Genomic DNA, 109,281 nt, shown 5'->3' on the forward strand with positions numbered 1-109,281 from the left:
GTATCTCTCTTGACTAGGTATTTTCTATGTAATTCTGTATATTTTCTTCTATTTTCTTCTTTCTGTATATTTTCTTCTTCACTGACTTTGTCAGTGTTTTTGTGTCTACTTCCAGATTTTGACTGTTTGGATTCATGTTTGAAATATTTCCAGGAGTCTGGCTTGTCCAGGTCAGACACAAATACACGTGCACATATTGTAGGACTTCTCCATGCCCAAAGAGGAGGAGAAGTAGGGGGCACATCTGGCCACCCAGATTGAATTTCTGCTGTGACTGAGCCCTAGTCAAGCAGCGAGAGTCTCAGGAGACTGAGGCTGCTCCTAAGCCCAGGCCCCACCAGGCACAGCTGCCCTGTCTCCCCCATTTCTACAGTCACCAACCATCATCTCTTCATGTGCACAGGCATGAATCCTTGCAAGGTGAGCTGGCCATGAAGTGACTTGGATCATCCCATCTCCCTTCTCCACATCTGCACATCTTACCTCAGACCGGAAAAAAAAGCAGCCTGCAGTGCCTGCTGGGTTACACTCTGGCCCTCAAGGATCTCCACTGGAGTGGGTCATGAGCTCATGTGGCCATGCCAGCTCGCAGTAGTGTCTCCTAGGGAGGAGCAGAGCTGTGAGCATTGCCTTTGCTGGATGCAATGGTCACTGTGTTACAGGAACCTCAGCCTATTCTCTCTCCCTTCCAGAGCTTGCTTTGAGCTTTGGTTTCTTTTGCAGCTCTGCTCAGGCTGAAGTAGAAGACACCTGTGTAGAAAGCATGGCCCTGGGAGGGAGGATGCACTGGTCTGCACCACAGAGGGCATGGCCCCGAGCTCTCCAGGGCTCAGGGGATTCCTGCAGCACCAAACTGGCTGCTGCAGAGTGGCAAAGTGACAGCCAGCAGTGAGGAACAGAGGCTGGGCTGGCATCTCCTGCTTGTGCTCCAAGACTTCTCCAAAACAGCACCATGAGGCTCTTCCAGCCAACAGAGCCCATGGGGAGCCAGGAGAGGCTCTGGTGGCCGGGCCAGTCTGGGCTTGGCAGTGAGCAGTGGGCTGCAGCCCACCCCCATGTGCCACACACACCAAAACTGCTGGCTGCCAGCACTCTGCTGTGGCTTGCTGTGCCTGGAGATAAGGGGGCTGACAATTTACCAGTATGATGGAGCCTGGCCAGCTGTGAGGGAACTACGTGGGAGCACTTGCACTAAAGCAAAGGTTAAGCTCATGAGTGCTGGGGCAGCTGCTGGGCAAGCCTGGCTGTGTCCTGCCTGTAAAAGCCATTTCAGGGTACTCCATCCACTCTGCAGTGTCCTAAAAGCAAGGAATAAGTTGCTTGAGCCGTCAAGTGACTCAGATCACTCTGCGTCCTTGGATTCTCACATCAGGTCAAGCATGAATAAATTATACTTGCTGCTTTCCTAGATATATTGCTTTTGTTGGAACAGCAAACTGCCAGGTTTACTAGCAAGCTGAAGAAAATCTCTGAGATTGGGTTTATATTTTTATCCTGAGCATTAATAACTTGTTATTTATTCCACTATTATTAAAAAAATTATTAAAGTATGCGAAGATTTTATGGCAGCTCCTGCTGAGTCATTTCAAAGTGGAAAAAACTCCTTCACTAAAAATTAGCCCATGACATTTGTTAGCTAGGTTATCTGGGGTTGCATTCCTTTCCTTTTCCTACCTGGTAACTATTGACATGACAAGTACAAGCAAGGTACAAGATAAAGGGTAAATGTAAATTTAAAATAAAGCCTTCTGTGTTGAAAGGTGAGAACTGTGTTCCAATCAATCTGCTGCTACTGTTTTCCTTCTGTTGAAGTGGATATAAGTCAGGGAAAAGGAAGATGCCACAGAATGTGGTGATGTGCTTGCTGCAGCCCAGGATGCTGAATGAGGTACCTCAGGGCCTTAAAGACCATGAGAGTTGGAAATTATTTGCTGGCTCACATTTTGCACCATATGCCCCAGCAGTTGAAGCACCTACAAAGTGTGCTTGAGCAATTATATGCTTCCAGGATGAAGGCTGGTGTTCCTCAGCCTTTCAGCAACTCTGCTGAGGGAAATGATGACAGAACCTGCAGAATCTGTTGGTTTTTTCCTTGTGTTGGGAATGCTGGTTGAACTTGCCAGCCAGCCCAGCAAAAAAGGGAAAAGGCATCAGAGGCAAATAAAGGCAAGTCAGTGTAGAACTTGCAGAGTTCAAAAATACTTGAACCAATCCTGTCAGTGAGACAATATTCCATAAATTGCAGTAAAAAAAAAGTGCAGTCAAATAGAGCTGAGGGGGGGAACCCAATATAAACATGTATTAGGAAGAAAATACTGTTACTTCTGAAGGATGCAGTAATCTGTTTGAGACAGGTCTTGTTAAATCAGTGCTTCAGTGCCTTATTTGCAATGATGAGACAGATGATGTGAAATGATAAGAAGTCTTGCATAACTAATTCACTGCAATATTTCAGAGCTGTTAGTGGGATGATAGCAAGAGAAAATAGAGAAGAAATTTTGTGCCAAGATTTTTAAAAGCACTTCATAAAGAGAAAAGTTAAAGATTAATTGACTTCTGGCTGTGGTATGATAATGCAGTAAAGCATTGAGTTAGATAGACAACTGGCTTAAAAGCAGCTTATGATGGGAGGCTAGGACGTGAGCACCAGCAAGCATTTGATTTTAAGACTTTAATTATCTGTAATGTCTTGTATTTTTAAATGGCTAGGTTGGGATACTGAAATATTAGTTACAAAATTTGCAGGTTAAGACAACAGTCGGATTTAATAAGCAGGAAGGGAGCTGGTATGTGTGCAACACAGCTCTACTCTGAAAGGTGACTGTGAAAATTACAGACTGGGATTTTTTTAACATGGTTCTATTTCATGGAAAAGCAAATGATAGTTTCATGACCACCTGCTCTGCTGACTGAACGGGAGATCCTTGAACGTCAGTGGGAATATTTGCAGAGTTGGGTGCTTCTCAAAGTGAATCAGGGCATCAGTCTCTGACCTGAAGCCACTAAAGGAGAGATGGGTTTTAAAGTTGATGACTAATGTGAAACAATACATCAGGGAGAGGTGCCAAGTTGCAAACAGCACTGTCATGCAATACACTGCCAAGTATTTCTGAGTCCTATTCAGAAAAGTTTTGAGCTCATCAGCGTTGTATGTCACTGCAATAAAACTGGGAGAAATAATGCTGTTGCTGGGGGTACAGAATGCAGAATCTCTGCCATATGGCCTGTGGTAGGTGCATTCTGCTGAGACTATAGCACAAACCAAATGCAGTAGTTCCACAAATGCTGGTTTAGGACTTGTATTAAATTGCATGAGCCATGGTAGGTTTCAATTCTGCTTTTCCATTTAAGGAATCTTTAGGATGAAGTAAACATATGCTTCATATAGGGGAGGCTGCTCAGGAATTCAGCTGTTCTGGGTAGTGTGGTTTTGTCTGGGTGGTGTTTGAGGCTGAGTGACAAGTGTTGAGAGACAGAGAAGAAACTCACAGGCCATCCAGATACAGACACAAAAAGTTGCATTAATGGCATAGCCTCAGCAGTCAGGAAGAGAGTACCTGCCTTGTGTGTCCCTGTGTCTATCCAGCCTGAATCCAGAGAGCTGCTCATTTGGATCAGGGCACTGACTGACATCCCTTCAGGGATGTCAGCAGCAACACTGACCTGGACTATTTTGAGTCCTGTGTTTGGGAAGACCTGGCTAGCTCCCTGGCATGAGGGCTCTGACTCTCTTGAGCATCACAGTTACATTTTACAAGCCTTAAAGAGCAACTTCTGATGTTCCCACACTCTTGTTTTCCTCCCTTCTCCAAACTGGGCATGCAATTCAGGTCACAGTCAACCCTTCTATTATTGTTTCAATCCCCCAAGCCAGTAAAAATAGCTTGTAAAGGCTTTCATGTTATCTCTACCACCCATTTTTTAGTAATTCGGCAGGAACATTGCGCCCTGCTCCCTTGTTGAGCCTGAGCCTTCCAAGTAAGTGTCTTTTGCATCTTTTCTCTTTTTTTTTTTTTTAATCCTGCTGCAAACAGCTCAGCTATCTGGAAAATGGCCACTTACTCTTCACCTTTGCCCACTTCTCTGTTAAGAACCTCATTAAAGTGTTCCTCTGCCTTCCTGCAGTTGAATTCTTTAGAACTAAAAGCTTCCATTTTTCTTCTTTATCAGACTCACTCCCACTTCCTATCTTCCCTTCACTGCCACTTTTGTAAAATGCTCACATGCTGTTAGGACTCCTACTCTGCCCCATCATATCCAGAAAGCCACAAAAGAAATATCTTTTGCTTCATCCTGTCAGCTTTTTGTACCCACTTTCAGCAATATCATAAGGCTCTGCAAGAGCTTGAGCTGGATCTTGAATGCAAACAATCAGTCACACAGCACATTAATCCTCAGATGCTTTTGTGTCATCCTCCCCATGTTGGGTGGATCTTGTTCATACCAGGATCTTTCACAACTCTCATACAGCACTCTATCAAACCCTCAGATTCTTAGCATTTCTGTGATGTCCCTTTCTAGATTTGTGTTTCTCAAAGCCTCTGGGGTGTTTCTATGGCTGCTCTGCATCTACTTCTTCATCATGCAGGTATTTATGCTATCAGCAGTCACAGTCAGAGCTCCTCAGGAGCCTGGTGTTCCAGGTTTCTGATTTCCTTAGCAACTGTCTCCTGGTTCTGTGTCTGGTGCTCTCTCTGCACCAGTACCTATGGAACCTGATTGCTAACAAATTTGGCAAAACCAAACAAATGGCAAATCTGCTGTCATCCTGCAAGTTCTGTATAAATGGATGATTTAACAGAGGAGGGTGAGAAGCTGCACTTTTACCCTCCCAGAGAGAAAGGCAAGACTGGCTCCAGTCCTTACCTAGTGGGTCTGGCAACCAGCACAGCCAGGACCCTTGTGGCACTCTGTTGAGAACCCACAGGAGGCAGGTGGGAAACAGAAAGGGAGCTGGAAACACCGACATGATTCAGAAGGAAGTGGTAAACACATTGGCATACTACAGGGCTGGAGGCTGTGGGAAACAGGGGTGGGAAAGGCAGGTACAGGTCTGAGTGCTGGACACAGAGCAGTTCTGGGGGTGCTGCTATGGAAACAACACAGAGAATGAGGAGAAGAATGATGGTTAGTGCACAGGGCACTGATCCACTGGGAAAAGGTTCCTTAGTTCTGCAGCCCATGAACACTCTCCATCCTGGGTCACTACAGGCAAGATAAACAGTGACTTGATCTCTAGAGTTCTACATCATATCTCTAGGTGTGGCAGTCTTAGCAGATCTCATCCCTCGTAACTACGCACAGCCCCAGGACTCCTTCAACATGTGATTGGTTTCTTCCTCTATTTTAACACTTAGTTCTCTTGGTCATTTCTTATGACAACTTGAGAAAACCAGCATGTATCTGGGCAGTTCTTCATGGACTGTCCCTGTTTTTTCATCATTCTCTTCTGCAGTGACTACTGACAAAGCAGATACCATGCTCCCTTTTTAATCCTGAAACAGCAAATTTATTCACTGAGGGCTTCGAAACTGGTGACTGCTAATAGCCCAGGCTCATCATAATACATGCTCACACTGCATATCCAGCTGGCTTGCTTCTGCTACAAAACAGTGGCTTTGCTCATTTTTAAATGAGAGTGTTCCAGCTCTCTCAACTTTTGCATGGCTGTGATACTCCTCTGGTTGCAATGTTGTATTTTGGGGGGTGGCCTAACTGCATAGGATCAAAACATTCCAAGATCCACTTGAAGGTATTGTTGTTAGGTGATTTCCCAATGTGTATTTGAGTTTCATACAAATCAGGGTTTTTATAGGAGAAATGTTCAGCATATGCCCAGCCTGCAGTCTAAAGAACCAGGCTCCTTCACCTGACCACTCTCATTGGTGATGAGGAAAGGAGCCTGCAAACAAAAGCTACTGAAGGATTAGCTGTGTGCCCATGGGAATACTAAAGTCCTTCTGCAGGGTCATACACTAGCTAGAAAGGGCCATTAAAACACCATTAGAGCTCATACTTTGTGCTGAATGATGCCCACAGCCCTGCCTTGGGGTAGTGAAAATGAAGCAAACCTTCACTGGAGCCTCAGGACTTTTCTCAAGGGGAAAGGCAGCATGCAGAAGGAGGTGCAGGCAGAACAGGACAAGCTGTAAACTTGCAGTGCATCTGGGTCTAACCTGAGATGCAGCCTGGTGGCTGCATGCCAACTGCATTAAAATCATAGAAGGATTTAGCCTGGAAAAGATCCTTCAGTTCATCAAGTGCAGATGTAAACCCAAGTCCCAGATTTGGACTTAGGCTAAACTTGATGGACCAAGTCCACCAGCAATGCCATGGCCTGTCCACACAGACAGGACAGCTACTCACAGCTTGGAGGGACATGGCCACTCTGACCAGGCTGTGTCCCACCAGCCAGGGACCTCAGATACACGAGCCTGCCCAAATGCCATCAGGGACCAAATCCTGGAATAGCTGTGCAGCCAGGGCTCAGAGTGGCTCGGACCTTGGGTTGCTGCCCCAAATTCCTGTGTGTGCCTCCAGCCAATGCTATCCTCATGCTTTGGTAGGGGTCCAGCAGGACCCCACAACAGGAGCTGCACACCATCCTGCTCAGTGGGGGCTGCTCCAGGAGGAGGCTTCTGCAGCAGTAACACACCAGACGGTTTTGGGGCAAGATGCATGGGTAGACAAGACTAGTGAGGACCTGGAAAGGTAAATCCATCAGCGAGCTCAGAGCACTCTTTGTCACATTCAGAGGAGAGACCTGTCAGCCCTGCTGAGCAGTGTCTCTGCAGGTTCCCTAACTGTGAGGCCTGGCTGATATCACCCCCTTTCTGCACAAAGCCCATCTGCCCCAGAGTAAAAGGCAATTACATAAATCAGCAGTGCTTCCCCAGCAGGCTGAAGGTATCCTGGGCTGTGTTGGGAGGAATGTTGCCAGCAGGGAGTAGGAGGTGATCCCCTCTGCTCAGCCCTGGTGAGGCCCAGCTGAGCATTGTGTCTAGCTCTGGGCTCCCCAGTACAAGGCAGACATGGACACAGTGGGGAGAGTCCAGGGAGGGGAGGGAACACCAGGATGATTAAGAGACTGGACCATCTCTCTGATGGGGAAAGGCTGAGAGCTGTTTAACCTGGAAAAGAGAATGCTCAAGGGGATCTTACCTATGTGTAATAAAATAAATACCTGAAGTGAGAGTGTAAAGAGAATGGAGCCAGACTGTTTTCAGTTGTGTCCACTGACAGGACAAGAGGCAGAGGGCAGTGGGAAACCTGGGACTTTCCATCTGAATATCCAGAAACAGTTTTTCTCCCTGAGGATGACTGAGAACTGGCACAGGTTGCGCAGGGGATTAAGGAGTCTGCATCCCTGGAAATACTCTCTCACCCCTACAGATACTGCCCTGGGGCTCTAGGTAGCCCTGCCTGAGCAGGAAGAGTGGGATGTGATGACCTGCAGAGGTCCCTTCCAACCCCAACCACTCTGTGATTCTGTAACAGAAACAGTGAAGAGCATGTGTAACACCTGGACTTTTAAAAAAAGGTGACTTCAACTTTCTACTATGACAATGAGTGATTACATTTGGAAACTGTCCCTGAGATTCTGCTTGAGCTGAAGCCTGCTGTGAGTACTTTGCATTTACTGGGTAGAAACTACACCCAGGTGGATGGTTCAGAGAACAAATGTATTTAAATTAGGCATGTGGATTTGCATCTTAATCATGTTATCATGATTAGGTAGTACCTCAGCGTTACCTGAGGCAACCATAGACTACACACCTAAACGAAACCTGAAACAGTCAAAGCCCTTCTGCTTTACATATGTCAGTGCAGATTTTCACATCTGCAGGGCAAATCATGGATTGGCAAGCAGCATTTTAATGATTGAAAGAGACAGCCTTGTCCAGGACAAGCCCCAATTAACTTCAGTAATGATGAATGCTTTGAAATAATGTATCCTGTTCCTGGACCATCACAAAATTAAATTTAGGACTTGCCCTACTCCTAACATAATCAATAACAAAACCTCAGGATCAGATGGATGTCAGTAGATTTCCATGAAGTTATGACCGATTCTATCAGCCCTGGGGAGTTTAGTTATTGACAGAGTGAGTCTGTGCAATTTGCTATGGACTCCAATGAAGTCATGGCAATTTACTGTAGCTGAGGATCTACCACCCCCCAACTCCTGCTTAATAGCAAGAACAAAAGCAGTATCCATTTAGAATGGAATGGAATGGAATGGAATGGAATGGAATGGAATGGAATGGAATAGAATAGAATAGAATAGAATAGAATAGAATAGAATAGAATAGAATAGAATAGAATAGAATAGAATAGAATAGAATAGAATAGTTTCAGTGTGTTAGGAAGGGACCTATAGTAATCATGCAGTCCAAGCCCTTTCCAGCATTTGACCACCCTCTCAGAAAAGAAATGCTTCCTAATGTCCAGTCTAAACCTCCTTGATGTAGTTTTGAACTATGTGTTATGTCATTGGATCTCAAAGAGAAGAGACCAGCACCTCCCTCTCCTCTTCCCCTTCTCAGGAAGCTGTGGAAAGCCATGAGATCACCCCATAGCCTCCTTTTCTGCAAACTAGACAGGTCCAAAGTTCTTAGCCACTCCTCAAGCACATTCCTTCCAGCCCTTTCACCAGCTTTGTTGCCCTCCTCTGGATGCATTCAAGGTCCTCACACCCTTCTTAAATTGCGGGGACCAGAATGGCACACAATATTCAAGATGATCCTCTCAGAAGGAGAGATGACAACTTCATGCACTTCTGCATTGCCCAGCCTGAGCCCCTCAGCCTGTGACAGTGGCCACTTCCATTTTAGAAAAGTCCCCATTTCTCCATCAGAGCTAAGACTCAGAGCAAGAGATAACCACAGTAGCTGTCTCCTCATACACCATACATCTGCTCTCATATCTCATGTCAGAGAAGCAGCTTTTGAACCCCAGGCTCCTTGGGGAATCCTTCCTTGCTGTTTCTCCCATGGTGTTTGCTGGTCAGAAGACCTCCTCACATAGGACTATAGACTCCTAGCACCATGTGGTAATCACTGCCGGGTCTTTTACCTCAGAAAACAGGGCTTTGATAAGACATTTGTGATGCCATAAAATGGATTTTTGACACTGTCACACACTCTAGCAGACACAGCCTCTACCCCCATGTTAGTGGGAATTGCACCCACACCTGCAACATGGTGTTTGGTCTTGTCTGGGAAGCTGAAATCCCAACTGAAGCAGCTCATCACAGATTGAGTTTTCAGAACTTCAGGTTGCTCTAAGATGTGGGGAACATTTCAACACTATATGAAGAAAGCTAAAAAGAGAACAAGATTAAAGATCTGGGGCTGCAGATAACTTCATATTGCCAGGAATGGTTGAGGGCTGGCAATTACAGAGCTGGCTGGAGACCTGTGTGGGACCAGCAGATGTCCTCTCCTTCTTCACTGAAGCTGGAGAGCCAGCCTTGCTGCTACTCCTTCTGAAGTCAGGTGAATGCCCTACTAGGGGCATTGCCAGTCAGCCCCCATCCCCAAATTAGCTGATGCATGCCCAGCTCTTCAGGATCCTCCCTGGCTTTTTGTTTGCCCTTCTCCTTGACTCCTCCACAGATTTCTGAAAAGTCTAGGTGTGTGCCACTGGAGGATGAGTAACTCATCACTCTTCTCAAAAAGAATGGGATGGCAGAGAGCCAGCCCTCAGCAGAGAAGTGGGAAGTGGGTAAATCAAATATTTCTGGTGGGTGGTGGGCTGTCAGTGTCTGGGAGCAGGGGAGCCAGGCAGGGGTAGCACTCACCTTTGCCTGCAGTGCTGTGAAGTCCAGGTCTCTCCTGAAGTGCTGTCAGTGTTGTTACAAATCTTTGTAATTGCTAACATGTGAGATGAGACAGGGGCCTTTGGCACAGCTCCGTGCTGTGGAGGGGTAACTCTGCAGATCCACACTGAGTGCCTCTGGATGTGCAATGGTGCAGTCATGATCAGCCTGAAGCTTGGCTGAAATCTTTATTCAGAGCAAATGAAGAGGAGCAAAATGTCTTCTTTGCACATTGTCAGAAAAATCACTTTGGTTTTGGAAGAGGTTTTATCAAACAGAAAAGTGAGAATTATCAGGAGCAGTCTTTCAGGATATTTGATGTTGATGCTGGTACAGTTATTTTTTCACTGTCCCAGGATACTGTGAATTGAAGCCATTTTGGTCCCACCTATGCCCTTCTGAACAGTGCTCAGAAATTTATAATAGAGAACCATCAGCTGGGAATGACTTGCCAGGTCATCATTACTGAAGAAGTAAAAGCATTTTTCTGCACAGTGTCTCCTGCTGCTTTTAGGGCAGTGTACAACTGCATTTCTCCTGCATGCTATTTAGGTTCTGCCTGTATCTTAGAAAGAGATTGGAATATTTTCTGATTTCAGCTTCTCATTACCACAAAATTATTATCTATGGATTGTCCATTGTGGAGAGGGAACCAGGGAAGAGAGTACAATAGAACTTGCTCTTTATTTTGATTACACATTTTCTGAAAAATCAAAGAGCACTTTGTCAGAGAAGAATGAAGTATGCATTAAAGTAACATTACTTAAAATGCAAAAATATTTCATTCAAAGCAGATTAGTTCTATTCCTTTTAGAGAGATTTAGTTGTGCTTATCTCCATGGGAACACTACTATTAAAGTCACTGACAGATTTTTAAAGGTTCAAGAGAGAAGACGGGAGAAGTTTTCTTTTTCATCTCCTATCATTTCTCTCAAGACATAAAAAAATTAATAAAATGCAGTATTAATTTAAAATGTGGTATGAATAACACTGCTACTCTCAGCAGCCCAGGAGAACTAATCCTACAGATTAGCTAAGAAAAAGGAACATATTTCCTATATATTTATTGCACACATCCCCTCAAACTCCCCTTATTCTCTACAACGAACAGTGTAACTGTCAGCTTGGTTGAACCATGGTGCCAGAGCATGTAGGAAAAAAACAAAAAAAGCCCACAAAACAAAATCAGATAATCTTAGTCTAGCGTCAACCCAGGCGCAAAAAATTGCCTCCAGCAATGATGCTTTTCACACTTTGTACAAAGATTGATCTGACCAAGTCTGGCAGATGTGAAGTTGCAGTAACAAACACTATTAAATGACAAAATGGCAGATGTACAGAGAGCAAGACATGGTGCTGTGACTTGCAAGACATCATAATTGTTGAGAAGTATTAGAAGGTTTTAACATCACCTCTGTGCCACTGCTTCCACCTTCTTGGGAGATCCATGAAGAACTGTGAGCCTAAGGAGGGTTTTTTGTTTTATTTTGTCACTCTTTCAACACTGCCATGTGCCCAAACAGATTGGATCATTGAGCCAGTGTTTTCCTTAGGATGCTGTGGACTTGAAATCAGAACTGAAATAAAAATGAGCTGTTGTGTTGCCTAAACGTGGTGATGACATTCTGTTCCAGATGTCCACGACAATGACCTCATCTAAACCCACAGTTCTCTACACTTCAGTCTTTTTCAGACAAATACTGGGAGGGGGAAAAAAAACAAGAAAGAAAAGAACAAGTGATCTCATAATGATTTTGATGAAAGCAGCTGCCCACTTCAGCTAATGCTGCACTCAAAGCGTGAATGGAATGGGAAGGTTTTTAATTTGATGGGATCCATTTCAGGCTCCTCAAGTTAAACTGCCCGTAAGGAGGAAATGTAGATCAGTCCGATGGCTTCCTGAAACTCCAGCCGACAGGCAAGATCCCTTCTTTTAGGGGAACTTATATGGGCATAAATTATTGAGTAAGACAACTGTATGAGCATGAAAAAATAGATAAAATGATGTGTTTGGGAACCTGCTGCAGCTAGACTGGGGGAAGTGAGGGGTTACCATGGTTCCTTTGCTTATTAAGGCACTCTGCTCCCTAAGTCCTGTAAATCAAACCAGTCAGAAGTGACAGTATCCCTAAAAGTCTCTACTAATACACCTAATAAATTTTCCCTTCTTTGTTTCTTGTTCTCTTTAAGGAAGCATGCAGCAAGTACAAAATCTTTTCACATTCTAGTTTGCTTCACCTTCAGTCAAAATGTTGGGTTATACCATCACTAAAATCTAGATGCTTACAAGAGCAAAACAGAAGCACTGCCAAGAAATGCACCCAATGGCAGAACACACTTAACAGGAGGTAACTTGCCAAGCAGTTTTGATGCTCTCCTTTTTTTTTTTAGTTTTCTCTCTAATTTATCTTATGGGAAAGCCTTTTAGTGAGAATTGGAAATGACCAGACTCTCAGCCTTTCCCAGCACTTTCCAGAGAACAACTGCCCGTTCCTTCCTCCCACTTCACTCATCATCATGTGCAAAGGGAAGAGCATTAGTGAAACTCAGATATTGCATTACCAGAGAGCTGAAGGCAGACAGAGCTCCCTGCAAGCTGAAGCACAGTTCTAGCATTCACCAACAAAGGAGCAGAGGCTTTGTCTTCTTTGAGAAATTTCCTATGTACTTGCCATCATGGCAAACAAACCAGTGGTGACTTTGCTGTTGTTTTTAATATTGACTGCATTAGCTCAATGCTCAGGCTTACACGGTGCAATGTCATCAAAGACAGCTCCCACTGATGGATTATTTTTGGCTCCCAGTATAGATGACAGCTGTATATTTACACTGTGTTTGGCAAGAAGGGATTTTTGAGAATATTGCCAAATACAAACAGAGCTGGAAATGTGACAGTTTCCTAAAAAATAATTCCAGGAAGGAAAGTCCATGATAACAACAAGATACAAAGCAGTCGTGTGACTTTTAGACAAGCTTAACTCTTTTTATATTCTACCTTTGGAACTCATTACTGTGAGCATTCTTTGATTTCAGTTGAATTATATTTTGCATTCTGGATCCTTAGAAAACTTCTCCCTTGCTGCACATTAGTCATCTTCTCTCTGAGTTAAGAATTTTATCTAATTTCCTTAATGAATAGAATATATTTAGGTCTTCTAGCTATGTTTTCTAGCTATTTAGACTCCCCTTTGTTTATTACTATAAAAACAATTTAGGCAAAAACCAAATAAAACACTGCAACTTGATGCTTTTTTCTCTTTTTCTATAATTATCTGTCTGAATATAACAAAGGAGATAGTTGCAACTTCTTCACTTTTTATTTTTAGCATGGTGTTTCCCTTGTTAATGAGCTATGCTTGCAATTTCTGTCCATACTCTCTATTTCTTCATTTTCCTTAATTCCAAAATGGTCTGTGGGTGGATTTTCCTGAAGTCATAAAGCAGTGACACAGCTATTTCCTGTTGCCATCAAAATTCTGTAACAGAATTTCTCTCTCTACAAGTTACTTGGAGTACGGCCACAAAAAAAAAAAAAAAAAAAAAAAAGAAGAGAGAGAGAGAGAGAGAGAAAAATACCTAAGTTGATAACTTTTCAGTAGCCACATAGACTTTGTGCCTTCAGTTCTGCAGATCTACAATGATTCCAGATAAGTGAGTAAACTGAGAACCTGTTCACTTGCCAAAACAAACAAACAAAAAACCCTAAACAAACAAACAAACCCCTGAGAAATTTAAAATCAGATCTGTTCCAGAAAAAGGGGCTGTATTTTTCCACTTAAATATGCCATAGGAAAAAGGAACTGGTAAGATGGATCATTTAGTCCATTTTAGCCAGATCACATTTATTTTTAGCCTATGGAACTGGCACAGATGAGTAACAGAAGCAGAATACCTTCAGCTACGTTTCCAAATTTACATACAATTCCTAGTAGGAATACCAAATGTCACCTTTTAGCTCAGCAGATTTTTTTGTAGCTGAAACCCTTGCTGTGAAAACCCAGAATTATTTACAATGCACACGGCTTTTAACTCTTTGCAAGGGTTTTTCAAAAACAAAATTTCACCTAGTTCTGGAATACCTACAGTATCGCTCATAAATAATCCTGCACGTGCTGCTCTGATGTGCTAAAGCCTCCATAGCTGTTAAAGCCGGATTCAGCATCATCTGTCACCCATCTGTCCTGCTCCCAGCGCCGGACCCGGCTCTTCCCTGCTTCTGGGGCAAGTCAGGAGCAGCTCCCGAAACCCCTGGATTCTGCCAATGCAAACCAGACTGAGGGGACTGGAAACAACAGAGCAGAGCCATTGGGAGGTGGAGATGGCTCTTTCTTCACACAGCTGCAATCTCCTTTATCTCTCTTCCTTGCTGAAGGAGGTGATGGTCATCACCACCTGCAGGAACAGATAAGAAGGGCAAGGACAGATATTGTAACAGGATCTTTAAAACTCTGTTCTCGCTGGCCATTACTCTGATCAACTGCGTGAAAATTACTCTCCAAAGTGGTAATAAGCTGAAAATGTTAGGCTCTCCTTTTAAATAAAGCAACAGCACCACAAGAACAATTGTGATTGTTAAAATACCAAGGCTCCTCTAAATGAATGTATCTGTGATATGACACAGTATGAGGTCACATGAAGCAACTGTAACCAAGGAGGAACACCTCGAGAGAACAATGAAAACTTCTAGATCTGCTGCAAAATACTTCTTTTTTTTTTTTTTTAAGTGGATGTTTGCAGAAGGAAGTACAAAGAGATAGAAGTTATTCAGGAAAAACAAAACTATTTTAGTCCACTGTGGGTTTTCTTTGTTTTAAAATTATAGGTTCTCTGTGTGATTCATAGGATCTTCTATCAACTTGCATTTTTTAGAATTAACAGGTCCCAACACGCCTGTATCTTCTTGACCCAGGTACTAGGTCCAAATGCACAGGATGGTATTATTATGAACTGAGTGGCTTTCAAATGTTACAGATATCTGCTGTCAAAGAAATATCAAACATTCCTGAGGGCCAAGGGATCCTAGAAACAGGTATTTCTGTAATCAGCTGCTGGCCCTCTCTGTCACATGATCTGTTCCACAATAAATACCCCATCGCTGTGCCTGGCTGTGCTCCCGACCCTTGGGAAAGGGCAGCTCCCGTGTGAGCTCTGCTTGGGTTTGGCCTCGCCTTTGGCCCTGGAGGTGACAGATGGCACCGCTCAGGTCTTTGGGCAGTGACTGCCATGTCACGTCTGACCCTGAACATAGCCCAGACTGGCTCCTGCTGCCCGGGGCAGGCTGTTCCCAGCCCAGACACAGGCAGCGCTCCCCGGCTCCTCCTTTCCGGTGCGATGGTTGTGAACACACAGCGCTCCAGCTACCTGCCGGGGGAGACAGGCAAGGAAACAGCATCCCTGCCAGCTCGGCTTTGCATCAGGACCTGACCGGCTGCATTCCTGCAGAAGTAAACTCCCATTCCAAGCTACTCAGCATCTTGCCTTGAGGTGCTGCAGCTTCCAGAGAGAACAGTTCTCAGAATAAGCTGTGATGAGAAAAAAAGCAGTGCTGAGGAAAGGTTTGAGTGCCCTACACCCAGCTCCCTGCTCCTTCAAGGGACCAAGGGCAGCAGCTGTGAACATGCAGGGCTCCTTTTGCCCAGGCTAATTGCTGCTGAGAAATAAAGTTCTATCACCAGGGAGGTTCCAAAAGGCATAAAAAGCCACAGCTTCCAGACACCATGTCCTGCTGCAAAGCCATGCCTACCCTGCCAGCCCCATTGAGGCAGGGAATATGACCAAGGCTGGAAAAGAGAAGGCCTCACTCCAGGTGTGGTTGGAGAATTCTCCCAGTGGCCACAATATCTGGTGAAGACCTGGTGGGGATGGTGGCCCTGGGGTCACCACATCCTCCATGGGAACCCCTGGCCTGGCACAGCCAGGTGTGGGGCTGGGGGCTTGGGCAGGAGCTGGGGGCTCAGGCAGGGGCTGGGGGCTCAGGCAGGCTGCCCAGTCCCCAGGGCTGACCAGTGGGGATGGAAACTTTGCCTTGCAGCCCTGTCAGGATGGCACAGGCCAGGGCATACACACAGGACACACATGTTGTCCACGAAATGGGAGTCATCATCTGGTGTGTAACACACATGAATTGCACACTTGAGAGAGACATTGATTATTTATTTCAGGGTTGTGCAAGCCTGGATGCTCAGTGGTATTGCACAAATCAAGCACAAGCCACCGGAGTTTCTGCACCATTATTCATAAACAGAAATTCAGAGTTAGTAACTACCCAAGCTCAGCCTCTCTACTAGGACTGGTTAGTTATTTCCATACAAGTTACATAACCCCATCTAACTTTTACACTTGCTCAGAGAAAGGGTTTTCATCTGGGCAGGGGTCTTTCTGCCCTGTAGGTGTGATCTTTAGTATTACACTTTAGATGGTTCAGCAATAGGTTACTTGGACCTAGAGTATTTTACCCAATGGAGCCCCTGGAGCAGGTCCAGTGGAAAACAGGAAGGATACCTGGGGGACTGGAGCATCTTTCTTATGAGGAAAGGCTGAGGGAGCAGGTCCTGTTCAGCCTCCCCCAGGTGAGAGGGGACCTCATCAATGTCTACAAGTATCTGAAAGGAGGGTGGCAAGAGGATGGAGGAGGGTTCTTCTTAGTGGTGATGAGTGATAGAACAAGAGGCAATGGGCAGAAACTGATGCACAGGAAGTTCCACCTGAACATGAGGAAGAACTTCACTGTGCAGTGACCATGCACTGGAACAGGTTGCCTGGAGAGGCTGTGGAGTCTCCCTCACTGGAGACATCCAAAGCCATCTGGATGCCATCCCTTGCCATGTGCTCTGGGGTGACCCTGCTCGTTGTGGTCCCAGACCCATTCCGAGATCCTGTGATTCTGTGCACATAGACACCAACACCACCATGTGCTGCGTGCTTGAAGCTCCTTAGCACCAGCAGGTCCATGAGGGAGGGATGAGGGAAGGATGCTGCCTGTCCCACTGACTAGGGCTCCTTTGTCGTGCTTGAAGGCACACACAGATCTGACATCAAAGAACCTCCTGACTGGGGATAACACACACACAGACACAGGCACAGACACACAGACAGCCAAACACACACGAAAGTGCCGACGCGGACGCGCAGCCCACGCCGCCCCTCACTCTCTCCGCGGCGAATCTGCCGCTACGGGGCGCCGCCCGGCCCAACCTTCCTGAGCGCGGCCCTGCCCACGTCGGAGCGCGCGGGCGCCGCGCGGTGGGCGTGGCCGGAGGCGCTCCGAGGGACGCGCCGGGCCCGGGGAGGAGGAGCGGGATCGGCAGCGGGATCGGCCCTTCCCCGCCGCCGGGGCGAGGCCGCAGCGGAGCGGGGCGGGGGGTGGCCGGGTCCGGCCCATGGACCGTCCGTGCCCGACGCGGAGCCCGTGGAAGGAGCCGCTCGGCCGCGGGAGGCGGCGCGGGGCGGCTGAGAGCGGCTGAGCCCCGGGGCCTTCGCTTCGCCCCGTCCCGTGCGCGCCCCGCGCCCGCCGCCCGAGCGGCACCATGTCGGCCAAGGTGCGGCTGAAGCGGCTGGAGCAGCTGGTGCTGGACGGGCCGCAGCGGCACGACAGCGTGCTGAGCGTGGAGACCCTGCTCGACCTCCTGGTCGGCGTCTACGCCGAGTGCAGCCGCGACTCGCCGCTCCGCCGCGACCGATACGTGTCCGACTTCCTCGAGTGGGGTGAGCGCGGGCGGGGGCCGCGGGGCGGGGGCTGCGCGCGGTGCCCGTGAGGGGCGGCGGGAGGCCGGGGGCGGCCCGGCCCCGCCGTGCGCTCCCACCGCCGCTCCCGGCAGCGGCCGGAGACGCCGCCCCTGGATGCGGCGCCTCCCTGGGGAACACCCCCGCCGCCAGCCGGGCCTTGACCCTCCCGGTCTCCTCCCTCGGTCCCAGGCGAACCGCTTGGCAGCCGGCAGCAGCGGAGTGTCCTTGGCCTGGAACCGTGCTCGGCTTAGCCCCAAACGTCAGGCTAATCCAGTGCTCCTCGGAGGGTTTCCTACCTGGGGGAGGGGAGCAGGGCAGAGCACCGGGCTCAGGCTTTGAAATGTTGCTCGGTGCCGGCTCCTTGCTTTAGAGAGGGCGTGTGTATGTATGTGTGTGTGTGTGTGGCTCGAAGAAACAACAATTCCCGTTCATCGTGCTGTCTTTCTTAATTTGGGCATGCCCCCCAAGGACAGAGTATTTCTAGGCAGCCTTTCTAAGAGCTTTGTTTAATGGTTCCCTACTGTTAAGCAGCCTGATAACGAGAGACCTCCAATAGTCCGGAGCATGCTGACAAAAGAAGATGTGGATACTTTTGATGGCACTTAGGATAAAAGTTTTCCATCCAATGTTGGTTAGTTAAGGCTATTGACTAGAGGTATGTGGAGAGCAGGGATCCTGCTGCATGTCTAAATGAATTTATGTTAAAAAGGCCATGGTGGCTGACTGGTTTATTCAGCTGAGTAAGTTATGAATAATAATGTGTGACGAAGGTGACTTAACTTCTCCATGGAGTAAGAATTGGAGGGGAGGGAGGAGTGATCATTGCTCACGAGAACGTTTCCCCGTTTATCAGCTGTTCCATGCATGTACAGTTAATTAGGCTTTAAAAGAGCACTCTTAAAAAATCAAAAAACAACAAAAAAACCCCCCAACCAACAAAACAAAGGATTTCCTAAGGGAGAGGGAGGGGCAGATTTACTTCAGTAAATGCAAATGTGTGTCTTTAGCACTAGAGACCAGAGCACTAACATGAAGGGACAGCTGGTTCTCCTTAATTTCTGTGGGGACCACCACTCTTTGTCATACACTAACAAACTAAGAGGATTCACTTCCTGGACTCTTCTATTGACGTCAGTAATGCGATTGCCAACTGAATAATTAACCACTTTATCACATCTGCCCCGCAAGGCTGCAGCCTGGGGAACATTGATTATTTGTTTTGTCATGGGAGCTTTGTATGTCTTCTGCAAAGAGCATTCAGGGCTTTTTGTTTTCAAGCTGATGGCTTGAAGGAGTGAGCACCAGCAAATTGTTAAGTGTGATAGATCAGACTGCAGCATACTTTGAAAACTGAAGTTGGAAGGATTTGGGGCAGGCCAGAGAATGATATGCTTTTTCTATAGCGCTGCTGGTGGTTGTGTCTTACTCATTGATCCCAGCGTTGTCATTTTTTGTGTGATGGAGAGGCCGATTATCCAATTGTTTATAAAATCGCTTCTTTTAATTCTATTTATTGTGCTCACTGAATGTGAAAAGGTTACTGACTTGATGAAAAGTATAGCTCGCAATAAAAACAGTGTGTAGGTTTTACTGCAGTGTGGGATTACCCTGCTATAACAAAGTGCCTATTCAATAAATAATTGAAATGTATGTGAGCTACCATCTGGTGCTGCAGAGTAGGGATAAAAGTTTGTAATCCAGGCTCTTGATGGTAAAGGGGTGGAGACCCAAGTCTGGACTGGATATTTGTGTTCCATCAACAAGGGATACCCTTAAAACCAATTGCAGTTGATACTGTGTGTTCCTTCCTTTCCTTCAAGCTGTTAAAAACAAGTAAGTGCCAGCAATGAGACACCTTTTATCTGTGTCCTAATGCCCTCACAGTGTGTTTCCACTGACAAGGAACTTGTTTCTGCCTCCAGCTAATAAGGAAAATATCATGCCAAACATGCTAATCTTCCTTATGTCATGATGTGTCTTAATTACAGCCTGATTTGCTGTTAGAAGATATTCTGGATTAATGTGCACAAGTTTTCTGTGCTGTTATGTGTCTGTAGAAGCATCAGAGTAGTTAAATATTTGGGATATACTTTGAAGATCAGTGTTTCTTTATCAACTGGAGACAGAAGGAATTTCCTTTTGACAAAATGGAGACTTACCACTGACAATGGAAATAAGCTGCATAGGTATTAAATTTGAATTAAGATGAGCTATATAACAAACATTTTTTTTACAATTGCGATTTGAAAACTGGGTGTGAGGTATCACACCTGTGAAATTCCCTGGAAATGATTCAGCGTGGCTAATGGACTTGCTTGCCTTCCTAATTGGCCAGAGAAAATGGAGTTCAGGCGTGGTAGGGGAGTCAGGGTTTTTCTCTGGCTGTGGGGTGCAGAGGAGATTGTGAGCTGTGTGGTGTAGTTGCTGGACATGGATATCTCTGCTTTCTGACAGAGCATGGTGCTGCTCATACTCTGTAGCTGGTGGATGCTGGAGAAATGGGGAGTCCACGAAATTAAGTCCCATGTTCATCTTGTGAGACTTAGGCCACCTCCTCTCTATTCAACTTCTGTGGAAGCTTTGCACCTTACCTGTGGAGGCTGATAAACTCCAAATGGTGCATCCCATTGCTTCTGTCCTATTAATTCCTCTGCTGCTTCCTGGTAGTCCTGCCACAGGCTTAAATCTTCTTCCTATTTGCTAACCATAGAAGAGCTCAGGGTGTGGTCCTTTGCCTTGAGGCAGCTTGTGGCTTCCATTGCTTTACAAATCTTGTAAGAATCTGCCATTTTAACCTTGTCAATTATAGCTTTCCCATGGTGAATGGGGCTTTCAAACAGACTGTTCTTTCCCTACACTGGATGTATAATACACATATCTTTATGCCAAGTATCTTTGGAGAAGAGCTAGCTGAACTGCAAGTGAGGAGTCCAAAGTCCTTTTCTTGTAGTTGTTTTTATTTATAACTTCTGTTGAATAAGATCGCACCCAGTTGGTTATCACTGTTATATTGTTCATATAATAGATACTGAAATAATACTCAGTATTCTTAGTGGGAATTGAATCCAAGTCTGTTAGGTAACAGACCCATGTCTGCATGTTCAGAAGGGACTTCCCAAATCTGTGCTTAGTGTCTTTTAAACTGTAGGAGCTGCATCTGCTGCTCCTAGAGTGAGATATAGCAAAGAGTCCTGTTTATTCCAGTTGGCTTTGCTCATTCCTGTCTGAAAGTGGGACTGCCTGGAGCTGTCAGCAGGCACTGAGGAGGCTGCATGGACTTTGGATTTGCCTGATGGACTGTGGGTGCTGCAGTGTGTGTTGTCCATGCACTGCAGAGGGATGTCCCAAGAGACTTTTCCTGCAGAAAATGCTGTCCCTTGTTTACCCTGACAAGGAGAGAAGTGCAAGAGTGCTAAAGCAGCACAGTCACAGCTCAGGTGTCTGCACCACCTGTCCTTCAGCTTTCAGGTACAGCATGTTCCTCCCCACGGAGCCTCTCGTTCTCTCACACTGAGCCATCTGAGTCTTGCATAACCCTGTGCTGGAGTGGCTGCTTGCAGGGCACCTTGCTGGCTGGCATCACTTCTGTGCTGGCTTGACATCACCTTGTTTTTCTGGAGTTATCTTAGCAGGCTGTGGCTGGTGCTCGCTGCCCCTTCCTTCCAGTCACCAGGGACTGGCACAACCGGCTGCTCTGTTTTTGGACAGCTGCTTGTCACAACTGCAGCCAGCAGTCAAACACCTTCAGAGGAGTCTCAGGAATGGGCTTTATTTGTATTCAAAATGATCCTGGTGCTGCACAGCCTCTCTTGCTTCAGCCTTTGTTTCCTCTGACCCTGTTTGATACTGCTGCCCTGCTGCAGAGGGCAAGGTGGCACGTGTCCCCCAGCACTTCATTCAGTGTTGTCTCACTCCCAGACTCTGTGCTGGCTGGTTCTCTCTGTGGCAGCACCTCAAACCCCATGTCAGAGTAGTTTAGTAGTTTGTTGGTTTTGTTTGATGCAGACTCACAAAACACTTCTGTGGAATGTTTCTCCTCATTTGTTATGACCTGTCAGTTTGAATGCTGACTTACCTTCTGTGTTCCCAGCTAGAGTGGTGTTCTGCTTTTGGATGGTGGTGGTAGAGTTTTTTGTCTCTGTGTTTGTTTTTATTTTTTTCTGAGAGGAACTCTAAGGATGCTGAAGCTGTGGGGAACATGAAGATGCAGATGATTAGCACAAGTAGGCCAGCTTGGCACTTGCTGCTGAGTTCTTGAAGACAGTCTGGCATAATAGACATTGGATGCTGTTGTAGTAACATCAATATATTTCCAGTGTGGACTAGAGGAGAGAAAAAATGTACCCACAGAGTGCTCAAAGCAACCTCTAGCCTAGCCCTGAATTGCCACTTTTGGGTATACATTTGTTCCACTTGAGTCTGGACCATAGATGGAAAAAATCATGCACAGAGCATTGACTGGGAAGGGCTGCTGTGCTGGTGCAGTGATCACAACTCTAGGTCACTGTTGAGACTGGTGCTTCAAGTTTGGATCTTCCATCTGGAGGGGCTCTGTGAGCTCTGCAAGTTGACTCCAAGGCCTAGTCTATATTCCTTTCAGTTCTGCTTAAAGAGACACCTTAACCTTTCTGATAAAAAAATACCTAATTAGGGGAGGGATAACCTTGCAGAGTGGCCTTTCTGTCAGAGCAGTGCAGAGCCTTTTCTCTCAGCTGAGAGCGGTGGTGTTCAGCAGTGTACACGTGAGCCTGAGAAGGGTCTTTCCAGCCTGCACTAGAGCATCTTCTAAACCAGCTGCAGAATTGACCTGCTCCTGTGCCACAGGTACTGCTGTGCTAGAAAAAGCACTGGCTAAGGGCAGGGGCACAGTGTGTGGCAAGTGTGCTGCTAGCATGGAAGGCAGAACTGTCCTCAAGTGTTTTTGAGATGACCTCAGAGCTCATGGACTTTTAGGGGTGCTTATGAGGATCTGTTGGTCTTTTGGGGTTACACCAGGAAAAACTGTCACTTGATAACATGTCATATCTCTTGACTTGAGGGCTTAAATTCCTCTCTTCCTTCCCTTTGGCACTCCTCTCCTTCCCCTGCTTGCAGAAATACACATAAAAATTCAGGAAGGGGCCTCAGGCTCTGCCAGCTCATATAATGTCCTTCTCTGTGCAGGCAGAAGCTGTGCAGTGAGTGATAAGCCTGTTGGGCACGTGTGTGAAGTGACAATGGTTGGATAATGAAGACAGCTGATGAACAAGAAAACTGAATTTCAGGTTTTGGCTAAGTCCCCTCTACATCATCCTCTACCCACCAAAGCCTGCTATGATTCCTTATACCAGAGCCAGGGACAGGAGGGTGTGCACTGGGGGCCACTGGGGCAGGGTACAGCTGCAGGTACCTTGCAGATGTCCTGCAGAGGTGAGTGATGGTGGTGACCATGGGGCTTTTTGTGCAGTGTGGATGCAGCTGGAGCTCTTCCCTGCTCCAGAAGGCTTTCCTGTGATCATAGATGGGGCACCATAGCTTGGATCACCTTCTGTAACGAGGTCACAATGGTCATCTCGCAGAATAGTGTGAGCCTGGCTGCTGAATCCCAGTTTCCTGCATTCTCTGCTTTGATGAAACTGGTTCTGTTCTTTTCAAAGATGTATGTTTGGGCTAGTTCAACTTCAATTAATCCTTACTGCCATGTTAGCTTTGACAGCTTTGTAGTCAGAACTAGTGACATGAGGGCATGTGGTTAAAATCCTGCTGCTGTATGATGCTGGACTCTTTACAGGACAACTGTTTTAATCTGTTCTTTTTAGAATGAGACAGAGTCTGTTAATGACTTTTTCTGTGAAGCACTGGGACTGGATGTTGCAGTCATGTTTTAGTAGTGGCAAAGTAACAGGGTCTGGGGGATGAGAGGCCCACTGGCATGTGCTGGTAAAGTGACAGATGGCCTGGCCGAAGATTGTCTTTTGTCCCAACGAAGGAAGTCACTATTGCTTTTCTCTTGTGCATGAGGGTGCTAATAAATAGCACCAGTCTTTAGTTAGGGCTTGAGGAATTAAGTGGTGTATTGAAGGAAGGCAGGGATCTATATTTTGCATTTTAATTTTGTTTATCTATGAAAACTCAGAAGGGGGTAAATAAGCTACTGATAAGTTTCTCTTCATACAGGAAAATATGTGTGCAGCTAGTAGTTTCTAGATGGTACATGATAAAGTGTAAGATTGTAATGCAGAAGTAAGATTTCATAAGCATCCATAAATCTAACTTTTTTCTGTCTTGTTTCACTTGCAAATCTAAATTATTTTCATATTGAGTTTTTACAGATAATATTAAGATATAATATTTTGAAAAAAATGACAATTTGCATCCTTGAAACTTGCATGGTTGTCAGAGTTAAACACTGTCAATGGAAATGTCTTGAAATTCAATTTAATCAACAGATCTAGTACAATGAACTTTTTTATCAAATTAAGTTGAACTAATCTATTTTTGCAAACAATTAATGTGTGGCATGGAGTCAGTTTCTTCCACACCTATTAAAATAAATTACTTTAATTGTGTGAATCAGAACTGAAAATACTTGTTTCATTGGCTGTTTTTAGCAAGTTACTTCTACTTTATGGTTGAATATTAATATTTTAGGTTTTAGGAATGTTGATCTGTAATTGAGATTATCTGGGAATGTTAAACTACAGATTCTTTAAATTTATAAAACATTTCACTTTTTCCCTTGCATGTAATTAGGGGCAATTCATGCAAGCTGGTTTAAGATGGGTGTTACAAAAAGGAAGAATTATAAAACTTAACAATTGCAAATTTGTCTGTGCCATTAACAGAATTCAGTGCCTAGGATTATGAAAAATGTTATGGGTTCATCTTTTTCATTTCCAAAGTCTGAAAAAATCAGTAGGACAATGCATCACAAATAAACTGTTTAGAAAACTAGAAGGACTTGTTCAAGCTCTTTAATGTATTTTTGCTTTTAATAATACTTTAAATAGAATTGACATTTGTTTCCTAAGTCTCATAAGGTACACTTGGGAGTTCCAATGTATTCTTGATTTACCAAAGGCTTGAATCATGCTCACTGTTATATCCCACTGAAGTGCTAGGGGTTTTGCATTTTATTTTATATATTTTTAATTTTTTAAGGGATTTAATTTAAAGTATTCTCCAGGTCTTAGAATTTTTATGTACATTTGCTCTGTGGTTCATTGTGATCTGTTCATTTTTTAGCTGTCTCCTAACACTAAAAGCTTCTAGCCCATTTTTCTCATCAGCATATGCAGATTGCCAGAATGCAGGCCTTCATTTATAAAGATCTTGTTCACTATAATGAATGTAGCTTTCTTCAGTAGGAAACTACACACTGTTTTCTTAAGCCCTGATTTTGCATAGACCTCAGTAATCATGTCTGGAGATATACTTAGAGTGCATTCAGATTAAGTGTGTGCATCCATCATTTCCAGCTGAGGCCTTAGGCATCCTCAAGTGCCTGAGATCTTAATTTCTATCATTCATGTCATCAGGGTCTTAACACTGAAACGTGTTATTACTTAACCATGGCCTAAAGCTTCAAATGTGATTAGTTCCTCTGGATACCCAACCTAAGACATCTATAAAGGAGTTTGAGCTTTAGAAATATCTTTACCAAATATTAAATCATTGAAACTGTGTGGAATTTATTAATCAGATGTGCATTAGTGAAGTCTGAGGTATAGTTCTTAATTTAAGTGCAGTGCCATTGAGGGGTGAATATGTTTAGGTGCCTTTCCCCAAAAGGCTGAGAAGAGGTCAGAAGCAGCACCAATTTCGAATATATCCCAAATTCTTTTCATAATTTATAATTGTTCTCCAACAGGAAAAACAGATTATCTATGTTTATAAAAAATAAACATGGATAATTTGTGCAGTCCTGCTTGGAATGTTTATGCCAGTTTAGTGAGATGTTCATCTCAGAGTTTTGGAAGAGTCAATACAAAATTCTGTCTGGACTTTTAATTCAGCTTAAACATGAGTTATGTTGTTCTAATTGTCATAAAAAGATTTGGTGAAAGGTGAAGTAACAGTAAAATGACACCTGTTTTAAACTAGTTTGAGTAGCTATATGGAAGTCAGACTTAAAGAAGTGTTGCAGCAATTCTGGCAATATTGTACTTTATTTGGGACTGTGTCGTTCGTGGGGTGTGGATTCATTCTTTTTACAGGAGGTATGACTTTACCCAAAGCACAGCAACCACTACAGGGCTATGGGGGTTGTACATTGTGTTTTCCCTGCCAGTAATGGTCCCTTAGCCTAAGAACTAAACTGTGTGCCTTTGAAATCTCTGTCCTCATCTGAGGAGGACAAGGTTTCTTGTAATTGCATGGTAATTCTCATGGGACATCTGGAATATTTTTCCCGCTCCTGAGGAATTCCTCTGTCCCTGGTTCCCCCCACTACTTCTTACAGAGACTTGATGTGTACCTTGGCAGTGGATAGGGATTGTCTCCATGGCCTTGCACACCTTAGGATTGCTGATGTTATAACATGGTTTCTGTGATCTATTTTGCACATCCTTCCTCAAAAGTTGGCTTCTTCATGGAGCATTTCTGTGTGCTGCCAGCCTCACTGCTGCCCACGTGACTTGGATTATCAATACAGGAAGCTGGAGTGTTCAGAGTGCCTTTTATTTTACTGTAATTAAGGCAGAGTAGGAGCAGCAGGAGGGTGACTCCAGGCATGAAGATCCCATTATATCATTCTGAAATATGCTCCCAAAGGTTTGCTTTTTAAGATGCATGTTTAGTCTTTAGATTTAGCTCTTTTTCTGATAGGATTAGTTAGCTTGTCATGTGTCACCCCCATTTCTGTGTGTCATGACTGCATGGCTGTGGTCTGTCCCTTATGAGCCCTGAGAGATGGTCACCCAGTGTGCAAGCTCTGCAGGCTTCTAGTTTTTGGACTCTGGATCCAAAGGACAAAAAGCAAATTTTTCCTATTGTTAGGTGGTTTTCCTAAAGTCAGGTGTACTTGAGTCAGATGTTTGTATTGAAATTTTTAAATTAAGGATGTAGGTTTTTGTGTCTAGTCTGTGATTGCTTTCACTATGTGAGCATGAAATGGGAATGTAATATCTGACCACATTTTCTTTCTTTTTAGTTTGTATACTCTTTAAGCCAAGGAGGGAATCTCATTCTGTTCTCCCTATCACAGCTACTTTTAGGGTGGCATTGTTGCCCTGGAATGCTCTCAAGTTACACATTTTGAAGGAAAAGACATTCTTGTGATTCAGAACCATGGGACTTCCTCCAGGAGGCTGTGAGAAGGAAAGTTTTACATGTACAAGAGGCTAAAAGCGATCTAGACCTCACAGTGGAGTAACTGGTAGATGTTGGGTTGTAAGTGCAGAGTGAAGGCTGGAGCCTGTGGTATTTAATATTTCTGCCTTTAATGGGTAATAGGCATTTTTCCTAAACTCACAGCACTTCATCTGTCAGAGCAGACTGAGAAGCTGCAGGTCAGCTGTGTCACTGGGAGGAAGCACACTCATTTTCCTCCCAGAGCAGCTTTAACTCGTTGTAGTGAAATGCCTTAGGTCATGTGGCATCATATCACTGCATAGAGTTAAGTTTGACTGTGTTAACTTACTCTGGTATGTAATTGAAGATTTCCATTACCAGTTAGTTCAGCCTTTGGTTTCCTGGACAGTTGATATTTAAGTTGGGAATAATGTCAGTACACACACAGCTGTTTTTAAACTGTGGTTCTTCTGGCCTGGTACTCCAGATAACCTGGGATAACATAGTGTGGGGATGCCTCGCTGGAGGCTGTATCAGAGCCACAGATTGTCTTTATCTCCCCCTAGCAGTATTTACTGGTTATTAAGGCAACTGAACTCTGGTTATCAGTGTGTGTTTACTACTGTGGGCCAGCAGGATTTACTGGATTGGATGTAGGGCTGTACTGGGCAGGCTTGACCCTGGCAGGCATGACCTAGTCAGGTTTACATCTGTGGCTAGAAATAATCAATCCTTGTGCATCTTGAAGTTGACCCTGATGTGAATTGTGAAGATAAAAGCCCTGACATTTTGTGAAGGAGGGAAGTGGGAGATTTTTAATTAAGAAAATTAGAAGCTATTTGGGAAGAAGCTTTTACTGCCCTTAGGAAAGGGCTTTGCAGTAATTTTCATCTGTGTTGAAGGTATGCATGTGTTTGAGTGGCTCAGACCAGGAGAAGTTGCCCTGGTTTATCCTGACAGAACCAAAGCTGTATGTAGGTTATCTAGGTATAGACTTCCTGTTCTTGTGGGCAGTGTTTAAACATCATAAAGATTGTGTTTAATGTTTCAGGCATGTTTTGAGGGTGGGGATAGCAGATACTACATTCCTTCCTCTACCTTTTGTATATAGCATTATACTTCCCTCACACTGTGAAACATCACAAAAGTCTTGCTATGTGCAGCTGTAAAAGTTGGGGAATCACCATCTAGACAGCAGCCTTACAAAAAAGGATTTGTGGATCCTGGTAAACATTAGTTGAAAAAGTCAGTGGTGCATCATTGTAGAAGTGGAAGCTGCCTGCATCTGGAGTGTGTAGTGAGAGGCTGAGGGAAGTGGTTGTTATTCTCTTTACACCACTCTTCCAGGGCCACTTCTCTTGTACTGTGTCTAGTTCAGGGCTTCCCAGTACAGAAGAACCACTGGGAAGCTGAAGTGAGTCTGGGAGTAAAGCACTGATGTGGCTCAGGGCCTAAAGAACGTGAAATGCAGCAAAAGCCTGGGATGCCTGGAGAAGGGGAATCTCATTGTTACCTTCCACTGCCACACGTGTGGTTAGGGAGAACAGAGAGGCAGATTTTCCTGGGTGCACTGCCAAGAAGGACAAACAGTGGACACAGGCTATGGCAAGGAGGATTCTGATTCTTTGTGAGGGAAAAATAAAAGTACTCCTCCTGAGGATGGTCTTGCACTGGAAGAGTCACCCAGAAAGATGAAAGGCTCTTTATCCTGGCAACAAACCTCAGCTGGACAAGCCCTTTGTCACCTGATTGAACTTTGATGTTATCTCAGCTTTGAGTAATTTGGGTGGATTCTGATGTAAAGAGGTCCCTTCCAACTTAAGTTTACTCTGAGGTTCAGTATATTTTTTTGGAGTTAACAAATATATTTAACATCATAAATGTTGCTCTAATAGTAAATAGTTGTTCTTCATACTTCCCACAATGAAAAGCAATATGTGAAATAGCATCTTCTTCTTGCTGTAGATAAAGTAACTAACACAACTTGGTTTTTTGATAGTCTCAGCTGGTCACCTTGGTTGGCTGGCATTTTACCACAGTCTGAACATAAGTATTGACAAGTTTTTAACTAGGCTTGTTAAATGAAGGGAAACTAAATTTTGTTCATGTTTTTCTTCCACGTATTTAAAGATAGCACCATTTTCCTTGTTCCTGGCAGTGAATTTGCCAGAACAGGTTTTAAGAACTTTGAACCTATATTTTATGTTTAGTGCTATCTCAAGTGTGGTTTCCTTATGTCTAGTTAGCCTTGACAGCACTGGGATGTTTTAAAGCATTCCTGTGTGGAGCTGTCAGAAGAGCCTGCCCTCCCTGCATGACTGTGAGCCTGAATCATCCTTTATGAAAAGTACAGGTTTAGTTGTTGTACCAGATATGTTCTCATATCACAAAGGATCTCTATCTAGTAGGGCTCCTAATATGCTTATATCTGGCACTATAAGGAGTCTGGCTAAGCAGTTGCTAACAAAAGGGTGAAAGAAATGTTCCTCATAAGAGGAAGATGTAATGGGAGGTATGAGCTGGGGTTTTTTGTTTTCTCTGTAAACTGAGAACTCATATGACTTACATGAAGTTTGACTTGCAACATGGTTTTTAATGCTGATATTCTTGATTGATGATAGTAGACTCAGCTAACCAAAATGCACAACAAATTCAGTGTTTCAAAATCATTATTGATAGCACTTCCTATCAATAATGAGGATAACATTATTATATGTACAAATGGGACAAAACCTAAGAAATGAATCCTTTAGTGCTGTTTTGTACTTAGAAGGTATCAAAGTGGCACTTGACTTTCTGTACAGTAAATTTATATCTGTGTCTTTGAGTATTTTGCTTACAGCAAAACCCTTGTAAAATAATAACATTCTTCAAAATTCCTACATTCCTAAATGCCTGGAAGTCTGGTAGATACCCTTCTCAGAGAACATAGATTGTCAGCTATGTCATGAAGGCATTCATTGAGAGCTCTATATAATGTAATGGTCCACTGCCCTTCTGGGGCAAGGGCTGTGTCTGTCTGTGTCTGAGCAGTTTATAATGTGTGTTCATTTTTCAGAAGAAACTTTTCTCACCGTGTTGTGTAGTTGTTTCAGATGCTCTGGTGCTTGCACACTGTGGAGGTACCTTGGGGAAAAAGAAGACAGTGAAATAATGGCAGTAACTTTTTTTGTGGACTGAGTCTTGCTGCTTAAAACTACTGAGAAATACCACTGTCCTCCTCTTATGCCCGAATTTCCTCTTTCATTTAATTGTTCAGACTCATCACTTTTCATTTCTTACTCATTCTATACTCTCTTATTTAGAGAAGGCACTTTGCAGTGATGTCTCCATGCTTTGCACACATGGCAGCAGTGATCTTTTGTGTCAGTGGCTGTAATATGTCATTGTGCACATTGGTAATGATAGCTCTTTCTTCAAGGATATGCTTGATAACTGCAGAATAAATAATCCAGACCTCACTGGAAAATGTGCTCCAGTAATTCACCTTCAGAGCTCTGTGGGTGACAGCTGGTGAAAGATAATGGATTATCTTTCTGCAAGAGGAAAGCATGGGCAAGACCTACTTCTTACATCAATCTCCTTGCCCTCATCTCTTCCTCCCCCCTCACGTCCCATATAACCTTAAGAACCTGTCCCCTCCATTTTCTGAGGGACTTGGGTGGAGATTGCTTGTTATCCCTTTTGTGTTTAAAAATTTTGAAAAAAAAAATATTGGCAAGGAAATAAATTTAGCTGTGCATAACAATTCATGGAAGAGGAAATCAACACTGTCTGCTTGTAATCTTTTAACACATATCCAGAAATAGATATTTGGAGAGTCACAGTATTTGTTTTAAAATTTATAATATTGGAATAAAAAATAAGCAGATCTGTGAATTAGAAAGGAGTGGAAAAAAACATTATTTAAAGTCCAGAATATTGGTCAATATACTACAAACATTAGTCAAGCCAGATGTCTTTACCTGGTGCTTCTGGAAGTTCCTGTACTTTAAAGTAAACTTTAGGTTGAGATTTTTTTTTACTAAAATGTCTGTTAAGAAAAATTTTGAAGGAGAAATGGAACTGATGGTACTCAATGAAAAACTTCTCACATGAGATAACAAAGATTCTTATTAGACTTGGGGTGTTGAGTTGTTCAAGTATGTTCACATAAGAAAGGTGAGATTCCAAAGTGACTTCTTGGTTCCTTAAAAATGCATTCCTTAGAGAATGGCTCTTCAGAAGAGTAATTCCTTAAATTTTGATTTCATGTACAGTTGTAAGTGCCCTTGTTTTCTTCCTTTAAAATACAGCTGAATAGTCAGTCAGGAGTGAGTTTTTCCCAACAACTGCATAAGCTACTCTGCTATTGTAAAATTTCTTTAAACAATTAGGAACATTTCTGTTCCTGTGTAAGAGTAATGACTGGTGCAGTCTGAGCATAGTAACAGACATGGTGACAAAGTGACCCTTGCTGCTCATGCAGATAATGCAGTGGAGTAGTTTAACACATGACTGTTCCTTCTTTTTAATCATGACTGAAACTTGTTTTGAAAGATTTTATGGACCTAGGTTTTTGTTGTTTTGTTCTTTTGGGGTTTTTTTTAAAAATGATGCTTCTGTGGACTTGTTTTAAAATTCAAATTACACAGGAAACAAGAGTTAAACATTGAGAAATTATTATAAAAGTGAAATTTGGGGGTGCTAAAGTATAAACAGTAGGGCAGTTGCCAGAAGTATAGTCTTCAAGACTTTTTAACTCCTTTCCAGGCAATTTGATGAACAAAAAAATAAGTTTTATAGGCAGTCATCTTTCCCCTCAGTGCTGTGGGGTATTTGTGTCCTGCAGTCCATTGCCATAGACCTGCATGCACTGTGTGTGTACCTGCTCTTCAGAACCAGAGTGGAACTGTACGTTAAAGACCATGAAACTACCAAGAGATTTTTGATAAATGTCATGTCCTTGCTTGATCCACAAAGATGGAATAATGTATTACTGAGAACATTTTTCATGAGGCTAAAAAAAAAAAAAAGGAGCCCTAAGTGACATATATATTGAGTATCTTATGTAAAGAAAAAAAAAAATAGACAGCTCTCCCAGACTTTTACACTAGAAAATTCCAAAGAAGCTTGTGGAAGAAAAGGATTACATAGCCTCAGCTCCACAATACTCATATCAAAAATGAACCTAGCTTGTCTGAACTGCAGTATCAATGATGAAGAGTTTGACAGTCTTTATAAGATTGTGGTTTGGGACTGAATGTGCTTTTAAAGTGAGTTGATGCAACTGGAAAATATTACTGAAGAGCTAAAACAATAATGAAATGGATAAAGTACCCAAGGTTTACTTAGATGACACTGGAGACAAATTATTAAAGGAAAATATTAAGTTCTATAAGGAAAAAGAAAAAGGAATGGGGTATAACTAAAATGATATGTAAGAAAGTAGAAGGGCAACTATTTGGCTTTTATCTGTGGGAATACTGGCTCAATGTCTGTAGTAGTTTGCAGTTGCATTGAAGCAGATTAAACCATTTTGTAGATTGATTAAAATTCCTTGGTTTTCTGTTTGTGGTCACTTCTTCTGCTTGTGGTCTCCTCAGAGGCCAAGTACTACATTGGAAGATTTCTGGGAAGAAGTTAATGCATCTTTACTGGTTCCTGCTCTGGAAATGGGAACTTGTAAAAGCACATTACACCAGTAGGGTTTTCCAGCTGCATCTCTACTGGCATGCAGCTGCTCACCCTGGTGTTGCATAGGAGCTTCCAAATGTTTGGTTGTTATTTCTAAGTATGAGGAAAGAAAAAGTTTGGAAGCCAACAGAATGGAGCCTGAGGTATAGATGAAGATTTGAGATTGGCAGCCTACTACCAGCTTGTTCTGAATGTCTTAGTACTTGATTTTCTGTTTTGAAATCAACACACCTGCCTAGATGGACTATAAATGAGGAAGAAAAAAAAAGGAATTCTCTGCTCAAATGTGTGGAAATAAATCTTAAAGCCAAAGGATCATGGATGTAGTGTTTATTAAACATAAATGGCATGTGGATAATGTTACACCTTAAGGAGGCATGGACAAAACTGAAAACTTATGTTTAAAACAACAAGCTTAAAAGCAGAATGTTTTAAGATACTGCACCTGATATAAAAACTTTCTGGGATGTTCCTCACTTGATATGCCTATCTTGAAAAGCTGAGAAACAAGACATAGAGGTGAGATGTGGTATTTGCAATTGTGAGTGCAGTGATTGAACGGGTTTTTGTTCCCTACCAGCCTTAAGAATATATAAGAAACAGGAAAGCAGCAAGAACCCAGGGATTTTGGCCTGCTGCTGATCATGTGTGCAGTAACAGGAGGTATGATCTGGACTGGAATGGAGGATATAAGATTCCAGGAGCCTACAGGAGGTTTGGGAATGCCTAGAAGCATGTCCATTAAACAGCAAGTCATGTGGGCTGGCAGTCTGTTGAGAGCTTTCCTAGAACCATGATCCAGAAGGCTGGATTTAAGAGTTTCTGAAAGATACCATGGGGAAGATGTTAAGAAAAGATGGGCTATAAATACTAAACAAAACCAAAACTGTTCTTTGATACACAAAATACTGAGATAAGGGGAAAGAGCTTATTCAGTTTACTGTACATAAATTACCAAAAATTACCAAAAATTTGGATAGGAAAGCATGATAAAAATACAGAATGAGGGGGAGAGAAGAAGGAAGAACTTCATCCTGCCTGTACTAGAGAAAGCTGAATTTATAATGCTTGGAGACTTGGGAATGTCTCTAGGAAGAGGCTTGGGGTTCTATTTTTAGTTTCTTGTTCCTTATGCTTTGCATACACATGTGATGTTAAAGCGCTTTAGTCATGTTCTAATTCAGTTAAATTTTAAAAATTCACTCTTAACTGTTCCAAGATTTGCTTCCCCTAACAATGACTTTTTGATCTGAAGAAGAGTTTAAAAATTTGAACCTGTATAAACTGTCATATGTCTAAAATTCTAGATTATCATTTATCCAGAATGTTTTGTTTCATGGATATTCACTGTGTGTTAAAAAACCAAGCCCTGTTTTAAATGGATTTTTTAAAAAATTATTTAATAGCAGATGTAATGGTCCTGGGCAGTTTGAAACTTCAGAATAATTAGCTGATGCTAGCAAGCTAATAACTGATAGCTGGAAAATGGGCAGTATTCTAAAACAGAATTCTGCAGGCTTCTTGGTTTATTTCATTGGTAATTAAAGTTTTTGTTTTTTTTTTTTTAAGCCATAAGCTGTTAAAATCTGTACTGCTAATGATCTGTTATCATACAGTTTGACTCCATTTTTGAAAGCTCCTTCTAAGGCCAGGGGTAGGATTTTTTCAGCTTTCCAGATCCTCCCTACGCTTGGTAAAAATTTGGACTTTTCTTATCCATTTAAAATTTTAACTGTCTTATGTGGAAAGCCTGGGAATATATATAGACAAATTTTAAAATATGCTGAGGCAGTGTCAGACATTAAGGAAAAGTTGCACAGTGAAATTAGAAGCATGTTACCTTATCTGGGTGATGTTTTCATCACGCATTGGAAGGCTGAGAGATGTGTTTCTCTTCCCTTTCGACTTTCTTTCCATCCTGAGCAAGTAATTTGTCAAGAAGCATCCTGATGTGCCCTCTGGAGATGTGCTTACCTTCTGAGTACCCCAAACCCCAGTGATTTTTCACAGCTGGCCATGCTCTTGATGCCCTGCTTGCCCTGAGTTTTGTGGGTAGTGACCTTTGGCACTTGAAATCAGTGAAAATATAACAGTGCTGCTGTGAAAACAGTGCTGCTGTAAGTGGTCTTCTTGCTTCTTGCCAGCTAGTGGTATTGCAATAAGTAGTGCAAGACAGAATAGCTTTGGCTATACATTCCTGGTCTAGAGAGGGAAGTGAACAAGAGTTTTAAATCCTGAGAGTATTTATAATAATAAAGAAGCCACTCTGAGCTGTCCAGTATAATATGTAGCAAATCTTAGCCTGGGACTTGTTAGTGTTCTCTGCAGATTTAAAGACAGTTCTTCTCCTCGGTGCTTCTGAGCAGCTTGAGCTACTCCAAAGCTTCTTGTGCCTGGTTACAGTAATTGCTTGTCGCATGTCTTTGTGGCCTTTTCCTACGGCAAAGATCTGACTTTCAGTGACCTTTTAATTAGATCTCAAGCTCCAGGCGAGTTTTGAAACAGGGTGAGTAATGTCTGAGAAAATGTCCTCCTGCCCGTTGCCATTTAGAAGGAAGTGAAGAGAAAGATGTGCCACACCTGTTCTTAAAGTAGCTGTTGCTACCTGAACTCTTAAGATTGAAAAACAGCTCAGGGTAAAACAAAGTCAGGTGCAGTTCTGTAGCACTGTAAGCTCACCTAATTGTCCCATCTCCTTAGCCATGCATTTCCTAGTTGACGGTGTTGATCTGGTTGGGAACTGAAGTGTCAGGCAAGTGGTAATTGTCATTTGGCTGCTTCCTTATCCAGCTTTCCATGGGGCTCCCTGTGAGCAGCAGGGCAGTGCAGCTCTGCCACAGCTGGACATGGTGTGGGCAGCTCATCACAGCCCGGGGCCTGAGCACAGCAGCTTCAGCAGAAACGCTCCCCTTCTTTACCCTCCGTGCTTCTGCTGGCACAGCAGCCTCTCCCGACCCTTGATGATTCAATTTCCTCAACTACAGGGTGATAGATGTGTTATGTGTCTTGGGAGCTTGGGATCCTGCTGGTTTAGTGAGCAGAATCAGGTCAGTGAGGTGAGGCCAGCTGGGTTTGTTGGAGCTGATGGGAGAGAGCAGATCCATGGAACTGCTGCTCTGGTCACAGCGATCCACTGAGTTGAACTGCTTTATGCTTTACTCTAAATGTATAAGCAGAGAAAAGGGATGCATCATGAGGTGAATTTCACTCCTGTTACTGTAAGTGCGTTTGTGTAGGGTGCTTTGGCAAGAAGAATTTACTGGAAACCTCGAAGCTCTGTAAATAAAGGAGGTGGCATGTGGTAAATACAACACCAGTGTAAAGTGTAAATTGTTTTATTACATAATGCACATATTGTGTTTATAGTAACTTGAGAGAAAATTTTGTGTATATCTGGAGAAAAAAAACCCCATGCATTTACACTAAGTGATTGGTAAAACAGCTATACTGCTTTCCTGTTCAGTTTTACTTCTCAATAAAGCATGCAGTCAGAACTTTGCTCATACATTGATGATGTAAGTGGTGGCTTAATTAATGTAAGTGTATGTATGCTTATATCAGCACAATGTGGTCATCAGATTGGAATTGTTTTATTTCTTAGGATGTGCAAGAGGTGCTGGGTCTGATGCAATGTAGTTTCATCTTATGTTATTGAAATTTGGGTGAGCTCAAATTTGAGATTTTCTTAATCTCTTCTTCGAAACCATCTGAAAAATACCATTTTTTTTTTCTGAGCAGTTGTAATTCTCAGGCAAATCTACAAAAAATTACTAACTATGCTGTTGAGATTGTTCATCATGCAGTAAAATAAGTGGATTTTAGCAATATTTACAGTGTTGTTATGGAATAAAAGAAATGGAATCATTGAAATTTTATTATTTGGAACTAGTGATTCATGTAAACCCCCTGAAACAACTTTTCCATTACTGATGTGCTTCACTATCTGATTGCCATTTGCTGTGGCTTAAATGGTCTCTCCAACACCTGCAAAATCTGGCCCTGAACTACAGAAAAACTGAGGCACAAATAAAGCTAAATTAAAGAGCTACTGCATTCTGTGGTGTTTCTTACAGAGTTTACCATGTGTTTTGAGGAGCCTGTCCTAATGTGGTGCGGGCTGTGGTGGTATAGCCACTTCCATGGTTGCTGTGCTCCACACCACATTCCCCTCAGCTCTGAAAGCCATTTTGCCCTTCTGCAGCCTCACCCTGCTCCCTGCCTTGGGCTGGGGCTCCAGGTCACAGCTCTGTGGGAGTCCCATTGGGTGAATGGTGTGCTGGGAGGGGGTGGAATGGGATAGACAAGTTAGCTTTTGCCTGGAAAAGTTCCTTGTTTGACATAGCACATGAAGGCTGAAGATCCAAACAATGGGCTGCGGAATGGTGAGAAGGAGCAAGGAGGAGCTCCTTCAGGAGTAGAATGAATTTCCTGGATTGAAGTCGTTGTGTAGCTCCTTATTTAGTTGTCTCAAATGTCTGGTATGTCAGTCCCAAGGAAAATCTATATGTGGCTTGATGTACATATGTCTTCCATGCTGGGTGTTATCATCTTGAGGAAGATAAAAGGACTGAAGATGAAGCTTATGAAGGCATTGGATATCTGCAGTTATATAAGAGCAGAAAATTCCTTTATTGTGGAAGAGTAATCTTTTCTTTGCAGATTTTTAGCAAGACTTAAGAGCAAGGAAAGTACCATCTTCGAAAACCTTGCAAAATTTGAGTAGAAGCAAGATCCATTTGTTTTGGTCTCTGCAGAAAGTGCCAGCTTGCAGATATTTTTGGACTTCTGCTCAGTATTTTAGTCTGTGATGGTTCTAAGGCTGAAGTCGCTGATGGACCACCAGAGAACCCATGGCTGGTATGCAGTCTGATGAAAGAGCTGGGAATCTTAGTGAAAACCTTAGGAAAAGGTTAGAGAAGCATGGCTTTTCCTCTCCCAAACAAATGTGACAAGTTGGAAAGAGTATGAAAAACTGGACTACCAAGTGCAGTCAGGAGCACTGTTTCTCTAAGGGCTTTCTTCATTCTCCCATGAGAGTCAGGCTAGAATTTATTCTCAAGTAGCTGGGTGTTTGCTGAAATGCCTTTATGAGTACTTATGAAGGTGCAGGTCTTCTTGTCTAGTCTTTCTTCCTGCTTAAAAAAGTGTATGTCCTGACAGTGGTATCCTGAAATATTACATTTTGTGAAGCTTCACCAGGTTTGTGTGCACAGTAATTCACTTTTGGCTTTCCCGAAGTCAGTGCTACTTACAATCATATTCTTCTTCAGCATTAGTACCAACAGTTTTATCCAAGATCAACTTCATAAAAAAATAAGACAAGCCCTGCTTGAATTTGTTCTAGAAACCAAGGAGTAATTCCCTAAGTTTGGATCATTCTGTGACAGTACCATGAAAAAAATGAGAAATTGAGCAGTGAGCTTCACCCTCTGATATCGATGCAAGCATCCTCTCCTTGTACTTGCATCCCTTGTAGTACTAGCACACACCATGGTCTGATTGGCATGTGGTTTTTATTTTACCTATTATTTTTCCTTTGGCAAAGAAAGGTCTTGCATATATGTGAGTACAGCAGATAGTCATTTGGTATGTTTCTTTGGATGTGTGAGCCAACCCTTACTTCCTCTCACCTGCTGGAACTCTGTTTCTGTTTAGTTCTCAAAGACACACAGTGGCCTTGGCAGGAGTTAAACTGGCAATGTGTTTTGTCACTTGGACTACTGGAAACCATCTGTGTGTTCCTCAGTGCCTGTCTGTACAAACCTTGAGTATCATCTTGGATGTCCTTTCATTGTAAGCACAGAAAGCAGTGAATGGGCTGGGCAGGCAGATAGCCAGCTATTAAGTGTTTGTGGTAACATTCATCACTGAGCTGGCACATTGCTGCTGATTGAGTCCTTCTGTGTGGCACTTGCTTTTGGGACTTGCCACACAAAAAGAATAACAGTGAACACAGATGATGTTTTGAGGTAAATGCCATGCTCTTCTGCTGGCAAATTTAGCAACACTAATAGGATCAACATCAGAAGTACTACTTGATATTTTTCTTGAAAGCATTTCCCAATGCCATTAGCCTTTAGCTTGGTGATAAATTTTTCATGCAGTTATCACAGAGTAGTGTACAAATGCCAAATGCCAGAATCAGTTCTTCTGTAACTGATAAAGCTGGTTATAGAACAAGATGCAGAAGCTACAAACACTCGGTTTATGCCTAAAATTAATGTTTTTATCCTTTTAAACCTTTGAGGGGTTTTGCATGTAATTATTGAATCCAAATGTTACCAAATTCATAGTTCTGTTAGTGTCAGCAGTATCTGATTGAAGGTGCTCAGATGCTCTTTTATGTTTGTCAAAAAACTTTCATAAAATAAAGCAAAATCCATAACTGGCTGCAAATTGATACCTCTGTGCAACAGTTCTTCAGAAAGCTTGAAGGCTTTTTAAGCATTTATGTACCAAATAAAGATTAACAGTTTGACATTTAACTTAATAATTGGTTTCCATCTTCTGTCTTGAAAAATCAAGAATACTCAGACATTCTTGCTATTGTGCTCATGTATGTGTTTCTACTGGCATTTTAGTAAATTTTAGTAAATGCCAGTGATAGTGTTATAAGAGAACAGTACCAGCCACTGTAAGACTGGCTGGCCTTGTTCAGGGAATGAAGAGGATTTTGACAGTGTGTGGAGCAGTGTTGTAGCAGCAGGCTGTTCTGCAAGGGCTGCAGGCCCTGTAAGAGGTATCCAGGTTGTGCTTCTCTGGTTTTAAAGCCAGTGGAATTTGTGTCATTGTGATAACCAAGAGTCTTGCACTGCATTGGTCCAGTGGATGTTGATGGGCGATGAAGAATTGGAACATTGGGCAAGAGACAGAGTAACTGAAATGTGTGTCTGTACTTTGTAAAAACAGGAGGGAGAGCAGAAGCCAAAGGCCCAGCAGCAAATGTGTCAGAGAACACAGAATGTGTCACCTTGACTTGTAAACAGCAGAATTTGGTGAAATTTGTCTTCCTGTAAATTTGTATTTATCAACTTTACTGGGCCCTTCCCACAGTATGAGCTTCTCTTTTCTGCTGCACACTTCCTTTCTTCCCTCTTCTGTGCAGCATTGTCCCACTGTCCCTGCATGACTGTGGCCAGTGAGGAATGTCTGCTTTGCCACCTGGGTGTGTGCTGGCTGCCAGCTGAGCAGGTGCCTGCTTTATTCCTGCTGCTGCCTTTCCCTTGGCAGAGGTGATACCATGGGTGTCTCCTATTCACTGCCATTTTTAAAATAAAACTTGTAGCAACTTTGTGTCTTTGGACAACTTCAGAGAAATTTGGTAAAGGTATGAAGGGACTTTATTGGAATCAAAAGGTACTGGGAGGGAGGAATGGCTTCAGAATGCCCAACACTGTCATCACTCATACCTTATTTCCTTAGGAAACCAGACTGAAAAAAAGCATTCACAGAGGTAGACAGTAAGAGGAAACAGGTCAGCACAGGAAAAGGGAAGCAAGGATCTATATTTGGAAAAATTAAAACTGGAGTCAGCATAGGATGGAAGAATAAAAAAAATTGCATTTCTAAAATGCAGGGGAAATTTCACAATCTGATACAAGAGGATTGTACTTCTTTAAAACTCAAGTGTGGGTTGTAACAGGTATTTATCACCTTAGTAAGCAGGTTGGGGCTACCTGGGTGTGGGTATCTCCCAAGACATGTATACAAGCACTGACTTGTTAAACCTGCCAGCCTGCTGTTTTAGTAGCAATATCATAGGAGTGCTGTTTCTTTGAAAAGGGTGCACAAAGGGCACACAAGTTACTTGATTTCTAGAATGTAAGTTTGAGGGATGGCTGAGGGAAATGGTAAAATTTGCTGCTCTTTTATGTTCTTCCTCCAAAGAAAACATCTTAAAATACTGGATCTGCCTGGTAGGAGTATGGCTCCACTGACAGTTATCTGCGTCATTTTGTTTTTCCCTGACATTAATATTTTGCAATTCACATAGTTTCCTACCACAATGTTTTGTAGAGGGAATGAGGAGATAAAGGGAGCATGGTGGCAGATGAACTTGTGTCTGACCAGACAGTTTGGACATACCTTCAGGGTAGATCCACCTGAATGTTGTTATCATGTTATATAAGGACTTAAACCCCAAATCACTTACAGCATCAACTGTGAAACTATCTGGTGTAGGCAGTCTGTTATATAAATAGGTTGTCCACAGAGCCCATGGAGTCTCCATCCTTGGAAGTTTTTGAAACCTGACCAGGCAGAACCATGAGTAACCTGGTCTGAAATCAGTCTTGACTGTGATTTGAGCAGGAGATTGGATTAGAGACCAGCTAGTCCCTTTCAACATGAATTGCGAGTCTGTATTATTTTCTTGCCATTGTCTCATTTATTTAAAACTTGGAGCTGCCAGTGATACAAAACATCAGGTGTTCTTGAACATTTGGCAGCTTCAACTAAGTGATTTTTGTGAATTTCTGGAAATTTGTACTGGCCAACAAAATTTGGATGAGTCCTCAAATAATAATCCTGGGGTAACTCCACCACTGAAGCAGCAGGGATCATAATCCAGAGGGTTGTCTTTTTCCCATTGCAGTGTAAGGGTGTTAGTTTTTGTGATTCCAGATGGAAAATTATTGACATAAATCCAATGATCCAGAGTATGAACAGAAAGCAGAAATTCAAAACATACCTTGACACTTCTCATTTTTAACCACATTGCAGGTGGGAAGAGTTGACCTATTATTTTTTGAAGGTGGTGTTGACAACACTGTCATCCTTCCTTGACCTGCTTTCAGAAATGAGAGGAAATGTGACATATGAGGCCAGCATGCACCCATTCCTGGGTTAGCAGTGCAGAGAGCCCAGTCTGCTGTGTCAGATCATCTCTGCTGGCATTTCCTGCAGCTTTCAGTCATTCTGAAACTGCCTCCAAATATTTTCTATTAGATGGCATAATACACTCTGACTGCAGTGTAGATGCACCAGCTCTCAAACCTATATCACAAACCTATTTACCTGTGAGTAAAACATTTAAATTATATTTTCAACTTATTAAAATTTATATTTTCTTTTTGTGTAAACAAAACATCCATCTATCAGTTGAAGAGGAGAATATGATCAGAATAGAATTGGTATGTGGAGAATTATGTCTTTCACATGTACCCTGGTTTTCAATGAGGAAATAAATGCTGGCATTTCACTTCTCATTATGAATCAAAACATCAACTGTTACTGTTTTGTATTATTTTCTTCAGAGCATACATTACTTGGCTTCTGAAAATTGGTTGTTTGGGTTTGGTTTTTTTCCTTGCCTGGTGTTATAGAAAACACCCTTCTTCCAAACAACATCAAGTACAATAATGCAGAATCAGCTTGAGAGAAAAGGCAATGGTGCATACAAAGATACTGCTCATGGAATGTCTGTCCCAAATTCTTATTACATCCTCACAGTCATGAATAAACAAACTCTTGCAATTACTTGCAGCTAATGTTACCCTGACAACAGTGTGTATATATAACAAAATTCAGTAATCACTGCCAACAAAACCCCCAGTACAGCTAATGCTTCTGTTTGCCAGGATGAAATATTTTCATTAAGGATTAAATCAACTCCAGATCATAAGTTCTGCCTTCAGTATTAGGATCAAAAGTAATTATTCATTCCAGTTTATGGAGATAAGTTTGGTTTGGGTTCCCTGTTTATCAAATAGTGGTATGCAAAGGGAGAAGCTGTATCTCTCTTTACCAGTTAGGTAGTGATAAATCACTTGGCATTGTTCTGGCAAGCACAGTCTGCCTCTGATGCTTTTTGGTGCAAGTTTCTCCTCACTCAATTTTGCCAGTTCTGTGCATGCTACTGATCAACATATTTACAGCTGAGGAACAGCAGCCTCCTGGGACAACTGCAGGAATGCAAACTGGAAATATTTTTTTATTTAACTTACAAAGAGATAGAAATTGTGGAATCCAGTACTTAAATGCAGCAGTTGATATCCTGGTGTAAACAGGGTTCTACTTCAAATGCCAGTAAAGGATATATCAGTTTAAATAAATTACTGGTCTGTTGCCTCCTCTGAGCTCTGATCTGTTCTGTAGCTGCTGTTGTAGTCTCTCTGATCATTAGATTCTCTTGACACCCAGTTTTAGTTTCAAGGTAAATTTACTTCTAAGGAATCTTAGATTCTTGACAAAGACTCAGAATTTTTCCAGTTCAGGGGAAGTCCTGCCAAGTTTAAAATTTTTCTGTACATTCAAATGTTCGTGTTTGGTGCTTTCTAAGACAGAGACCACTGAAGCTGCAGTATTTCTGAACACCAACACCTACTAAATACTAAAAGCAAACATTAGTTAAGTGCACTAATGGTTTGTAAAAACAGTAGCTTCCTTCTAGGAGTGAATATTTATTTTAATTTACATATGTTAAACCAGTGATTTTATTAACCAGTGCTTCAGTTGACCAGTTGAGTTGGAAAAAGGAGGACCAACCTAGGACTCTTGTAGGACTCATTTTATCAAAAATGTTGGTCAAGAAAATATGGGCTGCTCATCCTTCCTTCTTCAAGAATACAATTTCTAGAAAGAGGACAATAATGCCCTTCCCTATTTCTTCTGTTTACTGAAACTTAAGTATATGCTCTGCTCAATACATATTTATTAATATTAAAATACAAAGCGAATCAAACTAACTTGCTCTTAAACAACTTTACATATTTCTAAACTGAATTCCAGTTTTAGTGGTGTGAAGTTTGATGCACTTCCAAGTGAGTGCACTTCCAAATTTCCAAGAAATTTGTACATGAAATAATAAAGTATTTTGTCACCAGTCAGCAGAAATGTAAGATATAAGGGTTGGGGGGTTTTTTTGAGTGTAAGGACAGCTTGAACTTGCTAGGTTTGTGTCTCCTGGCTTTGAAAGTTGCTTGTGATCAATTTACAGCAGCAAAGCTTTTAATGCTTAAAGCAATTATTTTATTGCCCAGAGAAGTTGTGGATGCTCCATCCCTGGAAGTGTTCAAGGCCAGGTTGGATGGGACTCTGAACAACCTGGTCTAGTGGAAGCTGCTTGCCCATGGCAGAGGGATTTGGAACTAGATGATCTTAAAGGTCCCTTTCAACCCATAACATTCTGTGATTCTCTAGTTTTGATATTCTGTTTACTTAGTAGAACTATTGGTAAAATTTGCTATTTATTTAAAGCAAAAGTTATTATTGGGCTAGTGTCCTCTAGAAATAAATACTAGATTTCATTTCCCCTTGAATTTTAGTAACAGAAGCTGTTGTTCTGCAAAGTTAGTTCAATGACCAGCATTCTGTAGTAGCAAACCCTTAATAGGGGAACTTGCATGTTTGTTTCTTGTCTGCAGTTGTGTTTCCTCCATCTGTGCTCATTTGATGGGCAGGAGGTGGGAGAACCTTGCAGAACAGTTGATAATAGCAGTGCTGCCAGCTGTGTGCTGTGCTTGTACAGGTGTCTGACTGGACTGGTACAGATCTCTGACTGGTTTGAGGTGGTGGTGCTGAGGAGCTTCACTGGAAATTATTTTGGGTTTCAAGTCATAGCCTCAGTGACCTTGTGGTGAGGAAAGTGTGATTGGCATTTCTGCCCAGCTGAAATAGGGAGCAGCAGAAAATCTAGCAGTGTCTCATTCTTTAAATTTCATACTTTGGATAGACAAGAAACTCTCAGAGAAAGGGGTATTACTTCTGGAGGAAGCCTTTTCAGTAACACCCTCCTGAATACAAAGCAGCAGCATGACTGTTCTTCAGCACAGCTGTTTCTTCATTATTTTAGCAGTTAATGGTTTTTTGCTGAGAGGTTTTCAGGCATTCTTGGTTAGACTTCATAATGAAATTTTCAGTTTCCAGTTCAGACTCCTGTACCTCTGTGTGGTTCTAAGGTTTGATTTCTTTGTGTTAGCATCTGAAATACACCATTAAGGTAGTGACCCCTCTTGCAGGAATTCTGTTTGGCTTATAACTTACTAGCTTAATCATAATGTAAGGTGAGGAAAAACAGGAGTCTGGGCTGAATTACAAGTAGTAGTTCTGTGATGTTTTATTCAGTTGCAGATAGGAAAAAATACACATATTGGAAAACTTTGGTCTTTTTAGTCTAACAGTGTTTGTGATGAGGTGGAGAGCTGCAAGCTTTGTGTGCTTAGTTTGAAGAGTAAACTGCTGCTGTGCTTGTGCAAACTCATCCTTGGGCAGTTTGCTTGCACTTACACCACTGGTTTTCATTATTGATCTGGTCTTCAGAGTAGTGACTTGTTACAAACATTCTACCTAAATAGTGATCCACGTGCATAGATCACAATATGCTAGAAATAAATAAAATATTCTGAATGGGATCTGGAGAGGAGAAAACTGATGGATCTACAGGTATAGTGGAATTTATCCACCAAATATTTTGAGAAATGTGGGACAACCAGAACAAAATAAGTGTAAGTTAGTTAGTTAATCACTGGACATCTTTTTAGACTGCAGACCTTCACTACTTGTCTAATTGAGATCTGGTGAATGTTGCTTAGCAGAAAAGACAGTTCAAAGTAAAAACCTTAAATTAGCCACAGATCTTGTGGGAAATGGTTTTGCTGCTGTTGAGTGGAGACAGCTATCTCTTGAGATTGGGTTGTTAAAGCCTTAGATGGTACTAGCTGAAATAAAAAGTAAAGCTGCACTCCACTTAGAAGAGAATTAATCTAGTGCCTGCAGGGTAGGACAGATTGTCCATAGGGTTTAGCAGTAATGAATGAGCTCTCCCTTCACGTGGTCCTTCACTGATTCACAAAACCCTAAAGAAAGGGAGGGAAATCCTTCTGAAAGACCACTTTGCTCTATATTCTTACTAGCAGCAAGGCAGAAGCATTCATGCAATTGAACTTCTAAAAAAATTTAAATTGTTAATTAAATAGTGTAATTAGCTTTTTTTTCCCCTCTGTAGTTTTAATAAAAACTGAAAATCTGCTATTGCTCTGGGTGTGCAATGAATACTTTTGACCTCCAGTTTAAGAGTTTGCTTGCGATGTTTCTCTTTGTAATTGACTTTTCTTTTTTCTTTTTTGTTAAACAGCAAAACCATTTACAAAGTTGGTAAAAGAAATGCAACTCCATCGAGATGACTTTGAAATTATAAAAGTGATTGGAAGAGGTGCATTTGGAGAGGTAAGAGATTTTAACTTTCAGTTGTAATAATAAAACTTTCATCATTTGTGCATCTGATTTCTTGTTACAGTGGACCTTAGGACAAAAGGTTCACACAGATGTGCTAAAATATTTCCAAATGTGGGATATGGCTGGGTACCTAATGCAAGGTCCCTTTGAAGCATTCAGTGTCCAGGTGTGCCATTTCTGTGACCGGCTTTCTGACTTCAGTGTAGCCAAGCAAGTGTCTCTTGGATGAGTGAATGAGCAGGATGGTCCCACCTAGCAGCTGCACAGCTGAATTTGGGATCCCTTCTCCACTTGCCATATGTACTGCTCACTGCTGCTCTAATTTAACACAGAGCTGGGCTGCTGCTATGGTAGGAGCGTGGAGGCTGCTCCACCCATCTGCCTGTCTCTGTAGCAATCTGGTAATGCAGAAAGACGCATTTGGCTGCCTCAAAGGCTGTTCCCTGTCATCTTTGAAGATCAAAGGCTGCTGGATCTGTTTTTTGGACAGCAAGTTGAATCATGCTGGGATGATAGGAACGCCTTGTGTTTTGAGGACTCGCCAGTCCCAGGACCCTGGACTGAAGCTTAATACATTTGATGAAAGTCTCATCAATCACACAAGCCTGGTAGGGCTTGCCACTGGCAAAAGCCTTCACAGACAGCAGGCATAGGATACCCAAGGCTTTGGGAGGACCTCAAAGACAACCTTTTCAGCATTTAAGAACAAGTAACTAAAGTCATACGTCTTAGCAAAAAAGGTGATTAACTAGAGAATTTCTAGAAGTAAAAATCCCTTCTATTTCTTTCAGGAAACCTTTTTGAAGTAGTGCCACACAAAAGTGAAATGCAGAGACTGCCATTAGTGGCTGACTTCAGCCCATGAGCACTCAGCTGCACCTTCTGCTGCCAGTGGCTAAGGAGAAGCTTCCTGATCCCCATGTCCTGTTGTCTCCACAGAGAGCAGGACTCTCTGCCCTGCCAGGCATTCCTTCCAAGCCTGGTGTGCTCTGGACACCTCAAACTCTTTCATATAGGGTTTGAATGTGGGACAGGGTAGCAGAGGGCAACCAGAAACTCAGCTAGAGAAACACCAGGATCCTGCTTCACCTGGGTTCAGAAAACAACAATGTTTCTGTGTGCATATGCACTTGGTAGTGGGTGAAGTAATGACTTATATCCACGTAATTTTAAGCTACTTCAGAAACTGCTTTTGAGAAAAGTGGGACACCTAAGACAGAAATTAACGTTTCAAGAATATCTCTTCATGTGTACCATCATTTAATGATGCAGTAACATGTGGTTTACATGTAATCATCATGAACACAGCTGCTGAAGAAGTGGAGCATTTTTATAAAATGTCCAGATTAGCAATAACGTCTTGCCCTGTAAGACAAAAGTTCACTTTCTAGTGGATGCTGAACTTGATGAGTGCAATATTTGTTACAAAAAAGGAAGTGTTATCGGAAAGTAATGGAAATACTGCATGAAAATCACTTAGTTCATTTGAGTGATTCACTTTAGTATTATTTGAACACAAATTTTAGAGGAAAAAACAAGGTTACTGTAAAAAGTTTGTCAGGAAAAAGCAATAATAGGAAAAATATTGATTAGTCTAAGGGAGGACTGAGAGCTACAAACTTAGTCCAGAAAAGAAGTCTAAGGAGGGAGGTTTATAAGTAGATAAAAGGCCTAAAGAATCAAGACAGTAGTGGGTACCTGTCTGTCTCTCAGTTAGGGTTTTGGTTCAAAGCAGTGGCACAGTTTTGAATGCCCCCACCTACTGCATGAGAATTTTACTCTCCATGAACTGGGTTTCTTCTGGAGGAAACTAACCAGAACCTCCATTCCAGGTGTGCACCAAATGGCCTTTTGGATCCAAGGAGTGCATAAGAATCAATCACTGGATTTGACTTTCCTAACAGCTTCAAAGCGTGTTTGGTCCAGGAAATCAGGGTAGATACAGTCAGAAACAAAATTCCTGAGCTGCATACAGTATAGATGGGAAGGCTCAGCACAGGATGCTTTGATGTTGTTCTGCTCTTGCTGTGCCAAATGACTTGCTATAGTGGCTGTGACCACTGATATCTAAAGAATTTTAGATTAGCATTTTGGCAGTTTGTCTTTTGGCAGGATTAGAAAAGGTTTCTGGATCTTTTCAGAAGTAGACTTGTGATTGCTTTGGCTATCAAGAATGGGAACCCTTTATAGTGACTTGCAGATGGAGTCAGTGTTGGGAATGCCTTCCCACAGTACAATATTCAAGGAAGGCTTGTTTTCCATAGTGCTTGTTCTGTTCTTTTTCAAAAGATGCTCTTCTCTACTTAAGGAATTGACCAGCTGGAAATCTCAGTACAGCAGTAGATGAAGTATTTATATGCATTTCAAGAGACTTCAGTTTATATTTGCTGGGATGACCTTTCTTAGCTTTGGATCAAAGTCTTAAGGTGCATGAAAGATACAAATGCTGAGTGGAAACTTGTGTTAATAATGTTTGGAGTGCCAGAATCAACAATGTGTTTCATACTCTTACATTTGGAAAAGTATGGAACTTTACAAAAGCAATTCACACATCCCATCCCCCCCCAATGGAAATGAAATTTCACAGAAGTGAAATGAGAAGGTATCTTAATTTCATCCTTCTGTTGGAGCTGAGTGCTCACAGAGTCAGTGGTGTCAGTTACCTGGCAATATCACATCTTGTTTCTCTCTTATCTTGAAAAGTTTTAATTTATAGTTGCAGCAGCTTGAAACTCTTGATCAGTTTAAATTATACAGGAATCATTGATTTTAAGTTCATTATACTTTAATCCCTCTTGCCACAGAATATTTTGTGCTTTTTGCTTATGAAAGAATCCTTTGACCCTTGTATATACCAAACTGCTATAACTGCCAGATTTTATAGGCATTATAAAATAGTAATTATGTAAAGGTTGACATTCCATAATAAGAAAATGAAATGTAGTTTCTTGAAAGGAACTGGTGGCGTCTGACTTGTATAAAACAACACTTGAGAAAGCTGAATGGAGGAGTTGTGAGTAATTTTTCCATAACACTTTCATACATACATGGGAACTATGTTGGAAATTACTTGATTGGCTTTATGTGCTAAAAATACATTTTAAGAATACCTATAAAATATTTGTTTAAATGTATAAAGAAATTATTCAGAATTAAACTAAACAGATTCCTGTTAGAATGAAGTAGTTTAATTTAAATACTGAACAGCTAAACAAGGTAGACATCAAAAAGGATGAAAATTGCATTCCATTCTTCTCAGTTTAGCTTCTTTGGATTTTTTTGGAGAGTGCCAGGGGCTTTATTCTTCCCAAAGAGCTTTTGCATAAATCAGTAGCTTTGAAGAAATACAGTTCCAACAAAATAAAAGCATGATATTAGTTATTAGTCAGGATCAGTGGTCAATTTTTGCCAGAAAAGATGCAAGCCAAGGAAGGAAACATGGTATTTGACCAAAGAGAGGATTTGAGAGCACATGGGAGCTTTTATCCCTGTGAACACAACTGCAAAATCAGTATCTAAGGCAGGTTGATATAATCACCAGAACACATCTGTACTAGCATGTCAGTACCTTTTTCTTTCTTTCTCCTTTGCAGAACTCAGCTTGGTTCTTTACACTTTCTCCAGCAGTATGAGAACAAAACTCAATGCAAAACCACCTTAATGAAAGTTCTTGTAGCATGGCATGTCTGAGAGAGCAAGAGAAAAATATTTCTTAAATTGTTATTATTGTGCTAGGGGAGAAACAGCCTAGCTTAAAGCCTAGAGATTTCCTCTGTAGCCACCTGGACTTCTCCGTTCACATAAAGGAAGCCAGCCACTTTGCAATCAGGAGAACTGAATGTCTGAATATTCCTTACAGCAGCATGTAGGGCTCTGACTCAGGAAGTCACTGGCTTGAGAATGTCACTTATTTTTTCAGAAGTTTCATAGTTAGGAAGAAATAGTTAATTAGTTAGTTAAACTTCTAACTAACATCTAACTAAGTTAGTTAGAAGTTTAATGTTAAAACATGTAACATGTTTTATGTGTTTTTTGAGTGTATGACAGAATAGTTTATAATTTGAAATGCTAGAAGGAGGATAAAGTGCTCATGGTTCTTCCTCATCTCTAGGCTGTATTTGCCTGGGTATATACCCATACCCAGCTGAGTGGAGCATTTTCATGAGTGCCCCAGTGTTACTTTAATTTTTCATTTTCTGGGTCATACAGGCAGGTACCTCTTGTACATAGGGAGGTACATACAACCTTCACAGGGAGCAAAACTGATAATAAGTGAAAAGCCCCCTGAAATAAATTCAGTAGTAAAATGGTTTTCTGTTATCTAAATTCCGGTTTCTATTAATAAAATGACTGCAGAAGGCTGTGTTTGTAGACAAGAAAGTATTTTGTGTAGCATGAAGTATTTTGCAAACTACACAGAAAATACACAAACTACACAAGAGTGAAAATCACTTTTGCAAACTACACAGAAGTGAAAATACAGTCTTTAGGAGATTTAAGGAATATCAGCATAGAATGCAAAACTCTTTCAGATTTTCAACCTTTAGAAAACCACACCAAAACAACAAAGAAACCAAAAAGCAGTTGAGCTGTGGTTTGAAGTTTGCCTGTGCCTGACTGTTCCTTTCATCTAGAAACACCATGAACCATTACTTGAAATGAAAGGATGTCCTGAGGACCTGGCCTTGGTGGGACTGTGCTTACTGGGAACCTCAGGCCAGCCTGAGAAGTGCTCTCTGTGTGCTTGGTGTTTGGCTGCACATGCCGAATGAACTGGGAGCAATTGTGCTTACAGCAAGCTGAGAGGGATAGGAGGAGGACACTGGATGGGGACTGTGGCTCTGAACACTTGCATGTGCTTCTTTGCAGGGTTCATCTGCCCTCAGTGAGGTGCTTGTATGTCTTTAATGTCACATGTCCTCATTTTGTGTAAATGACCATTTAGGCACACTGCTGTAGATAGATAACACACTCCAGTCAAAGAGCTGTTGAAGGAAGAATGAGTCAAAATGTACCTTGTTTGAGAACTTGGATTGTATAACGTGGCTGACACCTCCTGGAAATTTGGCAGTGTGGGACTGAAACAATTGTCTTCCTTCCCTTGTTTGTTAGCAAGGATTTCTTGAATGAGCAATACTTAGTGTGGTTCCAGCAGAAGGGTGGAACTGCTTGGTCTTGCTTAGCACAAAAATAACCAAAACTCTTAATGTGCCCCACCTAAGTATTACTGTTCTGGATGGATTAGAAATACCTTCTCATATAAGTGCTGTTGTGCACAGACTTGATCTGTGTAGTGTTTGGTAATAATACGTCACCTCCACTCGGGATGCTTAGTCACAGTCTCAGCTGGGATCAACAGACAGAAAAATGTGTTTCCAGAAGAAAATAATGGCTGAGAGAATAGGGCTGATCCCCCGTGTGCCACAGTTCTGATCACGGATGTGGTTTCTAATGAGAGAGATACTGGCTGAGGTTGCAGTGAGAGTCAGAAGGGAATATGTAAAACAGCCCTTCCCGTGGTCAGTCGTGCTCTGCAGTGAGAGGCAGAGCTCTTTGTGCCCTCTCCACCTTGTAATCACAGCTGTAGGGTGCCGAGTTCAGTGTTTTGATGTACTTCTAGAAATTAACCTGGGGCACGGGGAGCCTGTGGACTGCAATTAAGGCTGTGTCACCTATTCAGAGCTTTGGTGGTTGCTGTTACGTGCCCAGCAGGGACCGTACCTTCCTACACTGTAGATTAACAGAATTCCAAATTATTGCACACCACATATGACACTTTTCATTCAACTATTCAAAGAGTCAAAGCCTTCAGAATACGATGCAAAAGAAGTATTTAATTAGCTCTGCTTTTCTTTAATATGCTCTTCATGAAAAGAAGAAAATTAAATCAAAGCAAGCTATTTTCTGCTATGGAAATGGATGAAGAAAGAAGCTGCTTTGTTTCGAAAATGCTTCAAAAGAGCTGGTTGCTATCTCAGTCCTCCCCAGCTCGGTGTGTGTTTGTGTGGCAGCACCAAGTAACTATGGAGACAGGCAGGTTGCAAGGAGCCAGAGACACACACAGTTCATTGTGGGGCTGCTGTGAGAGCAGACATTTGTCTCTGCAAACCCCCCAGCCCTGAGGAACAGCTTAGGTGCTATTTGGGGCCTTTATTCTTCTGCAGAATCTTTCTGGCTGGGACTTGTAAGGGATTTCTTCTTTGCACAACATGAAGATATACACTGCATGCTCAAAAAAATCTGATTTTGCTTTGGAAATCTGCACCATGGCATATGAACTCTATCAAAAGACACTCTGGTTTTTAAATTTATATGTAAAATAGACATTAAAAAAACCTGATGGAGCAGCCCAGACCAGTTTTTCCTCAAAGATGCAGTATTAAAACTGTCAACTAATGAGCTATATATCAAAGATTTTTTCCTATCTGAAAGTGTCAGGAGGATAAAGTAGTTGCTGCAGTGTTTTTGCAGTAGCTGGTGTGCAGGGTATCAATAGCATGAGACAGAAATAGTAGAGTAAATGTGGCATGAACAAGCTTTAGCCAAAGGAAATGAATGTAATATTCAATTATAAATCTGGTAATAAGACATTATGGGTAAATTGTTTACATCTGAAATGACATTTTGTCTCTTCTCCCAGTTGAAAGGCTTGACTAAAATCTCTCCTCAAATGTCTAAAGGCTTTCCAAGTTCCCATCAAAGGTTAATTCATGGTATTTTACACTGTTTTATCCATGTAATTTTATTGTCTGTTAGACTAAGGAGATTTTTTATCATCCACTTTTATTGATGCCATTCCTTCCAATTTTATTTTTAGATCGAATCATAGAATGGTTTTGCTTGGAAGGGGCTTTAAAGATCATCCTGTTCCAGCCCCTCTGCCATGGGCCAGGGGCACCTTTCACTAGACCAGGTTGATCTGAACCCCATCCACCCTGGCCTTGAATATGTGTGAACAATAATGTACACTTTATTTTTTCTTTTTTTTTTAGCAAGTAAGGCTTTTTCTATTCCCACACTAGCATGAGAGGCTCTTTAGTTTCTTGATCACCTCAACTGTCCTCTTAAACACCTGCTCCAGATGAAGTTTATTTTTCTGAGGTGTGGCTGTGTGTTGAGTTTCCAGTGAGTTTGTATTGCAAGGCAGTAATGTTTGCCCATCCCCAGTGGTGTGTATCTGCCTGTGAATTCCAGATTCAGTTTGCCTTTTTTCTTAGCTACCTGCCATTATGAGCTGTTTGCACAAGTATTATCACCTATAAGTCTGTGTTCCTCCTCAGCTGAGAACATTCTGCAGTCCAGTTTCACCTTATTCCTGTAAGTCCAGTCCTTAAAGATAAATTTTACTTGAAAGTTTACGGTGCCATGAGCATGACTGGTGTCCTAGTGATTTTTTTTTGTCTTTGCTTTGAAATGAATGCCAGCATGATTTTCAAGAAGGATTTGTTAGTTGTCTTAATTATTTTCTGGAAGCCAGTTTTATATTTAAATGATTTCTGCACTTTATTGCACCATACTTACCATTTACATAAAATAAAATTTGTAACTTGATGCTGCTTACTAATGATGATCATGTCACTCAGAGGGCACAGTACAGTGCTGGGAAGTTCTGTCTTGTCTGTAGAGGATGATTTGGCTGAGATTTGCACCCTGCAGATTTCATTGGAACACTGGGAAAGGTGGAATTTGGCCTGAGTTGGCTTTGCACAGTGCTGTCCTAAATGTCAGTATTGAGTGGGTTTTGAAGATCAAAACGTAGCAAAATACTCCTATAAAACAATTCAAGAAGCAAAACACTAACTCTTGCTGAAGTCTAGAAAGCTACTTTAGCTATATTGGTTCTTTATTTTATTTTATTGCACTGCAATTGAAACAGAGCTTTGAGACACAAAATATGGCAAAGAAATGGATGGCAGAAGCAAAACAAATATGATGGGGTGTTGTGAGTTGTAGTTACCATAGATGGATCTCAGTTATGCTTTACCCTCACTTGTCTTACGTTTTTTTTTACATAAATATGTCAAAACTTGGGTTGAAGTGAAGGCACTAGGATTCATTAGGCTTTCTGAAATCCTTGAGGAAACACACCTGAGCTTTATTGCAGTTTTCCTGTTGCCTCAGTCTTGAGCATGACAAGTCATGGTGATGCTAATCAAATCAGATGGTGATCAATCCATACAGACTGGAAGGGGGCTTGCAGTGCTGGGGGGAGCCTTGCACCTGCAATTTTTTCTTGTCACATTTTAAAGACTTAGTAAAAGAGAATCACTTCAATATCTACCAGACTACTTTGTGATTGTTGAGCATTTGGCCCCCGCCCCCCGATTCTGTACTGCAGTCTGGCATTATGAGATGCAAATTGGGAATAAGTTTTAATTTCCTTAGTTTGACTCGGGCATTAAAGGTGGTTGATTAGCCCATGTCCCACCCCTTTGGCCAGGTAGAGAGGTGTAGAAAAAAATCCAAGAACAGAGCAAAGCTGAATCCTCAGAGTTTCCAGTGGCTGAGGGTTCAGGGAGTCCCCAGCCCACTCCTCTAACTCGGGGTCAGTAGTCACCGAGGCCCACACTGCAGTGTGTGTTCCTCAGGTATTAAGTATGTCTGTGTTTAAATACTTTCTGAATACTTAGGTGGCCTCAGCAGCCTGTGGCTGAGTTCCAGAACTTTTTTTGTGACAATAATATTTCCTTAATCTTCTTATCTTTTTTTTTTTAATTTGATGCTTTATATGTTTGTGTTATGAGAAGTGGTAAATTACTGTTCTCTGTTCATGTTCTCCATGACATTCATGGTTTCCTGTGCCTGTCATAGCTGTTACCTCTTCCAGACCTGGAATATTTTAGGTTATTAAATCTTCTTCTTGAGAAGCTGTTTTATCATACCTCTGCCTGTACATTTTTTCCTTTCATTATTCTTAGCATACTTCTTTTTTTTTTTAACTACTAATACAGTGTAAATTCTATTAGGCTTAGAAATGGAGAGTGAAAACCAACATTAAATCCTCATCTGTGCATAACATGAGCACTTGTTCAGCCACTAAACTTTTAAACTCTGAAGATAGAAACAATGCTTTTGTTCTTAAAGCAGGCATTTGTAGCAGTGTACAAATCTATGTCCTTTGGAATACCTCTGAACACCAGCTGAACGGTTTTTCCTTACATTAGTAGATGTGGTGGATCGGAATGTAGGATAAAAACCATCATATTTAAAACCAGACATCTTGCATGCTTTGCACAACTGCAGTATAAGAGGCCTCTGTTTGATCTCACAGAGTGGTCAGTGTGGTTATTGTAACTGAATTTGAGGTATGCCAGAGAAGGAAGAATTAATATTGAAGTAAGAAAAAAACAACTCCACTGCAACGTCTCAGAAGGAGACAAAGCATTATATGACAAAAGTAAACTTAGAAATGCTGGCATCTGATGAGGAAAGTAAAAGAAAGGTAACTCAAGGAAACACTGAGGTATTTTATGGAAGAAAGGATCTTTTTCAATATTGTAACAGTATTCTTCCTTATAATAGCACTGAGTTTATCAGGGCATTATTTTATTTGGGCTTCCTTGTTTCAGTTCGAATATCAATGAAGTCTGGGTTATGCTTTTCTGTTTGTTTTCTTTTAAAAAAATCCTAATTATTTGAATTGGTTGAGGAGTCAGGTCTAATCAGGCAAAAATTCTGTCAGTTCTTTGAGATATCTTCAGCAGTCCTAAGATTTCTTTCCAGAGATAAAATTCATGGGGAATTACCTAATTTGCTGTGTGGTTCAATGAATTTTTCTGCTGACATGAGAAGCTGTCCCACTGTCACCCTTACAATTAAAGCAGCAGTGTGTTTACTGGTGCCATAACTTGATAACCACTTAATGTGAAAATATGAGTCAGCTTTCTTTTTATGAACTATACTTTTTCTTCCACAGAAGACAATTATCTTCCTCCAGAAAGTTTAAATTGGTCTTTTTAAAGCAGTCTTTTCAGTTGAAAATAAATAGCACTAATATAGTTAGTGACTGGGGAATTGCTAAATAAGTCCTACAGATTTGGCATCCTTTCTTCTTTCCCTTTCTTCTTTTTCCAGGCCTGTTTCATTTGCCACTTTGTTCTAACATTTACACAGCTCCTCAGCTGTGCCTGCCCTCCTGTGATGCCAGGCTTCCATCAGGCTTCCATAGCTCCTCAGCACTTGAGCATGTTCCAAACTTGTGATACCCTGCAATGCCTTTGGACAGTGATGGCCTCAGATGAAGTGCAGTAGATGCCTATCTGGGTTCTGATTTGTGCACTGTGTTTGTACTCAAATGGCTGAGCACTTCTGTGTTGTGGTGTTATGAAACTTGAGTGTTGCTACACTGGGGCTCACAGAGCTGTGCTTGCAAATTGCATCTGCTGCAGGCTTTGGTTCATTCCTCTGCAGCAGTAACCTCTCCTCTGCAGCAGGTCACCTTGGTGCTGCTCTGGCCCTGGCCCTGCACTGGAGGTGTGGCCATTTCCTGAGTCACCGTGTTCTCTCTGGAACAGTTTAAAAAGTGTAGTGGGTAATGTCAGCATCTTGCAGCCTCTCAAAGCTTTTAATGCACTGTTTGACTTCCAGTGTGCCTTCAGCTGGATCGGGGTAATGACCCAATTAAGTGAATGGAGAGAGGTTTTTACAGTGACTTTTAAGTGTGATGAAAAGTGGAGAAAGGCTGTTTACATTTAAGGCCATTACAGAAGGTCAGTTGAGCAGTTTCATACTTGCCAAGGAACTTCATGTGTTTGGTTTGAGACTTTCTAGTCTTGCTTTTCCTTCCACCACAGCAGGAGCAGTGGGAGGTGTTTGTAGGCCAGGAGACCCTGGGATTGTAATGTAGCTCTGGATATTCTATTCACTTAGAGAAGCTGCTTCTTAGTGCTGTGCCTTTCCCAGCTGTGTTCAGGGCCAGATTCCCTTGTCTTTCCTGCAGTAGGTTCGTTTTTTCAGAGCTATGTGTCTGTTACATGGCTGTGCAGGTGTGTACAAGGTGCTATCAGCCACTATTGTGACCTGCTGAGTGGAGCTTCACTTTCTGAGGGGTGAAGGACTGAGCTATGTACCTGCAGGCTGAGGTGTCTGTGTTAATGTGAATTTCCCGTTCTTGTGTTACTGGAGAAGCAGTAGTTTCCCTGCCCCTCATTTGGAACTTCTTTACTGGTAAGGTGCAGGGTGATACTACATTTCCCTCTTCCCTCCTCAAGACTTAAGACTTTTTATGATGTTGCTCTGCTTGATGCACTATTCGAACCTTTTTTTATAGTCAGCAGCTTCTTAAAGCTGCTGTAGCTGAATCCTTTCTAGATAAGAGTTTTTAAACAACAGAAGAGGCGAGGTGATGTCATTCCTTTTCACACAGCTATTCAGAGCTCTTTTGGAAGCAATGAAAGCTGGTTGGTTTTCTGCTTCTGAAACAGAGATGAGCTGAGAAGCAGTAGAAATAGCAGTAGAAATATTCAAACAGTCCATGTATAGTCCTGTGAAAATGTTGCTGTGTTAGTCATGATGCCTGTTTTTCTATTTGCCAACTGGAAGAACTTTGTGGAAATTACGGCGTTACCACAAGAAGAATTAGTTTTGGTCTTTGAGAATACATTGACTTTGGTCAATGACAGTACATTTTCTTGGTCAAAATAAAGTCTTTGCATTCCTAAGCCTTGAAGTTTTTGTATTCTTGTTTGTTTCTTCCATTTACAGCTGTGTGCAGAGCTACTGTTCATAATAGATCAGTGTAAGCAAGTCTAATACACAACATGCATAGTAAAATGCTGTAAGCAAAATGGTGAATAAATAAATGAATATTTTTTTCTTTTAAAATACTTGCATAAGGTACACAAAAGCATGGTAATTTGCAAATATCTTTCAAGTTTCTGAGACCTGAAATGTGAAAACAAATTAGTCAAATGTAGTGTATTTCTATTGACAGCAGCCTTTCTTGTTTTCTCAGGCTGCCCTTTTAAATGTTGCCCCACTGGCTGCAGGCATGACTACAAGCCCCACTTGTTCTTGGGAAACAATGCAGCTTTACTGCACATCTTCATATGAAAAGCTTCATGCTCCTCCTGTATCATCCCCCATGTACTTCATCATGAGCTCTTGACCACACAGGGTGCATCAAGCACACAGTAGTAATGTTGGGGGAATACAGAAGGAGCCAAGACTCAGACTGCAGTTCATCAATGTGGCAGTTGATCACTGAATACTCCTTAGTAACTTCACAAATTTTATGGATTTGTGAAATTAAACTGTTTGAAAACTGTATTTCTCTGACCATGCTTTTGTGTGAGTATTGATACCTTTAAATATTGTATTTTCCTGATCATGCTCCTGTTAAAGATGTCTTAATTTTTCAGGTTGCAGTTGTTAAAATGAAGTGTACAGAGCGCATTTATGCAATGAAAATCCTAAATAAATGGGAAATGCTTAAAAGGGCAGAGGTAAGTAATGCTGTTTTTTAACACAGAGAATTTTTAAAATTACATTAGGAAGATTACATTGAAACTCTTCCAGATTAGGAAGAATTATTTCATGAGCATAGGAGCTTCGTTCTTTTCTCTTTTATTTCCCTTAAGCTGTTTTAATGCAATCAAGTCTGACAGTCCCTTCCAGGCATCTGTTGTTCTCAGCATTACTGTGTATTCATTTACCAGACAGTCTGCCCTAGTTCTTACCCTGAATTTATTGGCCAGATTTTTGTTTACAGTAAAGGCAAGTTAAAGACTACATGAAAGCTGAGATTGGTGCTACTATGACATTCACAGCTGTATACAAAAATGTTATGAAAAAGGTCTTTCTTCTCTTCATTCAGAAACATCCATTAAGGAGCTTTGCATCCTACAGTATGTAACAGGATTTATATAGCTAGTAAAACTATAACTAAATATTTTGGGATCAGATTCAGATTGTAAAACAAAATGTGTTAAGAAGGTAAATCTGTTTGAGAAGGGGTGTTTTGGCGAAAGGAGGTGTACACTGTCACAACAAATTCTGTAAATGTAAAGGCAAATGGGTACTTCACACATCAGGAAAAGAATACTAAGAATACACAGTGGGAAGCAGTTTTCTAGGATAGGTATTTCTAGGATACATACTCCTCCATGGTCGAGGAAAACCTTATGGCACATACATAATATTATGTAAGTTAGCAGATAAATGAGCAATAGATTTGAAGATAAAAGACATGTATTGCATCATGACTGGCTGCAGTTTTGGTAAAGGGCAAGCAGTAGTGGCTTTGCTGAGGTCTGAGCTTGCTGACCCTTCCCTATCCCATTCTTCTGTCCCCTTCCTGACACCTCCTCCCCCCACCCTGCCCTTCCTAGTTCCTCCCTTCCTTTCAGTGAGTCAGTGCCAGGCCTTTTCCTGTGACAAAATCTCCTCCCTGTTGTTAAGCCCCTCTTCACCACTGCCTTTGCCTGATTTAGTCACAGTCTGTCCATCCATCCATCCGTGCACTTCTTCAGAGGCGGCAGCAGCCGCTGCCACCCGGCTCTCCTTTGAGCTGTCAGGAGATTTCACACCCTGGGCTGTGCTGCATCAGCAGTTCTGCATTAAGCCTTTCCCTGGAGGAGGGAAATTTGGTGCCCTTTCTATGCAGATTTCAGCTGTGTTAATTCATTGGTCAGTATAGGATTGTTTTAAACACAAATATTTGCAGGGGTCTCCCAGACTCCAATGGAAATACAGCTATGCTGCCTTACTTCAGTCATTTTTAAAGTGATTTCATTAAGTGGCCTAAGTAGATGCAGCTTTTGCATGTAGAGAAGACAGCTGTTTACAAATTGTGTTCTAATCATGCAACTAACTCGTCTTATCCTCTCAGGCAGGCATGAAGGGTGTATAATGAGCAATAGTTTTCCCAAGACAAACTTAGGAAAAGTAACAGTCAAAAAAAATTTCTGTCTGCTGATTTTCCCCATCTACAAAGGACAATAAAGGAGCTGTCTTCTCTGCAGGACCACTTTGTCTTTTCCTGATCAGTTTGCTTGCTTGATTTGGCTTTTCTGGATAAGCAGGATGTTATAACCTGCATATCAAGTTCATGCAACATCTGGGTGTTAAAAATTTCCCAAATGTGGTAAAACCTGTTAGTTTTTAAAATGAAGCCTGCAAGAATACAGTAGCGTCTTAAATGGAGAGTTCCACTGAAAAAGCAGATGTTTAAGTATTTTATTAACCCACCTCACCTATTATTATATAAAAATATTATCATTATTATTATGAGTGGGTTAAGAAGCATGTTGTTTCACTGGTTTATATTTGTTGTGCATGACATATAGCAAGAAGTTAGCAAAATACTGCTTATTCATGTACTAGCTGCAAGAAAAAAACCCCATATGGTTGGAAGCCACTAAAATAAAAAAAAGGTTAGAGAATATCACCTGACATCCATAAATGGGTTAGAAGCAAAAATAGGCATGCCATTTATGTTGATAAGGACCATTTGTATTCGTTGTTCTCACAGCAAAATACAAAGTCATTAGTGTATTACTGTTGACAGTTCCAAATAAGTCCTGACTGGCTGATTAGGTAGCCTGTCATGCTTTTTCAAGTCACGTCTCAAGGCCTTTTAAGCTGGTGTAAGCAGAGGAGGAGAATTTTATGCTCTGAATTCAAGATGCAGTGTTCAGCAGCATTACTGGGTTTTCAGTGTTCATAACATTCCCTCGCTGTTTGAGGTTGCACAGTGAACTGGATCAAGGGACTGATGTCTTCAAAAATAAACAAACTAGTTCTGTGTGTTGGCAGCCTCCTCACACTGTGGTGCCAGGAGAGCTGAGAAGTGCAATGCTCTGCTGCTGTGGGAAGGGGATAGGATTACTTGGAGCTGCTGGAGCTGCCAGCCTTTTTTGCAGAGCGCTGCTTTGGCCTTGAATTCATAAACCGTTAAACCACTCAGTTGGCATTTAATTACAGTTTACTTCTCTTTGCACCAGTGATTACTAATTTACAATGTGACCACAGCATGGTCTTCTTCAGTAAAACTGTAGATTGAATTTGACTTCCTTTGAGGGGAAAATAGTTGAAGATCCATTTGTAAGGTGCAGTCAGTATATGGTAAGGCTTGGGCTTCCCAGGCACATTTCCATAGTACATTTTCTAAGACATCTGAAGAAGTGGCAGTGACTAAAAAAAAATTAGTTCTTTTCTAGAACACAAACACCTCAATCTGTAGCTGTCAAATATCCTGATAATGCCTCTCTGAATTGAGAGTAGTAGAAGAGTCCCAAGGTCTGTTTCATGATAGTTCTGATCCAATAAAAACATTAATATATTTTTACTGGGGAGAACTCTCTTGAAGTTTATGAAAGTTGGTTTTATGTAAAGATGCTGAGAAAACCTGTTACACAGAGCTTGCTTCTATGAAGTGTTGCAGTGTGCTGTTTGAAGTTGCGGAAGGATTATTGAAAATAAAAATATATTATACTGGACAAAGATAAGACAGTAATAGTAAAATCTGCTTATTTCCCATAGTGTATTAGCAGTGTCTGGAACTGGGACTGTACTGTAAAAAAAGTATACATGAAACTGTTTTCATAAAAGTCTTTATCAGAAGAATCAGACTTACTTTCCTAGAGCCATTATCTTTCTGCTACAGATGGTAGTGACAGGTTATTTTCTGACTTTTAAAAATGTTTTGTAAAACAAAGATTTAGCTTTGACTTGAATTGGTTGTGGGCTGTTTTTTGGGGTTGTTGTGTGTTGGTGTGGAGCTTTTTGGGATTTGTTGGGGGGAGGGGAAGGTTTCATTTGATTTGGGGTTTTTTGGTTTGGTTTGGTTTTGTTGTTTAAAGTCGCAGTCAGGATTAGAGTGACTGAATGCCTGACTAAAACCTGCAGAGATTCCCTGGCATGTCACTTGTGTAGACTGAACCCCCATGAATAGAGACCTCTGTTCAGTAATTTGAAATAATCCCATAAAACATCCATATATATTCATCCTGTGAAAACTACTTGTTGATGTTGACAATGGCTTTTCTCCCCTTCTCTTCCTTTAGACAGCTTGCTTCCGAGAGGAGAGAAATGTCCTGGTGAATGGAGATTGTCAGTGGATTACTACATTGCACTATGCCTTTCAAGATGAGAACTATTTGGTATGTTTGATTCATCAGTAAATAAAAGCTCTGGGTTTTGAAAGAATTTTATTTTTGGTTTATTTAAAAATATTAGTGTATTAAATCCATCCACCTCATGCCTCACAGCAGTGTTTCAACGTTCTTGTTTTCTCCTTGAAGCAAAACTTCAAAGGGACTGACTGTAATTCCAGGAGAGTGAGAAGGTTGTGAAGGACTGTAGTATATAGAGATTTAGTTAAGCATCTTAAATTAACTAATCTCTCTTTGCATAAAAAGTACCATGTTCAAATTTAGTATTTTGGATAAGGTTGCAGTTAAGTAATCTGAGCTGTGTTAACTCTGTCAAAGTAAGAAATATTTTATTTTAAACTTTAATAATGTCTTTTAAAGCAAGGTTTTGTTTTAAACTGGCAAAAGTAATTTAAAAGTTTAGTATTTTAAAATCCTTAGGGGAAAACAGCCTATTTCTTGAAAGTATTTCTATAAAATATGTCCTTAAATCAGCAGATTGGTCATCTCAATAATTTGAGAGACTTTAGCAAACACTTGAAAAGAAAATCTGTACTCCTGTGACATTTCTTTATGATTGGTTACTACAACTGTGACATACAAACCTGTTTCCTTCAGTCACAGAATACAGCAGAGTCCTGGTTAGGAGCAAAGTCAGTAAAGCCCCAATATTCTGCAATAGACTGAACCATACAGCTTCCCTGTGGCTGCTTCAGGCTGGGTTTGCAAACTTGCTGTTTCTGTAACATCTGACATAGCTGTAGTGGGAAAGTTTTCACCTTCTAAACACTTTAGTAGCATGGTAGCAAGGCATGAATATAAATTAGAAAAAGTGTATTTATAAAAGGCTGCCAAAGAGTTCAAGAACTAAGCAAGAGTTAGTAAATGCTCAAACATTTCCACAGATGCTGAGGCAAAACACATTATTTTGTCATGTTTGGAGTATTTTTAGAATAACAAGCACGTAGTAGGAAAATAAGCAGTCACATCTTAGGCCCTCCTTTACAGGCTATTTCCATTGAATGGTTTGTGATAGGTGCAGATTCTCAATCTCTGGCAGTTTAGTTGTCTCTAGCACTGCCTCATGATTTCACATCAGCTTGTAGCTTCAAATTCCCACAGAAGCAACCTTCAGACTTGCATAAAAACATTCTGTTCTGTATTTCCAAGTAGCTTGTAAGAATGGAGCTACCTAAGGAAAAATTGTTAGCTGTGTGAGATAACAAGCAAGAGCAAAGACAGCACAGAGGGGGAATCTTTTCCCAAAGTTCCCAGAGGTGTTTAGATATTGAAGTTCGCTTGACAGCAGAATGTAGACATCTAATTTAAGATCCAGTATCTAAGAAGGCAACAGTTCTGCCTGGCAGCCAAAGTCAGCAGATTCCCAGCTTGCCTGAGGTCTGCTCCTGCATGTGCTGAGGTGCTGCCTTCCAATTTGGTCTGTTACTCAGAAACCATCTCCTGGAAGTGTCTGTGCTCACAGATGGAGTGGATCTGCATCTCAGTCAGCGTTGTAAATGATGCATGAAGAAAAGGTGAAACACATCAAGAAATCAATTCATCCAAAAAGCTGGACAGAAGGTTCTCTTCTGTACCATGTAGTGCTTGTCCAGGGGTTAAGAGATCTCTGTTCAATTCTCTTTGGAGCTTGAAGAAGTTTATAGCTACATTTTTCTTCATCATGGAGAGTGCTGCCTTGTTACAGAGCCTGGGCAGATTTAGTTTACTTTTTAGCTGTGCTCTTCATCCATGGTCCTTGCAGAATGGAATACAAAGCTGAGAACAAAACAAGAACAGACAACAGAGTTTGCTTTTCCAACCTGGTCCTCTGCAAGAGAAATCTCTGGGTTCCAGTATTTTCTCCCAGTGATGTTTGTGCATTATATCTAGTGATTCTTAAATGCAAAACCACATAAGCTAACCCTGAGCACAGGGAGAGCCTTGTGTCTTCTCCCAGCTAGTGCTCTGCCTCCTCTGGCTGCATGATAAAGGGTTCAGAATGAGACGAAGAAAAAGTAAGATACTGACATAGAAAAGTAGTACCTGCCTTTGGAGAGTCTAAAAGTACTTAGTTTTGTTCTCTGCCTTTAGTATTAACAGAGCATTTGATAATGCAGATCTTCTATTTAAGCAAGAAATACAAAATTCTATGAAATACATATGTTCTGGAGTTCATTTTCTGGTTCTGCTCTTGTGGTTTTAAAACCTTTCAAGTAAATCCATCATGCATTACTGTTTTCTAAACAGCCAATTCTTAAATGACTTTGCATAGAAATGCTGCATAACTTTTTTCTGGTTCTTAAAAGGCTTTCATAAGAGACAGCCTATGTCAAGATGGGTTAAATCAGCCTTGGGTGATTTAGCTGAAGCAGATGTGATGTAAATGAAACAGTCCATGAGTATTGAGAACTTGCATGGAACTTGAAGTTCTCCATCTCTTCCAGATTCAGATCTCTTAATTTTCTTTCCCAGTCTCATTCATGAAAAAGGACATATGTGTATTTCCCTGCTGTCAGCCTCTCAAAGGTACTGGGTACTCATGAGAGTATTTTGATATCCTTTTTTCCTTTGATTCCTAACTACTCTCAGAGTTTGATGTAGTCACTTCCCTGGAAGAAATGCACTACTGTGAGATTTCAGCATCAGAACAGCTTTTATTTTAACCCCATAAGAAGGGAGAAGCGCCTCCTGGCAAGCAGATAATTTTGAATTGAAAGATTAATAAAGTTCTGCATCCTCAAAGATGAGATATCACCATCTTTCTGTGATCCAAGTGCCTTCCTTCATGGGTCACCTGAGTTCTTGCTGAGTTATAAATGCTTTGGGAGCTGACAGAAGTGCATTACCCTGTCTCTGACAGAGAAGATATTTCACTTCCCACAGAAGGTTCTATAAAGCCTCTTTGCCTTGAATTTGAGAGAAAATACTTCAAGATAATATCCCTTTTAGAAGACTGATGGTTTCTGTCTGTAGCATTTTGTTTTCAAACAAGTGTTGTGTGTGTACAGTGTTCAGCACGTTTCAAGTTCTTTGGAGCAATACCCACAGACTGATTTCAACATAAATGATGCAATTTGCTTATCAGATTAAGCAGTAGTTGGAATAAAATAGAGTAAAATATCAAAACTTGTGGCTTTTGGAGTCGCTCTTTTAATCCAAAAGATAGTGAGGGAATGACTAGTGTTGCACTTCATGTTCTTTGCATTTCTATCTTCTTAAATTTGTTTCCCTCATGGAAGATGAGTCTGTGGCAGGGACAGTGGATTCTAGGTCACTTTACTTTGAGGAGAAAGATGATGGCTTTGAAAACTTAATTCCAGAATAAGCCAAGTTAGTCTTAAAACCACCTATCAAATAATCTTGGGAAGCATGGAACAAAATGGCTCAAGACTGGTAGTACTAGATGAAGTCATTATACTTGAAGTGATGGTCTGGACTTAGGTGGATATTTCTTAGAAATACCTCAAACATAATCCTTGTTTTGTGGTATGAGAAACAAATAGCATGCCTGAGTCCTTTTCTTTCATGTCACCCTATGAGTATTGGTCCTTTCCATGGATGGGATGGTGCCTGTGGTCTAGGAGGCTGTTTACTTTTTCACTGAAATATAATCAAAAACACACCAATGTTTGACTTTTAAATTTCCCACTTTAATGCCTCTGGCTTGACAGTACTTTTGGCTGGTTATGGGCATCCCTGTGTAGTATAGTAATGTACAGTGTCATCAGACTCCTGCCAGCTGTGTTGTGCATCCATGGTGTGGAATGTGCCAAGATGAGTATTTGAAGATGATAAGTGCCACTTCAGGAGCAATGAGTAGTATTAAAATGGTACCATAGCTAAAAAAGTAATAAAATGTATATTTTAGACTAAGCTGCATCAAATATTGATTTTAACTATACTTTTTTTTTTCTTTCATCATCCTCTGGAAATTTTCAGTTTAAGAGTCGATAACATACACCAGTTTTGGTGATATTAGATCATTTTCTTTGTGATACTAGTTAAGACAAATAAACTCATCCTGCTTTACATCTTTGTTGTTGTCATATTTTGTTTGGGTTTTTTTTATCATAGGAACTAAGTGCTGATGTGACTTTCTTACTGTGATTAATAAAGGAATATGATACCTTTTTATACTAAGTAAATAAAAGTAAAACAAAAGACCACCAATTTTGACTGCTTTCCACAGGCACAGTAAAAAATAGTGAAAGGGTTTTTTTCAGGGGTTAACTGATTAATTTTTTTTTCTTCCCAGCTGTCTCTCAGTACTTGATGCTTTATTTCTCTATTTTCAGTATCTAGTGATGGACTACTATGTTGGTGGTGACTTGCTGACACTTCTCAGTAAGTTTGAAGACAAGCTTCCTGAAGATATGGCTAGGTTCTACATTGGTGAAATGGTGCTTGCTATACATTCCATACATGAGCTGCATTATGTGCACAGGTAAAATACTTTCTCATTTGGCAAAATATACAGGTACAGTTATTTGAAGTTAATCCCAAATTTACTGCTATGTATACAAATGCACACAGTAGCCAAAAGCAAACTACTATAGATACATGTTTAATAATAATAGCTGTATAAGCTACTTTATTTTAAATATCAAGTTTTGATGTATTGGTATCAGAGGCAGTGACATTTATCTGACTAACCTTTTAAAGTCTGTTCTATTTTTAATCAGGGCTCTTGACTTATTCTCAATTCACTTAATAAGTATTTATCTGCCTTTGTCCAAGCAACCTAGAAGTTTGAAGCAGTTTGAAATGGTTTGAACTTTCTACAGAGGTTCAGACATCCTGCAAAATTTATGCACAGTAAGCCCATGATAACATCAGTGCATCTACTTACCTGAGATCATCCTTAAACAGGTTTTCTAATCAGGGGGCATGTGCTGATCTAATTGTTTTTGCACACAAGATGTGTATTCTGAATCAGTGGCTACCATCAAGTAAGCTTACATTGTGGTTGCTAGTAGCTATACAGTTAAAGTTCAAAAAGCATCAGGGATTCTCAGTTATAATGCTTTGAACTTTTTTTAAAAATTGAAAAGATGTTTAAACTCTCAAAAACTCTTGTGAGTGAATGTGGACAATATTTGGGGATTTTAAAATGTTACAGCCTCAGAGAAGTTCACCAGAGGCACCATTGCACCAATTTCCAAGGAAATTACTGAGCAGTTCCATCTTTCACAGGGCTGAATGCAGGTCTGTTGTGGCAATAGCAGTGTGTGGCTCTGTGGCCAAAACACGTGCCTTGAACAGGACGTGTGCCAGTGCCCAAGAAATTACTGCTTGGCAACTGGAATGGATGAGGAGGAGGCATGATTGCTCTGGAGAGGGTTTCAAGGACCCTTTAAGGGCTTTGATGACCTGTTAGCTGCAGATAGGAGACAGTGGAGCTCAGAGAGGAGGCATTAAGCCTTTCTGAGCAGCACTGCTGGTCCCTGAGGCAAGTGAGAGCTGCATGCCAAGCAGAGATTGGCTCCTGCTGCAAGTGCCACTGTGAGCACTGTTCTTTAAAAAACAAACAAATCAGTGTATAGTTGTAGATTAGTTTTTATAGTCCCCTGCAACTACTGAGCTTGACTTGTGGTTGTGGAATGTTGACAGTATCTGGAACTGAAATGTATGGAATAAGTTTAACAATGCAGAATTACTAATTATCTTTTGGGGAAGCACAGTGACATAGTCCAATTTTCTCAGCACATATTTTTATGTATTATGACAAGTAAATACAGATTTAACATTTAAATTCATGTAGACAGGCATAGATTAGCATTTATTATTTTGTATTAGTACTGCTAATGAGCAGCGGTATTAGTGACATTTCAGTAATTAATTTCAGAGCATTAGCCTTTGGTTAAAAAAGGTTAATTCAAGTTTATGTTGGAAAAATGTATCAAGTTGGCAGGCTTTTTACACATATGAGGACCCTTTGTTAAATCTGTCACGATTTTTCTCATAAATGTCAAGTGTGAAACTGGAATTCAGCACCTTAAAATTCAGCCATTGTCAGCTTCCACATCTATGCAGCAAGGTGCATTAGAGCACCTTATTTTTGTTTACTCCTGGTAATTCTAGTCTCCTTCTCAAAGATGAAACTGAAGGTGTTGTGGAGTTTTAAAGCTTTTTAACACATGTAGTAGCATTTGGTACTTCACATTTGAAGAGAAATGCAGATTTTATGGTGCAACAAAACTGGTGCCTTTAAGGTTGGTCAGGGGGAGGGAGGGAGTCATAAACAGTACTGAAAAGAGTTTACATCATTGGGTAAGATTCTATGTTATTTTGATGCAAGATTAATCTCTACAAGCAGAGCTAATACTGTATGTTTAAATCCTTTCACTTTTGTATATTATAACAGGGACATAAAGCCTGATAATGTTCTTTTGGACATGAACGGCCACATACGACTGGCAGACTTTGGGTCCTGCCTGAAAATGAGTGAAGATGGCACAGTATGTATGAAGCTCCATTTATTTGGGTTGCTGATAGTGGGACCTTCTGACTGACTTGCTGGTTTTAAAGAGATTTGACATCATGAGGGATGTGATAGATTGTGAACTTTCAGACACGCTAAAAATTGAGGGTGCAGTGTAACTCAACATACTTAAATGAGTTTTTGAAATCTTCAATTTCCTTATTTTACAGGCTCCTAACTTTTCAAGTTATCATTTGCTATATTTTTCTGTTTTTCACTTTTTCTTCTAATGACCATTTGAGTCCAAGGGGGTAGGGTGAGTCACCATCCCTATAGATATCAAAAAGATGTGGATGTGGTACTAGGGCACACAATTTAGGTGAACTTGTTAGTGCTCAGTTAGCAGCTGGGCCTAATGATCTTGAAAGTCTTTTCCAACCTAAATGATTGTCTTGATTCTACAATTAATAAGCAGTTTGTTTTGTATGCCTTTGACAAATGGAACAGCAACATGATGGTAATTGGCCATCTTGTGCAGCAGATTGGATTTACCTCAAAAAGCTGAATTGCTTGTGACAGGTTTTGTTTGTTTTGCCTCATTTAGGGCTCTTCCAGGGGTGCCAGTCCTGCCAAAGTATGGCATCGTTTACTGGTTTTGGCACAAACTCACATCTTGTTGAGGTTCTTTAGTCATAAAATGTCTGTCAAAGCTTTACCATAAAAAATGTAAATGAAAGAGCTATTAGAATTGAGAACATATTCCTAGAGATTAGTCTGCCCTGATGGTCAGGGCTTCCCTACTACTTGTGCACTGAGTAATTTCTCCACCTTATTCCTGTAGTACATCCACTTGCACATTAGGCAATAAACATTTGACTGATTTCTGACATAATAAAACTTACCCAGGAAATTTATTCTATGATCTTCAAATGAAACTGTAAAATTCAGGGGTAGGACCTGATCTCCCTACTTACTCATTTTTCATTTCAAGTTCTGGGCAGCAAATTGCAGTTTTAAAATATAAACCAACACAAAGGAAAAATATATTTTGTCTTTCTGCTTTCACAGTGTTATTTCACTGTGATTATTATGGGTTTCTACTGTGTTCAGAATAAAACATATCAACTGATTTTATGTAGCAGTAGAATGGAACTTAATCTTTGCAGTCTTTGTTACTTTCTTAATATTTCCTTTGTTATGTTGCTGTGAATTTATGAATCTTTTCCTTCTCCAGAACCATGTTTTGGTGTCTCTGTCAGAAATACTAGTGTTTGAGTAAAACAGCTGCTGAGAGAAACTAGAAACTTAGAAGAATTATGTTTGCCTTATTTTTAAGGTACAGTCATCAGTAGCAGTGGGTACTCCTGACTACATCTCTCCTGAGATACTGCAAGCAATGGAAGATGGAATGGGGAAATATGGGCCTGAGTGTGACTGGTGGTCACTGGGTGTCTGCATGTATGAAATGCTCTATGGTGAAACACCCTTCTATGCAGAGTCACTGGTGGAAACCTATGGGAAGATTATGAATCATGAAGTAAGAACTGCATTACATCTCTTGTGTTCTGAGTTTAGGTTTACTGAGAAACTTATTACTTAAGGATATTGAAATTATGGTAGTTGTTGGCTTTTTCACAGTGTTTTAGATTAATATGTAGGTTTCTTGGTTCAGGTTTTGGGAAGCTTGCTTCTCTGAACTGCAGAAATTTAATTTTGATAAATTGAAATTTTTCTCTAAATGCTGATTTTCTTGTTGGAAAATCTAAGCAGTCATCACAAATCAGAATTAAAATCTACTCCAATTTCTTCAGTCTAGAGTAATTTCAGTTGTAAGTGGTAATTACAATCTTTAGATCTTATGCTTGTTTATGAATAGAAGTATTTTCTAAATGTAGATTATATTTCGGTAAGAAATACAGGTATTTAACCTATATATTTGAAAAATAAATTCTTAAATATGACAACATAAAGAACTGGCTAACGTCATGGGGTTTTAAGAGTTGAAATTAATTTAATCTGCAGGAGGTCGGTAGACTTCTGACTAAGAATACCAGTCTGTCTTTATTGTATGATCTTTAATATATTGTAGTGTGTAAAAATCCTGATGTGTCTTAAAAAAAAGTTTTCTTTTCCTAACAGAGTTATTGTAATCACAGATCAAACAGATCTGTTTTAAAGAAATTGAAAAATGATTTCTTGTATTTGAAGTCCAATTTAAGACAAAAAAATCTGTCATTGAATATACTGAATTGTACTCTGTCATTGCTCGCTGTAACTAGAACAATATTTGACTATTCATTTTCAGTTTTATTGGTATAGTTTAATGGTTTTTTTGAAACTACAGTTATAAGTTTTGGAATTAATTACTTCTCTAAAAATTTCTCTTTTTGTTTTGTTTTCTAGGAACGATTTCAGTTTCCATCCCATGTTACAGATGTATCTGAAGAAGCAAAAGATCTTATTCAGAGACTTATCTGCAGCAGAGAGCGTAGGCTGGGACAGAATGGAATAGAGGATTTTAAATCTCATGCATTTTTTGAAGGACTTAATTGGGACAACATCCGAAACCTAGAAGCACCTTACATTCCAGAAGTCAGCAGTCCTTCTGACACCTCAAACTTTGATGTAGATGATGATGTACTAAGAAATCCAGTGAGTCTATGTTTTTAGATATTACTAATAGAAGTATGCATCCTTGCTGCACTGTAAGGTAGTAGGGAGAATTTAGTTCAAAATAAAGAAAGGGATGAAAAATAAGTCACTCCAAATGTGAAAAATTCAAGCTTTTAGTCTCTTGGCATTTTGTGTTATCTGAAATCATAAGCTGCTTTTTTAAGTGGTAGCATTTGCCAGACTGTGTTACTTTACATGGTCAAAGTTAAAACATGTTTAGGTAGGGAAAAAAGCCTCTTAGTTGCCCTTTCAGTTTACCTTAGTAGGGAGCTAGTATTTGGATTTATGCTTTTTCAAAGGTGAAAAACAAAATCTGTCTTTACAAATACACATATATTCTCTGTGTAGCTTGCAAGCACAGCTGCCCAAGTGAGAGGACTCATCCTGCTACTTCTCCACTGATTTAAGAAGCAGGAAGCTGGTTCTTGGAGTAGGGAACATTGGTGTTGCATTCCTCCATTTCTGTTTCTTGTAGTTTACAAATGGTTCAGGAGGAGTAGAGAGCTTTTGTGGTAATTTTTTCACCGGTTTGTATTTCAAGAAATCGGGAGCTTTTGGCACGTTTTTTGATTGCATGTCTGACAGTAGCTAAAACACTAAGACTAACAGCATGCATTTTGGTGCCAGGTCACTTTTAATTAGGAACTTGAAATTTTGGGTTTCCTTTTACTGGCTGCATTGTGCTTTGAACTTGTTGAAATGCTGCCCTTTCAAGTGCCAGTTCAAGAGGCTCCGAAATTCAAGTTGTTCTATTAGGCGACCTAATCTGAAATAAAGCTTGTCCAGAGGCAGTGGAGCATGACTGCCAATTGTCAGTTGGTGTATTAAGAGAAATCTTTCCATTAGCTGTCTCTCTTTTAGCTGTTGAGGCTCAATGAAATGCCTTTCACTCTGTATGTGTTCTCTCTTGGGTTTTCATGCACATTGTTTTCATGCAGGAAGTGGTGCCACCAAGTTCTCATACAGGCTTTTCTGGACTGCATTTGCCATTCGTTGGGTTTACATACACAACTGACAGGTAAGCAGAGGATATGTTTTATAAAGGAAACTTGTTTCCCAAATGCAGCTAATTCCTGCGAATTCTTATTTTTATAAATATATAGAAAGGTTGATGTACATAGGTATACATGTGGCCCAACATTTATTCCTTGTTTGGTTTTTTTCCAAATGTCTGAACATATTTTGATCCTGTCTGCCAAGATTAGGTGCTTTTTGTATTTAATATTTTATGTATTTGAAATGAAAGAAAGTTAAGGGATTAGATGTGTCAGTTGCAGTTTCTTCATTGAAAGGCTGAGAGCAAGTCTTGTCCACACTGGACATCTGCCAGGAGCTGTTCAGGATTATCTCATTGCTCCACTGTCCTGCTGGTAGACCAAGTTAACACAGAGGGTTCTGAGCATGGACAGAGTGGCTCACTTTGCATATCTTTGAAATGGCCTCTCTCTGACTTCAGAGATCTCTCAAACATATGCTTGTCTCTGATCCTAGGGTATTCTGACCTGTTTGTTATTCCCTTATTTCTCTTTGCTGAGATTTGTTACCCCCAAAACATGTCTGTCATTCTTTTCACAGTGAGATCATGTGAAACAGTAACTTAAATCCATCTTTGCCATGCTTTAAACTAAACGTTTGGGGCTGTCCCTCAGCTATCTCAGTGCAGGTACACTTACCTGCTTCCATTTCTGCAGGGAACCTGTAACCTTTGGCATGGGAAAATTAACATTTTCAGTCATTTAGGCAGTTTGTGAAGTCAGGGTATATCTGCATCATTGAAGTTCTACATGCAGATATCTTAATTCTACAGCAGCATGCACAGTAGCTAGGGAGTAATAACTTTACCCTGAGAATTGTCTCTACAGTAACAATTACTGCACTAATTGTACTTGTAAATTTAAGGTGCATATTTGGTGGAATCCCAGCATGTCCCAGCTATAGACTGCTGTGAGTATTTATTAAAATGTCCTAACTTATGTATTTCTTTTCAGCTCTTTATCTGATAGAGGCACTTTAAAGAGTGTGCTGCAGTCTGACACTGTAACCAAAGACACGGATGTACAGCGAGACTTAAAGAACACTTCACAAATAGAAGGCTATGAAAAGAAAATACGGAAATTGGAGCAAGAAAAGCAGGATTTGAACAGAAAACTGCAAGGTTAGAGTTCATTTTTGTTTGGACTCTTAGTTCTGCTCATTGGAATATATTCTATTGAAAATCTTTTCCTTTCGTTTTGGATTTTAAGAATCTGCACAGACAGTGCAGAACCTCCAAGGTCCAGTGTGTGTTACAGCCAATACAAGCCGTGATAAGGAGATTAAAAAATTAAATGAAGAAATTGAACGGTTGAAGAACAAATTAACAGGTAAGCCTCTGGCATGGTAATTATAGTAATGCAATTTATTTTGCAATAAGTAGAATTAATGCTCTTCAGCTGTTTAAAAAACAAAGGGTGTTTTAAAGCCTTGTTCAATAATAAGAGGCATTTCAGTTTTTTCCAGATGAGTGCTTAACTAGTTCTTCCACTTGCTTGGCTTGATAACACATACTAGCATGGGAAGTCCAGAGTGTGATGAATTGTGTGGATTGGATTTAATTAAATATTTTGTGTGATATCCATTTCCCTAAAAATTTCAGGAGATCCTGTTCTCTTACTCCTCCATTTGGGGAGGAGTATTGTGTTGGAGAGGTTTTACTTGGAGGCAGGTGTAAAAGACAGGAGACAGAAGTCTGGTTGCTCTTTAGTAACATAAAGGAGTAGATGGGGGATGTGTAATAGTAGTTCACATTTAAATATTTCTGAGCTTCTGCTCCCTTTGTGTTTCTGTGTTTGGTGTTGCATTAATTAGGAAGCACTGAGCATTGCAGAAAAACAAATACTGGCATCTGTCCTGAGGGAAGACTGACTCACCCATATCACTGAAAATCTGTTGCTTGACAATGCTATTCGTTTATCCATGCAAACCTCCTGTTAGCACCTAATTTTTAAGTAGGAATCAGTGATAAACAAAATGGTAGTTTTGAATCCTAATGACTTGGCTGAGAGTTTTATAGAGGACTGAATATTGTGAGTTCAGATGCTAAGTTGCTGATGCTGATTTTTTTAGAATATCTAATCCTGATTTCATTTGACAATATACCCTTTTTGTAGGTGTATGCACTGCAAAAATCAGCTCTGTTCTCCTACACAGATTGTCTTCCCAAAAAAAGCTTCTTTTGTGTATTCTGAAATTAGGTTTGAGTCACAATAGTTAGATTAATGCTCTGCTTTTGCAAAGGGTTCAGGTTTATCTAGTTCTTCTACCAGTGATGTCCTGTTAAATATAAATTCTAACAGTATGTTCTTATTTTAAAAAAAGTGCCATTGGTTCATGTAGGGTGGGAGGAAGTTTGTTCTGAAGTGAGGAAAGGAATAATATTTCATGCATTATAGCAGTGCTTGGGATCCTGAATACTTAGGTCCATTTTCCTGTTCTGCCATAGATACCAGTGGAACTTGAGTGAGACAGTTATTCCCTGTGAAATTTCTTACATATTTGTTTAGTAGAAGTGGTAATTAAAACCAAATAGAGAATGGCAGCTCATTTTCTTAGAATTGGTAAGACTGAGCAGGAGTATATAAAGGTGGCTATGTTGGGTGTTTTGCACTTAAAACCAATAATTTCAAATGAAATTTGTTTCTTTGTTATTGAAAGTAAAGTGAGAACAAGCTGCCAGAAGTATGATCAGTCAGGTCTCCAGGTTACCTTTGCAGGATGGTATTTCTTTCCCAAACTATTCATTAGTTCTTATCTAGAAAATAAATGGTCTTTGCTTGTCTTGCTGGATGCACTAATGACTGTTGCCTTTTTGTTGCATAAGGAAAACTATTTAGGAAACACATTATTAGAACTGGAATTGAAACATTTCAAGTTTATTTTACGGTTTTCTAGGGCTAGAAGTTGCATTCCTCAAAAACAAAACAAAGCCTCGTGCTAAGGCTTTTTCCTTTGGAGATCACAATCTTTGGGGCTGAGAAAAATAAAATTATTTTGAGGTATCAATATCCCAAAGTTATTTTAAATGGTCTAAAATGGTGGGGATAGGAAAGAAGTTGATTTTCCAAGCAAAGTGATGCCAATTTGTATGAGTAATTGGCTTGTGTTATTGGTGTTAATTTGGGACCAGTTGCCTCTAATATGTATTTATCTACAGATATAAGTAAACTGGAAGCACAGCTTGCAGATGCAGTGGCTTTTCGACAGGAGCATGAAGACTCCATACACAAGTTGAAAGGACTAGAAAAGCAGTGCAGAGTACTGAGGCAAGAAAAGGAGGACCTTCATAAGGTACTTTTTAAAATGGTTATGTAAAGTAGTTCTGAAACAGTTATGTTGTGATTACGGTTTTAGTGTTTTAAATGCTGCTTTTTAAAACGATGCAGAGATGTTAGGGAACCTGTTCAGCAGTACAGTAGCTTTCCAAAGTATCACACTTTTATTTTTTGAAAGTTGATGGGCTTACTGTTTCAAATGTGTTCTGCTAGATTAAACAAACACCTAAAGAATGATTTTAATTAAGCTGTTTAATTACTCTTAACTGTTTCAGTAGAAGTCTGAGGCAATCAAGAGAGACTTCAGAGCCTTGGGATGACTTGTTAAGGGATCAGGAGCTCAAGTATTATTCTCCTCTATTCCCTCATCTTTCAGGGGATGATGAGGGAGGAAACAGCCCCAGCAGACACCTGGCTGGTGTCCCTGGCAGAATTAGGGGTTTTTGACCATAGGTCAGTTCACATGACACCAGGGCCTGCTGGTGACATTTGGGGTACACCTGTCTATTTAGAGGAAAAGAATCTTTGCAGGGAAGTTAGCAGAGCTCATTGAAAGAGCCCATTTACTTTTTCTTTATACCAAAAGGTTAATTATTGCTCAAGGTTAATGATGACTTTTATGTAATCATTGAGTTTATTTGCTGCTGTGTAAATTATCTCTTTGTTTGCTTCCTAAAATTTAGCAGTATTTCAGATTTAAGTCAGCAACATATTTTGTAGTAAAGTAAATAGGGATTTGCATATACTACCTACCATTTTCAATAATAGTAAAAAAAGCTACCTATATTGGAATAACTAGTTTTGCAAAAGTCTACCAGGCATATTGTTCCTGAGAATTCATATGGATCCATAAGTAATCCATGGGCCAGAATTTCTGGGCTGTTTCTACACTAGAATTTAACAGTCTCTCTTCTGTCTTTTAATCACCAGTATGGATTATTTGCCAGTGTATAAGTAGCAGAGAAAGTGAATCTTTTAGTCTGAGCACGTGCTTTTTGGGAATTTAATCTTCCTGCAATGCTCCTACTAAGGGCAGAAATTTTTAGAATTCCCTTTTACAGTATACATTTATTTTGTTGTATCATTCTGCTTTTTTTCTTTCTTTTCTTCTGACTCTCAAATGATTTTATGTCAAACATTCCATTTGTATTTTAATCCCATTAATTTTTGTGAACTACTTTCTGTAAAGAACATAGTTTTTATACTTTCAATTAAAGTATTAAGGGTTTCAATATTTGTGTTAAGGAATCTTCCTCAGTTTTCTGAAAAATCTCATTTGGCTGCAGCCCCTCAGTGCTGGTACAATGTATTTGATGTTGCTCCTGAATCTCGTGTCTTCTGAAGCATTCCTTTAAACAAGGTTACAAATGTGCAGGTACATAGTGGTAATGTAAAATCAAATTATTTGGAAGTGAGGTGACTTTGTGTAGTCACATTTATAAGAAAGACTTGTGGGATACCAAAGGTAGCTTTGGAGCTGCCCACACTAGAAGCAGAGTAATGGCTGCCTTTGTATGTCACTGCAGTTGCCTAGCTAAACAATTGTGTAAATTAAGAATTAGAAATCTTTAGTAGTTTTATGAGGTGGTCAAAACAAGCTTATGTAGGTCCAGTTTCTTTTCTTCTTGGAAAGAATTATATGGAGTTCAAATTTCTCTTTTTTTTTTTTTTTTTGGAAACCAGCAACTTGTAGAAGCCTCAGAGAGACTAAAGATGCAGTCCAAAGAGCTGAGGGATGCCCACCAGCAAAGGAAGCTGGCTGTGCAGGAGTTCTCTGAGCTCAGTGAGAGGATGGGGGAGCTGCGCTCCCAGAAGCAGAAGCTGTCCCGGCAGCTCCGCGACAAGGAGGAGGAGCTGGAAGTGAGCATGCAGAGAATCGACGCTCTGCGCCAGGACGTCCGAAAGTCTGAGAAGATGAGAAAAGAGGTAGCTTGATAAAATAGTAATAAAATAGCTAGCACCTGTGTGTTTCAGCTGCTGCTTACCCTGTACCTCCTGAAATAAACAGGGCCAGGAGACTTCTTCTCCTTTTTAATGCCTTTATTAAAAGTGATCAGCTCAGGATTGGGCGGCTCGGCAGGGCTGCAGTCCCCGTCGCGTCTCCCAGGGCGACTCAGAGGAGGAGGATATGCACAGCTCTGTCCACCAGGGGCAGAGCTGGGGACTCCAGTGCTCGTGGGAGCCTTTAAGGCGTGGTGTCCCCCTGTCAGATCTTGGTTTCCCTGGTTCTGTCCTGCCTGGTCCCAGCGTCGGGACGACTCTCTGCTCAGGGCGAGAGGGGCTCCGCATCTCTGCAGGCTCAGCACTTGGCTCCTCACGTCTGGACATCACTTTAGTCTCTCAACTCTTAGGTGGCTCTTTGTTTTTAGGGTTTTCTCGTTGCATTTTGGAGTCGAGGTCCCAAAGCATGCTGGTCTTTGGAGTCACTTTGCATAACCCCCCCTACCCTCTCAGGTGTCTTCCCTATGTTGGAAGAGAGCACAGCCTCGGGGAAGGGCCATCACCCCACCCAGCCAGGCCTTTTACTAATACAAAAGAGGAGATAAGCCTCAACGACCCGGTATTACAATAACAAAGCACGAAGAACCCTGGCAGAGACAGAGATCTGGCTGCGTCCCTGTAACTCTTTCTCACAAAAAAATATTAACTGAATTTTTGTTCATAACACCTCCTGTGTGATTGTATGGATAAATTGGGAGCATCTTCTGGAGGTTTTCATAGGGTTTTTATTTGCACTCAGACTGATTTGAATTTTGAGGAAAGTATTCTTGCTGTATGCCCAGTTTATTAGTTCTGGTGTTTGGATTCTTGTAGAGTCTTGAATCATAGTCAGCTTGAAACCTGTAAAGCTCAGTGAATGTCTTCATGTGCTCTGAGGTTGGAGTATTCTGACTTCACTGTTTTTTTAACTGAATGTTTCTCTTCAGCTTAAATGAGGAATAGTGATACAAAACTAAATACATGGTTTTCCTTCCTCTCTAGTTAAGTCATTGTAAGAGTAGTATCTTTAAGCAAGCTACTTTCCAATTAGTATTCTAGGCAGTTTATAATTTTCCATGAGATGAAGTGAATAGCCAGAAGAGAACATAAGAAAAAATTTCTGTGGTTAATCTGGAGTGTTTTAATCACTGAAAAATCATAATGTTTTCTGCATGCTCTGGGTGAAAGAGAGGAGAAATTCAATAGCTCTGTAAGCTAGAAAACTTGTAGCAAATTGAAGGGTAGTCTATGAAAATGTAGTGGATAATGAAGTTTCTTTTCTCCACAAACAAGATATGATAGTCAACTAGGAATTGATGAATTGGTGTGGCATCTCATCTCTAGAGCAGAGTGCAGCAGGCATTCAAGTGTTGTTACTAATGCAGTTAAATACTTTCATGCAGAACTTTAAAAATCTCCTGTCTTTGTTCTTAAAAATTCCTCTGTTCTCCCTTTCATAACAGTTGTATCAATCTTCTGTTCAGAGCACAGTCTAGAAGTTAATTATCTTGTCCCACAGTTCTAAGTACAATCCTTTTAAAAACAGCTTTGCTAGTTCAATTTGAACATAGAAAAACAAATCTTACTTTTCCTGTCAGGATATGAAACTGTGCTGCTATTGCTTGAATTCCAGCAGTTGCCTTAGTTGCCACTAAATCTAAATTGTCTTTCTGATAAGCTTTCTGAAGTCAATAAATGAATGATCACGCTTATTTTGTTCCATAATTGCAAAGTAAAAATATTCAGTGTTCATATTTAAAGTGTTTTGCAGTAATTTGGTTTAAAGGTTGATATTTTTAAGCTGCCTTACTTAGATACTGAGCCATGGAGCTGACCTGTAAATGTGGGAGACTTTTCTCTTTCTCAGCTGCAGTGTCTTCCTAGTGCTATTTCCTTCTCTTTTCTGTAATAGAAGCTGTGCAGTTATCCCTGAATGGGCTTGATGTAGTTCACATCAGTACAAAGAGTCATAAAATAATAGTTCTCTGCATGTGACAGATGGATGCCTGAATCACTGAAGGCAAAACAATTATCATGACATTCTGAGATGGTTGTTATAGTGGTGTAACTTAAAATAGAAATAAGTAAAACTTGCTGCTAGGCCGTATGGAGGAAAGGAAATGAATGATCCAGATAGTGTTATCTTGTGTTGAAATGACCTAAAATGACTCTTCACAGCTGGAAGCCCAACTTGAAGAAGTCGTAGCAGAAGCATCAAAAGAACGCAAGCTCCGTGAGCACAGCGAGGTTTTCTCCAAACAACTGGAAAATGAACTGGAAGCTCTAAAGGTTACATGGTTTTTGACAAATATTTATTCATGGCCTAGAAGCTGCAATAGTTTGGCTTACTGAACTGTTGATACCAGTGGGACTTAAAAACTGCAGCACTACTGGAAATCTGACCTAACCCATCCAGATTTATTTGCCTTTTTTGCTTGAAAGCCTTTAATTGCTGGGTACTAATGTCTTGAAAATGCTCAGTTTATATAATTTCTAAGCAGCTAGTAAACCAATGTGATCCAAATTTGTTACCTCTGCAAGCCATTTCAACCCCTTATTTGGGTCATGTAAGCAGAGCAGTCATTTACAATGCTTGGGGACAGGCACCTTTTAAATCACTCCGTGCCCAAATAAAAATTTTTCCAAAGTGCCACCAACTGGACAATTCTGACTTTTAAGAATATACTCAAAATAAAAAGATCATAGCTTCTCCCTGACGGCTTCTCCTCTTGTTTTGCAGTTGAAGCAGGGGGGCCGGGCAGCTGGTGCCACACTGGAACATCAGCAGGAGCTTTCCAAAGTTAAGTCTGAGCTGGAAAAGAAAATCTTGTTTTATGAAGAGGAGTTGGTCCGACGAGAAGCATCACATGTTTTGGAAGTGAAAAATGTGAAAAAGGAAGTACATGATTCAGAGAGCCATCAGCTTGCACTCCAGAAAGAGATCATGATATTAAAGGATAAATTAGAGAAAACAAAGCGAGAGAGGTAAGCTTTTGGGCATGCTCCCCTCACTGTGGATTTCTTTTTGTTGCATGGGTGCCTGTGCAGGCTGGTGTTTCACCCTAACTCTGTTTATTCCTTTTTGAAAATCCCAGTCTACAGGTTCAGCAATGTGACAGTGTGTTTTTATTTCTTGCCCTTCTCCTTAGGCACAGTGAAATGGAGGAAGCAGTAGGAACAATGAAGGAGAAATACGAACGTGAAAGATCTATGCTCTTGGAAGATAATAAAAAGTTAACAACAGAAAATGAGAGGGTAATTATTTCAGGAAACATATAATTCTTACTTCATTAGTCTCTGATGTTGAAGTAGTCTACTCACTGATCAGAACAGGATCTGTGAGTATTCAGGCACTCTCTCAATTTTAAAAACTTCATTTTTGCCATATAAATATGAGAGATTTGGCTGCATAGATACTTTAGCATCTTGCTACTCTGCTCTTTGGGGGATTGATTCCCATAATTAAGAGGACACCACCCTTGTTAATTCTTCATGATGACTACAAAGAGAGGAAATCATTGACACACACTGCCTGCCTTCCTGATGGTTTACAGTTAAACCTTATTTCTCTCCAACCTCTACACTAGATTTTTTGTTTTCCCTTGTTTTAAATTATTTTATGTGAACTAATAGTTTCACAAAAAGGAAGCCCATCCAGATAGCCCAGGATGGTCTTTTGTTCAGGTTCTAAAAGTGTGTAGGCATACACATATAAAAAGTCTGAAACTGACCTAAGTCACAAGTGAAACTAATTTCTTGTTTCAGCTCTGCTCCTTTGTGGACAAGCTAACAGCACAGAACAGACAGCTGGAAGATGAGCTCCAAGATCTAGCAGCAAAGAAGGAGTCTGTTGCTCACTGGGAAGCTCAGATTGCAGAAATCATTCAATGGTATGTGCTGGTTAGAGATCCTGATATGGCCACTTTCAACTTCTGAAATGCTGCTTGGTTTTGTTTTGTTTTGTTTTGTTTTGTTTTTTTTAAACATATAGCTAGGCCTTGTTTGTGTCTGAGACCAGAAAAAGCATGGTACTTTTGAGTGCTGATTTTGTTAAAACTGCCAGATGCCACTGAAACAAGTAGAAAGAGTCAGGGTGTCAACTTTCTTCAGTCTCTAAAGTGATTGTTAAATAATGCAATTTGGAATATTTTGATGAATTCATTCAGGAAAGTGGTCAGGATTTAAAAGGTCAGCATTAACATATAGAACCTCACTAGCTGTACTAGAGCACTTAGTACTTCCACTCTTCTCATCTATATAATTCACTGTTCTAGCAAGCTGTGTGCAAGAATTTCAGCTTGCAAAACAAAAAGGACTGGAAGGTAGCCCTTACAAAAGTTGAGAAAGTAATATGCAGATAATTTTCAAATAACAGCAAATCTCTGCAGAACTCTTCTGATGGAAAAAGGGAGGTTTCAGTTTCCCTAGCAACTGCCACAATCAAGAAAATCAGATAAAAGAAAAATTTAAGGCAGGCAATCTGGGATGCATTCAGTTTTCTGTTGCTGGGAGAGTTTTCCCTGCTCTGTTTGTTCCTGTTATGTCCCTAAACCCAGCACAGACACTCTGATAATTTGGTGGTACAGTATTTGGTGCTGTGAGCCATGAAACTGCTAAGTTATGGGTTTTTGTAATTGCACAACAGGGTAAGTGATGAGAAGGATGCTCGTGGCTATCTCCAAGCATTAGCTTCCAAGATGACAGAAGAACTGGAGTCGCTGAGAAGTTCCAGTCTGGGGTCACGAACACTGGTAAGGAAATAAGGCACATTCAGGATGTTCTGGGCATGTCTGAGAAGCTGCATTTTTGTGCCTAAAGATAATTAACCCTCTGCTCTGCTTTATAGTTTTTAGGTACTGCTTGCAAAGCCAACTGGGTAACCTGATCAGAATTTGATCATTACAGGGGGCAGTTGTTTCATACTAGTAACTGCCATCACAGATATTATACACTACAGAGGAGAAAAGAAATAATAACTTAAACCATTAAAGGGAATACAGAAATATACCTTACCATGTTATGCACAATTGAATAATTGCTGTTACAGCAAGACAACAAAGTAAGTTTTCTTCTGTGAAAAAATATTATCTGGCTTATGCCAATAGAAACTAGGGACACAGAGAGAATATGGCTTTATTTACATGCAGAACAATGAGACCTTTGTGCCATAATTTTTCCATACAGTAGTGACATGAATTCCCCAAAATTTAATAGAAGAGCTCTCATAAAGGATTATGGTTTCAAAGAGAAAAACACTTGCATAAGGAAAGGAAGAGCCATTTGCAGCTTGGCATGGGAGCCCACATCCCCACTAATGCCAATCACCAGTCTGCCATCCAGAATCCATCTGCTGCTGGTTTATGCTCATGAAAAATTACTCACCCCTTCCAAACCTATGAATATGAGAGAATAAGAGAAAGTTTTATTTCTGTGAGCTGACATTTGTTTGCATCATCAGGAGACTATATTATAATATAGAGAGGTTTAACAGGAAGAAAGATTGGATCAAATGCAGTTTGCATTTTTATCTTAGCTTCTGCCTGAATAAAGAACACTGTCTGTTCTTTATATTATAACTAAGGCAGTTACGTCTCAACATAAAAAGTGCTTCTCAATTTTCATGGCTATTATTTGCAGGTTCATCTATGACTAGAGAGGTATTCATTAGGGAATTTCAGAAACATAGTCCACACTGAAAAATGTCTAGAAAAGCTCAGAATATTGGCTTTTGGGGTAGTAGGGAAGAATTGCATGGTGTGTGCTGGAGTATAGCATATGTTGTATGTATGTAGCATATGTTAGATGTATAGTAGCATATATAGTATATGCTACTTAGCAAGCATAAGACTTGCTTAGGGAAATGTTCCAGGTATCTTGGGCATCTCAAGAGCCAAGATTCTTTCTTCCTTTTTTTCTTCTCATAGTTTTGCTACTCTTAGTATGTTTTATGTTAGTATGTTTTACATTTTGACATTTATCTCATCTTTGAAAATCATTGTTATATCACTGTGCAAGTTTTACACTCAGTTCTAGATTGGACAGTGAAAACTAATCATTTCCAGTGGATTCTGTCTGACTTCCATGCTCAGTGATCCAGCATTTTGGTTTCCACTATATTGTGTTACTGGTGTAACAAATAATAAAATTGCTCATAACTTCATTTTTGTGTCATGAACACTGACTACTGACTAATTTTCATGGAGCAGGGGTGCTGTCCATAGCTGATTAAAAAGCATTCTCTGAACCAGTGTGAAAGCTAACTTATGTCTTTGGGAAGAACAGAAATACCCTTAGCCAGTTGTAGTAATACTCAGTGACTACTGCAACAGGATCCCCTGTGGAAGGTGCGCCGCAGTCAGAAGTTGGACATGTCAGCAAGGCTGGAACTGCAGTCAGCCCTTGATGCAGAAATTCGTGCCAAACAACTGGTTCAGGAAGAGCTACGGAAAGTGAAAGATGCAAACATATCTTTTGAAAGGTAATGAGGGTTTTGGTTGTGTTTGGGGGTTAATGTGCTGATCTAAACTGCTGATTAGAATAGCAGCAACTTCCTTAAAATGGCTCCGTGTGCCTGGATATTGGACTCTGTCAGAAGGATCCCATTCTGCAGATTAGGCATTTCTTACATAGTCAGATGAGAACTCTGAAAATTGCTTCAAGTAAACACTTCACTGCTATAGTAAGTTACAAATCTTGGGCATCTGGGAAAAAAAAAAAGGTGTAAGAGCAAATTCAAAGCAAATTCATTACCATTTCTTCAACTAACTTGAGAGTTAGACATGTTCTTGGGAACTAAAAGTCAAAGTACTCTTAGAATAATTTTGTTTGGCAGATACTTGCAGCGATAGCCAAATTCTTAAGTACAGTTTTAGATATCTAGTCAAGTAATGAGGTGTCTGTTCAGGGGAAAAGTAAAATTAATCATCCTTAAAAAAAATCACTTAAAAAAACCCCAATGGCCCTCAAAAAACCCCAACATAACCCCCCAAAAATAACATACAAGCAAACAAAAAGGCTTTTTCTGAAAGTCTGAGATGTAGGACCAGAAATTAACAACCTTGTGTACTGGCATTCCTGCCTTTGAGACATTTCAGATTACATTTTGATCATATTTTTTTACTTTAGTAAATTAAAGGAATCAGAAGCAAAATATAGAGAACTGTTGGAAGAGATGGAAGGTTTGAAGAAAAAAATGGAAGAAAAGTACAGAACAGATTCAGGTAATTAAATTTCCTGTGTTCTAACACAGTTCTAACACAACCTGTGATGTTGCCTTTTAGCTAAGCCTGTTCTGCTTTTGGTTTTAGGTCTCAAACTTCCAGACTTTCAAGATTCCATTTTTGACTATTTCAACACCTCTCCTCTTGCACGTGATTTGACTTTCAGAGTGAGTTATTACATAAAATAACTACAAAATGAGATAACAGAATGATATTTTTAGTATGTAAAAATATCTCTTAGGCACTGTATGGCAGATTGGTATCTTGCATATTAGCCAAATCAGTGTGGCACAGAATTGGATGCCCAGCAGTTGTCAGTTTGCTTGGCATTTTGCAGAGAAGCTGGCACCTCTGGGAAATATTCTCAGAAGTTCACTTTAATTATTTTCCATTCTAGCTTCTTTGTTTAGGTTAATCTCAAACATTTGCTAAATGAAATATATTCAGAGTTTTTTTGAGTATGCTGGCACACCCTATTACAAATAAGGAATTAAATGCTTTGCAGTTGGAAGATGCTGATTATTACAAGGGAAAGTTTTCACACAGTTCAAGGAGTGCTTAAACAGATTTGTAAAATTGTTGGCTCCAGATCTTAATGTAGTGGTTAGAGGAGAAGGAGCTGGGAAGAGAATCAGAGGGCCCACAGATGTTGGTATAATAATTTTATCATGACACACCCTGTGATCCTTAGAAAACAAATCATTCAAATCACAGCTCCAAGTAGGCGTTTCACTTTAAATGATTTGTGCATTCCCTGAGGAAGCAGCTGTTAAATGCAACATTGAATCACATTTCCTTACTTCATGAACTCTTGATCCTTGAAGATTTTTCTGGGTTTTTTTAAAATTTTGTTTTGCAAAGCATAGACAGTTTAGGATAAAACTAAGGGCTTGAACTGAAACGATCTGTTGGTGAAGCGGAGTTAAAGGGGCTCAGGTTAAAACCTCATCAACCTGGTTAGATTTTCTAGCTGAGATGTCTACTCTCTCTTTTTTCTTTTTCTTTTTTTTTTTTTATTGTCACTGTTGCTAAAAACAAAAAAGCCTATGGACATGCTGTGATATTTTCATACAGTTTGTGTCTATGCTGTTCCCAGTCACAGAATGTCTATGCTGCCTTTCTGTTGGAGCAGGAAGATGTGCTCTATGGGTGGCAAGGAGGGGAGAGAAGCATGATGCATGCTACTTTCTCAATACTAGCTTTACCTACTGACCTTGATATTTTCAAACATTGTTTTTAAAAGTAACAGATAGATGTAAAACAATAACATGTAAAATATCAAGCCCATAACTAAATAAGGTTCCATTCTGTGGATCCTGAAATAAGTACATATTCTCTGTGGAAATGCAGGTGGCATTTTCTGATGAATTACATTAAAATTGCTGATACCATGCTTAATAACTTACATTAACTTTTTTTTTTCCACATGTACTTATAAAGATATTTTGTATCATCTGCTTTGGGGTTAACTTAGTTTGAATGAGTTTCATTTGGCCATATAAAATTTTATTTAGCTAGTCAACTAATATTCTATCTGAAGTTTTCCTGTGGGTGATAAGCAATCGTTTTTATCCCTCATATCTGTTACAACAAAGGATTCTGTTTCTTCTTCGTCTACATCTTCTCTGCTAGCCTTTTGGGAAGAAGTAAGTTTTGCTAGTAGTTTTGTGTCCTTATTTTGTTGTGACCTGTCTTAGTAAGAATGGCCCTCTAAAACTAGATATTTTGCTTCCTTAATTTCTCTGTAACTTAATCCACTAAACCTCTTTGAGGCTTACTGTTTTATAGTTTGACTATATAGCTAAAGCTGAATCACACAGTATTTTGAAATTATTCATATTACATAATCGTGCAATTTGATCTTAAATGGCCCAGCCCTTCCAATCAGTTTGGAACAAAACAAAAATAACAAGTATCTGAACAAATTGAATGAGCTAACTGGAGTTGTCTTCCTGTCTAAACTGGCTGGGAAGTGAGTGATTCATTACTTGTTGCCTTTAGTGCTAATTACATCATTGATGTGAAGTCTAATCTCATGTTTGTTAATCACAGTTTTCATGATGTCCTGAGAGTACAGTAATACAGAATCCTACTTCCACACCCAGCTGCTTTAGCTCTGCAATTGTAGCATACTTCCCCCTTGTGCTGGCAATTAGTAGTTGCTAATTTAAGTGTGAAATTAATAGATGGCTTGTAATGGATGCTAGCTTTAAATGTTAGTGAAATATAAGGCACTGTGATTAATTAGACATGATTCTTTTAATGACGGAGGCCAATCATTCTTAAACAACTTTTTAAAAGATTGAGTATTACTACTTTAAGATTTTTTCTTGTGGCAGGTTTGCTGGCTTCTGTATGCTAGAAAAATCCTAGTGTAGTAAGCTACCATGAGAAATCAGCTATTTTAGGGATGATTGCCAAGCTGCTCAAACATCATTCCATACCTGCAAGCAAGAGATTAGACACAGCCTTGCTGGGAGAATGCAGCTGTTAGAGTATTTATGCTGTCTGCTATGAGATTTTGCATTTCAGTACTTCCAGTTTTTCCATCAGGTGTCAGGGTTTGTTTTGAGGAGAGATCTTTTTCAGAGTGGATGTTAAATGTATGTGTACTTCATATAGAAATCAGCACTGGGTCTTGTTTCCATTTTGTTGACACAAGGACGCTTCATCAGATATGTGGTGTCTAATCTAACATGTTTGCTGTCCTTTTGCAGACCAGCTCTATTAGTGAGCAGGAAATGCAGGGTTCCAAGTCAGAGGTTTCACCATCTACTTCAGTTGTAACTGCAGAGCAGCAACAAGAAGTAAGAGACCCGTTATTTTACCCTGAGGAGTATTTCACCAGAAAGTCTCTGTCTTGTTCATGATGAATACATACTGCAGCATTCATTATGAAGGAGCAGGATTGGATGCTGCATATTTGCAATGTCTCAGTGTTAATTGCACCTGCTTTGAGGACAGTTGCAAATGAAACCTTTTCGCTGGCTTTGTGTATGTTGATGTACCTCATTTTCATGTTTTCTGTATTGCTGCTTGTTTGTTAGTGTGCAGGCTTTCCTGTGAGTGCTTTAAAACACAATCTGTTTCTATTAAATCAGAATGGCAATGTTTACAATTATTAAATTATTGATAATTTTCAAAAAAGGAAAAAAAAATCAGAACAATAAGCTTTGCCACCCCAATTTTGAAACAAATTCTTGCAGCCTTATTTTGCTCAATTACAGTTTCTTGTGATTCAGGAACCAATTCGGCTTCAGAGGATGCCTGCTGCTCCTTCCCCCACCATTCAGTCCATTTCTCTAGCTGTACCAAAGGTAGGGGGACTGTGCTAACCTTATTCTAAAGAACAAAGGAAAAAATATCATTTATAAATGAGCCCTCTGTGTTTTCTTGTCCTGTTTGGGTTTGTCATGTTTGTGGTTTTGTTAGGTCTGTGTTTTTAATCAAATGCTTCCATATGCACATCATCAGTGGGTTTTGTTTTGTTTTGTTGGAGGGGATGACAAAACATGGTTGTAGTTTTGGGTCTGACTGTCTTTTGGAGTTGGAATTAAAACTGTTACTGTTGTCTTGCAGCACCTGCTACAAGATGCACTTACATAAAAGAAGCCCAGGCTTCATAATGTACACACTGGAGGGTGGTGGAGGGAGGTGCTTGCATTACTCAAGCCCAGAAAATGATGAGTTTTTTAATCCTGAATGTATCTTTCAGCCTAAAGCTCACCAGCTCAATATCAAGTCATTCACCAGCCCCACTCAATGTAGTCATTGCACCTCTCTCATGGTGGGATTAGTTCGACAAGGTTATGCCTGTGACGGTGAGTTGGTGAAACTTTTTGTAAATTTTCAGCAAGCCCCTCACAAAAGCATCCCAATGTATTTTAAGAGAACCATTTCTTTGGGGAGGGAATGAAAGAGAGGAGTGGCTGCCAATGGATGATTTTCTGTTGCATAACAGCATATTCCTGAGGTCTCTTTAGTAGAATGATGAGGTATGGTTTCCTTGCATATTGTATAATATTAATTAATTCTATTACCATTAGTGCAGGGGAGGTGGTAGGGAAGACAGGATTGCTTTCTTTTGTTGTACTAGAGAAAACTGCAGGAGTGATCTGGTGACATGAATCTGATTATGTCTATTTTATGCTATTCTGTTCATAAACCCCATATGTTGGGAGGAGTGTTTGCTCTGTTATTTGGCTTGTAGGCTGTCTTGCTGTCCATTAGTTTTATTTAAAATGCTTTCTCTGATGCATGTATCACTACTGAATTCCATGTTCAAGTATATGGAGGTATTTTCATTTGAAATGTCTGTATATTGATTAGACACATGAGCTCAGTTAAATAGGCCACAAATTCATATAGTATACATACTACAGTATAAATAACTTTATTTCTGTGCCCAGCTTAGTTCTTGCTAGTGGCAGCCTCTCCACTGACACCCTCAGTATCACATGTAGATTGCCTCATCTGCCCTTCAGGGCTTTTTTCCTGGCAGATCTTCTGGTGGCAGTTCTTCCCCAGGAGAGCCTATCACTCTGCCAGCACTTGCCCTGGGGCTGCCTTTTGTCTCCTGTTGCTGACAGTTCTGAGCTCTTGTTTTGTATCTCTTCTTGCAAGCTTGAAACTGTCTTTTTCCTTTAGTGCAGCTAGGGGCTTCACTCTTCTTTTGTCTTGTGTGTTTTGATAAGCTCTGCATCATTAGTTCTCCATTTTGCCTAATCTACTGCAGTTCTTGATTGCTACAGAAAAAAACTAAAATCGCATTGATATAAAAATAGGGATGATTCCAATAGAACAAAATTTTGCCAAACGTTCCCCTCTCAATCACTTGCATTTTCCAATTCCTTCTCTTTCTAATCCTGGAGACTGTGGTAAAATACAGCTACACTTACAGAAGACTGGAACTGACTCTATCCTGTGGATTTTCCCTATTCTGTAACTGGTGTACCTTGATATCCACAGTCCCAAATAATCATGATGCCTCCTCAAAGAGCTGAATTTATTACCTGATCTTGAGGAGCACCTACAGTTCTTTGTGGGTGTGACTTTGGTAACCCCTGCCCTCCTGGGAGCAGACAGTAGCTCAAAGAACAAGCCAGGCAACCTGATCTGAGCTGCCCCCTCTGCTGTCTCCTCCCTCAGGCATCATGAGGAGGAGCTTTGTTGCCCTGTCTGTGGCTGTAGCAGAAGCAGGCTGTTTCCAGTTCTTTTGGAATCCTTTGAAACTTCAGAATTACAGAACAAGATGTGCCTAGGATATCTGCCAGATTCTCACTTCTGAGAATATGGTTAGGAGGAAACACAGGACAGCTCAGAGTGTCGTGCCCCTCTCTTCCTGCCTTCCCAAGCCTCCTGGTAGAAACAGGGTAGCTGGGACAAACAAAGCAAAATCTCAGTGGAAGGATCTCACCCCTAAGCTGTGGGTCAGATGATATAACACATGAACTCATTCCACAGTTCTTGTAGTCTGTCTCATGTGAACTGGCATGTATTAGGAGGTTTTTCTGTGTACTGCTTCTGTGTGAAGTGCTTTGTAGAGAAGACCTAGAGACCTCTGTCACTTGCTGGTGCAGCACAAAGTGGTGCAAATGGTAAGAAAGCATTCAATGCTAGTTTGCTCCTTATTTGAATTTACTGGAACTCTGGCAATAGGTATATATGACTCTTCCATCATTCAGTATTTCGGTCCTTGTCCCTGGTTTCTACTTTATTTATGCTTTATTTATGTCTGTCTTGTGTTTAATAGTTTAACTCTTTCTATTTTTTGATCAGTTTAGTTTTACTTTGTTTTTGCAGTGTTCTTGCATATGTGGATCAAATTAAACACCTATTAGCACTACCCTAATTTTTATTCCTTCTTTATTAACACTATTTCTCTTTTGTGACTGGATGAGTTGGTGCTTAAAACCAGCAAGGCTGCCCAGCTCATTTTCCTTTAAATGTGGACTCAGTTCCCGCCCTTTATGAATGGGCTGAAAAGAGGAAATAAAAGCACTTTGGAGAGTCTCATACAATATCTAGGTGTGTTCACTTCTTCAGCCTAGTGAGCTATTGCAATATTTGACTGCCAGTTTCAGTGTGATTAATTAATTTGCTGAGTGTAGACTATGTTAATCACCTGTTATGATTGACTCATACACACATTTCACTGTGAATTTTCTCTTTTGTACTTAGTGTGTTCATTTGCATGCCATGTTTCCTGCAAGGACAGTGCACCTCAGGTCTGCCCTATACCCCCTGAACAAGCCAAAAGGCCTCTTGGAGTAGATGTGCAAAGAGGAATAGGAACAGCCTACAAAGGTTATGTCAAGGTAACAGTCTTTTCTTCTTGGACAAGGGAAGAATCCTTAACTTCACTTACAGCTCTACAGCTTGGAACTTCTAAGTATGTTTAAACACATCTCCTAAATAGTGCTAAAGCCTTAAGGGTTTGTGTGCCATCTATGTAACTTATTTAATGTAACTTATTTAACCTTCATTGCTTTAGATGTGGGAGAAACACTTGGTTTTACTACAAGAGCTGAAGGTCAGTAGATTAGTAGCTACAATGTTCATAAGCAGCAGGGGGAAAAAAAGAATGGTTTAAGAAAGAATTTCTGTCATTTTTAATGTAAGCATAATATAAAAGTTAAACTGTGCTACCATTTTGGCATTGGTGGAATATCCAAACCTAATATCTTTATACAAGTCTTCATTTTTTTTTTGAGCTGTAACAAGGAATGGTTGAACTTAAAAGAGGAAAAATGATTGCTTGATTTTTATTTTTCATCCTGTTTTGAAGGACAAGTAGAAAAGTGCTCTAATTCATTGTTCTAAGTATGAGCTTTTCTAAATGTCCTGCTTTCTGTGTCTTCTGCATGTGCTTACATGTAATAAGCAATCATTTATTTCCCTGCAGGTCCCAAAGCCTACAGGAGTTAAGAAAGGGTGGCAGAGGGCTTATGCAGTTGTCTGTGACTGTAAACTGTTCTTATATGATGTGCCTGAAGGAAAATCCACCCAGCCTGGAGTTGTGGCAAGTCAAGTCTTGGATCTCAGGTTGGTATTGTTACAGCAGAGTAGAAATCCTCTCTACTGTTTTCTTAACAGGAGTGTTTATTTCTAGTACACAAGAAATTAGAAGATTTTGAGAGCTGTGTCCTAAGAAGATTCATGTGTTGTGTACCTAAACTGCAGCTGAGTTTAGGCTGATCAAGTTGGCTCAACAAGAAATTACTTAAGTGACTTTACAGTCACTCACACTGCAATCACCAGCATTCACAGCATTGGCATGCTTCTTCCTAGAATTCCATTTGCACCTGTAAAAAGCAAGTGTATATTGGTAGATTGCTTTTCCCATGCACTCTGACCTCAACATTGAGTCACACATCATCCCATAGCCAGTAAGTATTCAGGCATGTTAGAAAAATTGAAGTAGTCTGCAGAAAAGCATCAACTAATTTCCACTGCAAATGGCTCTGACCCTGCCTTTTAACAGGAGTTATTACTTCAAGGGGAACCATCTGAACCAGTGAACACTGCCTACCAAATATCTGAGACTTAAGTTGATCAGAGTAACCAAGGAACTTCTTTTATTTCAATTTTTGGAAATATCAAGAAAGTGTAATACCTTTTAATGTTACAGCGCCTTTGTACCTGTGTTGAATATAAAGTTTGCATTCACAAGCACCATGATTTTTATTTCTTCCAGACAGCAGTAGGGTGGGGTTACAGCAGTAGTGCTGTGCTGGGAGCTGTCAGTGTCAGCTCTCTGACATGCTGGCAGTGGGAGCAGGAACGTGGAAGTATTGCAAATAGCAGCATTCCCATCAGTACACTGCTTGAAGCAACTCAGCCAGATACCATATACCAACTGTGCCATGCTTTATCTGCTTGTTGTAGCTGCCCCTTTGAGGCTGCCATCTGAGGGTTCTCAGATGTTTTTAATAGATGTTAACCATCACAGCTATGAATTCTAGCACGGGCAAGTTTCAGACATTAGTGTCATCTTTGCACTAAAATTGGCAATTATGGTGATCAACTTGGTCAAATTCAGTTTGAAAAGGCTAGTGCAGACAAGCCCTCTGGGGTGGAGCACTCTAAAATGCAAAAGTTGTTCTGATGTCTGTTTATTTTACTGTAATAGAGAATAAAATCTAGCTGTTTTGAAAACCCTTATTTGAAAACCCACAAACTATAATTATGTTGCCAAGAGCTTTTTATGTGATTTTTCTTTTTTTCCAAAGGCCCCTCTCTTGCTACACATTGAGGTATGAATTATTCATTTCTAATGTGTCTGCTGGGCTGGAAGAGCAATATTCTTGCTTCTAATTGTAGAATAGGTGTGGTTGGGACACCAAAACTACACAAAGCCACCCTGCTTAGCTTCAGGTGGACTGAGGTACACGTACCAGATGCTGTAGAGACATAAGTGAGGCTTGGCAGCTGTTTGGGCCAAGGATGGTTAGAGCATAACAAAGCAGTTGTGACCTCTGTGTGGTGTTAGGAGATTGCAGCCTATTGAAACAGTGGTGATACCAGTTAGATTCTGCTCAGTAATCTGTATGTGTGCTTGTGTGTGATGCTCTTGTTCTCTTTTCTCCCTAGAGATGAAGATTTTTGTGTGAGCTCTGTCCTGGCCTCAGATGTAATACACGCAACCCGGAAAGACATCCCGTGCATATTCAGGGTATGGCTCTGCACTGACTCCTACAGAAAATACCTGTTAAATGCCACTGGTTTGTTTTGATAGGGCTTATACTGTCCATATCTAACCTTGATTAGGTTATATAGAAGTGTAAGAATTTACAAGGGCTGCTGACATATGTAGAAGAGCAATATGTGTTGTATTTGCAGGAACCCCTGTGGCAGGAAGGAATGATGAATCTGACTCCATGTTCTCAGAAGGCTAATTTATTATTTTAAGATGCTATATTGTATTAAAGAATACTATATTAGAGAATACTAAAGAATAGAGAAAGGATACTTACAGAATGCTAAAAAGATAATAATGGAAACTCGTGACTCTCTCCAGAGTCCTGGCACAGCTTGGCACTGATTGGCCAATGAGTGAAAGCTCTCACACCAGAAACCAGTGAAACAATCTCCAAACACATTCCCCATAAGCAAAACAGAGGACAAGCAAATGAGATAATTATTGTTTTCATTTTCTCTGAGGCTTCTCAGCTTCCCCAGAGAAAAATTCTGGGCAAAGGGATTTTTCAGAAAATATGAATGTGACAACAAAGTTCTCATTCTTTAGCTGCTTCCTTGTATATAAAGTTTGTCACTTTTTTTTATTTTCCTGAGTATAATTCAGTATATTTTCTCTCTTTTTACATTGGTATTACCAGATTCTGTTTTTACTTGTTACAGTGCTGTAACAGAATATTCTGAAACTGATCTAGTTTCCTTAATTTCATATTTAAGTACAGGAGAAAAAATAAAATAAGAGAAAATAATGAACTGAGCTTTAATATCCCCTTTAGTGTATGTTCTATCTGAATGCTGTATTTAGTTTTTAACAACAGAACTTAATTTCTCTGTTTTGTGTGAATCATATTAAATCTGGAGTTGCAAAATTTAGTAAAGAATACATTAGTAGCCAGTATCTATAGTCCTTACATTTGAATACACAAACTCATTGTTTTCAGCATCTCTGATCTTCACCCATTTAGAATCAAGTCAGGAAAACATGGAAAGCAAAGAGCTGTCAGTCAGTTGCAGTGCCTATCATTTGGTCCTTCAGGATCTTACTTGGGAATTGTCTTTGCTACTTGTCTGCCTCTGTCTCTGCTTTTCTGCTTTCTTTGTAAAAATATTTTCTGCAGTGAATTTTCATACTTTGGTTTACCACTACCTGTACCTTAAGTTTCCTCATGATTGCATTTTGGTTTTGGGGTTTTTTAGTTCCCATTTGCCTGCTCTCTTCTTAAATTAGCAAACATAGAATACTGTAGGCAAGGAGAGAAAATTTGGTGAGGAGAGAAAATTTCTGAGGAGAGAAAATTTGGTGTGCAGAATGATGGTTCATTCAAGAACAAGGCATCCATTCAGTTCAGCCTGCCTGACTTGCTGCTCTAATTTCTGCCCACAGTTTTTAACTGAAAGGGTATCTAAATAATAAAAGTCATTTTTGTCAAATATCCCTCTGTAAAAATATTTGTCTGGATATACATGACCAAATATGTACATGGTTTGATCAGATTATCCCCTGCTAAAGAGATGTGATTAATTAACTGGAAGCTTGATGTGTGAATATATCCATTTAGGTAGGGGACCAGAGAAGCTGCTGATCAGTTCTGTGTCCTCCTTTAAAAGGTGGAATTTCTAAAACTGGAAACCACTAAACCTGACTGGGAGAGTCTCATCTCAATGTCATGTAGTTCTAGATCTGCATCTTGCTGACACAATCACATAGAGTAGCTTGCACAGAACAGTTTAAACTTTTAATTCACATCATTTGTGTAAAAATGTGGTCCTTCTTTTGTATGTGTCATTGCACATAGCACATGGTGATATTGGTAGCCTATGAAAGACAGATTTTCATTTCTTCTGGATATTCTATCAGCAGAAAACAATACCCAGCAAATTCTGTTCTACAAATAGAATGCTGCCAAACACATGTTCCCACCTCTGACTCCCCATGAATTCAAGAGGAATAAGAATTTGTCTCAGATTCAAACATTTCTCCTTGGTAACCAGTTTTTAAAGCTGGGTGTTAGGCCATGCTGACATTCAGACACCACAGTCTTAAATTCTGCCATCAATTCACATTTCTAATAATAGTGTAGGAGTTGGCTGTAATGGAGTGCTCCCACAGCTTAGCAGTCCAAGTTAAGAAGCCTTGAATTTCATAGCAAATAATGAATTTTTATATGATAAATAATGCAATATATATTTTGACCAACTGCTCACTTTTTTTCTTGCATTTGACTATATATAAGTTGCCAGCTTCAAAAGATTGGGGAGTAATACATGGTGGTACTTCAAATGGAAAGCCATTGCTGGAATCTGGTTTTGCTCTGTTTTCTAAACATTATCCATTATGCCTTTATCTGTCTTGAAAATATTAATGCTTAGTAACAGTTTAGACAGGAACAAACCTTTATGCAGAATAGTAAGAGCTAGGAGCAGTTGCAGCTACTCAGTTCTTTCCCTACCTCCCTTCACCTCTACCTTCATCTTACTTCTGAACTTCTGTCTTTGACATCCTGTTGTCCCAAGTTTACTTTCAGATTTATTTTACCTTCAAGATGAGTGTTACTGTTTATTCACTCTTCCAGGAAGTGTGTGTGTTGCATTACCACAACATCCATCCTTACAATGATTTCCTTACAACAGCATGTAGGCTGAAGGTCTGATAGTCCATGTTACAGCCTTCAGATTTGCACTTTTACACCTTTTGTTGGTCTTTCTCTGTTCAAATGTTGTTACTCAGAGTCTGTGCTGAGGGCTGATGCTGGCTGTTGGCCTGTTTGTTTGTGGCTGCAAGTATAGTTCTCATGATACCATAAACCCTTCAGTCTCTTCATGCAGTACAAAACCCCAAAATATTAAGAATTACTGCATGCTTTCTTCAGGCAATAGAAGTTCCTGGATAGTTTTTCTATGTTGAACACATTCTGCTTTGAGATCTATGGGATGATTTATGATTTAACTGAAAATTAAGTGAAGCCATAGTGATTTTCTTTTAGCGCAGGACGTGGGAGAATGCAGTTCTTCAGTCTCAAATATTGCTTTCCTCCAGAACTTTGAATGCAGACATGATGTGCTCTTCCCCTGGACAAATATTTGGAAAATTAGATAACAAATTCAGAACTGATGATAGCAATGCCTTTGGGTTTCAATGCATCTGGTTCCCAAAGCACGTGTGTCACTCTCAGTGAATTATGGGTGGGTGGGATCAGGACAGACAATGGTTCAGAGCAGGAAGGAGCTTTTACTGCCATGTATTGATTATTGTAGCATTCCCTGTCCATATGTTAGGATTCAGAATATTTAAGCAAGGCTGAGTACTTTTGAACAAAGCCACTGTGTCTTGTGCAGTGGTTGTGTTTTGGTAGTTTTTCTGAAGCACTGTGGCTGTATTAGCTGTGTTGTGTATGTTTCTTGGGTACATCATTCCAGTGTCATGAGAAAGTGTAGTTTATTTTCACAGTTCTCTGTGTTAAAAAGGGCTTTTATTACTCTAACTAATTTCACTGTCTCTGTCTGTTTAAAGGTGACAGCTTCTCTCTTAGGTTTGCCTTCAAAGTCTTGTTCTCTACTGATCCTGACAGAAAATGAGAATGAAAAGAGAAAGTGGGTTGGAATCCTAGAAGGGTTGCAGTCTATCCTGCACAAAAACAGGCTGAGGAACCAGGTTGTGCATATTCCACAAGAAGCCTATGACAGTACACTGCCTCTTATTAAAGCAAGTTTAGCTGCTGCTATTGTAGGTATGTTTGATTTAACTTTTATCAGTGTATGAAGGTGGTTGGAACTTTTAGATGGGCTTTTATAATGAGAGCACTGACATCTTGAAATAAATTCCTCAGCTGAATTCCTTGATAGGAATTTAATAATGGGCGAAAAATGCTAATCTTGCATTGATATTCAGGTTTCTTCATCCACTTGGAGTAAATAATACTGTTGAGTTGTTCAGCAGGTTGTTTTAGCAACATGGTACTTAGCATGCTTTTGACAGACTGTGTGAACTCAAGCAAAATTGATTTGCTGGTGAAAATCTGTTTGTGCAGAAATTTTTTCAGCTGTTCAAAACAAACAGCCTGTTTTAAAGATAAGACCAAGCTTAGCTGAATTAATGGTCTTTTTTTCCTCCTTAGATCGAGATAGAATTGCAATTGGCTCAGAAGAAGGACTGTACGTGATAGAGGTGACCCGTGATGGTAAGTCAGGCCATAATGCATGCAGTAATTACATACAAAATAATGAGCTCCATAACTTGGAGTGCTGCTGTAATATAGGTTGCACAACAGCCTTTCATGTATAGTAAGTATTAAACACTCAGTTAATTGATGAGAAGGAAAAGTGAATGTGAGGTATAAGCACTAATTTGGTCATTATCGTTACATTCAGGTGAGTGGCTGAAATGAAAGGGATGAGTTACTGGGCATATCCTGGCACATTCTCACCTTAGCTGTGTTCCCACAGCTGGTATCAAAGTGCTTCAGCACACAAAGCATGCATAGCACACACAAAGTTTGTAGACTTCCTTTTAAAACCTCCATCTTACCTATTTCTTCCAGAAACTTGACAGCCACTCACATTCTCTTGAAGACCAGTGGTGTCCAAAGCAACTGTGTCTTGGGGTGCTGGTCTTGTCAGTGATCTTCTCAATTCCTTTTTCTGTGTAATTTAGTTTGTGGCTATTTGAAAGTTGGATTTTACTCATGCTAAAGATTGCATTTCAATGTAAAATAAAGCAGTGAATACAGGTTTTTAAAGACTTACTTGACTTCCAAAATTAAATTATATCAGGGATGTGGTTTTGGGTCAAAAGAAAATTCTTCTTGTTTAGAATAAGACATTGCCCAATTCCAGGAGAAACTGCTTTATACAGCAGATATTTGGAATTCTTTTTAGCAGTAATGAATGTCATTGCTTTGAGTAAACTTCCAGTGGTCTCCATTCTTTAAGCAGTTAGATATAAACATAACTTGAGATGCAGATAATTCCAGGAATTCCAGCACAGCTTCTTGCATAAAAGAAAGTTGTAAATTTAATTTAAAAGGTCATTTCCTAAAGGAACAATTATCTGCATCACCATGTTATATGTAAATGTGAAAATTAATTATCAGGTTTGGTTTTAAGCTAAGAAATGTTTAGCAGGAGTTTTCTCTGGCCAGTTCTGTGTGTTAATAGCATTTTTGTAAATCATAATCTGTTTTTCATTTTATGGCAGTTGTAATTTTTAGTGTTAATTAACTGCCAGCTGTTTATAGCAAAGGTCTTTGGTTAGAATATTGCTTAATTCTTGACAAATAAGCTGGAGTTGGAGCTAGGAAGGAAACTATTTCTCTGTGGCAAAGCCAGTTATTTCCTAGAGCATTTCTTCAGACATTTCATCTATTTATTCAGGTGAGGGTACACCACAACAGCACTTTGTGATTTAAACAGCTAAAGTCTTATTGCCAAGTTTAAAGAATTTGGCTACATTACTCAACTGTTACTGAAAAAAGGCAAAGACTTTCCAATGAAGAGTTCTTTTTTTTTTTTTTAACTACAATTCACAAATATTTTTAAAGCATTCAGCTAGCAGAAAAATGAAAGTTGCAATTTAATTTTATTGGTTTATGCTTATTAAGTTTCCTAGTTTAGAATTGCTCTCTTGTTTGTACCCCATTAAATACTCACTTCATTCTTGAAAGTTCTTGTATAGCCAAGATCCCTGAAGAGCTCACATTGTACCTAACCCCCTTAGCTGCCTCTAACCCTGCTTTAAAAAAATGCATCAAGCAGCAAAACTCCCCATGAGTAGTCTGGCTAGTCCTTGTTCTGAAAGGGCTTTCCTGGTGCCTGTCCTGAGCCTCTGTTCCTGCAGCCTAAGCCCTTTCCTTCTTATCCTTTCCCCATCACAAAGAGCATTTTTTTCTCTTTCCATATGTGTGTTTTGTACCCTTACTGTACTGCTTTTGTACCTGGCTGAGGCATCTGCCAACAGTACAGCATTTTGTCTCCTCACTTTTCAGGATTAAATACTTGATATTCCTTGTCTTTGTTTTCTGCTAATTTGGTCTTCCTCCAAAATTTACTGAAGATGCTGATGTTTCCCTGGAGGTGGGACCCACTTCTGAAGATGCAACATCTTTCACTGTACAGATGGTACAGATACAATTATATAAAGAAATGTCTTCATTTATCCTACATGTTAAGCAGCATTTTCCCACAAAGTGTTGTTGAGATTTTTTTTTTATGAATAGAGAGGGTTGCAGGAATGCTTTGTTTCATTGTTTGCTCTGAGAATTAATAACAGAGAATCAGACATGTGTAATCAGTGCTCTTCCTCACCTGGTACACGTCTGTGTTTGGATTAATTTTCAGACCTCACTATGTATCACTGCAGTGTTTCTGGGCCTGGTGATTTTCCTGTTTAACTGATGGCAGCTCTTGTTTCCTTTGCAGTGATAGTCCGAGCTGCTGACTGCAAGAAGGTGTACCAGATAGAGCTTGCTCCCAAAGAAAAAATCATCATCCTCATCTGTGGTCGGAACCATCACGTCCACCTTTACCCCTGGGCCTCTCTGGATGGGTCAGAAGGGAACTTTGACATTAAGCTTGCAGAAACTAAAGGCTGCCAATTGATTACAACTGGAACACTAAAGAAGAGTTCTTCTACTTGTTTGTTTGTGGCTGTCAAACGACAGGTTTTTTGCTATGAAATTCACAGAACTAAACCTTTCCACAAAAAATTCAGTGAAATTCAGGCTCCAGGAATTGTACAGTGGATGACAGTGTTCAAGGACAAGCTCTGTGTTGGCTACCAGTCTGGGTTCTCTCTGTTGACCATCCAGGGAGATGGACAATCTATAAACCTGGTAAATCCTAATGACCCCTCGCTTATCTTCCTCTCCCAGCAGTCTTTTGATGCCCTTTGTGCTGTGGAGCTCAGTAATGAGGAATTCCTGCTTTGCTTCAGCCATATGGGAGTTTACGTCGATTCGCAAGGTCGAAGGTCACGCATGCAGGAACTAATGTGGCCTGCAACTCCTGTTGCCTGTAGTATGTATATGTTTTTCTGTTGCCATATCCCTGTTGCTGCTTTACTTGTCAAAAAATACTCAGCATTGTATTCAATTTTGCTTCAGTTTGTCTTTGATTATCGAGTTTAATTTTTGGTGAGTTAACAGACACGTGGTTCTTCCTGGGGGTAGTTTTGGACTTGGAGATCCTGGATGCTGCAAGAAATGCTCTACATTATTACAGGACACAGAAGAATAAATAGTGGAATGCAAAATAATTTTTAGAGAAAGTAGTCCTGGATGCAGGACAGTGCAAGACTACCTGTCTGTGAAATTCTATAAAGATTTTTGTTCACCTAGAGAGCATAAATGTCCAGTTGCCTGTAGGGTGTCTTCTGTGTACTGTTCTCAAATTACAGGAGAAAGTTGAAGAAGAAATGTAACTGCAAGTCTGAAGGTTCATAAAGATAATAAGAGATTAAAATTTTCTCCTTTTGGTTTCAATTTTAGGGGGACAGTATCCAAAAGTAGTATAGGTGAGAGTAATATTTAAGCCACTCTGCTTGTTTCAGGAGCATTGGTTATCAGCTTGGTAGAACAGAGGCACATGCAGAGCATTTTTCAATATTCAGTAGTCAAAGGCAGGTGATGATAAATCTGGTATTTCTATTTGAAGCTCAAATAGCAATTAAAAATTTTTGAATGATTGAAGGCAATAAATAGCTTTTTGTTTAAGTAGTACAGCAAGGAGTTAGGTGGATCAGGCCAGGCCCTAATAGGAATGTGTTTAATTGTATTTGATTTGAAGTGAAATTGTTTGCTTACTTTACTCTGACCTAGTTCTGAACAGAAGTCTGAAGCAAAGTCCCTAGAAAACAATGTAGTGGGAAATTTACTTTAAAACACTATTAGCTAAAGCTAATGTTTCCTTTCCCTTAATCAGCTTTACAGTTTTTTGCATTTCAGCAAACTAGACTTGCTAGTTAATGGTTTTGTCTGTTATTATTAGAAGTGTTCTTACTGTAAACTATCTTATAACATTCTTGGATGTGCAGTCCTGAGTGGTGCTGGCCTCAGGCTGTTTTTGTAGAAAGAGCAACATTTTCTGCTGCCAAAGGAAACTGAATTACTTCCCTTTTCATTAGCCTTGTCCTCACTCCTCAGTCCTAGTGTCTGTCACTAGTGATGGTGGGTTTTTTTAACTACCCCATCAGGAGGCTATAAAATTACAGAATGGTTTGGGTTGGAAGGGATCTTAAAGATCACCCACTTCCAACTCCCCTGCCATGGGCAGGGACACCTTCTATTAAACCAATTTTCTCAAAGCTCCATCCAACCTGACCTTGAACACTAGCATGGATGGAGCAGCTTCTTCCACACTGTCCTTGAGCAACTTGTTCAGTACCTCACCACCCTCACCATAAAGAATTTCTTCCTAATATCTAGTCTAAACCCATTCTCAGTTTAAAGCCATTTCTCCTGTTGTATCACTCCATTGCCTTGTAAAAAGTCCCTCTCCAGCTCCCTTGTAGCCTCTTCAGGTACTGGGAGGTGCTGTGAGGTCTCCCCAGAGTCTTCTCTTCTCCAGGCTGAGAACACCCCCAGTTCTCCCAGCCAGTCTTTGTAGGAGAGACCAATAAGTGGAAGTGATGCTGCTGTGGTAAACACCATGTTGTAGAGAGGTTTTGGGCTAAAGCAGAGAATTTGTGTCTGGGGCAGTCAGTGCCCTCACCCCAGGAGAGGGCAGGGTGACACTGGCCCAGCTCTGTCACCCCAGCTGGCCCATCAGGGCTGTCCCTGCTCCAGCCTGTGCTGGTGTCCTGTGTGAGCCAGTGTGGGTGTCCTTGGCTCCCCTGCAGGCTGGGGCAAAGCGCTGGAGCCAGCGTGGGTGTCCCTGGCTCCCCTGCAGGCTGAGACAAAGCCCTGGAGCCAGTGTGGGTGTCCCTGGCTGCCCTGCAGCTGGAGCAAAGCCCTGGAGCCAGCAGGGCAGGGGGCTGGAGCCTGGGCCAGCCTGTGCAGGCACTGACAGAGCTTTTTGGGAGCCACTTCAGACCTGGGCAAGCTCATCAGCTGTGCCTGGCACATGCCAGCCTTGGCTGCAGATGGTTTCTGCCTGATGCTCCCTTCTCCCTCTTGGTTTGAACATCCACACCAGCCAAGACCACATGCAATAGATGCTTGACCATAAATCACTTTTGTGTTACATTTTTATGATAGCTGTCCAAGGCATTCTTTTAATTAATTTAAAAAATAGCACCACAACTGTACTTCAGTTCTTCTAAAAAGATTCTGTGATGTGTTTAGTGTCCTACTGGGTTATTTTCATTTTGTTTATTGAAGCATCTTCTCTCTATTAAATCCCTTAAGTTACTAGTAACTGCTTTTTACTTTAGGAGAAAGTCTTTACATGAGCAGAAGCATGTCGATACAAAGCTCTAGAGATCTCTGCTTTTCGTTTGACCTAAAATAAACTTGTCTGCTGATGCCTTTTAAGCTTTAAAGAAAAAAGTTGAAAAGAGAAAATGAGTTACGGGCTTTAAGCATTGTGACATTTTTCTGTCGACTTGATGAAAGTAACCCATACAAGAATATCTAAAGCTAGAAAATTGTAAGCAAAAGAGGAAGGAAATTGAGAGCAGATCTGCATCATGAGTTCATGACCCAGCTCACAGATGGTGGCTTTCTCATCTCCTCTGCACTCAGCAGATGTGTAGTTAGTTTGGTGCTTCTGAAGTGAAGTAATCCATAGCAAAGCTGGCTGCTCAGTTCCTACCACCTAGCAAATTTGTATGCATGTGAAAACTTCAGGTGCCATTTTGCAATTTCATGAAATGGCAAGGTGAAGTTTTTAAAAATACTGAAATGGTCAAATTTAAATATTTCCATAATGCTGATAGTCCTTAGCAAATCTATTCTCACAAAAAAATCTGTTTGAAACTGGGGCTTTGAAAATGTGTTTTAAAATGTATCTTGCACATAGTGGAAAACTTGTAACTGTTGAAATCTGCTCAAATGTTTGTCAGTTCTGCACTGCTGAAATGACATTAGGGTTTTCTGTTTGTTTTCAATCAATGCAGGTTGCAATTCTTCATATGTAACAGTGTATAGCGAGTATGGTGTTGATGTGTTTGATGTTAACACTATGGAATGGGTCCAGACTATTGGCTTGAGAAGGGTAAGTCATTTTCTTTGGGTATTGAACTTAATTGGGTTATTTTCAAATGAGGTGTTTCTTCAGAGTGTATGCTAGACTTGAGGTAATTCTCTGTCTCCTTCCTCAAAACAGATCAGACCATTAAACATGGATGGCACACTGAACCTCCTTAACTGTGAGCCACCAAGGTTAATATATTTCAAGAACAAGTTTTCAGGTGAGTCCTGAACAAGAGGAGAAATGAGGAATTCATTCTAACCGGTTAATTTGCACCATGTTACCTTTGCACTAGATGAAATTTGTGTTGAATATGTCTAGGTCAGGCTGTACTCTGTAAGTGAAATTGCTTTGTGCTGTTACAGCAGGAGCTGGCCTCAGTGTACCAGAAACCTCTGACAACAGCAAGAAGCAAATGCTCAGGACCAGGAGCAAAAGAAGATTCGTATTCAAGGTTCCCGAGGAAGAGCGGTTACAGCAAAGGAGGTAAGAATTTATTTGTGAATTTGTAAAAAATAACTGAATATACATGATGACATGCAGAGACTGGGAATGCTAATAGAAACAAATCACTCCTGTTTTTTTAGGGAAATGCTTAGAGACCCTGAGCTAAGGTCAAAGATGATTTCTAACCCAACGAATTTCAACCACGTGGCTCACATGGGACCAGGAGATGGAATGCAGGTCCTCATGGACCTCCCACTGGTAAAATACATTTATAAGGGAGGGATACATATGTGCATTTGTTCTTGCTCACAAAAGCTGTGAAGATGAGCTGGATGGGCTCAAGTATTATCCCTGTACCGAATTCTTCTTTAAATCCTTTTGAGAAAGGTGAACCTTCCTGCTGTGCAATGCCTTTAAATCCTGTGCAAGGAAATACTGTTAGCTGACTTACGAATGAGACACTGAAAGACAGATATCACTGCCAGGAGCTTGTCAGTAGTTTTGTATATAATCAATCTTTCCTCCTTCCTTTTTCTTGTTTGTCTTAAAACAACAGGATGAGTTTCCTTTCCCCTCATCCTCTCAACATTCTGCTCTTGGTATCACCCCCAACAGGCTTTGAGCACGTCTATCACATGAGCCCTATCTCTGCTGAAATCTCTCTCCAGAGTGACCATTCCTCACTGCAAGGCTCCCTTCTGCTTTCTTCCTCTTCCTGTCCCTCCTCTGCTTCCCTAGCAAGGGTAGGAGTAGCTGCAAACTGTTAGGAACTGGAATATGGTATGCTTGTGGCACTTCACCAATTCTAGAGCTATAACAAGGGAAAAAAACTAATGCTGTGGAGGTAACTAAAATGCATGTGACTTGCAGTGCTTTATAGCATTAATTTTATTTTGTATTTAACTAATACAGCATTTTATGAGCTATTTTAGTTTTAAAACTACAAGAGGAAGATGTGAAGGTACACTTTTATGTTCTGTATGTACCGTTCATCCTAGAGCTGTTAGTCAGGCTTTCTCTTGTCTTTCTCAGATAGCCCAGATGTGGGTCAGGCTGAAATTTGTCATTTCAGCAGGAGGAGGAAGGAAAGCAGAGCTGTTAGTACAGTCCCTGCCCCTTCATAGAGGGTTTGCTGGCTGACAGGTTCCAGTGGCTGCTATGGGGCTTAGTTCTTTCTCTGTCTTTCTCAGGGTTTGTGTCTGTTACTGAAAATATGTGGATGTGGTCAAGTAAGTTCAGTTTTTCTACCAACACTGGGTTGTAATAGCTTCAAAAGCACAGTAAAGTTTTCATGAGTAACAACTTCTTCTTGGATAGCTTTTGTTGCTGGCTAACAAAGTGTTTCATTTACACTGTAGAGTGTCCTACCTCCTGCCCAGGATGAAAAATCCTGTCAGTCTTCAGCCAACCTGTCACGGCAGCAGCAGCAGCAGAGAAACAAAACCTACATCTCATGGCCCTCCTCAAGTAAGGCTGGAACAAGCTGCTCTCTCTGGGCTGTAATCTGTGATGTCAACAGGAGCTGTAAATTGCTTTTTGTCCTTTCCTCCGTGCAGGTGGCAGCGATGTGGGAGCAGCCATGCCTTCCCGAAGCATGTCCGACCCTGACCAGGAGTTTGACAAAGAGGTAAAACACCTTCTGTGCATGGACACCAACAATGTCCTGTTGGCATAGATTGCTCTCTTTTTCCAATAAATTACATTCCCAAAGAAATACTTCATGGAGATGTTTTCTTTCCACAAGTGTTTTTCCCAGCAAAAGTTAGATAAGCTAGCACAAAGGCAAAGCTGTGAAAAGATCTTCTGATGGTGATATTTTAAGAAATGTAATGTCTTCGATTAAGCTTTATAGGCAACGGAAATTTGACTAATTGATGAAATGTCCTCAAAGCTCCTAAAAATGTTCTCTGGGATATTAGCATAGAATAGCAAAGTAATATGACTAGTTAAGTAATTTTCTGTGCTGCCTTAAGGAAGACTTTTTGTCATGTAGCTTGAGAAAGAATCAAATTTATAATACATAAAACTGCTTTTAGCAAGAATAAGAGTATGTGCCAGTAGTCACCAAACTTAAAATGTCTTGGCTCTACAAAACTGATCCGTGTAAACTATCTTCTTGTAAATAGAGAAGATACATGATTTTTGGATCTGTGATTTATTATGTGTTTTCTTCTAAGCTTTGCTAAAGCACTGTCTGTGCAAGGAAAGTGTTAGGAATTATTCCTGGGAAGCTAAGTCCCTGACTAAGATATTTTTTAGTGCTTTTTGGTACCCAACTGCAGGCCCATATAATGCTCTGAAGTTTGAAGCATGTCCAGACTTTTGCTGGCTGCCTTAGCACACACCAAGTCCAGAGTTCTGATCATACCTGTGGTCTGACTTCCTTGTAACCTTCAGTTAGCCATTGAAAGCACATGAAAGTGGGGATCTCTAAACGCAGGTATTTTTGAAACAGTCTTGGTTTTTAAAGGTGCTTATGATGGACTGTGTTAGTTTTTCTGCTCACCCTTCCCAAACTCCATTATATTCCATGCTCTGTTGGTAATTGTTGTTTGTAAGCATGACTAATGATAGATTAGAAAGGGAATTTTTACAATGTTTTCTCTTTTTGGTAGCTCTTACAATTTCTTATGACTTCTTATGTTAAAAAAAATAGTAGTTTGAAACTGGAAAGAGGCTCTAATAACACCTTTTGGCTTTATACTGCTTCCCCCATGGCTTTTGACTTTATGAACCGCATCATGTTAGGATAATCTTGTTATAGATTATCTTATTTTTGTTCAAGCCATGCAAAACCTTCTGAACAGCATTCTTGAAGGATGTTACCTTTCAATCTATTTGCTAAGTATATATTTCTCTTTCTTGAAAATAACTTGCTGCAGTGGTAACAGATTTTTTTTTGTGCAATATTTCATTAGCTGTGAATCTGTGCAGTGCTCAGAATTGTAACACACCAAAATAGTGGGAAACTTGCCAGCCATCCTGTTGAAGTGAGACCAGCCTGTGAAGGCAAATATCCAAGGACTAATCTCATACTGGGGAAATAACTGTGGATGGTCTTTATTAGATATTGACGTAGGACGTACCCACTAAGTGTATTCTCTTTCCAGATCTCCAGCCAGATTCTTGGCAGCCTTCACTCGTTTGTCAGGCTTGTTTCACAGGCTTGTTGCTGTTTTGTAAACAGCTCATAATGCTTTTTCCTTCCTCCTCACCAAACTGAAGATGATTTGACCATAGTTTTTATGTGTTTACATGGGCAGATAAAGCTACTCCTGGGCCATAAAAATTGCAGGCTGGTAAATTCTGAACCAACAGTGTGCAGAGAGATGTATTCCATCAGGAAAGCTTTGCAATGGCTAAAGGAGAGGAGCCAGAGATGCAGCAATTTCCACATACTTTACCATAATTCCTGTTGCATCAGAGGTCACCTTTGGGACTGCACTAGAGCCTGTTGAAGTAATTGCTTGAATGTTTAACCATGGAGTTAATCTAATGCACACTGCTTTGTAGGTGTTGCTCACCCTCATTTTTGAGTGCCTTTGAAAGCTTTTGAGTGTAAAAAATTCAAGTAAACATCATTCTTTAATGTTTCTCATTAACAGCCTGATTCAGACTCCACCAAACACTCTACTCCATCGAACAGCTCAAATCCAAGTGGTCCCCCAAGTCCCAACTCTCCTCATAGGAATCAGCTTACGCTGGACGGACTGGACCAGTCGACCTGTGACGCGTAACGCCGCCGCTCCCGTCACCCACTGCTCCACGGCGTTCACCTGCAGGGCAGAGCCTCTCAGATGCTAGTGCCAAGACTGACACAGACTCTCTAGTGCTGTACAAGAATAATTATATATCCAGATTGTAGATACAAACTATGGAAATGAAGAAAATTCTTTACTAATAGCGATTGAGCTTTTTATGCAGAATTGTTCACTGCTCGGTTACGGTTGATTCCTCTCTGCACAGCTGTGACAGTTTTATTGCATAGGAGCATTTAAGGCCACCGGTAAATAGTCTTATTCTTATGGTGAAAGAGAAATAGAGTTACTGATAATGTTGCTACAATATCAGGAATATTATTTTTCTATAGAATGATGTAATGTCTGATTAGCAGGAAATCCTTTTAGACAGAATTGGGACTTCTGAATAGGAAATGTGAGCAGGGTTAGTTACATCCTCAGATGAATACACTTTTCCCTTTTTCCTGTAACTGTTTTTTTCCTAAATCTTAAGGAGAATGGTAGGAAGCTCTAGGTTGTTTCCAACATCAGTAGAGTCACCAGGAAGTCAAAGAAAAGCTGGTTATAGTTTTGTGGCCTTTTAATTCATTTAGCCATTACATATACAGCTGCATAACTGTCTTTCTATCTTTCTACCAACTTTTTAGTCTTGTACATAGGACTACTGACAGTTATCTCTTTACCCATTCCCTGCTTTTAGTCCTCATCAGTCATTAGTCAGGGCTTTCAAATACTGCTGTGAAAAAGGTTTTACTCCTAGTTCCTGCCTTTCTCCTCCTGAGAAGTTGTTTCTCCTGGGTTTTTGGTGTAAGGACACACTATGCTGTTTAGCTAGCAAGCCTTCTTGTGGACGCATTGCCCTCGGAGTCTGCTTGACCCAGGGACTGTATCGCACTAAAACATCAGTCTGTTCATTGGCTACCAAAGTGGAACGTGAAGGATGTGTAACTGGGGGTGCTGCTTTTCTCATTAATTGTATCCTCACCTGCATGAAGACCCCATGATTATTAATCAAGTATTGATCATGTAGAAAAATGCACAACACACTCCTGTATATTTTGCGATGGCCCACGTGCGGTGATGTTTGCGTGTATATTTAATCTCATGCTTCCATGTATTATACATTTAGTACTCAAAGATTTGTGACCATGTTTCATTAAAAGCTTGTAATTAATTCAGTGGCTGGCATATCCAGTTTGTCATTGTCACACTAGTGTGCCTTCTGTGCCAATTTTATGACAGTTGGATGTCACTTATTTAAAATTCAGTTTAAATGGGCTAATGATATACCAATGGCTAAAGTTCTTTTCTGAAACACTGTATAGGATGTGCACTTATCTTTAGTTTAAACTGAGTGTTCTAGTCAACATTTAATCCTGTTACATTAAGTGTTCGACAGTACTTGCTCTTTTTCTCAGATTCTTGATAAAGGGGCTCAGTTAGAGCTGGACACTACTGCTTTGGGGGTTTTCTGGTTTTTACTTTTTTAATGTAAGTCTAAGTCTTTGTAATTATTGAATTGTGAGAACATTTTTGAACAATTTACATGTCAATAAAGCAGAAGAGGGAGGTTTTAAAGTTTATAGTCGTCTGTCTTGACATCTGAAAACAATCTACCGCTGACACTTGCTTCAGTCTCATGGTAAATTCACTTTGTTCACATGGACATTTGACATAAACTGAAGGTATTTTGGAGCTCCCAAAGCACTACAAGAAAGGTGCACACTGCTGAAGGTGAATGAGTGTTCAGGAGCCATGGAAGTCCTTTTGGTGGAATACAGCACTGAAATTTTGTGCCCTTGGTTTTGTTCTAGTGTTGTCATGTCGTTGATTTGCTGGCCCTATTAATTCCTTTTTAAATGATTTATATCACTTGTTAGTTACAGCTGAAGCATGGTAAGGAGGCTGCAGGGTCT

At 40.4% G+C, this 109,281-nt stretch overlaps 1 protein-coding gene across 11 annotated transcripts; it reads left to right on the forward strand.

Moving 5' to 3' along the window:
• The first annotated feature begins 17,070 nt into the window (after positions 1–17,070).
• On the forward strand, positions 17,071–108,946 carry CDC42BPB (CDC42 binding protein kinase beta). Of its 11 annotated transcripts, none has more exons than XM_064716059.1 (39): positions 17,071–17,524; positions 45,564–45,655; positions 58,024–58,107; positions 61,669–61,764; positions 66,051–66,199; positions 68,120–68,213; positions 69,513–69,713; positions 70,580–70,828; positions 71,788–71,867; positions 72,838–73,004; positions 73,093–73,212; positions 75,042–75,175; positions 76,843–77,085; positions 79,318–79,428; positions 79,880–80,124; positions 80,289–80,394; positions 80,905–81,029; positions 81,785–81,890; positions 83,469–83,617; positions 84,265–84,359; positions 84,447–84,526; positions 85,955–86,005; positions 87,077–87,166; positions 87,602–87,676; positions 88,075–88,180; positions 90,540–90,676; positions 91,264–91,403; positions 92,952–93,033; positions 96,568–96,784; positions 97,172–97,234; positions 99,471–100,067; positions 103,105–103,202; positions 103,314–103,398; positions 103,544–103,664; positions 103,766–103,883; positions 104,816–104,854; positions 104,984–105,092; positions 105,182–105,252; positions 107,231–108,946. In XM_064716059.1, exons 1-39 carry the CDS (start codon positions 17,347–17,349, stop codon positions 107,360–107,362), a joined length of 5,235 nt encoding a protein of 1,744 aa, XP_064572129.1. In that variant the 5' UTR covers positions 17,071–17,346; the 3' UTR covers positions 107,363–108,946. The 11 variants fall into 11 exon arrangements, with proteins under 11 accessions (XP_064572129.1, XP_064572130.1, XP_064572131.1 ...); XM_064716060.1 differs by having other exon boundaries at positions 103,547–103,664; XM_064716061.1 differs by lacking the exon at positions 104,816–104,854.
• Positions 108,947–109,281: the final 335 nt, after the last annotated feature.

Source organism: Zonotrichia leucophrys, chromosome 5 (assembly GCF_028769735.1).
Source record: "Zonotrichia leucophrys gambelii isolate GWCS_2022_RI chromosome 5, RI_Zleu_2.0, whole genome shotgun sequence".
Lineage (NCBI taxonomy): Eukaryota > Metazoa > Chordata > Aves > Passeriformes > Passerellidae > Zonotrichia > Zonotrichia leucophrys.

Excerpts from the sequence above, each read along its gene's own strand:
- CDC42BPB (XM_064716059.1), top strand. The coding sequence starts at position 17,347 with ATGTCGGCCAAGGTGCGGCTGAAGCGGCTGGAGCAGCTGGTGCTGGAC. Across the intron at positions 81,030-81,784 it reads ATTGCAGAAATCATTCAATG|GGTAAGTGATGAGAAGGATG; the intron begins GTATGTGCTGGT and ends ATTGCACAACAG. Across the intron at positions 84,360-84,446 it reads AAAGTACAGAACAGATTCAG|GTCTCAAACTTCCAGACTTT; the intron begins GTAATTAAATTT and ends TTTTGGTTTTAG.